This window comes from Quercus lobata, chromosome 2 (genome assembly GCF_001633185.2).
Source record: "Quercus lobata isolate SW786 chromosome 2, ValleyOak3.0 Primary Assembly, whole genome shotgun sequence".
NCBI lineage: Eukaryota > Viridiplantae > Streptophyta > Magnoliopsida > Fagales > Fagaceae > Quercus > Quercus lobata.
This window is the reverse complement of record NC_044905.1, coordinates 2,064,582-2,208,760: the sequence shown is the minus strand read 5'-3', so window position 1 is coordinate 2,208,760 and position 144,179 is coordinate 2,064,582. Positions and strand designations below refer to the sequence as shown.

The following is a 144,179-nucleotide window of genomic DNA, read 5'->3' as shown; positions in this document are numbered from 1 at the left end:
TGCATTGCTTCGGGAAAATGTGTGTATTCTCTCGTTAGATAGATAACAGAGAATAAGGAAAGAGATACAACAAGAAGAATGGAACCAATCATTCTGATAGGCATATATGATATAACCCCAATTACAAAATAAAACGATTAAAAAAAGAGTTGGGTTTTTTCATATTATTTCAGCTGAAAGCAGACTCTTCTTGAATTCTTCTTAGCATTTGATTAACTGCTGTTGCTATTTCATCCACTGTATTCAGCTGACACCCTTCCTCAACCTGTCCCACAAATTGAACAAAACCATTATTGATATAATTTCTAAATGGGTCTTGTTAATCAAATTGAAAATAATAATTAATATTCAATTATAAGTCAGAGTGCATACTTTTCAATTAATATTCAATTGTAATCTTGTGTAACACTATAGCTTACGGTGTTTAGCTACATAGTAATTATTCTTTTTCATCAAGCTTATATAGAAAATATGTATACACTATTTAACTTTATTTCAAAAATTATATTTATATATAAAAATATCTGCAGCATTAAATGTACATTAAGTACTTATGTTCTTTTGATACTCACTTTTAACAAAATCTTTGTAAAATTGACAAAAGAGAGAGTAGTGATCGGCTAACTTTTCATTGTACTGTACCAACCTTAACGCTAACGGAATAGAGGACCATTTGATCAATAGTGGTAACGTTAAGGTGGAGAATAGTGAGCCTCAGACTTTGAAGCCCAGCCACCATTTTCAAGAGCTGTCTAGGCTGTTGCTTTGAGAGTATCTTGAGGTTGGCATGGCTCTCCACCATAGTGACTTCTATGTCTGCCACAGCCCATTGATTCTGTTGCTGCTGCTGGGCCATTGATTCGTTTCCTGTAGCAGTGGCAGGTGAGTCGTTGCACTGAGTTGCACGTGTTGAGTACTGAGGGAAGGAGAAGAACTGAGCAAATGGTGAAGAAGAAGAAGAAAACCCATTAGTGTCTGGCTCTTGCTTTGTCCTTTTATGGACCTCCATGGACTGCAACAACTGCTCTAGTTCCTTCACAAAATTGATTGCTCCTCCTATTATAGACGCTTGGTCACCCTATAATACAACAATTAATAAGTCAATAACAACAACAACAATCAGGTTTTCAAAGCTTTGGAGTCGCTATGTTGTAAAAGTACAATGTTTTGTATGAATTTTTACTCTCATAATAATCTATTAAATGTCAGAAAACTAAATATAACCGATAAGATAAATTCATTAAAATCAGTTTGATTAGCTCAACAACTATGTATACATCCTCAAAAATTCTCAACATATACTAATCAGAATGGCCTATTATCCTTCACCATATACCTAATTTATATAAGGAAAGAAAGTATTAATTCATACCAAAAAACTTAAAAAAATGATGTGATGAACATGCACAAGGCCGATTGAGCATGTATAATATATTAACTGAAAAAACAAATATAAAGTGAACCAATAACAAAGTCAATATATTACTACATAAGTGGTACAATTATTGAAATCTTGGGATTCGTAAATATTTGTACCATCATAAAGTAATCAAGTAGACTCCTGGAATCTTGATAGGAAAAAGGAGAAAAATATAATTAGGGTTTAAAAAATAGTATTGCTAAAAAGAGTTTCATTGGGCGAAGGAAAAAAGCAAAAGAGAAAAAAATAAAAATAAATATAAAAGTGACTGACCCTTTGAACATAAGAAGGAGGCATCAAAGACCTGAGCACAGAGAGGTACTCATTCATCTGTTTACGACGATTGCGCTCAACAGCAATGTGGGTCATCCTTTGATTCTCAATCTCCTCCTTGTTTTTGCTACACTTGGTGCGTCTTCGCTTTCTACGACCAGTCGTTGTTGTTGTTGCAAAAGCTTCCTTTGAAGGAAGAGGGTAAAGTTGTACTTCACCAGGGAAAGAATATTGATCAATAGTATGATCTGTGCAAACCTCAGGAGAAGAGGAATTTGGGTCATAGTACTCTTTATGAGCATTTTGCATCACTGAAGGAGATGAGGAATAATCAAAGTTTGCATGGAGACTTTGCTCTAAGCTATGGATTCCAAGAAGGGCTTTATCTTCTTCTTGTAAAGCAAGGTCATAGCTCCAAGAGTAAAAGTCTTTGCAAGCAAGACTAAATGGATCTTGTGGGTAAACCACTGCTTCTAATGCCATTTTTGATACTAGCTAACACACAAACAAGTGATAAGACAGGGCTTCGTGAGAGAGAGGGTTTGTGAGCTGAGAGTGAGAGAACTGTTTCGTACAATACAAAGAAACCCAAATGAATCTAAGAGAAAAGGCAAACGAAACTTATAGGTATAAACCCAAAGGAAAGGACTACGTTCCCAATAGACCAAACAAACTCACCTTTTTATCATATGCCACCAAGAAGGTAAGCCCAGAGCGCTTTAAAGACATCTAATCAAAGATATAAACAAAAGCTACAGCGTTTTGCACGTGAGATTGCATATATTGTAGACTAGTCACTAGTCAATACTTACTAATCGATTAACAATGAGAGAAAGAGAGAGAGATTCTATTTCTTTTGGCAATTAGATAAACAAATCAGTCTATATATTAAACAAAACTAGACAACTATAATTATTAATTTATAAGACAGTTTGTTTCTCTACCACACAATTTTTTTTATTTTCTTAAAGTTTGGTGGGTAATTTGCTGTCCCGGTTGTAATTCCTACAGATACTTGACGCGTTGCGTATATAGATGGATGGACCTAGACCAGATGTTCAGTAAGCCATACGTTTAAAACAAATCTAACTGTTGATGAATAGTTTGAGTTCAGTTAAAAAAAAAAAAAATAGTTCGTACAATTGATAACAACAAAACAGCCTGCTAGACTGACGAGACAACTATAATTCTTAAATGGAGTACTGTTACAAAATTTTATAGTTACACTATTTGTTTTGGGGAAAAATTTGAGTAGATTCGATATCATCCAGTCACTGTTACAGTTTGTGAATTCCACGACACTATAACTGTTAAATGAGCTTGTGATCAGTTCTTAATCGTGTTCAAAACCATTTGTGGAAGTACCCTGAGAAAAGCAACTTCGTGTAGAGTTCAACAGCTCCTTAATCGACTTTCGAACAATTGAAGCTTGACTGTCCCTCGGTCAAGACTTAATCAATGGAGAATTGGGGTTGTTGTGTCATTAATCGCTAGAGTTAGTTGTTTGCTTAGAATTATGTGCCTTACCAACATCAAGTATAAAAGGTACTGTATAACTTGACTCACATGGTTGGGGTGGCACTTTGCCGTGAACCCTAGGTCGAGATATTATTCAAGCCTATTTCCATACAACAGTGAGTATAAATCGAAAGAATATTCAAGACGAAATTGGCGTGAACAAGTGATCAAGCTAAAATCGCAGGAGCCCAGTTGTGTTGCTGCGGTCAATTAAATCTTCAAGAGGTTTTTGGAGAAGGTTGGAGGTATACATTGTAAAGCACAGGTGCGTTATTCATGGAATATCCATATAGCTGTAAAGATCATAAATTCTAAAGATATAAATTTTTTTTGCAATTAATCCCATTTATCAGGTAAAACATAAATTATTTATTATTATTTTTTAATAGTGGATTGTTTGTTTGGAATAAGTTATCCCTTTAGTGCTTATCTCTTGGAGAAGTTTTCCACTTCGTCACCATATAGCATGTCTCTTATTTATTTATTTTGAATGCATTGTGATTGGTGACAACATATGTTTATATTGGCTTGATTGTTTAAAACCTAATTAGCATAATTCGACCTAATTGTATTAACTGCATAATATAATTTTAGGGTCTAAATATCCTTTTCAATAATAATACATAGAAAATACTTTGGCTAATAAACCACAAGATTATTCCCTTAGCCAATAATCCACAAGATTGTATAGTACTTTTTACCATATGAATATATAGTATTGTCGAATTTAATTTTAAAACCTAAATTACAACATTTAAGGAATTATACTTAAATTTTATCATTTATTTTTTACAATAAAAAAATTATCTATGATAGTAAGTAAATTTAACTTGTACTCAAAATAAAATTAAACAAATTGTGAAAAACATTGCCTTTAGATGATCCTAAAATTAAGGACATGAGAACCCCTTTTTTCCTTTCTTGAAGAACCTTGTGGAAAAAATTATCCTATGAGATTGGCATGGAGTGCATCCTTCACAAAATGTGGATCTCAAATGCCTACCAAATATGAGAGGGATGCTCAATGTAATGGTCTTGTGAGATACTTTATCTATAGACATATCTAATTTGTAATTTGGACATTAATTGATTTTTAAGGTTGTTAGGTTCCAAATATTTAGGATTAAATGTTTAGGTTCTAATTTTATGTATGTTGGCAAACCGAGTACAATAATATGTCTAGTATAAGATATTTATATCTTATAACAGTTTTAGATATTGCTCAAGTTGATATAAGTCAAGATTCAAAAACATTCAAACTACAAAAAAAAGAATTCAGAAAGTGCTAAGCTTGACCGATCGAGAGACAAGTTCAACCAATCGAACTGCGATTTCTACATATTTTAAATCAAACCTGAAAGCCCTCAAAACGTTTAGGGTTTGAGTCCAACGTTGCTAGATATAAAAGCAAAACCCTAATACATGTTTTTCAAGACTTGTTACTCCTGTGAGATCTGAGAGGTTCTGTAACCTTCTAACTCAACAAGCATTTAATGAAAAGAAGATACAAACACAAGTATTGGTGGAGATAAGTTGTTGCAACAACGTCAACTACTGCTGATGATCTAAACCTTTGAGCGAGATCTTAAAGTCACAAACAGGAGCATTTGTGTGCAAAAAATTTAGAATAGAAGAGTCAGTGGATTCAGAGTTGCGTGTGGTCATGTGAGTAAGTATTACAAGATGTAGCATTAGATTTAGGATTAAATCTATTGTAAACACTTCCATTTTATTTAGTGATTTTGTTGCCTTATGGATTGTTGAGGTTAAATTCTCCACAAATTTTTTATCTTGAAACTGGACAGTTTCATTGGTTTTCTTGAGTCATCATATCGCTTGTGTTCTTTACTTTTTTACTTTATGTGATATGATTGATATTTGTTTAACCTAGATCTGTTTAATTGAACTAAGTAATTGCTTGGCTTTAAATTAGGTTAGACAATCTGAGTTTACAGAGATCTAAATAAACAAAGGTAAAACTTAAATACAATTAATTAGTGGTTTCATATCAACAATATGACTTATTGAATGTAAATTTATTTTATTGTTGTTAGGGGAAGATAACACTATTGGTGATGTAATAGTTAATAAGCCATATGATTGAATTTAATTGGAGAATATATGTTATGAAGAAACTATAACTAAATTTTATCATTTATTTTATGGGATGATTCTTCTCCATTCTCATTTATCAAATCAGATAACACCTATTAAACCCAATTTTAATTCAGGTTAAAACTTTTAAGGTAATTGAGGTATTTATAAATTATTTTATTATGTTATTTCCTTCTTCGTAACATGAAAGAATGTCTACATTGGTAATAATTAAGTTCTTTTTATATATATAAAAAAAATAGATGAATAAAACCTTTTTCTCAAAAATTTAATATCACAAATAGTCGAATTTTAAACATATTGGCGTGGTGATAATAAGGTATAGATCGGGCATTGTTATTCCCCACAAAGATAGTAGCAATGAGATAGGGATTTTGCTAATGTGTGCCTTAAGGGCACATAATAATTTTCATATTTGAAAAATTAATTTTTGAGAATTGAAAAAGTATTGACAGTTTTTTCAATTTTTAAGAAAATATTTTCAAAAATAAATGGTTTAATATGTGTCTTTAAGGCATATATTAACTGGACCTATAAGATAAAGTAAATCGCATAAATCTAAAAAAAAAAAATAATAATAATAATAAAGGAAAGTAAGATCTAGTAGACACTACTTTTCCCATCTTCTAAGTACTTTTTGTAAGTTATTGGCGATGAATTGTTTATTTAACATTTTTGATGTTCGGGAAAACCCATATGATGCGACTAAAACTGGTTTCATTTGGTAATCATGTGGTGGGACACTTGGACGTAAAAATAAGAATGGTGACAAAAAAAGCTGTGAATAGCCAGAGATTCTGATGAATATCTATGACGGAGAGAGAGAGAACTAAACCAGCTTAGTTCAGGTGTCGGACATGCTCAGAGGAATCCACATGTGACCTTATGTAAAGCCAATCTTTAAGCATCTACGATGAAGACTACAATCTACAAACATATTTTTTGGTGTTTTTCTTTTCAATAAGTCTAAGAATACACAAATTTCCATAACTCTCTCCCAAAGCCTGTTTGGCAAGTCATCTCAAACATAAAATTACATATTTTAAACAATATTATACACTTTTTCACATATTTTTTCATCCATACGTATATCAAAAACATCCAAATAACATATCTCAAACTACTCTCCCAAACACTCTCTCATTTGGCGTGAGTAACAAGTGCATATCAAAGTAATCTAACATCAATCACAATTTATCATCTTAATGATTTTTTTTTAATTTATCTTAATGAATTTTCTTTTATAATGTTTAGGGTAATAAAAATTTTCATAATCATTAACATGATTTTCTTTGATTAAAGTAAATTATTTTTAGGTACATTACTGATACCAATTTCACTGTGCACCAATCAGGTAAAATTATTTTTAGGTTCTCTAATTTAGATTTTTTTTTTAAAGGTAATTTTTCAATAACTATGAAAAATGTTGTCCTCGTTGTTATTTTATCGTATTTTATTTCTTGTTTTTTAAGTAACTATGCCCTTGTCACGAAGACATTCTCTTTGGTTTCTTCCCTTTTTTCTTGGGTTCTTCCATGGAATATTGTCCAGTTGTTTGTACCAACCTTTTTTTTTTTTCATAGTTGTACCATAACTTATGGTACATATAGTTTAATTATTCTGAATTATTTTAAGTTATTCCTTTATAAGATATTATATTTTATTTGTAAATCTTTGATCTAACAAATTTAGAGATTAAAGAAAGATGGAAAAATCCATACCCAACTGGCATTCCTTTGAATGTATCACCAAAATGGTAGTTTATGAGATTCGAAGACTGACTGGTCTGCAATAGAATGCCACTACTTGCTATTCTTATTTCTTTAATACAGTCATTTTCTTCCTTAAAATCTCATTGCAAAGCAATAAGTAACTCAGTAAGATATTATTAACATTTGCTCAAACTTTTTAGAAAAGGGCACGAATCACGATCAAACTTGCTGTATGTTTTCGAGGGAGGACAAAAAGTTTATTGTACGTAGCAAGTATCATATTGCACATCAGCATGGTTTTACAGATGAGAGTGGATCCAGTTTATCACAGAATACTCTAACTTCAATCCCACCCCATTAAAAATAATTTGTATATCATTCTCGTGGATACCTGGTCGGGTTGAGTTATTTGCTCTTAAATTAAGCATAACAAAATATGTTTTGTGACTTACTTAACAATACAAAATATGTATTGTGACATAAAACCAATAAATTAAGCATAACAAAATATGTATTGTGACTAACTTTTTGTTGAAAACTTATTTGTTTATTTGCAGAAAGTGTGTAAAAAAGATGAATATACTTTAAAATTTGAAACTTTTTAAAAATTTGCACATCAACAAATAAGTTAAAAAATTCAAAGTAAAAAAAAAACTAATACAAACTCACCATTTGTAACCCATATCCCAGAAATAACGAATTTTAAACTCCGAAGCTCCATGCCTTAGACCCTATTAGTTGATGCTAGGTTTTACAAACTAATGTGCTAACTTTTAATCACGATACAAAGATGTAATTAAAAATTTTATTAATTACTTAATGTAGCTCCAATCACATTAATTATCATGTCAATTTGAAATAACTTTTAATAAAATTAATAGTAACTTTAGCCTTTCTAATTCAAAATAAACTTATTTCAAAGTTTGTTCTTCTATCCCTGAGAGACAGGAGATTGAAGGCCCAAAAAAAAAAAAAAAAAAAATGATTTAATCTAAAAGATTGCAACGCATCAATTGATCTAGGTCCCTATATAGATTTAGAGGGTTCAAGGTGGAGTTTTTACATTGGAACCTTATATGACACATGCATATTTGTCGTAATCCAGACAAGGCATGAATTGAAATGGACGTTAATTATTCAGGATCTAATTAAATTGAGTTTTAGTTAAGAACATGACAACACAGCCTAAGCCCCTAATATTTTCGTGTCAAAGGCTAAATTTGGATTTTATGGATATATCCAATTGAACCTAGAGAGAGTAGAATATATTAGCACAACTCATCAGCTAACAAAACACCAATCTAGATTTATATGAATTTAAATTATCATTATGTCTATTCTAATTCCATGTGCTTAGAGCGTAATGTACGCCAACAGCAAATCTAATTAACCTGCTCATGTGGGCAGTGAGCACAAGGTACAACTCGATTTTTATATAAAATCAGTTCCATATTGTGTTAAATAGTATTATGCTGATATGATCTCGATTTGGGTTTTTATTAAATTCCTAAAACCGTGTTATTTTGTAGGTTTTGTTGACTCGTTCAAGAAATCAATCACACACCGGAGTACCTCAAATTTGGGAACCTGCAGCCACTTGTTGTTTGTTATTCTCCTAAGGGTTTTTGTTGCTATCTGATAAGTGTAGATTAGCTTGGTAGCTTCAAGTTCCAACCAGCTAGATCCTGCTATTGGCTTAATAGTGTCGCTTCACGGGCTAAACCTGGAGTTGGCATGCTAATTTAGACTTAATTATAAGGCTAATGATGGTCTAAGATAGAACATTTTAGGTACATTTAGTGTCACAAGCTTGGACCAATTTGTTAAGATTGATTTGATTTTAGTTTTTATTGCTTATGTTTGTTGAAAATAAATCCAATGATTGAGTTGGTCTAATGCCATTAGTTCGTTACCTTTTCTTATAAGTAAGGGAAAGTCTCTAAGTCAATCAAAGGTTTTGTAACTTAGTGATGACTCTCCTTTCTTTCAGGAATGAGATTTGGGGTTCACTGACTCAATCTGCTACAGGTGTGAAACTTTTAAGGGGTTAAAGTTTTTTCTATTGCTCATCTTTGTAAAAAAGTATGGAAAAATCTCAAAGTCAATTAACGGATAGTTCTCTTCTAAATTTCTAATCCAGGAATGAAATTTTAAAGATTCTTCTATTGATTGTCCAAAGAAAAGAAAAGAAAAAAAAGAAGGAAAAATAAAATAAAAAAGAAGAGAGAGAGAGAGAGAGTTTTCGAATTACTCTACCAAATTTCATTAATTAGTGTATTTTATCTTATGAGATGCTGCTTCGGTGAACTTAAAAAGTAATTTAACAAGAGGGCTTTGAAGTTATCTTCCTAACCCATTACATGACAACAATTGAAAATTTTCTATATTTAGTTTTAGTCACATGAAATTTTTTTTAATAAGTAATTTAATTTATTTAAATAATATACATGAATAATCTAATAAATTGCTAAGTAGTAGATTGAACAAGATTCCTCCAAACTAGTTGGGATCTCAACTTTGTTCTTAACTGAGTTACATTTTTTTTTTTTTTTTTTTTATTATTCAATTACAAAGTAGCACTACGTTGTTAAGATGCGGAATACAAAAACTTTTATGGTATACAACTAATAAATAAGAGAATACAAAATATTCCAATGCAACCATTCTCAATTCTGACAAAAGGATTTATTTATATAATGTGAAAACTTATCAAAATTTTAATTTACACTTACATTTTTTTGCCAAGTATTATTTAAATTGAATTTATATTTGTTGGGTTAAAATAGATTGACCTTGATTAATTAATTCAATTATCCAAGATGATTAATTAGATCAAATTACATGCAAATCTTGGAGGCACCAACAAATCACCAAATAAACTAAATGGAGCAGAAAAATAAATTAACACACTGATTTGTTGACAAATATGAAAAATCTCTTGCAAGGCAAAAATCCCACCGGATGAATTTAAGGTTACTACTCCCAAGAATCCACCAACCAATAATCAAGCGGTTACATGTATGGGGAATCTTACTACTACTCTGGCTTATCCCAAAATACTAACTTACAGTTGAACATTTGTTTCAATACCCAATTGAACTTGATCTTACTTCAATCCCTTTGCACGAATCCCAAAACATGACTAACTCTAGCAATTGGATTGATTGTTGTTGACTGCAAAATTTCTCACTTCATAAACAATAAAAATTAGGAAGCACTTGGTTACAAAACCCTAAGGCATACAAACGCAGTAGCTTCACACAGAGTGTATGAGTTATGGGTCTCTGTTTCCGTACTTAATGACTTTTAAAATAAGCCTTATATATGATTAGAGTTGTAAAGAGAAAAACCCTAATCATTTAAGTCATCATGGGCTGAAATTCAAATATGAGAAATCTGAAATTGTAATTCTCAATAGATCGAGCTTGTATCGAGCTTCTTTGTTAACCTTCATGGGCTGAAATTCAAATATGAGAAATCTGAAATTGTAATTCTCAATAGATCGAGCTTGTATCGAGCTTCTTTGTTAACCTTCAATAGCAGCTAGTGTCGAGCTTTAATAAAATAGTTTTTCTTCACATGTTTCTTGGCTCAAACTTCATGTCTTTAATGATACCACTTGATATGTTTGAACAACATACTTTTTGATACACTAAACCCAACTTAGATCCACCCAGTTACAAGTAAAGTGCGTTTTGTCAAATGATTTGTCAATGACATAGAAAATATTACCCTCACAATATTTTCTAATTTTCTGTCAAGTGTTGCTCCAATATACACTATTTCAAGTTCATCTACTTCAAATCCATTTTACTTTGAAGTTCATTTAAATTACTTCCAATCCATTTGAAACTAATTCAAATTTTCTTACCTAAGCTTATTTTTGTTCAAGTATTATAAACATAAATTAAAAATTCTACCATATTCTAAAAAATTGATTATTCATTTTCAAGCTAATATCATTATTATTCACTCAATGTATATAACTTACACATTATATAAATTTATTTTATTACAATAACAAAATTGATGTTAAGATATAGGAAAAAAAAATCTAAATTAGAGAAATTAAGAATGAAAAATTTATTTAGCCCTTCTAAATGTATTTCGTATAAGATTTTTTTCAAGGATTGGTGAAAATTGAAAAACAAAAATTAATAGTGTTAGAACTAGATGCAAACATATATTATATGTTAATTAAGTTTATTATTAAATGTGTCCAAACTAATACTAATCCAACTCATTTCACAATTAAAATGAGACCAACTAATTAACCAACCAACAAAACTACTTGATGAATGAAATGGTTGAATATGGTTTTTTTTTTTTTTTTTTCCCTTTTATATATTTTTTGTTGGCTAATTTGTAAGATACCAGAGGAAAAAAAGAGGATAAAAAAAGAAAGAGAAAAAGAGAAAAGGTGGACAAAGTATATGGATTATTGCAGTGACTGAAAATTTAGGTCACTTCACTTCGTTTTAGATTAAACAAAAACATCTGTAGTCATTTTGGACTAATGAATTATCGCCCTAAAATTTCAATGATGGATGCAGCTTAGAGAAAGGCTGATGCTATGTTTGTCTTTTAACATAATAATATATTATTAGTAGGTTTAATTATATAAAAAATTTCATAACTTTTTATAAAAAAACATGTTAATGCATGGTATATATATGAAAGTGATGTTGAATGTTGTACAGTTAAAGCCATAATTAACTTGCCAATGTCATGAGTTGTGTTAAAAATTGTAAACAAATTTGTATTCTTATTATTAGTCTTCCATGATAGTTATAGGGTTACACACGATGAGCAATCTTGTCCTTGCACTACCAATTTCTGCACCCTATGAAAATAATATATAGCTCAGGCCCTCTAAGTTGCTAGATTTCTCTATTAGATATTCCGTTGGCCTTTTATATATAGGTTAAGCCAAAAGCTTCATATAACGTTTACGAGCACAGACAGACCCACATGACCATGTCCGAAGAATAGAAAGATATTATTAAGAATGTTTTACACTTTTTTTCTTTTTTTTTTTTAGAGAGTTTCAACATATGACATCTGCTCCTGATTATAGTTTTTTATCATCAGATCAAGACATCAATTGGTTTTTGGTGTAGGCATGGATTGAATTCCAGATCTCTTATTCAACCATAAAAAACTTTACCAGTTGAGTTAACTGGAACATACCACACTTTTACTTAATATAAGCTTACTTGTCAATGTTCTTTGAGTTTAATGTGGTAGTATGGCATTTACATCGTTATAAAACATGGGATAATAAATGAAATCTTGGTTATAAAATAAATAAATAAATAAAAGAAGAAGAAGAAGAAGAAAGTTCAATTGTTAAAAGAGGTTATAGGGAAGGAAAAAAAGTGAAAGCAATCACCATTCACATATAGACCCTAATGATTCATATATAGCGGTTTTATATAGGAAAATGGATACAATACTTATACGTAAAATATATGTATCTTTCATCTCACACTATGTAAACCTTACAAGCATGTGAGAGTTATATCCTATAAGAGAAATGATGCATAATATAGTATATAAATGAGTAAAACTTCCTCCTGAAGACTTGATTGTTAATGTTAGTAATTGTATAAAAAAAAATTTAAAAATTTAGTTTCTTCTGATTTATTGAATATATTTATACATTCTATATGTTTTCCTTTCACTTATCTAATACATAACACCCACAAATGTTTTAAAGAAATTCTGCAATTTCTTAATTTTTTTATTTTTTAGAATTATTCAATTATTAATTTAAGTACTTGGAATTCCATATCAAACTAGTCATTTATAATTTTGAGCACATGCGTTTATGGCTTTATTATGCTTTCAAAAAAAAAAAAAAAAAAAGAAGTTAAGGCTTTATTATCAATATCGTCACATTGCGAAAGTACTAGAGCCATGCCACCATGAAGAAGTCACACTCGAGTTCCCATTTTGTCATTTTTGGGGCCAAAAGTCACACTCCACCTCAGCCTAATAAGATGCAATGAACCTAATTAAACCCTGATCGATATAGGTGTCAAATAAAACCAAAAACCATGGTCAGATCAGAAAACTACAAATTTCATACCCTAAATGAACAATGCAGTCACTTTTCAGTGTTCAAATGTACTTCATCTGCTAGTGCAATTTACTTTTTCACAGTTTCTACATCCTTTCTTCTAGTCAATATAGCATCTTTTTGGTGTAGAAGTAGAACAAAGGATATAGTTTTCAAGTTCTGAATGAAGTTAGATATGGGAAAAAAAATCATGTAAAGAGGAATATCTTTGAAGATCGTTCAAGTTTCTCGGTCAGTACTATTACCATAATGATTGAATGTTTTTAGACCCCTTAAAACACAATTGGATTAACCTAGTTAATTAGCCAAGTTATTATTTAGTCCAAATTCCAGATCTAGGTTATCATAATCAAACAATCATACCATGCATAGTAGCGGAAAAATAAATAACACAATGATATGATGACCCAGGAAACCAAACCGGTAAAAATCTGGGGAGGATTTAATTTAGCTATCCTCAAGGTAAACCTGAATCCACTATGAAAGAATCGAAGTTTTACAATAGGACTTAGACCGTTAACATCCTATTACTACCCACCAGTAAAAACAAATGACACGACCACGTGCAAGCTCCGAGACTACAGACTCCTTCTTTCATGGACTCTACAGCAAGTACAAACACACCTGCTTGTGTTTCTTTAAGTTCTTTAGTGCAGCAACTGAATGATCATCAAGTTCTTGAATCACAATCTCCTCTTGGTAACCCTAAACTTGTGTAAAGGAAATCTCCTCACAGATCTCACAAGAGATTTACACAAACCGCAATATCAGAAACTTCTAAAACGTGGCTAAGATTTTCCTTATATACCTAGGGCAAAAACATAAAACCCTAAACATTTTAATGAACTAGAGCTGAGTTGGAATTCTGCAGAAAAACGCAATCTGTCCGATTTTCGATTGATCGAGTCTAAGCTTCGATCGATCGAACCAGGCCAAAATGCACTATCAATTCTACATTAGCTTGAATCCAACTTTACATAAAAGACACAACTTTGAGCAAGTCTAAACAAGACTAAACAACCTGTTTTAATTATGGTTTGCCAACAATACACATTAGAATTCTAAATACATTAGTTCCTAAGTCTTTAGAACCTAACAATGATTATCCATACTCAGTCCTAGCATTCATGACATTAAATTCAGAAACCATATAATTCATTTTTAGGGTTGTATAAGATAACAACCCTAACTATAGGGTACGTACTTGTAAGGTGCACTGCTAATTAACTTTTAAATGCTGTAATTAACACCATACTTCAACTTTAGCACTGATTAAAATGTCATGATGTTGGTTATCATAGTAACATAACTTGGTCAAAATAGGGTGTTCATTGCAACATTTTAAAGTTTAGGTGTATTTAAGAATATGTCACACTCTAGTTCCTTTTTTGTCATTAAGGGAAAAGAAATTACTTTCTCGAAAAATAATTTAATAACTACTATTTTTTTTCTTTTTTTTGGAGAAGAATATGACTACTAATTTGAGTACTTAAAAATTATCTAATATTTTTCTTCATTCAATATAGTATGCAAATTGTTCACATTAATTGCTCCATCTTAAAAGGAGAAAGAGATAGTTTGTATACTTGGATTTTGTTAGGATATATGTGATTCAATGTTAGGAACATATGTCAATATTTTATGTAATTGGCTAATCTTTTGACAAAACGCACTTTATTTGTAATTGAATAGATTTATGATGTGTTTAATACTTCAAAGAATGATGTTTCAAATTCAAGTGTTAAAACCATACAAGTGTTAAAACCATACAAGTCTGTTTAAACAAGTGAAGGAGTGCTAGATTTTAAAACTCGACAGCTAGCTTAATAACTAACATCTATCAAGGTTTAAAAACTGTTTCAGCCTGTGGCTCGACAGCTAGCTTGATAGATGGGTTAATGAAACTCAATTTTTCAGAGATATTTTTCATCCAATCCGTGAGTATGTGTTTAGACTTTTTTTTCTCAAAACCCTAAACATATATAAGGATCGTTTTGAGGGCCGTCAAAGGTTGCACAGTTGTACAAGTGTGAAGCAAAGTTATGTTCATGCAAATTGTGACCGGAAACAGAATTTGCCCTAGATCATCTTTTTCTTGAAGAAGCTGTTGTGTTTGTACATCTTAGAGTTTTGTGATTAAGGAGCTTCTTGATCTTCATTGTGTGATGAACTGAAAAACTTTGTAGCCAACATCCTTCTCAAGTTGGTGATTAAGTCTTGTACTGGGATCCGCGCATCTATTGATTAGTTACATACTAAGAGCCATGCATTGAAATGAGAGATTGTCACTATAGAACAAGTCCAATTGGGTATTGGGGTAAGGGTTCAATTGTAGGTTGGTATAAGGTATTGGGATTTTTTTACTTGTAACCACTTGTTTTGATAATAATGGATTCTTGGGAGTGGTGACCTTAAAATCACTCGGTGAGGGTTTTGCCGTGTAAGTTTTCTCCATTCGTAAACAAATCACCCGTGTCAATTTAATTTCCTCTGCATTTAGTTTAATTGGTGATTTATTTGTGTTGCCACGTATATTATATGTTAATATGATTAATTAATCAACTTTGCTAATTAATTGGTTAATCTATCACAAGGGGTCAATACATTCTTGGCTTATCAAATTTTACTTCCTAACATAATATTAGTAAATTATTTTAATTTTAATTTTAATTTTATGTATCAAATAATTTATTTAAATTAGTTATTATGAAATCTATTGAAAATGCATAGTTAATTTTTTGGGAATTTACTATTGTAAATAAAACTTTTATTGAATGAAGTATGTACTTGAGTTAAAAATAAATTTTGGAATTTCAAGAGAAATTCAATTAATTTCAAATGGGTTTCCAATAGTTTTAAATAGATTGAAATTAGTTTTTAATGGACTAGAAATAGTTTCTGTAAGGACACGATTTGTGGCGGACCGTAACAGTGTCGGGTTCGCACGTAAAAAGGCCCAAACAATATCATTTGTAGAGCGTGGGTTTGGAAGGCTAGGCCTTGATCGACAGGCGGTGGGTTTTTCGTGGTGTTCATACAAGGTTAAGTTTTCCTTCACCCCTGAAATCTTTCTCCTGGAGGTGAGCTGGGAGGCTCTGGTTTTTGACCATTTTTCCCAGCCCCTTCCCTAGATTACTTATTTTTCCTTTTATACTAGCCTGCGTCCACTGTCCTTCGTCCACGTATAGGGTCAACATTTCCAAGACTGATACTTGTCCCATCAGCCCATACCCAAAGTCGTTGGAGGTGGTTGTAAAAGTCGAAGAATTCGGCTCTGTCAGGTGCAGAGCATTAAATGGCAGTAAGAGCAGCTTTCCCTGGATATTTTAGATTTTCTTTCAAGTTTCAGTCCTATACCGTTTCTACCCTCTTCTTTTTTCTTTCTTTTTTTTTTTTTCTAGGGAGGCTTTGGGTCTGCCGAGGACTGAGCTGCCCTCGGCAGTATCCAAAGGCCATTTTGTCGAGCTTGGGCCATAGCCTTCCTCAGCTTGGGCCTTTGGATTCTCCCCGGGTAGATGGGCCTGGCCCATAAATCATTTGGGCCCCACAGTTTCAAATTGGTGAAATTAAGAAAAAGAGATAGTTGTTTGACTTTCTTATATTCTTAGTTCTTTTACATTTTAATGTAATCATTTTTAATTTTTATTAAAAAAATTTAGAGAAGTCATTCAAATTCTGTTAATATGAAAATTTATTGAAAATGTATAAATAATTTTTAAAACAGTATATTTTCAATATAATTTTATTAATGTTGGTATTTAAGATAATGAAAATTTTAGGTGTAAGGACTGGAATTGAATTGGACCTAATACAGGATTGGGTTTAAGCCCAAGAAGCCCAAACAATAAATTTATAGAGCGTGGATGAAAGAACTAGATCTACTCCAGAAGAAAAACGATAAAATTTTCTAATTTAAGGCTACTAAACACGAGTAAGATAAGAAAGTCTGTCCTCGGAGTGGCCTGAGGAACTTATATTATATTGTCTTGTTTTTTAACAGTTTTACAAGAGTTCACAGTCTTATCGAAAAAAGTTTTTTGATTTTTGATTTTTTTCTCCCTCTCCTTTTTAATACATTTTCCCATGTTATATACTATAATCTTAGTGTCATCTCTACCATACACATGTAGATTAGATTCGAGGAACTCCTTCTTATCCCATCCAACACCTCCCAGAACCATCAACTAATAGCTGTAAGGTTGCTTGACCACTGTTCAGGCATCACCTCCACATTAATGCGGCCAGAGAGTTGGTTGGGAGGCATTTCATGTGGAGGTAGCAGCTTTTTGAAGATATTTGCTGCCCTTCCCCTTTTTTACCCCTTGTCCAACGTCCAACTCTTAGTTGTAATGTAACTTCGAAGAAAATCCATGATGATATGACACTCTTCTGACCTCGGACTCTTGTTGCCGAGGTGGCTTTTCTCCTCAGACCTTCGTTGGACTTATCTCATATTATCTCTGCTCTTCTCTTTACTCCATTTCCCTTATAATTTTATCTGGATATCCTTGAATGGTCTAATGTCCTCGGATTGGACCATAGGCCCAGTTAGTACAGCCTTAACAATACCTCCTGATTAACTGGCCCCCACATTAGGAATTGGAATTAAAATTTGAATGATAAATGGCTAAAAAGTAGTTTTAAATGGATTTTAATTTCTTTTAAATTGAATGAAGTTAATGAAGGTTAGCACAAGAATTATTTTATTTTTATATAGCATAAATTCTTAGCACAAAATTGGAGTAAATTTAAAGTCTAAAAGAATGCTACAATACCCGCACTTTTTTTGTGTGTGTGTTGGTATGGTACCTGCTAGGAACATGGTTACACATGATAATAAATTTGTTATACCATCTATTAGTAACTCATTTTACAATGCATAATAAATTTATAATTTTCTAGTTATTTTATTTTATTATTTCATGTAAGACCATTAATATGTGATAAGGTCAAATAAGATAATATTTACGTCAAATCAGGCAACAGGCTATCCGACTTTGTCACATCATACGATAACCAAATCTTTTTTGTCATTTTGGACAATTAAAATATAATCAACATAAAATAATAATTCTACCATATTCGTTAAAACGTCACTACAGATTTAATAGTAACTCCAAGTTGAATGGTACCCTAAAATTATTGAAGGCCATTGAAGGTATAGGATCATACCCTAGTGTGAATTAGCTTAATTTTTTTAAGCTACAATCTTTAATTAATTGTAGGTTCACTATTTTCAATCCATTATAATAAAACACAAAAATTGTTGTGTTTTGTCATGATTAATAATCTCAGCCTAACAAGTTGAGTGTGGGGGGATGTGGAAGTTGATGTTAAATGCATGGAATCAGAATTATTCAGAAACAAAATTAGACAATTAAATAAGTAACAAGTGCAAACGCCAAAAAAAAAAAAAATTTTAAAAGAAAACATCGTCAGGTATAGTGCTCTAGATTTCGGCATTATGATTCGTCTGATTCGAATGGACAAGAAACGCAAGTTGGCTATTCGTAGCCGTAGACGTGGTTCCAAACTTAACCCTGCTGCTCAGCGAACCTGTGGGCCTCATTTGCATGTTGTGTCCATATTTATATATGCTATTTTTGTTTCTAATTATTCGATCGTCACACTCGAATAAATAGGAATTGAGTCTTATGGGCTTGTTTAGTAATGCTATTTTAGTAATGTTATTTGTATTTTTTTAAAATACGTGTGGATAAAAAAGTGTGAAAATATGTGTAATATTGTTTAAACACTGAAAACTGTTGTTCAAAATACACTATCAAACAGCCCTAATGTCTTTAACGAAAATTCTTAGAATTTCAGTTCAATTATAAGACTCTTGGTCTATATTAATATATGTTAAATCTTAAAGCTATTATCAATTTTATAATTAAAATTAAATATTAAAAAAAACTAAATCTTCATTTTTTTTTAGTTTGGGGTTGTTTTCATTTTAGCTTTTTATATTTCAAAATTTTCAGATTTGCTTTCATATATATTGGCTTTTTACGTTTCAAATTTTCATTGGCCTTTTATGTTTGATTCAATTTTGAATTTTCTGTTTGGTCCTTTAAATTTTAAAATTTTCATTTTTATGAAGGGTTGAAATGAATATTCAAAATGAAAATTTTTAAATGAAAAGTGCTAAAAAAAAAATCAAACATAAGGGGCCAAAATAAATTTTTTTTTTACATATAAAGGTCTAAATAAAATAAAAACAACCCCAAATTTTAAAGGCAAAAAGTGCATTTTTTATTATAAAATTTATAAATTTATATGGAAATAAATATTGAGAAATGTTTTAATAAAAAAATATTGAGAGACATTCATCTTAAAATTACTGATAGAAATTTACAAACATATAAGAAAATTGTAAGGGCACGTTTTGCTCTCCAAAACCCAAGTAAAAAGGGACAAAGGCCTAAAGAGCTCAAAACAATGAATTTGTAGAGAGTGGACTAGAAATTGAATTCCAATGAGTTGGACAACGATCACAGTAGGCTAAGTGATGCTTGAAAGTATAAATAAGCAGTTTAGTGCAAGGAAAATCCTCTTCGGCAAAGTCCGAGGAAGATAGTTCTTATGTATTTCTTTGGTTTTAAACACAATTACAGTTCTTGAGTGTACAGTGATTTTTCTACAGATTATCTTCTGATCCCTTGTAATGAAGTCTTTCTTCTTTATATTCTCCTTCTTTACTCCATCTCAGCCCTCCACATATAGATCAAATTGCTGGCTTTCATACTTGCCCCATCAGCACCTTTTTGAAGTCTTTGTGGGTAGTTGTAAGGCTAAATGTTACTGTTCAAGCATCACTTCCACATTAACGTAGCAGGGAGTTAGTTGCAGAGCATTCAATGCAATGGGAGCAACTTTCTTCTTAGATATTTCTCAGCTTTCCTTTATCTTATCCCCTTTTGATGCTTATCCTTACCAGTATGATCGTCTGGTGCCTTGTTCTTGATGAAAGGTTGGACCTTTGACCTCTACTCTGCTTAGCCGATGAGGTGTTTCTCCTCAGACTACAGTCCTAATCCCTCATGACCAGACTTCTTCCATGGACTACTAACTTGTATGCCCCTGTTAGTGTTTACCTGTCCTCGGACGATTTAATACCCTCGGACACGATCCACGGCCCAATATCCATTTCTGGGTCCTTTATCCCTACAAAAATAAATATGATTAGTGTCAAAATAACATTAGAAAATAAAAATTTTAACTATTTTCCTTTTTATTTTAAGAAGTTGTTATATCAATTTATAAAATTTATGTAATAAAATTGTAGTAACCCTATCACTTATTCAAGTTTTTTGTTTTTGTTTTTTCTATCAAATCTCAAACCAAGTTGGCTTGAACACACTCAGAACTATAATAAAATTCCAACAAAATAATGATGACAACAATATAATAGCCACTGAAAACAGTATTTTTTTTAGCTGCTGCGAGATAAAATATATTTCCTTTGTCTTTCCTAGAAAAATTATCTAAGACTACTGTTTATTCTTATTTTTATAAAACAATAGAATTTGAGACTTTCCATCTGAATATTCCTTACAAAATTATTCCCGTGACTAATCAATTCCATAACTCTGCAAAGATAAAATGTAGTGGTGGACATAGGCATCGTGACAAAGAGATATTGTACCTTACGGGTGTTAAGTTCAACTTAACCAAGAAGGACAGATGCTATAGGTATTTTCATAATGTTTGATGTGCGACCAACCTCCGATGCTTGTGAACCCTAAGGAAGAACAATTCAAAGGGTAGGAAAATTGGTTGAAGATTTAATTTATTGATGCTGATGAGGTTATTTTGTTTGAATCTTTCAATCTCTCCCACTAAAATTAAATTTACACATTTAAGAAAAGAAGAATAAAACAAAACCTTGAGGATCCATGTTCTTTTAATTAGTTGATAAGATTTTTTTTTTTAAAGATTTGAGAGACTCAAGAAAAACTAGGTATATGCTATTGCTTGTGAATTATAATGAAGAATGATTTCTAGTGTGAAATAATTAGCTGTTCACTCTCTCCCTTGTTATCAAATTTACTCATAAAAACAAAAGAAAACCTTGAGGAAGGTCATTTCATCAAGTTAATATAATTTTTCTTAAGATATGAATTTTTCTTTATATCATTAACACACTCTATTCCTTGTGTGTGTGTTTGCTTCTTAAAAAAAAGGTTGGAAATTACGTTTCTTCAAGCAAAGTTTGTTGGATAAAATATATCAACTATCTTCCACATCAAATTTACTCATCCAAAACAAAACAAAACCTTGAACAGAATATTCTTTCATTATATATGTTAATATAAATTTTAATGGACAAACAACTTTGAAAATCTGGGGGCACAGCTTTGAGAATCTTTAGCGCAAAACTAGGTTTAATCTAGGGAATATGCTATTTTATGATGTGCTTTTTTGCTGAAAATTTTTATGTTTTAATTGATGTTATTATGGATATGGCCCTCCCAATAAACATGTTCAAAGAATCAAAGTGTAATATATTTTGTACGTTTTTAGACCCCTTAAAACACAACCAAAATAACCTAGTTAATTAGCCAAGTGATTACTTAGTCTAAATTTCAGATCTAGGTTAATACAATCATATAATCATATCAATATAAAATGCGAAATATAAAGAACACAAAGATATGATGACCCAGGAAACCACACCGATAAAAACCTGGGGAGGATTTAACCTAGCTATCCTCAAGGTAAAAAGCAAATCCACTATGAAAGAATTGAAGTTTGTACAATAGAACTTAGACCACTAACATTCTATTACTACCCACCAATAGAAAACTTACTGACACGACCACGTGCAAGCTCCGAGACCACGGACTCCTTCTTTCTTGGATTTTGCAAAACAAAAACACCTACGTTTGTGACTTTGAGATCTCACTCAAAGGTTTAGCAACACAAACTCTCCTGTTTATGACTCCAATACCACCCTTGAAGATTTAGATCATCGGCACCTTTGATGACTAGAGAAGGCAGCAACTTCTACAACACTGAATCTTGAGATTTTTCAAGTAATAACACCGGTAGAAAAATATGAGAGAGCTTTTTAGGAACAAAACCCTAAAATACAAAAGAGGCACACTCTTCTCTCTCTAAAAAGCCTCATAAAAACGTGTTTAGGGTTTCCTTTATATACTGGGAGAAGTAGATCAGAAACCCTAATCTTTAATGGGCTTGAGCTACTGTTTGGGCTTATTTAAAATTCAGCAGATACAATTTTCGATCGGTCGAGCCTATCTTTCGATCGATCGAACCAGGCAGATTATGAAATCTTCTTCCTGCAGCTTGTATGTTCTTGAATCTTGACTTGAATCACCTTGAGCATTGTCTAATAATACTTATAGATTCTAAGATCTATATCTAGACAAGTTTATGTTCACGATTTTCCAATTGTTCTAAACATTTAGAACCTAACATATTTTAATCCAGCAACTAAAAAAAAAAGGGTTTTATTATATCTTAATTCACAAATGTGAAAATATTTTATGAATATCAATTTTTTTCAAAACAAATGCAACTTTCATATATATATATATATATATATATTTTTTTTTTTTTTGTTTTAAGAATTCTACAAAAGGCCTAGAGTTTATGCAATGTTACATGTTAGGTTTTAAGACTTTAGAGACTAAATGTATTAGAACTTCAATGTGTAATGTGTTGGCAAACCATGATCAAAACTTAGAGTCTAGATTTAGGCTGCTCAAAGTGTGTTTATGTGTAAAGTTGGAATCGAGTGATTGCAGAATTTACTGGACTAAATTTGCAAGGCTCGATCGATCGAATCTCGTGCAGATTGTTTTTTCTGCAGAATTTCCAACTCAGCCCAAGCCTATATGACGTGTAAGGTTTTATATTTTGCTTCAAGTATAAAAGGAAAAACCCTAACTACGTTTTAGAGGTTGTTGATATGTTGTGTGTGTGAATCTCTTGTGAGATCTAGAAGTGTTTACCATCATACACATTTAGGGTTATCAAGATTAAGATTGATGTCGAGAACTTGGTGATCTCTTCAGTTGTTGTTTCAAAAGTTTAAAGAAACCTTTAAGTAGAGTCTCAAAGTCACAAGTGGGAGAACTTATGGGTATTGTGGATCAAGGAAAGAAGTAGTCCATGGATTCGGAGCTGTCACATAGTCGTGGTAGTAAGTTTTCTACTCGAGATAGCAATAAGATGTTAATGGTCTAAATTTTATTGTAAAACTTCAATTCTTTCATAGTGGATTTGTTTTACCTTGAGGATAGCTAGGTTATATCCTCCTTAGATTTTTTATCGGTTGGTTTTCTAGGGTTATCATATTGTTGTGTTCTTTATATTTTTGCATTATTTACATGATATGATTTACTTTTGTTAACCTAGATCTGTATAATTTATCTAAGTAATCACTTGGCAAAATAACTAGGTTAAACAACTTGTGTTTTAAGGGGTCTAAAAACGTACATTACAAATTATGTTATGGGTTTTTATTTTGTCAAACAAAGTCTCAAATTTATATGATCGTTTCAATTCAAAATCTCTATCCCTAGTTGTTATTCATTTCCATTATTTGGGTATGGAGAAGAGAAAAGTGAAAATCCATTAATTAAACTCCACATTTCACCTAGGACTAACAAGTTAATTTGGAAGCCATTTAACAGAGAGTGCAGACAAAGAAAGTGATGATAAAAAATAAAATCTAATTACCTACTGAAACACAATTTTATCTACGTACAGTTTCTCATTTTCCTCTGCTCTATTATAATTCAAAATAACAAAAATGAATAATGGAGATAAACAATGAGAATGAATTAAAATATTTTCAATAATTTGAAAGATAAAATTAATAACTTAGGAGTAGGACCTTTTTTTTTTTTTTTTTGAGGAACTCTTAGGAGTAGGACCTAATCTAATATTGGCTATACATTTTGGGCTACATATCTATAAAAGAACTAGGACTGAACTAAAAACCCGGCCAACAAATATATAGAGGACACTTTTTATGATGGCCGGCAATGTGTCCAATCCAGCTATTTCCTATATCCATTAATTCGAAAGAGATCACGTTTTTGTAATTTTTTATACACTTTCTATCACAAACTAATTAAATGATAATTATATAATTTCCTAACTCTATGATCAAGGATAAGAATTAAAAAAAGTAAGCAAACAGACCTTTCTTTTGGAATTGTTTTGGGTACGTACTATAAACAGAAATTCTTCCTTTAAACATGTTTACTTCATTTCTTTGTTTCTTTCTTTTCTTTTCTTTTTTAAATTTATTTATTTTTTGCAAAAATATACACATTGGGAGACCAACATCTATTTTAGTGTTTTATTTATTTTTAATTAAAAATAATAATACAAAAAGAGAGAGTCCACACGTCCTAACTTCTAGACTTTTAGACAAGGAACCTACGTAAGAAGAGAAAAGAATATTAGAGTTCCATCCAATTTAGAATATGTGGCCCATAATCAGCATATACTTCATTGTTTATTTATTACTCATTTATAATTTTCAAGAATTTTGTAACTCAATTGATACATTTTAATATTTTAATTAAAGACATCGTTAAATCTCCTCTTCCCAACCTACCGAATTATGATATATATATATATATATATATATATACACACACACATCCATTCGCAGTGCAGCATAACACCCTCTTGGGCTGGACCGTTTAATCATTTTAGACAATATCTTAGCTTGACCCTTTTTAATTGAGATTGGACCTCATGGCTCCGCTAAAAAAAATATGCTGCTTTTTGAGACTTGGTATGGCCCAACGGGCTCAGAGAGGAGCTTGATCCAGTGCTGACAGTTGACAACAACGATTTTTCCTTGTACCTTTTATTACATGAATTTTTGTAATTTTTTATTTTTTATTAAAAAAGTCACTAGCTCATGAAGTAAGGCCGTAATAACTCTAGAGAGGCACACTGCAACGCTTAATAGTTGTGGCTGTCCAATTCATTATTGAGTTAATAAGTAATAATAAAATAAAAGTAGTTGACAGGACCAGCTGTGTGCGATCTAAGACCTCCGTATTTTTATTCTGCTTGGCTTTAAAGTCTCAATTCCAATCTTGAAAAACCTGTATGTACTATTTTCTCACTTGTCAATCTAAATCATAGACTTTCTTATGGCCAATAAAGAAAATAACTTAATCATATAAAATTATGCTTCGGGTTTCTGTAAAATGTACGCAAATCAGAGGCTAATAAGTATCCTAGCAAAGAAATGTGTAGAAAAATTCTATTAACTCAAATTTGGTGTTGACATTCTCAAGAAAAGGAAAAAATATCCTCTTCATTTCACTTAAAATTTTGAGTTTATTATTTCACAGTTAAGAGCATCCACATCAGAGGATGCAAAAAAGTTTTCATTTTGCACATCTAAAACCTACTTTTTCTATTTTACACTCTAATTTTTACAAAACACCCACATCAATTTGTTTATTATACACATTTATTCAAATAAAACATTCATTTCTTTAACACTGTCATCTCTCTCACAGACCCAACACAACCCACACAGCCACCACTCCACCACTCACCACAAACCCATCGGAAAAAAAATCAGAACCACATCATCACACCCAAATCGGAACAAACACATACCCATACCCAAATTGGAATAAATCACAATCATACCCAAACCGGAACAACTACACCCATACCACCAAACCAACCAACCAGCCACCACCACTGAAAATCTGATGAACACCACCCTCAGACCTCAAACTTTGATCATCGATGCAATAGCTACTAACAGAAACACTTCCAAAGCACGGGTCCGAAGAGCAATGCCTGACCCATCGTCGCTGTAGAATCGGATCCTAATAAAAACACCACCAAACGCCTCATCGTCACTGTAGCTGCTGTTGCTTCGTCGATCTCCAAAGATGCCCATGATCTAACCCAAACGACCAATCCAAACACCAACGACCTGACCCAAACGACAACCACAACCACAAAGTACAAAAAGAAGAGAGATTCAGAGAGGCACTGAGGGAGAAGAGAGAAGAGAGATAGGCGGCGGTGGCGATCAGCGGAAGCTAGAGAAAGAAAGATTGATGAAATGAGAGAAAGAGAGAGTTGTACGCTTGAGAGAGTCTCTGATGAAATGAGAAAAAGAGAGGGAGGTGAGTCAAGTACAGAAAGGAGAGAGAAAAAATTATTAAGATATTAAATACACGTGCTACAGTAACCATGCATATTTGCATGCTTACTGTAGTAATTGTGTATTTATACACAAGTTTACACCCATTGATGTGGGTGTTTTTTTGCTCAAAATGTGTAAAATTAGTTACTTTTTCCATTTTGCACATTTATGCACATATTGATGGGATGCTCTTAAGATTTTATTTTTATTTTTTTGTATATAATATTGTACAAAGTGTCAAGTTATTTAGAATTTTAAATAACGTAGAACTAAATATACCTTTTGATATGTAATATATAATCTAAATGATGAAAGTATTCATTCTATTAATTAGGTGGCAAAACGAGAATACACGTCATCTTTGAAGGTTTCTTTAGACAATACTCCATCCATGAATGTGTAACTTATAAAATCAAGATTTTATTTTTTAGATATGATATTGTAAAAAAGTGTCAAGTTATTTAAAATTTTAAATTATGCAGCACTGAATATACCTTTCGACATGTAATATATAATCTAAATCATGAAAGGATTCATTCCATTTGGTGGCAAAACAAGAATACACATCATCTTTGAAGGTTTATTCACGCAGCACTCTATCTGTGAATGTGTAACTTATAAAATTAAGATTTTATTTTTTGGATATGATATTGTATAAAGCGTCAAGTTATTTAAAATTTTAAATCATGTAGCATTGAATATACATTTTGATATGTAACATATAATATAAATCATGAAAGGATTGTGACAAAATGAGATTACACTTCATCTTTGAAGGTTTCTTTAGGTAGTACTCCATCCATGAATGTGTAACTTATATAAAGAGAATATATATAGCTTTTTTCCTATTGTCTAGGCATAATTATAATTTTGTACAAGGATTAATTAGCTAGGGGAGGTATCTCATAAGGATATCACAAAAAGTACTGATAGTGGATTTGTCAAAATTCACATCCAATAAAAAAATATTGAGTGGAGTTGTTATCTTATTCTATCCCATCCTCAATAAATCACACTTACATTACGTTAATTCCTAAAGTTAAAAGTCCAACTAAAGTTTCAGAATTTAGACCCATTGCTCTATGTAACACTATTTATAAGATTGTGTCAAAAGTTATTGCAAATAGGTTCAAAAAAGTCCTTCCCCATATCATCTTCGAATCCCAAAGCGTGTTTCAAATTGACAAGGCTATCTCAGATAATATTTTGATAGCATTTGAGATGCTCCATCACATGAAGATTCAAAATTCCAAAAAAGCAAACTTTATGACATTGAAGCTGGACATGAGCAAAGCATACGATAGAGTGTAGGGGCGATTCTTGACGGACATAATGAGAAAAATGGGTTTTTGTGAGATGTGGACAAAACTCATTTTTAATTGCATTAGCACAACCTCCTATTCAATCTTGGTGAACGGTGAACCGAAAGGAAACATAATCCCAACACGTGGAATCCGACAAGGCGACCCTTTCTCCCCATATTTATTCTTATTGTGTTCTGAAGGGTTGAATAGAATGTTGCAAAGGGCAGCCCAAGAAAACCAAATTCGAGGTTATTCATTGTGCAAAAGAGGTCCCAAAGTTACTCACCTCTTTTTTGCAGATGATAGCTTGTTATTTTGTCGGGCAAGATTGACGGAGCTAGAAGCAATTCAAGGCATCTTGGCGGTGTATGAACAAGCCTCGAGGCAACAAATTAACTGAAGAAAAACCACTCTCTTTTTCAGTAAGGTTGTTGCCGAGGAGACAAAGGAAGAGATCATTAATTTTTTAGGAGTGCCAGAAATAAAGGAGTATGAGAAATATCTTGGGTTACCGGCGGTAGTTGGAAGGAAGAAGAAAGCAAGTCTCAACTACATAAAAAAAACTGTGTGGAGCAAACTACAAGGATGGAAAGAGAGATTACTTTTCCAAGCCGGAAGAGAGGTGCTTTTAAAAGCAGTAGTGCAGGCCATACCTACCTATGCAATGAGTTGCTTCAAGTTGCCGGTGGGTTTATGCCATGATATTGAAATGCTCATTCGGAAATTCTGGTGGGGGGAGTGTGGAGATCGCAGGAAAATACATTGGAAAAATTGGGGGACACTATGTAAGCACAAATCTGAGGAAGGGTTGGGTTTCAAGGATTTGGTCAAGTTTAATGACGCGATGTTGGCCAAACAAGTGTGGAGGCTGCATACTGACAGATTGTCGCTGTTTTATAGAGTGTTCAGTACCAAATTTTTTCCTACTGGTTTGGTGTTTACAGCAAAAAAATCCCAAGGGTCTTACGCATGGAAAAGCATATGGAAGGCAAGGAAGGTGATTGAGAAAGGAATGTAGTGGAAAGTTGGGGATGGGAAGCACATTCGGTTGTTTTATGACAACTGGATACCAAGTCAGTTTCGAACAAAAGCTATTCCCAACAACACAGAAGCACTCAGTGAAGCAACGGTCTCCTCCATGATCGACCCGGAATCGAAAGAGTGGAATATAGAGAAGTTTCAAAATGGGGTGGCTCCTTTTTTTATACATAAAATTATGTCCATACCGATTTGGAAACCAGTCCAAGACAATGTGATAATCTGGCCATGCAGCAAGGACGGATCATACACAGTTAGAATAGGTTATCAACTCCTCTATGAGTTTGAAAATTTTGACGAAGCGACGAGCTCAAACCCAGCAAGTTCGAAGGCTTTTTGGAATCGTATTTGGAAGTTAAACATTCCAAATAAAATGAGGTTTTTTTGCTAGAGAGCCTGTTTTGAAGCCTTACCAATGCTACATAATTTATTCCGTCATAAGGTGGTGGACTCTTCAGTTTGTATCTCGTGTGGACAGCATGTAGAAACGACCATTCATGCCCTTTGGGATTGCACTACCATCCAACCAGCATGGGGCCTTCATTTTCAGGCTATTCGAAATGCAGAGCAAGGTGTTTCGGCCTTCTCGAATCTGGTTCGCATGATAGAAGTACAACATGAGAACCTGGAGCTGTTTGTGGTGGTGGCTTGGAACATTTGGCTTCTAAGGAACAAAAACAAAGTCAATGAACTATGCACCCCTGTTGGTAAGACATGTGAAGCAGCCCAAAACACTACCTCCGAGTTTCAGTCCAAGGCAACACCAAAGCAACCCAAAGTAATTCCTAATAAAGTGAAATGGAGACCATCGATATCAGATTTCTATAAGGCTAATTATGATGGAGCTTTGTTGGAGGAATCGGGTGAAGCAGGGCTAGGAGTTGTAATAAGGAATGAAAAAGGGGAAGTGATGGGATCTTTAGCTGAAAAAATCAATAAGCCAGATAGTGTGGAAGTCTTGGAGGCCTTGGCAGCTAGGCGAGCTGTGCTATTTGCTGCAGAATTGGGCCTACAACGCGTTGTCTTTGAGGGTGATTCTGAAACAGTATTCAAGGCACTATCTGGAGCTACCTCAGACCGCTCTTGTATAGGGCACATCATAAAAGATTGCAAGTCTATTTCGGGTTTGTTTCAAGCCCACTTCTTCTCTCATACTAGGCGGCAGGGCAACGTTGTGGCTCATGCATTAGCCAAAAGAGTAAGAAATTATTTTCCCCTTTTAGTTTGGATGGAGTCAGTGCCATCAAACATTGCTTATTTAGTTCACATTGATGTAATCCCTTAAGTTTTTGCATTAATAAAGTTATATATTTCTTCTCCAAAAAAAAAGTTTGTTGCTAAAGTTTGTCCAAAATGTAATTATATTGGGCCAAAAAAAAAAAAAAAAATTTAGGATGGTCACAAATTTTTTTTAAGAATAAAAAAATTATCAATTTTTTAAAATTTATATATAATAATAATAATAATTTTCCAAGTCAGGGTAATTCTGTGACCACTTGAATCCAATGTGGAGCTGGCCCCTTACATGGTCAATATTTTTGACAATTGAAAATAAAGTCATCAACCTGCAGCCAAAAAAAAAAAACTCTAATGTGTACCATTCTCTTGTATTTATATATTTATTTTGATATATACCATTCTCATTAAACCAACGGAAATAGTCAATTGGAATCTGCAATAGTACAATCTGCATGTATCCTTTGAGTAGGGGGAAAGAGGAGGTTGATCTATTTAACAAGCAAACAAATAGTGACAGATAATTAACTGCATATTAATTATCTGATAGATTTACAATGAATATTATGTTAAATAGATTGAATAAAAAAAAAAAAAAAAATCCTCTGAGAGCTATAAGGGCCTTGACTTTCGAATCGAGTTGAGCAGCATATACAAATTTGAACCTACGATTTGGCATTGATGAGAAGCCGTTCAAGACTTTATATATAAATAATTGCTTAAACTAAATAAACTGCTTAAAGAGGAGCTCTTTTTTAGATTTTAATCATGTTAGACAAAATCCAATTATAAATTTTTTTTGAAGTGTTGCCGCCTGTTAAGTTTGTCCAAAAATAGGTGAGTTTCAGTTAGCTTAATAGGTAAAATTTCCTATTATCAAATAACAAATTTGAGGTTTGATCTTTACCTACACAAAAAATTAAAAAAAAAAAAAACAATCATTAAGAACAAAGGTTATATGTTTAAAACTCTCTTAACAAAAATAAAAAAGTTCGCCCAAAAATAAATCCTATCAAGATAGAAACACCTATTGTCTATATAATGCCTGCCTCTAGAATCAATTTTCTTTTGTAGAAGTATCAAAATTCAAAGTAAAACAATTTAGAAACTTGACTTATCCTTGCTTTTTTAGGGTGTGTTTGGATACCACTTATTTTACTAAAATTAAAAAACTATTGCTGAAAGTACTGTAGTTAAAGGTAAAAGTTAGTTGAAATAGTACAATGAGGTTCATAAATAATGTCAAAAAGTGCAGTAGAACCCATTAATAGTGTAAGGGCGGAGTTTGGGGCCCAGGCCCAGCAAGCGGGCGATTCTGGTCCAAAAGACCCTCAACAATGAATTTGTAGAGAGTGGGTCGTAGAACTAGGTCTTGACAGAGTAGACGTAATTGTTAGTAAGCCATGCAACCATTTGAACGTGGGAACGTTTCATTAAGTTTCCTGGGATAACAGTTCATGGACTGTATCTTATGCTTTGTTTACAGAACTTCTCTCTCTCTCTCTCTCTCTCTCTCTCTCTCTTTTCTTCTCTTTTCTCTCCCGTCCTCCCCTTAGTCATGGGGATTTTCTTCTCTTATATAGCGTCCTTCGATTGGTTATGGCCCTACACTTGTTAATCATCTGGGCCTCTACTTGAGTGCCTGTCCCATAGGACATCATCCTTCTTTTCTGTGAGTTGCACTGGCCAAGATAATACTGTTCTCCTGTCCCTTCTACATTAATGCGGCTGGAAAAGTAGCTCCCTTGCATTTAATACGGCAGTTGTGGTTGCCCCCTGAACGTCTAGCATTCCCCTTTGATTTGGGACGATTTCTCACCATGTAAAGGGTGTGAATTGGACTCCCATTTGGTGCATCCGAGGAGACACTCCTCCTCGGACCCCCTTTAAACAAGCCTAGCCCAACAGGATTGGGCTGGGAGTCCTCTGGCCGTGTCTTCACTTTCTAATATGGCTGGGCTCCGCATGGGTACCAAGGCCCACTGTTGACTGATGAATTTTACCCCCACAATAGCCTCTCAAAATTCCGGCTATTTCTTCTTGGTCCGAGGAGGAAAGGCGGAATTTTGATGCCTACTGGACAGTTCGTTGTGGATTCCTACTTCGCACGTGCGGGGGTGTGCCCTCACGTGCCTCATTAATGCTGGAGGCATTTAATGACCCGAGGGGAATTAATTGCAGCCTTTGGAGCTTTACGCTCTTTCAATCCAACGGTTAGAGACCAGATCAACGGTGGACAACGTTTCATTTGCTCTAGGCGGGAGTGTGCCTGTCCAACTCCCTCTGAATATATAAGGTTTTGAAGGCGTCCATTCCTTACTTTTTGAAGAATACTCCAGTACTCAGAACGTCTCAGTGCCTTCTCCTTCAGCACGCTCTTTCCTTCGCCGTCATTCTCTTGAAGATTTCGTCGAGTTTCTTACCCGTAAGTGCGCGCTCCTTCTTCGTTACTCTTCTTTAGACAAACTGCCTTCACGTTGTCTAGGATTAGAGGAGATGGGTAGGCTTGAAAAACTGGTAGATTCTCCGGCTGGTATGGCGGGCTTCAGGGCGAAGTACCGTATTCCACCGAAGGTAGGTTTAGAGTATTGCCACCAGGAGGAAATTTTGTTCAAGAGGAGAATCGGGGAAGTCGCGATTCCAATGATAGCCTTCGTGGAAGGAGGAATGACGATTCCAATGGGGAGAATAACTCGGGACTACCTACGTGGTCATAGATTGGGCCCTCACCAGTGCACCGCGAACCTGTTCCGGATCTTGGGGTGCACAGACGTCTTAAACGACCAGATGAACCTCGGCCTTTCATGGCACGACGTGGTTCATCTCTATGAATGCCATAAGCTCGGCGACTCATACTACTTAAAGTCCAGGACCGACGAAGTGAGGTTGATATCCTGTCTTCCCAAGTCCAGCAAAGGCTTAAAGGACGACCATTTGATCGTCTCCGGACCATGGCACGACGGCATTCACTGTCCGATTAGGGCAGGAACGCCAGGTGGGGTGCTATAGAACTAGATTCCGTGGGGAGGACCTTAGTTTTGAGCTCTCCCCCCCCTTTTCCTTCTTTTTTTTTTTTTTTTTTTATTTAAATTATTGGTTTGGTTGCCTGCCTCCTCGGACTAACGTAATCCTTCTAACGGCCTTTGCAGACAAGGAGCAAACATCCCCTCGGCTGAGCTTGGTCAACGTCCCAGCTCTAAATTACCTCCTGAGATCTGAGATTTTCGTAAGCGAGGACGGACAATTACGGTCGGCTCCTTTGATTTTGGACTACGTTCCCCTCACTCGATCCTTGGTAGACGCTGGTCAAGCTATAAGGGCTGGCAGTCCAAGATTGGCACGTATTGACGTATCCATACTAGGGTTTCTTGCTTCAACAAACTTACCTCCCGTTCAGTTGCCTGCCCAACGTGCCTTTCCCGCAGTGATTATCCCGGAGGAGGAGGCTGGTTCTACGTGTTCATCCTTAGAAGAACAAATAGACCAGTTTCGATTTACCGAGGAGGGAGAGGTGTCGGCCAGGGTAGTAGAACTCTCGGACTCCGACAAAGATTTAGACCGTGCCTCAGCAGCTGCTGACCCTGGTTTAGCCGTCGCACAAGTCGACACCAGCGAAGAGATTGAGGAAGCAGGAATGGACTTGAAACCAAGGGCTGGCCTTAGGAGTCTTCTATCCAACAGGAAAAAAGGGCAATCCTCTAAGGATGTCCAGAAGGAGCAAACTGCCCCTAAGGCTCCTACTCCTCCACTTCCTCCTACGTCGGATGCGGCGCTACAGCCTATGGCCAATTTAAGGCGAAAAAGGCCTGTAGAAGAGCCGAAGGAGGGAGAGATTGGCCGTGAAAAGACCCGGCCTCAGAAGAAGGGCAAGGAGACGAAAGAGCCCCGAGAGAAGAGGACTAGGTCCGTCGATAGCCGAGATGAGGCGGCCATTCGGAGGGAACAGCGAACATGGTCGCCACGGATTGAATTAGACGGCGCTCCGATCCCCTGGGACGCGACCCTGTGGGAATCCCAACGGGGGCAGGCATCCTTCTTGGCTGAGGCCCTGCAGCAGCCTCTGCTCTTTCCTCGTGACATGGAGGGTCTCAGAAAGACTCGGCAGCCAGACCTTTTCATGTCACAGAAGAGGGACATGGCCATGGTAAGTGGAATCTTCTATCTCGTTCTCATATTATGTACCCTCTTATCGTCAGGTTCTAATAGGGTCTTTATTTCCTTCTCGGCTCAGGTCACCCAACAAATTTTTGTCGCTAAGGAATGGGCCAAGAAGGCTCGTGAGGACTTGCACAGGGAGGCTCAGTCCCGTTCTGCTGCCGAGAAGACCGCTGGCGATCTGAAACAGGATTTTGATCACCTGAATAATGAAATGAAGGAGGTGAAGAAGGCTCATGCGAGCGCGGAAGCCGGCCTTAAGAATGCCACAAAGCAGGATGACGATATGCGCATACAGCTCCGCCAATCTGAGGAGAAACTCACGGCAGAGCAGCAGGCGGTTTCAACGCTCAAGGCTGAGCTTGCAAGAACCAAGGAGGAGGCCCGCTTGGCCAGGGAGGCTGCCGAGAAGGTTGTGGCTACCTCATATGATCATGGAGTCCATGATACTGAGGTCAGGCTGGCCGAGGAAGTGGCCGCCGTTTGCAGGGAATACATCACCACGTCCTGGGGTGTAGCCCTAGATCGCACAGCTGTCCCGGCAGACTCCGATCTCAGGAAGGCTGAGAACATCTTTTTCCCGGAGGACATTCGTGAGGTTCCTGACGAAGTTGCCCCCACAGAGCCTCCTCCAGCGGACTCCTCCATTCCCGAGGCTGGGGGTACGGTGCAGGCCGCGCAGGGCAAGTTACCCGATGACAGCCTTTGTATTAGCGAGATCGTTTTACAGGCCAAGGAGGTTGCCTCGGGGACCCAAGCAGCAAATGATCAGCCCGCTCCTGCTCAGGGCTCTTAGGAAAGTAGTGTAGCATTTTATTTGTCTTATCTTTTGTATTTCGTTTTGTTTTGCCTTGTTGGTGTTTGTAAACAGAACTGCTTTTGGATTTTAATGATAAAGGTTATTTCCCTTCAAATATCATTGTTTTCTTCTCTTTCATTTTCATCACGAATGGATGTCTATTCCGTCACTAACTGTTGAGAAACAAGCGTAAGCGAATGAATACGTGAAACGAACGATAGCTAATAATTAGGCGAGATGGTTGTGAACCTAATTTTCCCCAAGTCCTCGGTCCGAAGAGCTAAACCGGACTTGGGTTCTGTTTGACACTTAGTGAAAATCGTATCGCGGTTAATTTCCCCCAAGTCTATGGCCGAGAAGCCATACATATCTTGGGTTTTGTTTAACACTTAGTGAAAATCGTATCGCTGTTAATTTCCCCCAAGTCTATGGCCGAGAAGCCATGCAGATCTTGGGTTCTGTTTAACACTTAGTGAAAATAGTATCGCAATTAATTTCCCCCAAGTCTATGGTCGAGAGGCCATGCAGGACTTGGGTTCTGTTTAACACTTAGTGAAAATTGTATCGCGGTTAATTTCCCCCAAGTCTGTGGCCGAGGAGCCATGCAGGACTTGGGTTCTGTTTAACGCTTAGTGAGAATCGTATCGCGGTTAATTTCCCCCAAGTCTGTGGCCGAGGAGCCATGCAGATCTTGGGTTCTGTTTAACACCTAGAGAGAATCGTATCGCGGTTAATTTCCCCCAAGTCTGTGGTCGAGAGGCCATGCAGGACTTGGGTTCTGTTTAACACTTAGTGAAAATCGTATTGCGGTTAATTTCCTCCAAGTCTGCGGCCGAGGAGCCATGCAGGACTTGGGTTCTGTTTAACGCTTAGTGAGAATCGTATCGCGGTTAATTTCCCCCAAGTCTGTGGTCGAGAGACCATGCAGGACTTGGGTTCTGTTTAACACTTAGTGAAAATCGTATCGCGGTTAATTTCTCCTAAGTCTGCGGCCGAGGAGCCATGCAGGACTTGAGTTCTATTTAACGCTTAGTGAGAATCGTATCGCGGTTAATTTCCCCCAAGTCTGTGGTCGAGAGGCCATGTAGGACTTGGGTTCTGTTTAACGCTTAGTGAAAATCGTATCGCAGTTAATTTCCTCCAAGTCTGTGGCCGAGGAGCCATGCAGGACTTGGGTTCTGTTTAACGCTTAGATCGAGTAACTGCACAGTTATACGGTAACAAAGATTATATCTTTCATTAATAACAGTACCTTTTCAGGTTGTTTACATTCCAAGGGCGTGGCACTATACGTTCATCCAAGTTTTCCAAAAAGTAGGCTCCCATGCCGGCTACGGAAGTGATACGGTACGGTCTCTCCCAGTTTGGTCCGAGCTTTCCCCATGCGGGGTTCCTCGCAGTGCCCAAGACCTTCCTCAGTACTAGATCCCCAGGCGCCAATGGTCTAGACTTCACCTTGACGTCGTAACCTTGCTTGAGCTTCTACTGATAGTTGGCTAGGTGGACCATCGCGCTTTCCCTTCTTTCGTCGATGAGGTCCAAGCTCTTTTCCAGAAGTTTGTCATTGGTAGCAGGGCAGAAGGTGGTAGTCCTCTGGGTTGGGAAGTTCACCTCCAGTGGGATGACAACCTCGGCCCCATAGGTCATTGAAAAAGGGGTTTCCCCTGTGGACCTACGAGGCGTGGTACGGTATGTCCACAAGACATGGGCTAGCTCCTCGACCCATCTTCCTTTCGCGTCATCTAGTCTCTTTTTCAGTCAGCTCATTATGGTTTTATTGACGACTTCTGCTTGTCCATTACTCTGGGGGTAAGCTGGCATGGAGTACCGGTTAACAATCCCTAGCTCACTACAGTACCTTCTGAAGGCTTTGTTGTCAAACTGGAGCCCGTTGTCCGACACCAGGGTGTGTGGGGTGCCGAACCTGGTGACAATATTTTTCCAAAGAAACTTTTTGACATCGACGTCCCTGATGTTTGCAAGCGCCTCAGCCTCTACCCATTTGGTGAAGTAGTCGGTGCCGACAAGAAGAAATTTTCTATTCCCTGTTGCCTTGGGGAAGGGACCAAGTATATCTAGGCCCCATTGCGTAAATGGCCAAGGATTGGACAATGGGTTCAACTCTCCACCAGGCTGGTGTATGTTCGGAGCGAATCTCTGGCATTGGTCGCACTTCTTCACATACTCCAGGGCTTCTTTATGCATGTTCGGCCACCAATAACCCAGCGTTAAGGCTCTGTGAGACAAAGACCTACCCCCCGTGTGACTTCCGTAAATTCCTTCGTGTAACTCTTCCAGGATGAGTTCAATAGCCTCTGGGTGCACACACAGTAAATACGGCCCGAGAATGAGCGTTGGTAAAGCTTGGAGTCCTCCGACAACCAGAATCGAGTAGCTTTTCTCCTGATTTTGTCAGCCTCAACCTTGTCATCCGGCAAGGTGTCGTGCTTCAAGTACAGCACTATAGGGTCCATCCAGCTCGGTCCAGTCCTGATGTTATGTACTCTAATCCCATTGGCTTTCTCTGTTAAAGGACGAATGAGCTCTTCTACCAAAATGGCTCGAGGAAGGGGTTGAGCCGAGGAGGTAGCCAACATCGCGAGAGAATCGGCGTGGGTGTTCCCACTTCTGGGTATGTGCGTTAAGCGGAAGTGATGAAAATAGGTCTGCAGGTACTTAACCCGAACCAGATACTCTTTCATTCTCTCGTCCTTTGCCTCCATGTCTCCATTTACCTGTCCCACAATGAGTCTCGAATCCGAGAATATGTCCACGGCTTTCCCCCCCATTTTCCAGATCATCCGCATTCCTTCCAATAGCGCCTCATATTCGGCCTCGTTGTTCGTGGATGAAAATCCGAGTCTCAATAACTTTTCTATGGTTATCCCTTCAGGTGAGTGCAGGACAAGCCCTAACCCTGAGCCCCTTTGATTCGCTGCGCCATCAATGTATGCTTTCCACCAAGTGTGTCCATGCGGAGAAACTGTGCTGATCACCCTTTCATCAGCCCCTAGTAATACCGATATTTCTTTTCCTTCTAGTGTGGGCTCCGTAAATTCTGCCACTAGGTCGGCGAGGACCTGGCCTTTTACAGCGGTACGAGACATGTATCTAATGTCAAAGGCGCCCAAAATCGTTCCCCATTTCACAATTTTGCTTGTGTAATCGGCGCTGCGTAGGATGGACTTTAAGGGGAGTTGAGTTAACACTACAACAGTGTGTGCTTGAAAGTAGTGAGGAAGCTTTCGTGTGGCCTGTACGATGACCAAGATAGCCTTTTCGAGGGGAAGGTAACGGGTTTCTGCATCCTGCAGTGATTTGCTAACGTAGTAGACCGGTCGCTGTGTGCCGTTGTCCTCTCGGATTAGCACCAAGCTTACTGCATGTGGGGCTACTGCGATGTAGGCATACAAAACCTCGTCGGCATCGGGACTGGACATGATCGGTGGTTGGGCGAGGTATTCCTTTAGCTGTTGGAAAGCTATAGCGCACTCCTCATTCCACTCAAATCCTTTCCACTTGTGTAATAGGAGAAAAAATGGCCTGCATCTATCTGCTGAGCGCGAGATGAAACGGTTTAAAGCAGCTATCATACCAGTAAACTTCTGGACCTCTTTAGGATTCCAAGGAGGCTGCAAGCTATGGATGGCTCTTATTTGGTCAGGGTTAACCTCAATGCCTCTGTGAGTCACCATATAATCTAAGAATTTTCCTGATCCCACTCCAAATGAACATTTGGTTGCGTTCAGCCGTAGTTTATACTTTCTCAGTATTTGAAAAACGTTGCCGAGGTCTTCAATATGGTCGGGAACCAACTTACTTTTAACCACCATGTCGTCTATGTACACTTCAACGCTTTTACCCATCTGCTGTTCAAACATCCTGGTCATCATCCTTTGATAGGTTGACCCGGCATTCTTCAGGCCAAAAGGCATCACCTTATAATGATAATTCCCAACTGGGGTGACAAAAGCAGTCTTCTCCTGGTCTTCGGCTGCCAAGGGTATCTGGTGGTAGCCCTGAAAAGCGTCTAGAAAACTCATTCTAGGATGTCCGACAGTTGAATCTACCAACCGGTCTATTCGGGGCATAGGGAAAGGGTCTTTTGGGCACGCCTTGTTTAGGTCTGTGAAGTCTACGCAGACCCGCCATTTCCCACTCTTCTTCCTTACCACTACTGTGTTGGCTAACCACTCGGGATAGAAGACCTCTTTGATAGCCCCTGCCTTCTTCAATCTTACGACCTCTTCCCTCACGGCGTCGGTATGCTCTTTCGACGGTCGTCGAGGAGCCTGCCTCTTAGGTGTTATAGCCGGATTCACATTAAGGCGGTGGCAGATGAAACCTGGGTCGACCCCGGGGGCCTCATAGGGGTCCCAAGCAAACACATCTACATTCAGTCGGAGGAAAGCAGTCAGTGCTGACTTCTCCTGGGGTGGTAGTTCCGAACCAATTTGAAAAAACCTCTCAGGGTCAGATCCGACAAGTACTTTCTCCAACTCCTCATAGTTCACCTCCATGGTCGGTCTTCCACTGCCCGCAGTTGGGACCGTAGTCATTAATTGCTATAAGCCGTTCTCGGCAGAAGTGGAAGGTTCGCTATTCGGCCGTCGTGAGATTGCGACACCATGCATTGCCTAGCCATTCCCTGGTTCCCTATTATCTCTTTGATCTGACCCCCTGACGGATATTTCACTTTTTGGTGCAAGGTTGACGACACATCCCCTAGTGCATGAAGCCATGGCCGGGCCACGATAGCTGTGTAAGGGGAGTATGCATCTACGACAATGAAGTTCACTTCTACCACATCTGAGTCTGTTTGCACAGGCAACCTAATCATACCTCTCGGGATGACGATCTTTCCTTCAAAGCTAACCAGGGGGGAATCGTATGGCGACAAGTCTTCCTGCTTCAAGTTCAGCCCCCTATACAAGTCTGGGTACATTACCTCCACGACGCTGCCTTGATCGACTAATACCCTTTTCACGACATAACCTCCTATTCTGAGCGTCACGACTAAGGCATCTTCATGGGGTTGAATAGTTCCTCGCTTATCCTCCTCCGTGAACCCGATTAATGGCGTGGCACTCACTCTGGCTCTCTTGGATTCCCTTTCGTCTGGTTCCGTCGGGAATCTACCCACTGACATTACTCTAAACGGGCCGGAGCCGGTTCTCCCAGGTGCGGCAAGAATGACATTTATCGTGCCTAGGGGTGGCCTCAATGCGTCTTGTCTGGTTTTGACATTTGACTGTTCGGGGCGGTGTAATAGATGCCTCAGCTTTCCTTCTCGGACAAGTCGATCCAAATAGTTTTTCAGATTCCTGTAATCGTCGGTGGTGTGACTGGGCTCCTGATGGTACGCGCAGTATAGATTCTGATTGCGTTTTGAGGGGTCGCCTGCCATCCTGTTCGGCCACTGAAAGAAAGGTTCGCACTTCACCTTCTCCAGGATCTTGTGCAATGGTTCTCGGAACACAGCGGGGACTACCTGAGCCCCAGTAGGTCCGGACTGTTCCATGTAATCTCTTCTCGGCCTGTTACCACTACCAAAGCGGTCTGACCTGAAGTCCCTCCTCTCCTGAGGGACAACCTTCGTTTTACCCTTCCCAATCTGCTGGTCCTCTTCGACCCTTTTGTATTTGTCTATTCTGTCCATGAGTTGTCACATGCTGGTGACTGGCTTCCCAGTGAGGGACTTTCTTAAGCCATGCTCTGTTGGCAGGCCCCTTTTGAATGTACTAATGGCGACGTCATCGTAGTTTCCTTCTATCTCGTTGTACATTTCCCAATATCTGTCCGAGTAGGCCTTTAGTGTTTCTCCTTCCCACATGGACAAGGATAAGAGGGAGTCGAGGGGCCGAGGGACTCTAGTGCTGGTGATGAAGCGGGAACCAAAGGCCTGCGTCAGCTGTTTAAAGGAATCTATGGAATTCGGCGAAAGGGCATCAAACCATCTCATTGCCAGGGGTCCCAAGCTAGATGGAAACACCTTACACATTAACGCCTCGTCCCTGGAGTGAACGGCCATCCTCTGGTTGAATTGGCTTACATGCTCCACTGGGTTAGTTCGACCATTGTATATGGCAAACGTCGGCTGATTGAACCGCCGGGGAAGCACTGCCCTCTCTATTCTACGTGTGAATGGCGACTGGGAGATGCGATCCAGGGCCTTGCTCATGGCGTCATTGGCCAGGCCTTGGTAAGACGGGCTTTTGTGGCCGCGTTTGCGAGACCGTTCTTCCTCATAGGAAAAAGTCTCGCTCGGAGGGGTTCTTGACCTTCGTCTGTATTCTCCATCCTCACCACTGCTAGTGTCCGAGCCGGGTGAAGGACGTTTTCGCTGTGCTCGACGCAGCTTTTTCTTCAAATCATCAACCTCTTGCTGTAGAGCCTTTCGATCATTTTGCTTATGGGATGCATGATCCTTCCCTTTTGAGCGGCTTCTACTCATGTGAGAGGTGTTCACACTGCCCTCTCGTTGATTATCTTGGTCCCTCGCTCGTTCGAGATTTAGAAAGTTGTCCTGTCATTGAGATTCTGCACGTCCGGTTTGGCGCGGACCTGATCCTTCCATCCCTTATTGTTTCACTTGTCGAGACACAAGTTCTTCCCACAGACGGCACCAATTGTAAGGGCGGAGTTTGGGGCCCAGGCCTAGCAAGCGGGCGATTCTGGTCCAAAAGACCCTCAACAATGAATTTGTAGAGAGTGGGTCGTAGAACTAGGTCTTGACAGAGTAGACATAATTGTTAGTAAGCCATGCAACCATTTGAACGTGGGAACGTTTCATTAAGTTTCCTAGGATAACAGTTCATGGACTGTATCTTATACTTTGTTTATAGAACTTCTCTCTCTCTCTCTTTTTTCTTCTCTTTTCTCTCCCGTCCTCCCCTTAGTCATGGGGATTTTCTTCTCTTATATAGCGTCCTTTGATTGGTTATGGTCCTACACTTGTTAATCATCTGGGCCTCTACTTGAGTGCCTGTCCCATAGGACATCCTCCTTCTTTTCTGTGAGTTGCACTGGTCAAGATAATACTGTTCTCCTGTCCCTTCTACATTAATGCGGTTGGAAAAGTAGCTCCCTTGCATTTAATGCGGCAGTTGTGGTTGCCCCCTGAACGTCTAGCATTCCCCTTTGATTTGTGACGATTTCTCACCATGTAAAGGGTGTGAATTGGACTCCCATTTGGTGCGTCCGAGGAGACACTCCTCCTCGGACCCCCTTTAAACAAGCCCGGCCCAACAAGATTGGGTTGGGAGTCCTCTGGCCGTGTTTTCACTTCCTGATATGACTGGGCTCCGCACGGGTACCAAGGCCCATTGTTGACTGATGAATTTTACCCCCACAAATAGTAACAAAAATAAATTGAATAGTAAAATAATTTTCATTTTTCATCTTAATCCAAACGTAGACTTAGTCATTGAGTTCATCCATCCAGAAAAAAAAAAAGTACCAAGAAACTCCTTAATTTGACGGGTATCAAGTTCTGTGCAATCATATCCGTACTAATTATGTGGTTCAAGATAATCTTGAATTCCTTATAATTGAATTCTTCGGATATGGGGTGGGTGTTGAAATAGACTGAGTGAGAATTACAGGAAAAGCTTAAGCCAGGCTCAAGTTATCTTGATTTGATCAGAGGCTTAGAATTCAATAGATTGTCGTCAGCACAACAGATCGATATGTTGACTTTTGAATCCAACTAGGAATCCCAGTTACCACTTAGCATGCCCTAGAGCGGAAAATCCCTAGAAATCTCATATTATTTTATAGAAATTGAAAATTTTTTACTAAAAATAATATAGATAAAAGTAAAAGTTAGCTAAAATTATACAATGAGACTCATAAATAATAGCAAAAATAAACTAAATAATAAAATATAAATTGACAAAAATATTTTTTGCCAAACGGACACTAGATAAATTGAGATTGCAAAGGTATATGTTACATATATAATATGCATATAGCATGCATCTCACAGTATATAAGTTATAAAACTAAATGAGACAATCACATATTGTGAGGTTGTATATGTTACACCAGAACATATAGCATGCCTCTCACAATATGAAAATTCACAATTAAGTGAGATCGAGTGGAACAACATGCTTAGAGTGGCAGAGTTAAGATTTAAGTTCAAGACGTAAATTTTATAATTGAGACACTCATACGCATGCACGTACATGTATAAAAACATATGCAAGCACTCTCGTGCATCAGTGCATGCACATATATATTTTTAAAAAGTATTTTCATATTCATTTAAATAATTAAAAAATCATTTATGTGAACACCACTTCACTATAGTTTAATGAAAAAAAAAAAAAAAAAAAAAGCCACAAACGAATAACATATTCATTATTTTATGTTTGTCTATTAAAGGCCTTTCACATGTTTATCTATATATGGGTTTTGCTAACAGTGAAAAAGTGATTAACTAGTTTTATTTATGTGAAAATAGTTATTGCTTATTAACAAATTTTTACGAAGCAATAAATATGAAATATTTTTTCCATCTAAAGAAGATGATAATCCACTAGAACTATACATTTATGCTAATATTATAATTATATTCTGAATGAGATAGTTTTTTTATAAAAAAAATAAAAACAAAAAGTTAGAAGAAGAAGAAGAAGAAGAGATAGTTTTGTATTTCAATTAGAACATCTTAACAGTATTTAGCCAAAAAAAAATACAAAATACAAAATATCCAAGCGGTTATAGAAAAGGAATATAAATATTAATCTAGTGAGTTGATTATTGACAATGTCATTTTATTCTTTTGTAGCTTTCCAATATGAAAACCATATAAACGCAAGTTCCTGTTAGAAAATTCAAGCTTTGTAATTAATTCAACTACTAGTACTGCACTAATTTTTGTTTCTGCTGCATTGTTCTGGAGTTGAGATATCAATTGTATCCTACCGCTAAGTACCCAAAGTTTAATGGCTACACTCGTGATCGATTAGGCGTTAAACATTAAACAACCATAAAAAATGGTTTACATCATTATACTTCCTATAGAAAATCAAATTAACAAAAAAAATAAAACCCAACTTGTTAGAATAATAGTGAAAAAAATTATAAAAAAATAATGTATTTTTAAACTTCCTATTTATTACTGTCAAAAAAAAAAAATTCCTACTTATTGATATGACTTGTTACATAATTACATTATCTATCTAAACTTTTTATTTTATTTTATATAGAGTTTTAACTTATAGCGTCTGTTTCTAATGATTACGTTTTTCATCATTAAATTAAGTCACTAATCGATTTTTAGTGTAACTGATAATTGAACTTTAGATTTCTTATTCAATCATCGGAAACTTTACAAATTTTTTGTTTTAGAATGTTAAAACTTTACAAATTAAACTAATTAGAACCTACAGATAATCGAATATTCATTCCAAAAGCCTATTGTTGATTTCCGGCTAATTACAAAGAAAATTCTGCAGATTAAAAATTAAATTAAAAAACATAAAATCTTTGAGTTGATCGACGGCAAATCCAACTATGTTAATTATGTATAATAAAACTAAAAAATTGCAAAATTCAATGGTCTTGTTGTTGTTCTGATCGAATTGACCACAGAGAATCACACAGTTTATTAGATTTTAGAAGTTGGAACCAAAAGAAAACAAAGAAACCTCTCACTGTTTTCATATTATCAAAATATCACACAACTAATCAATACATAGCTCTCCTCTATTACGTGGCAGCTACTCGTTACCACGACCAGACAGCCTTCATCTTTTTCCCTTTTGTTCATTTCCTTCAAATCAAACCAGACAGCATCATCGTTCGTTTACAATCAAAGTCCCTTCTTGTGGGCCCCACTATTCCCTTAAGTCAAACTCAATATCCAATACCCAACAATTACAATTTAAACTTATAATATTAAAAAATTAAAAAAAAAAAAAAAAAAAAAAACCCATAACCTCTGCCACAGCCACTGACTCTTTCAAATCTAAATTGTTTTCTACAACAATTATACCATTTATTTGTCTTTTTTTAGTTCTATACTTTTATTTTATACATACATTCTCTCACGCTTTTTTATATTAATGATTTTTTTTCCTATGCCAGCTCTGACACACAAACACAATCTCTCCCAACTTTTTTTTGCTTTTGCTTTCCCTTTTCCTGTGCTTTCGGCAACACCCAAATCATCAAAATCAGAAACACTATCGGTTTGTCACTCTCTCCTTCACTGACTCAAAAATAAACAGTTTCTGATGAGTGATGACAGTCCAGAGCAGAACCCATCACGGCCGTTCGATTCTCAAACTCTCACAATTCAATCATGGAATGGCAGTGGCTTCGTTGGTCAAGATTGTTGTTCTCTTCCACTTGTTATTACAAGTCACAGCACAGAACGACACAAACGGAGCTTTGCCACCGGACCCATTGTCTGCGCTCAAGTTCGATAAGCGCATGGCTTTGATTATGATAATCCTCGTAAGTATTTTCTTCTTCCTAGGATTTCTGTCCGTGTACACGCGCCAGTGCGCAGATCGCAGGATTCGCGGTCGGCTGGACTTGGCTATTGCCATGGGAGGAAGTGGAAGACGCTCCAGAAGGGCGCGTGGGCTCGACGCGGAGGTCATCGAGTCGTTCCCGACTTTCGTTTACTCCTCCGTGAAAGGACTGAAAATCGGTAAGGGCGCGTTGGAGTGTGCAGTGTGCTTGAACGAGTTCGAAGATGATGAAACGCTGCGTTTGTTGCCCAAATGTAGTCACGTGTTCCACACAGACTGTATTGACGCGTGGCTTGCCTCTCACTCTACATGCCCTGTTTGTCGAGCCTACTTGGTTCCCAAACCCGGCGAAATACCTCGGCCCATTGTGCTCCAAATGCCCGAGCCGGATGCCAATTCGGGTCAACCCGAAATCGAGGAACCTTTATCCCACTCCCAACATACCCAAGATGTATTAGAAGCATCAAATGCAATAACCAATCAGAATCAGCCACATAGATCAAGCTCAACTGGGTTCAAGTTATTGCCAAGGTCATTCTCAATGGGTCACTCGTTGGTTCAACCAGCAGAGAATCAAGAGAGGTTTACGCTAAGGTTACCAGAAGAGGTACGGAGTCAGCTTATGAGTTCGACTTCGGTGACGTCGTTGAATCGAACAAATAGTTGTGCTGTGGCGTTTCCTAGAGTGAGGAGTTCGAGGAGGGGTTTTAGGAGTGCAAGTGGGGGCATTGGGCGTACCTATGACCGGTTTGCTCGATCTGACCGTTGGCGGTTCTCATTCACACCCAATTTTATTTCTCGAACTGGTTCGGCTCGATCCCCAAAAGTCGAGGTGGACTATGTTGGTGAAAAGTCCTCTGATCCACTCCGGCCCAATGGTGAAGTTTAGATTCTTTTTTTCTCTTTGGGTTTTTTGAGATTTCCATGTGTACATATCTCTCTCTCTCTCTCTCTATTAATTGCCCATTTTATTTTTCATTGTTGAGGAATGAAATTGCAGTTTAAGTGAGTGTTCAAAGAGAGGAAAGAAAAAAACAATTACATAATGCATTTTGTTAATATTGCAAATATGAAACCAGTGTCTTTACTTTCTGTTTCATATATATATTTTGTTAAAGTTATTAGTGATCTATTGTTGAATTTAGAGGGCTAGCTAAGCTTCATTAGTGTAGAGTCAATTTTTGCCAAACTTGTACACAAAATTGATTTGGATTACTATCAACCTTATCAAACTGACTAATGACTTATGCCGAATTTGATGCAATGCCATCTGAGATGCGTGTGTGGAATAATATACGCAGTTAGTCATTTATGACTAAATTCACAAAGCTACAAGTTGGTCGCCCATTGAAATGGAAATGTGTGTGGAATTTTTGGCTTTCTTAATTAGTTCCCATCAGAGGATATATTAAGAATTTGCTTGGATCAATGCCCTTTTGTTTGTTTGAAGATGAATTATACAATAAAGAGAATCCAAGAATGTTAGGAATACATGCTGAGGGGTTTACTCAAATTATGAGGAGAACTTGTCGGGCACTCTAGAGACTGCCTTTTATGTTTTGGTCCATAATCTTGACTTGCGTTTTTTGGTCGTACCAAACAATCAGAAAGTAGGAAAAATTGGAAAGGGACAATGCGATAGGCTCCACTAACTACCAGTGAACATGAAATTTCGTACTGTCACTCGATAATTCTAGGATTACACTCATTTTCACAATTATTTTATATAATACAAACTGTAACTAACTTTATGTCACATTTATATAAACTCATTCTTTTTTCTGACTGTTTATAATTTGTCACATTAAAGTTGTGACAAATTGTAGCATAAAAGTTAATGTTACAAAATTTTAGCATAAAAGAATGTGGTTTTAAATTTTTTCAATATAGACTGTTTCTCAATTATTACACAGGTTCTTTCACAAGATATTTGCCCCCCACCAAGATATTAGATACGTAAATTCACCCATCAAAGCAAATGACAATGTTTTGTGGTGAAAAATGGTGTAATCTTCTTTGTGTGGTAGAAGTAGAATGATTAAAAGATCAATTTAATCAAATCAATATTTTCACAGTGAAAACTCCAGGAAATACCCCTTTGTCTCTGATTGGGAGTTGGGAGAGCTTGCAAGTAGTGAACGTCTAACTCCCAGGTCCAGCACTATTGGGCTGGGCATTCTCAACAAAAATTATTGTTATTCTTTCTCTATCTCCAAATTTTATTGGGCTAGGCTTAAGACTTTTCTCCATATAAGCATTCGGCCCAGATATGACACATAAACACTACCCAGAAATCTCAAAGAAGAGTGAATAGAACAACAGAAATAAGCTATGCCACAATATAAATATATATATATATATATATATATAAATCTAGAAATTACAGGAAACGCTTTCTTCTAGTTGTTACAAGAATCCGAACGTTGTAAGTTGGAATGAGGCTAGCAGGTCGTTATTTTCATTACTTCCCTTTTATATAGTACTTTTTTTTTTATGAAATATATAGTACTTTAATTGTTAATAGTAACACTATGTTCCCCAGAGAGTCATGATCATTGGAGATAGATTGTCTTTGTTGAGGTTCCTAAAGATAGTTTGAGGCATAACACAATAAATTTAAATGGGGGTTATTTTACATTTAAATATTAATTGAATAAATTTATTTAATAATAACCTAACTAAGATTTATTTGATGAATAAATACTAACTAAACGAATGTAAATATATATCATAGTTCAAGCATAAAATTTAATGAAAATAAATGATTTTTTTTTTCTTAAAAAAGAGAGGTTTACTTTATATTGGATATAAGGTGATACATGGTTAAATAAAATTGTAGTTTAATTTCAATTTTATATTTTAATGTTAAGAGAGGTAGGAATTGTTTGTGTTAAGGACATATTTTATGTAATTGGCTAATCCTTTGACAAAATGCACTTTATTTGTAATTGAGTAGACCTAAGATGAGTTTAGTACTTTAAGAAACAAGAGTTCAAGTCAAGTCTTAAAGTCATGAAGATTGGACCAAGAAACAAGTGAAGAAAAGTTATTCATTAAAGTTCGACAGAAACAGTATCTAATGAGATTTAAGAATAAAGTTGGACAGAAGCTGAATCCATTGAGATCTACGAAATCAGAATTTTCAGATCTAATTTTCGGCTCATGCTGACGTGTATGTGTAGGGTTTCTTTTCTTACAACCCTAGACATATATAAGGCTTATTTTAAAGGTAGTTATACATGGAGAACACATGCAAAAAGTGACCTAGTATATTATTCTCTTTGTAAGAAGTTACTGCGTCTTTTACGCCTTAGGATTTTGTAACCAAGTACTTCTTGATACCAATTGTTGATGAAGTGAAGAACTTTGCAGCCAACAACATCTTTAAGTTGCTAAAGTTAGTCACGTACTGTGATCCGTGCAAAATGGTAGCGTTCATATATTGAAGAGTTCAAAGTTTCTGAAGCGATAGAAGGTTTCTGTTGTAAGTTTATCTACAGGGATTGTAGAGTCTAGGGACAAAAATTTTGTATTAGATCTGAAACTTCTCTTTACTATAGTGAATTGCTTTACGGGAAGGTGACCCCTAAGGGTTTTTTTTTTTTTTTTTTTTTTTTTTTTTGGTCCTGTGAAACTAGTTTGTTTCATTGGTTTCCTTAAGTCATCATATCTTATCTTATTTACTATTCTGTTGTGTATGATATTGACATGATATTAATGTTTGTTTGTTTTAACAAGGTTTATTCATAATAAATCTAATTAACAACTTGAGTTTAAAACTTGTTAATTCTATCAATCAGGGTCTAAATTTCCCTCAAAGTGGGTACACTCTGATTGGATTAATTTCTTGAGTGTGATCATTGACCCCTGTTGTCATGGATCGTGGACAATCTCTTTTGATTCGTCCTTTATTTGATGACACTAATTATGCGTATTGGAAAGTTCGTATGAAAGTTTTTTTGCAACCTCTAGGTGAAAAAGTATGGCAAGATGTTGAAGTTAACTGGATTAAGCCAAAGTAAGTGCCGGTGGATTGGGATGAAGCAACAATCAAAGTGGCAAATTTCAACAGTAGGGCCTTGAATGTTTATTTTTGTGGGATGACCAACGAGGAATTCAAGAAAATATCATCAACGAAAGTTGCCAAGAAAGCATGGACCATTCTTGAGACCACCTATGAAGGTTCCAAGGTAGTAAAGACTGTGAAGTTTCAAAGAGTCACTAGTAGTTTTGAAGAAATAAGGATGGAGAAGGATGAAAGCTTTGATGAGTTCTATGCTAAACTCAAGGATATTGTGAACTCTGCCTTCAACATTGGAGAATCTATAGCAGAATCCAAAATTGTTAAGAAAATCCTTAGGTTCTTACCTGAAAGATTCTATGCCAAAATCACTGCCATTGAAGAAGTGAAGGACATTGATCAAATTCCTTTGACTGAGCTTGTAGGGAACCTTCAAACCTATGAGATGAGATTAAGTTTAATGGGAAAATGTGGAAATAGTAGAAAATTGGCTCTTAAGAGTATAGAGGAAGAGATTAATGACTCTGAAGATGAAGCTGAAAGTGAAGATGAAGTAGCGGAAGAGATTGATAATTTTGAAGATGAAGATAAAAGCGAAGATGAGGATGAGGATCTAACCTTTTGAAATGGTATCCGTGCAAAATGGTGGCATCTATATATTGAAAAGTTTAGAGATTCTGAAACGATAGAAGGTTTTTGCTGTAAGTTCATCTATGGGGATTGTAAAGTTTAGGGACAAAAGTTTTGTACTAAATCTGAAATTTCTCTTTACTATAGTGAATTGCTTTTCGGGAAGGTTTCTCCCCAAATTTTTTTTCTGTGAAACTAGTTTGTTTCGTTGATTTTCCTGGGTCATCATATCTTGTCCTATTTACTATTCTGCTATGCATGATATTCACATGATATTAATGTTTGTTTTTTTAACAATGTTTATTTATAATAAATCTAATTAACAACTTGGGTTTAAAACTTGTTAATTCTATCAACCAGGGCCTAAATTTTCTATCAGTTTGGTTTGTGGCTATGTGAGAGATTAAGTGGCTAATGTTAACAAAAGATGGATGAGAGAGAGAGAGAGAGAGAGAGGGGAATAAAAAAGAATAAAACTAAGTGGCATATGTGCTACAATTATTACTACAAGTAGTAGATTACTACATTGCTAAACTTATTAAAATTTACCACACCTAATATAGCAAGTTTTTTGTTATTTGGTGTGCTGAAATAGTATTTTAAGTGTTTTGGCATACCTAATGTTAATGCTCTTATAATTGAGTTGGCTTATTTTTTATTTTATTTATGGTAAACACATAATTGACCCTACAACTCAACCCATAGACTGGGTACCTTTATACAATTATTGTATATCCCCTACTCATTGCCTCAACTCGCGATTGAATTGTCCTTTTAGGGGGAGGACAGGGTATCAATTGGCCAACAAGTTATTAGCACCTATATAAAAGTTAGATAAAAGAGTGATTATAATGAAATTACAAATAATATTAAATTTATCTTATAATTGATGTGTTAAACACAAGGCACAAAGAAAGAAAATTATTTAATTAGATTTTTTTTTCAATTGTTGATGTGAGTTTTATTGTCATGTTATCATGTCAATCTATAAGGTTATATATTAAAATAAATAATAACTTTCTTAATTAGAAATATCCATAATATAGTGTATCAAGACAGAAATTTCATACATCGTAGAAATGGTCAAAAAAAAAAAAGGGGGGATACCTTTGAAACTTCTCCTTTCTCTATCTGGTCTTAATTGGACATTTAGCATATAGTCAAAAAGTTATGCTCTTATATTTCCATCAGCACAATTTGACAAATATGGCTTACAGAAGAAACAGTAAGAAATGGCAGGCACGAGGCTGACTATGGTCCATACATGCACCAATGCACCGACTATACAATTTATTATTTAAGTATATACTTTATATTACATATAAAGTATAGTTACATTGTATAGTTACATTGTATTCTAAGTTTCTAAACTATTAACAAAGATATAGTAGTAATTAATTATTAATTAATTAATACACACATTAATAAAATTAAAAATCTCTAAAGCTTTCTCAAATTCATCTTAATATCTCCTTCCTCTGTAGGCTCTCCTTATCCTCTTTCTTTGACTCACCATGGGTAGGCTAAAGAAGCTAAGAAATTTCATAGATATTCTCAAAGACAAAGCCTCCTTGATCCAAGCAACACTATCAATAACCAAGTGCCATGCCTCTGTAAACGTCGCGGTCCTCCACGCCACCACGCATAACCCGTCTCCTCCATCTGAGAAGCGTCTTGCCGCCGTTCTCAACTTTGGCAACAGGTCCCGCCTCACCGCGTGTGCATGCATAGAAGTACTTATGGATCGCTTGCATGACTCGCAAAGTGCTTCCGTTGCCCTAAAATGCCTTCTCACGATTCATAACGTTATCAACAGGGGCTCCTTCATTCTGAAAGACCAGCTTTCTTTTTATCCATGTTGTGGTGGCAAAAACTTCCTTAACCTATCGAATTTTAGAGACAATTCCGATGTGGAAACGTGGGAATTGTCGAATTGGGTTAGATGGTACGCTGGTTTATTGGAACAAAGTTTGATGCTTTCTAGGGTTTTGGGTTATTACTTTTGTTCATGTGATTCAAACATAGTAGATAACAAAGATAAAGAACAAAAAGTTTTGAGCTTGTTGAACTCGGAATTATTAAATGAAATAAATGTTCTTGTTGATTTCACAGAGAGAATTTGTGACGCTCCGGATTCGTTACAAGTTAACAGTTTGGTCTTCGAGGTGATGAGAATCGTTAGTGAAGATTTCATGTTGGTTCAATCTGAAATATTTGTACGAGTTATGGAACTCGGGAATAGAATGGAAAGTATGATTTACGGTACAGAGTCGACTCAGTTTTTTAACGTGTTGAAGAGGCTTGAGGATTGCAAAGAGAGGCTGAATCGAGCAGATAATGATGGGTTTTGGGATTTGATAAGACAGACGAAGAAGAAGGTGTTGATGGTGAAGGAAAAGAGAGAGGAAATGAGGCTGGCGGTGGTGACGATGGGACACAGAGACGAGTCAGCTGTTAGCGAGTCAACTCGGTTCGGAAAGCAAATCGCTGACTCAGGCTAGTTGTTAAATTGATTGAATTTAATTGAGCAATGCTATTGCCACACATTTTACATCATTTTTTTTTTGCTATAACTCACCACATGATGAGAGTAGTGGATAAAAAATTGTAAATTCACATCTCTACTACTCACAATTCATCACGTGAAAAGTTGTGACAAAAATAATGTAAAATGTTATAATAATTCCTTTGCTCAAAATATTGTACTTAAAAATTATTTTTGTAGAGTGCATTATTGGTTGCTGCCGAAGAAATTGTCAAAAGACAAGACAATGTCCATGGCGTCTTCTTATGTTATCTAGTAGGCGGTACAGTGACATGTCTTGTTCTAAATAGATATGTCATTGTCATATATACAAAGAGATACTTGTAATTGAGCTAAATTCTGCTGCATGGATTCCATGTTTTTTATGATTTTTATTTGGAGTGTTTTTTTACGCACATTTGCACACATAATACGTATAATCTTCAAAAATTAAGAAAACTGTAAATTCAAGTCATGGTTTTTAATGTTTATAACATACTTTTAACTGTAATTGTTTCTACTCGGAAGAGTACCACAAAGATTAAAAAGAAATGCCACCAAGATTAAAAAAATTTTTAATTTTAAGGATGTGATAGATATGAGTGATTTTGGATGGAAATAATTGGAAAGAAGAACAAGCTTTGACTCCAGACCAGTTTGGAGCCCAAACCCTCCAACCAACTCGAAGAAGGTGACATTTACACCTTGATAAGTGGTTAAGAATCCATAGCGGATTACAATAATTTCAAGTTTAAGGCTTTTTTTTTATGGTCATTGTTTAAAAATTAATAAATCATATTTCCCATAAAGTATGTGTTTTAATTTTAAACACCTATCAATGACCAATGATGTGACCTCACAAAACTCTAATTTTTTTATTATTTATTTATTTATTTTTATAAATAGAAAGGTCTGCATCATGAAATGGTGATAAAATAGGACTCATCTATATTTATATAATATCTAAAAATTGAAGTTTAGTATTGTTATGCTCTTGTTGAGTTATATCAATGTAATATTACAGTCCATTTCAATCCATTAGGTTCATTTCAATTGTAAAATCTATTAGTAAATAATTAAATGAGTTAATTTAATTATTTTGTTCAAATCTATTAGTATGTGAAGTCATCTAAACTTTTTTAAAATTAATTTTAATCAAACAATTTTATCTTTTAAATAATGCATCTTATGAATGTTTTCAGTTAAATTTTTATTAGTAAAAAGAACATTTAAAAATATAATTAAACTGATAAAGGTCCATTTTAGTCCATTAAGGTCCAGTTTGGTCTAATTCAGTCCATTCACTCCATTTCAGTCCAATTCATTCCAATTCGGTCTATTTTAATTGTAAAATTTATTAGTAAATAATTAAATGAGTTAATTATATTATTTTGTCAAAATTTATTATTAGTGCATGAAGTCATTAAGCATTTTAAATTAATATTAATCAAATAATAAGATTATTTTAAATAATGCATCATTTCATTTTATCAACTTATGAATATTTTCACTTAATTCTTTAATAATAAAAAGAACATTGAAATAATAAACTAACTGTCAATGGTCTAATTCAGTCTGGTTTGGTCTATACGGTCTATTTCAGTTTACTTTGGTCCATTTCATTGTAAAATCTATTAGTAAATAACAAAATGAGTTAATTTAATTATTTTTTTCATTGTATATCATTTAAACATTTTTTAAATTAATATTAATCAAACAATAAGATCTGTAAGGACCAAATTCGAGTCCCTAGCCCAAAAGATAGATGGATTCAGGCTCAAAAAACCCAAAACAATGAATTTGTAGAGAGTGGGTTAGAAAACTGGGCTAAAATGAGTTAGACAACAAATAAAGTGGGTTCCAATGACAAGAACAGGAAGATAGATTAATTTAAACTAAAGAAAATAGTTATCGACATAGTCCGAGGAGATCAGTTCTTATATATATTTCTCTTAAGTTTGATTACAAATTTGTTTCCTGATTGCTATAGTGTTCTCTCTTGATTTCTCGATCTCCATCTCTCATTGCCTCTTTCTCCTTTTATACTCTCTTCCCCTTTCATCTTTACCCTTCACGTGCACGCTAGATAGTTGGTGTTGATACTTGTCCCATCAGCACATTCCTGAAGTCTTTATGTAGTAGCTATAAGGCTGAAAACCACTGTTTAGGTATCACATCCACATTAATGTGGCCAAAGAGTTAGCTGCAGAGTATTTAATATAGTGATAGCAGCTTTCTCCTTAGATATTTTAGGACTCCTTCCTGTCTTATGTTTCTATAATGCTTATCCATATTAACATAATTTCCTGGAATGTTTTCCAGGACGCCGATGAGGCATTTATCCTCGACCCACCTTCCTGGGCCCTTATGACCAAAATTTACTTTCTCATTTACTAACATGGATTCCCTTGACAATGCTCACTCCTCTTCGGACAACCTTTCGTCCTCGAATTGGGCCCCAGGCCCAATATATACATAGATAATAAGCTTCTGGGCCCAACACCCTTACAAGATCTTTTAAATAATGCATTTTATTTAGTATGTTTTCGTTTAAATTTTTTAATAGTAAAAAGATCAATTTAAATAGTGGACTAAACTATAATAATTTTAACATGATGAACTATTTTGAAAATTATATCCAAAATTAAAGGATTAAATTTAAATTGTTTGATTTTTATTTATTTATTTTTTAAGAATCTTAACAATTTTAATTTCTCCTCAAGCTACAAAACTAGTCAACAAAATTCTTCCTTATATAAATATCTTGCGGGCGACTTAGGATTATGTCAAAGATAAAATGATGATGCATTTTAATATTAAAATGGATTAATATAATTTTTATCCTTATAATATTCATGGGTTCTTGTTGACTTGTGTAGAATATGTAGGACGATATTATCAGGCCTAAGTATTTGATGATATTTAAATATTGAATTAAGCAATTTAAGCAGTTCTCGTGGCTCTTCCAAATTAATTAATTAAAGCTTTCTTCCATGTCCAGAACAAATTCCCTTTTTTGAGGCTCAACCATACAGATTAATTAATTACAAAATGGTTTATTATGTAAGAATCTACGCCATCTAAATCAAAAGGGTTTTTCACTTCCTAAAAATTATGGTAATTAATGTGTTTGATCTATGACAACCACATGACATGCATGAAAATTATAGAAATTTTATATGAAAAATGAAAAATAAATAAATTCTCCACAGTTCTCCAAATTAAATAAGCTAATTTGGATAGCTTATTTTTTGCCAACTTATTTTACTATTCAACTTATTTTTGTTACTGAATTCTCAAAAAAAAAAAAAAAAAATTATCACTATTCATGAGCCTATACTTTTTTGTATTATTTATAGATTTTTACTATACTATTTCTGCTAACTTTTATCTTTATTTACAGTACTTTCAGTAAAAAGTTTTCAATTTCAACAAAATAAGTGGATTCCAAACATAACATAATTATTAAGGTTTGAAGACAAACAACCTAACTTAAAAAAAAAAATAATAATAATAATAATAATAAGAAAGGTTTAAATACGAACACACTACAATATAGGTGAGTCTTCTCAGCAGCAAAATTCATCAGTAATATAGTTGTTAATGTAGAATCTCTGATTGATCGTCTGGTTTAGGATTTGACCACTTATTTACACGTATGCTAGCTTTCGCAGCCTGCAAATCCAAGAAATTATTGGGTTATGAATTTTATATCAGCTTATATGCAGAAGCGATGAATGATGATGCCATATATATTGTGAAAATATATGGAAATGTACCTCATTTTCCCAATCACTTCGAATTGTTATGATGGCCAATATAACAGTCTGAATGACAGTCCCACCGATGATCATCCCAGCCCAAATTCCCTGCAGGTACACCAATTCTGATAAGCATTTTAGAAAAGTTGGAAACGATGACATACGTGTGGTGACAAATCTGAAGACCTATAATAGAACCATCTTACTAAGCTCTTTGTTGGGAATCATCTTCTTGTTAATGGAGAAGCCAATAAAGGCCCCCATTTGTTGACCCATTGGTCTGACTCGTACTTCAGGGCCCATTCTCATCTCTTCCATTCCTAGTGTAAGGTTAGCATAGTGTGAACTGTGAATATAGGCTGGCTCATTTATAATCTACTTCGGGGCCCATTTCTACCTCTTCGATTCCTAATTGAAGGTCCATGGTTTCCATTCGCTTGCTCAATGAAATTTGTTATTCAGCACCCAAAAAAAAAAAAAAAAAAATCACTATTGTCTTCCTTTATGTGCCCTCCTCTCCTCTAATTCACTAAAGAGATAGACAATTTTCTTTTTAGGCTGAATTAGACCAGCGTTTACTCTGAACCTTTGATAATTAAAGACAACCACAATGCCACGTTAACAAGCACCCTTTGAAAACGCAAATTGAGTAATTCTATATGTACAATATTTTTCATAATTTAGGTGACGATTCACTTGAAACTATCACTGACATCACTTTATTGTTTACTATTAATAGCTTTTTTTTTAAAAGATAATTATAATATGCTACTAACCTACCGCTCAAATCCTTTCTCTCTAGTCCCCCAAGCATTTTGTGCATGGGATGGTGCCAATTCAGCTACAAATTCAATCATTAATTGAATTTTGGCGTAAATGCACTTTTAGTGCTTACATTTTGACTTTTTTTCATTTTAGTCCCTACATTTTATTTTTTCCACTTTTAGTTCTTAAATCAATTTACGCGTTTCCATTTAAGTCCTTGAAGCTACTTTCCGTCACTAATCTAACGGGCAAACTAACAGATGAATAAAATAATAATAAAAACTTTACTGTAGCATGCCACGTCAGATTATAATTTAAAATATTTATTTTTAAATTTTAACAAAAGAAAAAATATGAGTTAAGAATTAAAATAAATAAATAAAAAGAAGAAGAAGAACACACCAAAAACATAACAACAAGAACAGAAGGTGGAAAAGGGGATCTGGTCTGGTCAAGCATGTTCCATTTGGGTTGGATGTCGATGGAGGATTTCAATGGCTCTCGACGCATCATGTTGTTGTGCGCCCAAACCCTAAACTCTTCACAACCCGATTCCGACATGTACAGGAAGTCTCTTTCCACGTTCAAGGTCTCGCGGTTATCGTTCATGGTGATGACTTTGCCGCTGGCTTTCACCGCTTGCCATTGAAGTCTCTCGAGAAAATAGAGTATTTTAATCTCATCGTCGCCGCGATCGAGTACATCGCCGACTTGAACCACGATCATTGACTCGCCAGTCCAGTCGCCGGAGTCGTTTATGTCGTAACTCTTGCTTCGACTTCTCCAAATCGTCGTGGAGATCTCCGATCGCGACGAGTCGACCTGTTGACACGTTCAGCTTGTTGTGGGTTTTTCCATTGTGAGATTTTTTTTTTGTAGTTTAGGTGTTTTTTTTTTTTTTTTTTTTTTTTGGAGAGACTATGGAGACGGAATGGACTTTGATGGTGCTGTCCAAATTTTTATTCTTTCATTTTCTTGGCAACCAAACAATGAATGAAAAAGAACTGAGAAATGATTTTGCTTAGGTTTGAGGGTTTGAGGATGGGGGGCTTCGGAATTTATGATTTTTTTTTTTAATGGTGTTTTTATGCTGAATTTTCTGGGTTTATGAATTTGGTTTCTGCGTTTATGAAATTTATTTGCTGGAGATTTCGTTGTTGATTGAAAGATGAGAAAATCTGGGTTTGAGTTGAGATTTTGTATATCTGGGTTTTGTGGTTTGAGAAAATCTGAGAAGATCTGCTGCTAGGTTTGTTTTTGTGTTCTTGCTGGAGATTGATTCGTGTTTGTGTTTGGTTGACAAGAAAGGGCAAGAAAATGCAAGAAAATCTGGGCATGTGTTGTTATGTTTAAAATCTGGGTTTGTGTTCTTTGGTGTTCTTGATGAAGATGAACCTAGATCTGGGCAACTCATATTTTTTCTTTTGTTAAAATTTAAAAATAAATATTTTAAATTATAATCTGACGTGGCATGCTACAGTAAAGTTTTTATTATTATTTTATTCATCTGTTAGTTTGCCCGTTAGATTAGTGACGGAAAGTAGCTTCAAGGACTTAAATGGAAATGCGTAAATTGATTTAAGGACTAAAAGTGGAAAAAATAAAATGTAGGGACTAAAATGTAAAAAAGTCAAAATGTAAGGACTAAAAGTACATTTACGCCTTGAATTTTTTTAATTTAAAAAATTTGAAGAAAAATTTATAAAATTGAAAAATTAACCACAACATATAACAAAAGTTGATGAAAAAGCCTTAATTGAATAAACTTAAAAGTTCGAGGACTGAAATGAAGAAAAGCAAAATTAGAGGACTGAAATGAAATCTGAAGAAACTTAGAGGACTAGTTTTGCATTTTACCCAAAAATTTATTAAGGCAAAGTTACCTATCACAAATCATAATGGCCACTGGGCATGTTGTCCATAAATCATTTTCTATTGCAATGTGATCATGACATTATATAAATGCCTCGAAAAAAAAAAAAAAAAAACAGAGATAAGATATGAATGAAGATGCCATTATAAATTATTCCAATCATAATGATGCTTGCTAACTATCCGACGCATAAAGCTAGAACCTAGAAATTAAAGAAGGCAGATATATACCTGGTAAACGTACCATAAGGCCTAGATTAAAAACCCATCCCATTAGAATTCCAACTGGAAGTCCAATGATATAGTAACACCCAAGATTTACATACGCAACTAAAGCTTGCCATCCCGATCCAATAGCTACTCCTGTCAAAATCAAGAAAACGGATTTATAATTCTTGTATTAATTAAGGTATTGCAGGTTTAGTAGCAATGTTAATTTGGTCTCTTCGTAATAAAAGATAAAAAAATAAAAAATATACGGCAGGTTTGAATTTCCCTCCCCTAATTATAAAATAAAAATAGAAAATATTTATTGTCAATGATGAAAATTTTGTGATTCAATGACATTGTCGGATAAGTGCTTGTTTTAGAAAGCTAATTTATATTGGTTTATTAAGTTTAAAAGTTAAATTAAAAAGAAAAATACAGTTGTTTTTAAAAAGAATAAGACTTTAAAAATTGCACATAAGCCTTGTCAAAAAAGTAAAATAAAAATTGCACATAATAAGCCAATTAAACTGAATAAACATAAAATAAGGTGTGTGACATACATTCTCTAGGCCCCTAGCAGGGTTGAAAGTAGGAACTCACCTGATAAAACTGGTTGAACGCTGTTAAGAAGAATTGCGGCACCTAAGAGGTACAACACTTTATCAACTTCTTGAACCACTTCAGTGCTGGATGTAAATATGTCTATGAACTCATCGTGGAAAATCAAGATTAAAAGGCAGAAAAGGAGTCCAAGCATTGTGGAATACACCACAGACACTATACTTGCAAATTTCGCTGCTTTAGCATTCCCTGCTCCCAGTTCATTGGCTACCCTTACTCTGTGAATTTCATGGCAAAACTTTTGAAATGAAGTTACACCATTAACAACCTTTCAATAATTTTCACAGCCTCTTATTGAACAATGGAATAATTACTTATTAAATAATTAACCAACGGAGAATATTCTTATTGATCTTACTATATATAACTTTAAATACATATAAAATTAATATACAACTCACTTATTCGCAATGTGGGGAAAAAAATCTTCTTTGTGTTTTTAATCGAAATATCTAAGTTCGAATTCCTCTCTTTTAACTATTGAATTATAAAAATAAAAATAAAAACTTTCTCCGTCTTGGGGTAAGTACTATGGTAACATTTAGTGATCTTGAAATGTGGCTATTTGGGTATTTATTTCAATTTGGCTCACCAGAGTTCTAATTAAGTTGGTGACCACGTGATGCCGAGGGTGCTTTATGAGTCTACAGTTTGAGAGTTCGAGTCATTTAGATCCTTTGGGTCTCTCACCCACAAAACTCACAACAATGTGGTAGAGAGGATTTTAAACCTAATTTTTCTTATTAAGGAGGGCATTATGATATCCTCATGTGGTGGTTTGTATGTAGGTTCATTCCAAATTATGTCTAAGATTAACTATGAAACTAAAAAAGTATGAAAGGGATGAGAAATGATACCCAACACCCGCAAGAAAAGCCAAGTGGATCATCATCTCCCACCCAATGACATTCATGCTGAAAGGAGAAGAGATATTAGGAAATTATTAATCATATATAGTGTCATACTCAAAGTGCAATTATTTCATAGCCTACTTAAAAATAAGGGACTAAATTTTGGTTATTGTTGATGTTGTTTTTATGATAAAATATATTCCAAACTTTAACAAATCAAGGCGAGTCTCAAACCAGATTGACAAGGCATCCACGGCTATAGTGGCATCCTTTAAGTACCCAGTCATCAACATAAGTACTTTGTAGTACCAAAACTCCAAACTGCATATATCACCAACAAAAGAGTAATTAGGAACCATAAACTATGTTTATCACTGGTACTACTTTCATTAAGTACCAGTTGCAATATATCATGATAACCACTATTTAAAAAATTAAGAAAAATGTTGCCGTTTTTGTCTAAGTATTGAACTAGAAGTACATCACTGTATATTACATACCAGAGCATGACTCCTGAAGCAGCAGAGAGTTTGAGAAACTCCCAGAGCCCTGAAAAGGCTTGCACAGACAAACCAGTCCAAGTTAGAGGACATCCACCACACACAATATACACCAACAAGCCAACACCCAAAGCCCACCACGAGATATCCAAAGCAACAATGGCACCAACGAGTCCAAAATCCCACACAAAAACGAACAACCAACTAAGCAAAACAGTCAGCAATAGAGCCACCAAAGAAATCCATGCAATCACTAAGGTCTTGAGCTGGGACTGTAAGAACCTTTGCATTGGGAAGTAAAATGCATAGCTGAAGTGCAAAGGTATGAGCCACTGAGCCACCAACCCTGTCTGCTCCGCCACTTCGTTGGACAGTCCTATGAGTTTCAAAATGGGACCAGCAAAAACGTAAAAGGGCAAGAGCAAAACACAACATAGGAACAGCACAATCCATGACCTTTGAAGATATATGCCCAACATAGGGTACCTCTTTGCCCCAAAAGCCTGACCACACAGTGTCTCCAATGCGCTCGCCATCCCTAACTAATAAAATTTAGCATAATTGTTAAACAGTAGTGTCTATCCAAAAGCGAAACTGCTAAATTTCTCAACTTCCTACAACAATGTCAAAAAAACATAGAAGAGAGACTAAATCACAGTATATCCCCAAAACGCAGAGAGACAGAGAGAGAGGTGAATTACCACGAGGCCAAAACAGAAGCCGACGATGACATTCATGGCTATGGAGGTGGAAGCGAGTTCAACTTCACCGATATGACCAGCAAAAGCTTGAGTGATGACGTTCATGGAGTAGGAAGCCAGTCTGTTGAAGATAGCTGGTCCAACAATGTGCCATAGCTTCTTTGATTCAATCCACACCCTTAATGCGAGGTCTTTAAAATTATGCTCTTCTTCATCTTGGATAGAAGATCCTGGCAAGAGAGATTGGTTAAGATCTTCTTGATTGTCCCCGTTAGTAATGCTCCCCATGGAAGAACTATTAGCTAGTCTTTTTGCCTAACTGGTTGGCCCAGAGTACAGACTAAGGAGAGCTATTTTCCAAAATTGTGTCTAGTGCTTGCTGTATAAAAGCATGTAACATGTGACTATGTGATACATTCAGACAATATTATAGAGTAGCTAGTTTAAGTTTTCAAAAAAAAAAAACGAGACATGACACTTTAGCCCAAAGAAATTGAAAACATGCTATGATATTTTAGAGTAATGCTATATGTACAATAATTGTCACAATATTTTTTGTAATAGCGATTTAGCAAATTTTTATCACTAGTTTTTATCTAAATTTTAAATCTATCACTGATATTATTGTTTTTCCTATCATTAACAACTTGTCATTTTAGTAGTTGTAAATTATTTTTGTCTTTGGAGTTATTCTGTAATTTACTCCCTTCCCATATTTGGCCTAAGGTTTGGTGGGATCTAGACCATGTATAGTATTTCTCCTCAATAGTGTGAGAGTTTTTAATATGATATAAATTAACAAATGTCTTAAATGCATTGAGTTATAAATTATTTTTACGGGACAAAAAAAAAATTTGAAATTTTTTTTATATTTCTCATAAAAGTAATATAAAAACTTATTAAAAATGACTTAATAACAAATACCCTAATATCACCCTTTAACTGTACCTTTTAACGTTTTTCATATTTATGCTTATATGCTTGTTTCGTTTGGCAGCTGTGAATATGAAAATGTGGTAATCATTCAATTGTAATTCGTAGTTAGTAGCTGTGAAATTGATAAGCTAGCTAGAAGCTAGATACAGTGATCGATATTGTAAAGTAACAATATTAGCAACGCGATGTGTTATACCATGTTGTGTATATTAGAGTGGATGCGGAAGAGGAAGCATAGAATAGGAACACTAAGAACACGAGAGTTACGTGGTTCAGCCTTAACGGCCTACATCCACGGAGGAATCCCTTAAGAGCTACATCTTTATTTTGTATAGGAGTGTAGTACAATAATCTATGTTACAATGAACCCTAACATGAGTATATATAGGCAACTAAACCCTAGACTACAAGTACAAGTAGGATTGGGCTTGGGCCTATAACATTGGACTAATATATATCTAATATATATCTCTAACACCCTCCCTCAAACTCAAGGCGGAAGCTCGATGAAGGCTTGAAGTTGGATAAGTATGAGAAAATCACTTGGAGATGCTATGAATAATGCCTTTTGAAGAAACCACAATGAAGAATATGCCAATTGACCAATTTTGGAGTTTCAAATGATGAAACGGAGTCCAAAATTGGAATCTACGCGAAAAACTGAGCAAGATAGGCCCTTTCGAAAATTTTAACTTTTGGTCAAAAGTCAACGCAAAAGTCAAAGTCAACGGATCCTAGTCAAGTCAATAGTCAGTGCTCACGGGTCAGATCCGGGTGGTCCGGGTCGGGTCGGCCGGGTTAACGGTCAGCTAGGTGACGTGGTGCTGACGTGGCTAGATGACGTGTATAGGGCTGCGTGGCTCTTTGCTAATGTCATCAAATGACATCATGGATGATGTCACCTGATGACATCAACATGAGTTCTTCGGCGCGTGGTGGCAAGACAGATACCCGGGTGGCGCGTGTGGGTGCGTGTGAGTTCGTATGATCACCAGATTCTCAGGCCAAGTAAATCGAGGGACGACAAGGCCGTCTTGGCAGCGCGTGTGGCTGAGATCCAAGCTGGGAGTTAAGAACCTTCGACGGTGCGTGTGAGAGTTCCAGGAGCCATTGTTCGCGCGTGGTGGTGTGTGCGGCTGCCGTTGGAGGTCGGGTGCCTAGGTTTTGTTCACAATATGCCATGGAGCACTTCTGTCTTGTTGGTTTCATCAGGCGAAGGCTTGATGTGCACAAATCTAAAAGGGAGAGGCACATATTACTTGGACTTGAGGATCTGGACACAGTAGTGAGCCATGGCCGCTGCGAGATGCCATGGAGTCTAGATGCAGCAGACAAGCGTGTGTGACTTCTAATGATGGTGTGCACGTGAGAATCTTCTTTGCTTGCTAGAGATGTTTGTTTGATGCCAAGATCGAAGTTTGGCTCTGATACCATGTAAAGTAACATTATTAGCAACGCGATGTGTTATACCATGCTGTGTATGCTAGAGTGGATGCGGAAGAGGAAGCATAGAATAGGAATACTGAGAACACGAGAATTACGTGGTTCAGCCTTGATGGCTTACATCCACGGAGAAATCTCTTAAGGGCTACATCTTTATTATGTATAAGAGTGTAGTACAATAACCTATGTTACAATGAACTCTAACATGAGTATATATAGGCGACTAAACCCTAGACTACTAGTACAAGTAGGATTGAACTCGGGCTTATTACATTAGACTAATATATGTCTAATATATATTTCTAATAGATATAATGCAACTAATGTGTTGCTTCACCAACTAGAAGATGATACATAACTCACTTTTAATTATTATTTTTCTTTAAAATAAAGAAGAGAATGTTTTTAAGTTTAAACTGAAGTGTAAGTATAGTCATTAGTTTGAGGTGTAGTCTAAAGATCCAATGGTAGAAATCACATGGGTCAACTACTAGCCTAATTCGAATACCGTGAGTGTAATAATCTAAATCCCAAAGGTTTCAAAATACAACAAACAAACAAAAAAAGGCAAAGTTGAAAACCCCAAAATTCCCAAAGTCTAGCACTATGAAAACCCTAGAAGATTTTGTTTTGTATAAAAGGCTGAAGATCATGGTGGTAATCTTTTAAGAAATTCAAATTTTATTGTGCATTAATTCTATTCTTTTGATCAGGCTGAAAAACAGTTGGGTCTTCTACATCCTCTAAACCTAGTCTATGACAATTGAAAAAATAGAAAAAGTCAAACTTAAATAAATAAATAAAAATACATATTTTATTTCTTTAGGTTTGGTTTTGGATTGAATAGAGTTTGTTTATTTAAAGCATTAATTTTGCAATCTTTTTGTGGATTTGGTTGATAATCTGAGTCTTTTGGATTAATATTGCAAAATCTGAACTTAATTTGCGTTATAGGTACTGTTTGAACTTAATTGAGAAATTGAGGAAAGAGAAAGAATTTCGACAATAGTGTTGCCGAAATTCAACAAAATTAGGAGAGAGAAAGAGAAAAAGTTGGAGAGAGAAAGAAGAGGAATTTCGGCAACGCTGTTACCGAAATTCATCTGCCCAAATTCCTGCCCGGTCCTGTGTAAAAAAGCAATTGCGGCAATGCCATTGCCGAAATAGGGAAAAAAAGAAATTTTTTTTTTTGGTAATTATGGCAATGGCATTGCTGAAAATGGGGAAAAAAATTGAATGGAATTATGGCAATGTCATTGCCGAAAATGAGAGGAAAAGAAATGTTGTTGCCAAAATCTGGGAAGAAATTTTAAAAAAAGTGTTACGTTCACAATATTTTTTCATAACAAATCACAGGTGATTAGTTATTATTAGTTCAAATTTGATTTTAACACTAAGATTACTTTTTTAATCTAATAATAATAACCTGCCACTTAAAATTTGTTGTAAAAATTGTGTGTACCTCTCATTTCTTAAAATAAAAAAATAATAATAGAATTGTGGCAATGGGATTGCCGAAATAGGTGTAGAAAATTTTCACCTATTTCGGCAATGCCATTGCCGAAAATGTGAGGAAAAAAAAAAAAAAAAAAGAAGGAGAAGAATTGTGGCAATGGGATTGCCGAAATTCCCATTGCCACAATTCTTAAAAAAAGAAAAAGAAAAAAAAAAAGAAAAAAGAAAGAGAGAAGAATTGTGACAATGGGATTGCCGAAATTCCCATTGCCACAATTCTTAAAAAAAAAATAAAAAATAAAAAAAAAATAAAAAAAAAAAAAAAAAATTTTGGCAATGGGAATGCCGACAATCCCATTGCCACAATTCTTTTTTTTTTTTTTCTCTCTCTCATATTTTCGGCAATGGCATTGCCGAAATAGGTGAAAATTTTCTACGCCTATTTCGGCAATCCCATTGCCACAATTCTATTATTTATTTATTTTTTTTAAGAAATGATAGGTACACACAATTTTTACAATATTTTTACAACAAATTTTAAGTGGCAGGTTGTTATTATTAGATTAAAAAAGTAATCTCAGTGTTAAAATCAAATTTGAACTAATAATAACTAATCATCTGTGATTTGTTGTGAAAGTATTATAAAAATATTGTGAACGTAACACTTTTTTTAAAATTTCTTCCCAGATTTCGGTAACAACATTTTTTTTTTCCTCTCATTTTTGGCAATGACATTGCCATAATTCCATTCAATTTTCCCCCCCATTTTCGACACTGCCATTGCCACAATTACCAACAATTTTTTTTTTTCCCTATTTCGGCAATGGCATTGCCGCAATTGCTTTTTTACACAGGACGGGCAGGAATTTGGGCAGAGGAATTTCGGTAACAGCGTTGCCGAAATTCCTCTTCTTTCTCTCTCCAACTTTTTCTCTTTCTCTCTCCTAATTTTGTTGAATTTTGGCAACACTGTTGCCGAAATTCTTTCTCTTTCCTCAATTCCCCAATTAAGTTCAAATAGTACCTATAATGCAAATTAAGTTCAGATTTTGCAATATTAACCCAAAAGACTCTGATAATCTCGTATCTGTTGAGCTATGATTCTTATTTTTTATTGCTTGTCTAGGGAAAAAAAAATATGTTAATTTATAATATTGGGTTAACCACTCCCTTAAGATAAAACACATGTTTCCCATGTAGGGTCTATAGTCCACTTAATAACGACTCCCTTCCACTTATATCTTTCTCCCTCTCTTTTTTATTGTTTTGTTTTTGTTTTTTGGGCCTTCCTTTTAAAATAGGAGAAATTATCAATATTTCCTTATTTAACAAATATATAATACTATCAACCATCAATGTCCCGGGAATCTAGCTAGGTGTAGACTAGTCAATCACTCTCTTTTTTAGGAACCATTTTTTCCTAAAAGGATATAATATTCCAATGTAACCAAGGTACATATAAGTATAGGCTAGCTATGTGGGATGCAACTATATGCATTAGTATATATTATTATATTGACAAATTAAAAAAGAAAGTAAGGTGAGATCGTGCAAACACTAGTACACTAAATTAATCTCATCAGAACTCTGCAAATTCTAAAAAGAAAAATAAATAAATAAAAAAGAAGTATAAAAATAATATGGCATCAAAATTCAGATGCATGATAGCAGAAAAATAAGGTCTGCTTCGAGCTATCTGGAACCACCCTTTTTATTTCCTTGTTTTCTTAGGAAATTGTTGTAGCTGAACTTGATGGTGCTAGATAGTGTATGATTTGGTTATTTAGGCCAGCCTGAATCGACCTAATACTCATCAAAGAAGGTGGGCCTAGCCACAGGCGTAAAAATTAAAAGGGGTCGAGCTAGCTAGGTTCGACCTTGTCCTTTTGAAGTTCATGCTGAGCTTGGACAACCCACAAAGGTTGCGCTGCTATTAATCTAACCTGTGGGTTACCAACTCTTACTCAATTCCAGTACCACCAATATAAGCCCACATTGAAGTCCATTCAAAGACAACTATTTTCAGTGGTGCGAATTAATTGGAGGCATCAAGGCCTACACCTACATTGTAATTTTTTTTAAGACAGTAGGTAAACATTAAAAACCAATTTTAAGTTAATTTTACCAAGAGTTTTGTAATTTAATTGACACTTTTTTATGTACAAAATGTTTGGGGGGAAAGATTTAGAGCTGTGAGTTAGCAGTACATCATATATATCTATCTAAAAAAAAAAAAAATCAACCTTATTATGATCAATTGATTATATATAGTTGGTTGGGAATTTATTTATATATATATATATATATAAAAGAATAAAGGAAAATGGGCAACCCACGCATGAAAAAGTTTTTTATTTTATTTTATTTTAAAAAAAATTAGATTCATACGAATCATACCTACTGTACCACTACTTGAAAAAAAAAAAAAAAAAAAAAAAAAAAAAAAAAAAAAAAAAAAAAACCAAGTAATCACTTCTGTAAGTACCACAATGATATAAGAATTTCGTCAAGAAACCTTCGCTAGACATGCTCTTTAGGCGGTCAAACAATTAGCTGGGCATATGCCAAGTTACTAGAACAAAAGTATGAAATTAGTTTTCCTAGACCCAATGTTATTTACATATTGAATTAAGAAATTTAAACAGTCCTCATGGCTCTTTCAAATTAATTAGCTTTCTTCCGTGTCTAGAACTAATTCCCATTTTTGAGGCTCAACCATACAAATTACAAAATGATTTATTATGTAAGAATAACTACGCCATCAAAATCAAAAGGATTTTTCAATTTCTATAATGGTAGTTCATGTGTTTTTTATTATTATTATTTATGAACGGTGGTTCGTGTGTTTGATATATGATAACCACATGACATGCATGAAATTTATAGAAAATGAAAATTAAATAGGTTCTCCAATGTTCTCTGACTTAATATATACTATATAAAGGAACATATATTAATACTATATAAAGGAACATAAATATCAAGGTTTAAACATGAACAACTTATATATATATAATAAAAAAAGGTTTAAATATGAACACACACTACAACATTGGTGAGCCTTCTCAGTAGTACGTAAAATCATCAGTAATATTGTTATTAATGTAGAACTTCAGATTGATCGTCTGGTTTAGGATTTGACCACTTGCATACACGTATGTTGGCTTTCACAGCCTGCAAACCCAAGAACTTATTGGATTATGAATTTTTTATTAGCTTTATTATATGTAGATGTCATGATATACTATAATATATATATATATATATTGTGAAAATATGTTGAAATGTACCTCATTTTCCCAGTCACATCGTATTGTTATGATGGCCAATATAACAGTCTGAATGACAGTCCCACCGATGATCATTCCAGCCCAAATGCCCTGGTACAACAATTTTAACAAGCATTTTAGAAAAGCTTCACCTAATTAATTAAATAGAGAAGCCAAAAAAGCCCCATTTGTTGACAATTTGGGCTGATTTGTACTACACCTCAGGGCCCATTGTAATCTTCTCCATTCCAAGTGTAAGGTCCACATAGCTAGTGTGACCATAGGCTGGCTGTTTTGTACTCCACTTGAGGGCCCATTTTCGGCTCTTCCATTCCTAATGGAAGGTTCACCCGTCTAATTCATTCACAGAGAGAGAGAGAGAGAGAGAGAGAGAGAGAGAGAGAAGATTTCTTTTTAGGCTGAATCAAACCAGCATTTTATCTGAACCTTGGATAAAATGTTGGTCTAATTAAGGACAAGCACAATGCCCATGAGCTAAATAGATTAATGCACATTTTTTTTTTCACAACTTTGGTGATAAATTGTAGTGATTTCCATCTAAAATTAATTTGAAACTATCACTAACACTTTTTTATTTTCCACTATTAATAACTTATTACCTCAAAAAAATAATAAATGTTATATATACTTAATTTTTTTTTTTTTTTTATATATATAAAACTAGAAGTAGTGTCTTAGCCTTCGCCCAGACTATTTCACTTCATACTCATAAGATACATTGACAATTCTATAGATTGATAGTGTGGTAAATTGAACTTGAGATCTCTGGAATTATGTCATGTCCAAGACCAACGAGTTTACCACCTGGGTACATCCTTAGGGTAGTTATATATGCTTAATGAGACCAAGTCTTTATCTGTCACAAATCATAATAGCCACTTGGCTTGTGGATGTGGTCCATTAATCCTTTCTATTGCAGTGTAATTATATGATATTATAAATGCCTGGGAGAAAAAAACAAAAATCTGATATGAATGAATATGACATTATAAATGATTCCAATCATAGAAAGAAGGCTTTTTTTTTTTTTTTTTTTTTTGAAATGTTAAAGAAGGCTAGTTGGTAAACGTACGTACCATAAGGCTGAGGTTAAAAACCCATCCCATAATGATTCCAAGAGGAAGTCCAATGATATAGTAACACCCAAGATTTACATACGCAACTAACGCCTGCCATCCCGATCCAATAGCTACCCCTGTCAAAGTCAAGAAATCGGATTTATAATTCTATTAAGATTGCTAAGAGCCTTTTTAATTTCAATTCAGCTTCAGCGAGATTGCCATTGTCTAGTCTCTCTTATACGAAGAATTAAGATTTGAATTTCCTCTCTTATTTGCACAATTATTAACAAGCAAAAAATAAATCTATGAAGGCCAATGCGGAGAATATTGTAGTTCATTGGAATTGTTGAATCCTTTTCATAAGAAGAGTTTGGGTTTTGAACTTTGATTCACTAGTTGTAAGGGTGAAAAAAATTACAGGCAATAGTTATCAATTTTTTACACTATATTGTTGTTTCACTCAGTCTAGATAGTAACTATATTGTCAAATAAGACAATTGGAATTCAGTACCACTCACTCTCTTAAAATGTGTTGAGAAATCTCATTTCACGTCCTCACGTACTATTTTACGCAATAGTATTAGTATAGGGCTGTTAAAAAGACAAAATGGACCGAATAGGACTGAACAAGACCAAATAAGAACGAAGATGACCGAATGGACCGAACAAGATTGAAAAGGACCGAACAAGACTGAATAAGACTGAAAAGGAACTAATAAGAGCGAAGAGGACTGAAGGGACCGGATAAGACATAATAGGACAACACAGGACCGAATAAGACCGAACAGAACTGATTAAGACTGAATGAGACCGAACAAAAACTACATATATTTTTTAACTGCAAGGTTTCTATTATTATATTCTCTTTCTCTCAACTGGCTCAACTTCTCTCTCACTCAACCATGACACCATAGTCTCTCTCAGTGTGCCTTGCCTATTTCAATCGGTCTCTTAAAAGGCTCAAGACCGAAGTCTAGATTGGACTGAGTGTACGTTTGTTTGCACTTTTAGGAGTTGAAAACGCGCATATTAGAAAAAGCTGAAGAAAAATTGCGTTTGGCTCAGCCCAAAATGCAACTTTTTGATAAAAGCTGCGTTTTGGACTCAGGCAAAAATAGCGTCCAAAACGCGCAAAATTTATGGACCTCCTGAGGTCCATAAATCAAAACGTGAATTGGGCGTTTTGATATATCCGTTGGGCTCACAAGAAATTACCAAATTACCCTCTATTAAACAACAAATCTAAAATCAAAACAACAACAACAGTAGATCAAGAACAGAAAAAAAAAAAAATTAGAACAACAACTCTTTCGAATCAACAGCAGATCAACAACAACAACAAGAAAATTAGAACAATAGCAGATCAAGACCCTCTGGTGGATCAAGAAGACTGACGAAAAAAAAGGGGGGGGGGAGAAAGGACGGATCACCTGTCGATCTGTGATCAAACAAGACTAAGGATACGTTCTGGAGTTGGTTCCGATCATCCAATCTTCCCGATCCAAGCACTTAAGGATACGTTTTGGAGTTGGATGAGTTGGGTGAGTTTGGTTCAGCTCACTGTGGAACGAACGAAGGAAAAAAAAATTCTGGAAAGAAAAGGGCTAAGGAAAAAAAATTCCTTCGTTCGTTTTGAAGTGCTAAGAGGAAAAAAAAAAAAAAAAAAGAAGGAGAGCTGTCTGTGGAATGTTCCGGACTGAAGTGCTAAGAGGAGAAAAAAAAAGGAAGAAGGAGAGCTGTGGAATGTTCCGGACTGAAGTGCTAAGAGGAGAAAAAAAAAGGAAGAAGGAGAGCTGTGGAATGTTCTGGACTGAAGTGCTGGTATGGTAGGGAATAAAAGAGGAAAGAAGGAAAAAAGAAAAGAAAAGAGTGTGGGTACGTGTGTGGAGGAGAAAAAAAGAGGGAAAAAAAAAAAAAAAAGTTAGGAGAGCCCACGTGTGTGAAGAGAAAAAAAAAAAGAAATTATATCACAATATTTTCACAATAAATCTTAAGGTAGGTTATTATTAGCTAATATTAGTGAGAAAAAAATAATTTTTTTAGAAAGAGAAAAAAATAATTTTAATAGTATGTTAAAATTAAAATTAGTATCAATTTTTATCACAATATTTTCACAATATTTTCACAATACTTTCATAATAAATCTTAAGTGGTAGGTTATTATTAGCTAATATTGGTGAGAAAAAAATAATTTTTTTAGAAAGAGAAAAATTGATTTAAGTATGATGAAGTAATTGATTTAAGTATGAAACAAACTCACATAATAAAAAAAAAAAAAAAAAAAGTATGAAATAAATTCTCTTATATATACATTGTCCTTTTTTGTAATTTATCCATCAAACTGCCACTTTTATAAGTGCTAGCCAAACACTCAACTTTTTCATTATGCACTTTTTAACAGTTTTTACCAAATACTCAGTTTTTTTAAACTCCACTTTTTCATTATGCACTTTTAACAAAACTCCACTTTTTCATTATATACTTTTACGAAAAGCTGAACCAAAATCACCCTTAGACTATTAGTTAAAGAAAAATTGAAGAAGAAATCTCACCTACTTCTGAGGGTGGAGAAATGGATCTCAATAATGATAGGACACATATTCAATGAGCCTCTAGTGGGCCGAAGGAAATAGAAGTTTTGCACGTTATTGTCACTATTTATTGCCAATTTTCGAAATGAATGTTCAAATTAATGCACCAAAGTATACGTCTTGTTGGCAGTAAACAAAAATCCAAAAGGTACAAAAATATGCTTTATAACTAGGGAAACAATCCCAAAGGTACAAAATTAGACAATCTCTAATTTTGTCCGTTGATTAGACTAATTAAGTGATAAGTGCTCGCTTGAGAGAGCTAATTTACTTTAGTTTTTATTGGGTTTTAAAAAAAAATTAAACAAAAATATAGTTAGTAACTTAGTATCTAAAAAGAATAAGATTTAATTATCGAATTATAAAAATAAAAATTGAACACAAGCCAATTAAATCAAATAAACTAAAAATAAGGTGTGGCATACAGACACTAGGTTTAAAGAAACTCACCTGATAAAACTGGTTGAACACTGTTAAGAAGAATTGTGGCACCTAAGAGGTACAACAACTTATCAACTTCTTGCACCACTTCAGTGTTGGATGTAAATATGTTTGCAAAATCGTCGTGGAAAATCAAGATTAAGATGCAGAAAAGGAGTCCAATCATTGTGGAATATGCCACAGACACTATACTCGCAAATTGCGCTGCTTTACCATTCCCAGCTCCCAATTCATTGGCTACCCTTACTCTGTGAATTTCATTGGCAAAATTTTTGAAATGAAGTTAATAGGTGGAGAGTTTGAGACCATGACTCCATGAGTCCGCATGAAATTTGGCTTCTCAGCTGTGTTCCACATGGGAATCTACGTTTGGAGTTATTGGCAATTTTGACAATTTCATCGATATTGGGTGATCATGCATGCATATCAATAAATATGTCGCAAAAACACCTGTTTTTTTTCATCTATTATTTAAAATTTTCAATATGGGTTTCCATTATTTAAAATTTTAATTACATGATATAAAGATGTGATACTTGATTATAAATGACGTGTCATTAGATTTACATATTTATTTATTTAAAATTTTAATAGGAAGATTTAATTTACATCTGAAAAAAAAAAATACTTAAAATTATTGTTGCTACTTGCTAGTTAGCTAAAAGTGGGGCATTAGTTGATTGCATAGCTTCATCCTTTTTGTACGTACTTCTTGTGTTTATGTAGTCCACTATTTTTTGCATACCTTATTTTGGGGATAATATATATCAATGTTTTGTGTTATTGTTATTATTATTACTTATTTATTTATTTTAAAATGATAGTCACAAGACTCACAATGATATGAGAGAGAAGATTTTAACTCTAATTTTTCTTATAAATGCGGACATGTGATATTCTCATATGGCGGTATGTATGTAGGTTCATTCCAAATTATATTTAAAGATTGATAGTGAAACTAAAAAAGTGTGAAAGGGATGAGAAATGATACCCAGCACCCGCAAGAAAAGCCAAGTGGATCATCATCTCCCACCCAATGATATTCATGCTGAAAAGAGAAGAGATATCAGGAAATTATTAATCATATAGTGTCATATTCAAAGTGCAATTAATCCATAGCCCACATAATAATATGGGACGGAAGTTTGGTAATTGTTGTTGTTGATTTTTTAATAAAATATATTCAAAACTTTAACAAATCATGGAAAATCTCAAACCAGATTGACAAGGCATCCACGGCTATAGTGGCATCCTTTAAGTATCCAGTCATCAAAGTTAGTATTTTGTAGTACCAGAACTCCAAGCTGCATACATCACCAACAAAAAATAAATTATGAACAATAAACTAACCGAAATAATTGCTGAAAAATAAGTTATCAAAAAAGAGAGGAAAAAAAAAAACTCTATTTGCAGAAAAGTTTGTGCACAAAATCTCATTTTTATTCTCCTTTTTTTCTCTTTAATTACCTTTTGATAAAATAGGGAAATTTTTCTTTCTGGTTTTCAAATGAATTTTAACATATATATATAAGATACTAGTGTATTAATTATAATTATGATGTAAAAGAAGTTTATGACCAAATATATATATAAAAGAAATTCACACAGAAAAATGTAAAATATATATTAATATATATATATATATATATATATCTGAGGTTAGAAGGAGGGGGCAAAGTGGAAAATTTAAGTAAAAAAGTTTTGATCTTTAGAGAGATCCATCTCTATCTATCACTAATATCACTTTTATTCTATACTAATCATAACATATCATGTTAATCGGTTATTAAAAATGTTATGAAAATGTTTGTATTTTTGTTTTTGTATAGGTATGGAACTAGAAGTACATTATTGAAGAAAGAGGCAGATATATTATATACCAGAGCATGACTCCCGAACCAGCAGAGAGTTTGAGAAACTCCCAGAGCCCTGAAAAGGCTTGCACAGACAAACCAGTCCAAGTTAGAGGACATCCACCACACACAACATACAGATACAACCCAACACCCAAAGTCCACCACGAGATATCCAAAGCAACAATGGCACCAACGAGTCCAAAATCCCACACAATAACGAACAGCCAACTAATCAACACATTGAGCAATAGAGCCACCAAAGCCGTCCATGCAATCACCAAGGTCTTGAGCTGGGACTGTAAGAACCTTTGAACTGGGAAGTAAAATGCAAAGCTGAAGTGTAAAGGTATGAGCCACCGAGCCACCAACCCAGTCTGCTCTGCCACTTCATTGGACAGTCCTATGAGTTTCAAAATGGGACCAGCAAAAACGTAAAAGGGAGAGAGCAAAACACAACATAGGAACAGCACAATCCATGACCTTTGAAGATATATGCCCAACATAGGGTACCTCTTTGCCCCAAAAGCCTGTCCACACAGTGTCTCCAATGCGCTCGCCATCCCTAACTAATAAAATGTAGCATATTTGTAAAAATAATAATTAAACAATTAAAATCATTTTTTTTTTTAAAGTTTAAACTTTTGAAACATGTAATTATCATGCTATTAGAATAAATTGCCTTAAGTACTGAATAATATCTCCACTTATACCAATTTTTTAAATTATTTGCTTTGCCAGCTTTCAACCCTTACACTTTTGGGATAAAAAGCTATATAAAAAAGTTAATGATTCGTACTCTATTCACTGTAATTTGAAAAAAAAAAAAAAAAAATGAAACGCACGAAATGCTAAGAATTTTTGCAGGTCTATATCGCAAAAGCTTATTTACTTAATTTCTAGGGTTTAAACTCAGAGAGAGATGAATTACCATGAGGCCAAAACAGAAGCCGAGGATGACATTGATGGCTATGGAGGTGGAAGCAAGTTCAACTTCACCAAGATGACCAGCAAAGGCTTGAGTGATGACATTCATGGAGTAGGAAGCCACCCGGCTGAAAATGGCGGGTCCCACAATGTGCCATAGCTTCTTTGATTCAATCCACACCCTTGATGCGAGGTCTTTAAAAATATGATCTTCATCTTTGATAGACGATTCTGGTAAGAGAGATTGGTTAAGATCTTCATGATGATTGTCCCCGTCAGTAATGCTCCCCATGGAAGAACTATTAGTCTCTTTGCCTAAGTAGTTGGTCCAGGAGTAAAGACTAAAGAGAGACTGAGAGGTCTCAGCTAGTTTTCCAAAATTCTTTATCACGGTGCTTTTTTCTTTTTTTTTCTTTTTTTTTTTTGAGAAACAAGCCAACACTTTATTCAAACTTGACAGAAACTTTTGTCCAACAGTACAAGTTGTTTCACATCATAGGGTATGTCATCATACCATACCTTACTGTGGGTGTACTTGGCTAGCTTTACCAATTTGTCGGCCACAGCATTACCACTCCTTTTAACATGTATAAAAGAAAAGAAATTAAAAAATAAAGCCAAGGTTCTGACATCGTCAACAATATGGCCAGAGGAAGTAAGACACGTAAAGTCAGAGTTGATGGCTCCAATGCGCCAAGTTGAGCCTTTTTGTACCACTGATCTCGCTTGTACAATGCTTTTCCAGGCATAGGATCCGTTGAGCTTGACCTCACTGTCCAACACAGAACAGTTGGGGAAAATTTTTGCCTTAAAACTTTGTAAAATAAGGATTCAGTGTTGTGGATGAGCCGCCATACTTGTTTCCCCAGTAGCGCGAGATTGAAGTTTTCAATATCTCTAAATCCTAAACCTCCTTGGCACTTTGGTAGGCATAGCTTGTTCCAAGCTATCCAATGAACTTTTCGTGCTTCCCCCTTATATCCCCACCAAAACTTCCGAATCAATGACTCAATGTCTTTGCAAAGACTTTTTGGGAGTTTGAAACATCCCATCGTGAAAGTTGGCATTGCTTGGAGAACGGATTTTATGAGCACTTCGCGACCTGCTTGAGACAATAGTCTTTCTTTCCATCCTTGGATTTTATGCCAAACCCTCTCCCTAATATAGCTGAAGCTCTGTTTTTTTCCTCGTCCAACAAAGGAAGGTAGACCCAAGTAATTTTCAAATTGGGAGGCTACCGGTGCACCAAATAAGTCTGCAATCTTGCTTTTGGTTTGTTGGTCTGTGTTTGTGCTAAAAAACAGTTGCGTTTTACTCCAATTTATTTGCTGACCCGAGGCTTGTTCATATGTTGCAAGGATGTCCAAAACTGTGTGACACTCGCTATCATTTGCATGGCAAAATAGCAAGCTATCATCGGCAAAGAATAGATGAGACACTTTTGGGCCTTCTCTACATAAGGATACTCCCCGCAACCTTCCAGTATTTTCCGCTTGCTGTATCAAAGCATGGAAGCCTTCTGCACATAAAAGAAATAGATAAGGAGATAGAGGATCTCCTTGGCGGAGTCCTCTACTAGGGTAAATCATTCCATGTGGTTCTCCATTTACCATAACTGAAAAAGATACAGACCGAATGCAACAGCTAACAAGAGAAATCCATTTTTTGTCAAAACCCAAGCATTCCATGATTTTCTCCAGATAATTCCACTCAACCCTATCATATGCCTTGCTCATGTCAAGCTTCAAGGCCATGAATCCCGTTTTGCCCTTTCTTTTATTTTTGAGGTGATGTAAGGTCTCAATGGCAATAAGAATATTGTCAAAAATAAGGCGGTCTGACAGGAAAGCACTTTGGGTTTCAGATACAATCTTTGGGAGAATTTTTTTAAGGCAATTGGCAATAGTTTTGGATATAATTTTATACATGACATTGCAAAGACTAATTGGGCGGAAGTCTTTTGGGTTCGTTGGGGATTTTATTTTGGGGATGAGGGAGATAAATGTGTGGTTTTTGTTTGGTGGCATCACACCAGTATTCAAAATAGCTAGAGAGGCATTAATCACATCTGATCCAACAATACTCCAAAAAGATTTAAAGAAAAGTGGGGGCATACCATCGGGACCAGGTGCTGTCATTGGTTTCATCTGTTTTAAGGCTTGTTCTACCTCAGCTGCTGTGAAAGGTCGAGTGAGTTCATCATTCATCTGCTGTGTCACCTTTGGTTCAATACCTTGAAGAATTGGTCCAGAGGTGGATGACGTTCCCGATTGGAACAGAGTGCTAAAATAGTCCACAAACACATCACCGATCTGTTTCTCTTCTTCAATTATTGCCCCATCATTGAGAACCAGTTTGGGTATGTAATTCCTTCTGTTTCTTTGATTTGCTCGGCTGTGGAAATAACCTGTGTTCATATCCCCTACCTTGAGCCACTGTACCCTTGATCGTTGGTGCCAAAGACAATCTTCTTTCACCATCAAATCATAAACCTCTCCTCGAAGGGCTCTGACTTGGTCATGGTTAATGCCAGCCATAGACAATGCTTCCGCTTGGGCTAAAAGTTTTTTCTTTTGTTGCAACAATCGCCTAATGTTTCCAAATGAGTGTTTGCTCCAGGCTTGAAGATTTGATCTGCATGAGTCTACCTTTTGCATAAGAGTCTCCATTGGGTTTTCTCGTGAATGTCCAACCCAAGCATTTTTTATCACTCCCTCACAGCGTTCATCTTTCATCCAGACTGCCTCGAACCGAAATGGTCTGCCTTTTTTGTAAAATCTCACGTTCTCATCATCCGAACAAACCCAGAGGGGGCAATGGTCCGAGAGAGAACCAGCCAAGTGATGCACTCTGACTGTTGGAAACAGTTGAGACCAGGATGTTGTTGCTACTCCTCTGTCTAACCTGATCCATGTAACCACACCATCAAATTGATTATTACACCAAGTAAAAGGAGAACCAACATACCCCAAATCACGCAGTCCATAAAAGTCTAGAGCTGTTCTGAATCCTGTCATTTGTCCTTCCTTGCGTGGTGCACCTCCTGTTTTTTCTTCCGCTCTCACGATCTCATTGAAATCACCCATGCAGAGCCATGGTAGATCCATTTTAAGGCATAGATGCTTAAGCAGTGCCCAAGAGTGTTCCCGGTTGGCTGTTATTGGATTTCCGTAGAAACCGGTTAACCGCCAGGCGTCATCCACTCCTGGGTTGATCACTGCATCAATGTGAGAGGGAGATGAGTCTTGTATGTGTAAGTCAATCCCATTCTTCCAAAACAGAGCTAAGCCACCACCTATGTTCTGTCTTGGGACAACATGAACGTTTTCCAGCTGCAATTTGGAACAAAGATTTTTTATGAAGCTGTCCTTTGCTTTTGTCTCCATAAGAAATACTATAGTAGGGGAATGCTTCTTCACCAACTCGGTGAGTTCACGAACTGCGCGTGGTCTCCCCATTCCACGGTAGTGCCAACTTATACAATTCATGGGGCTCGGCGGGGCTGGACGACAGCCACCACCGTTGTATATTACAGTGCTTGGTATATGTAAAGGCCGGTAAAATGAGACAATTCTGACGATATTATAGGGTAGTTAGTATGAGCTTTCAACGCGACTACGAGACTTTGTGGAATTGTGGCCTAAAAGAAATAAAACACGTAACATGCACAATAATCATCGATCTATATATATATATATATATATATATATAAAAGCAAAGATCTTAGGTAGAAAAGTATGAAGTTTTACCAAATGACACATTCTATACAAAAAGAATTGAAATATTTTCAAGTGTTACATCAAAAATAAGAACAATTTAAATATTAACTTTTTGTTTCATTTGGTTTAATGTTTCGAGATTTTTCTAATTAAAACATAAATATTTTTTGTATTTTTTGGTTTAATGTTTTAAGATTATTTCTCTCACACATATACACACAAAATTATTTGCATTTCAATTCACCATTTTCACCTCTTGCACTTGTACTATTTTATATATACCTACCTATAACCCTTCATGCCATCTCATGTCATAACAGTAAAAAATAATTTTATTTACCTTCAATCTTTCGATGATATACTTATCTAGCTCTTTCATTTTTGTCTCACTCACCTAAACCTAACTCGTATGAGTTGGTTACAATCAAGAAAGGGGCATGCATTTTATATTGAGTGAGAATGACTACTGTGTTTAGGAAAGAGCATATGATTAATATACACAGTTCCCATGCTGGTTTGCTTTTCTACCAAGAGAGCTTGTTTTCCAATTTTTTTTTTTTGAGTCTTTTTTTTTTTTTTTGGAGACTCAAAAAAAAAAAAAAAAAAGATTTTTGGAAAACAAGCTCTCTTTGATATGGTGCTTTGCTTGCATAGTTGCATGGTTAAAAAAAAAAGCATTTAACACATTAGTGACAACTGACAATACATTAATTCGGACAGATAGACTCAAAAAAAAAAAAAAAAAAGATATTTGGAAAAGAAGCTCTCTTTGATATGGTGCTTTGCTTGCATAGTTGCATGGTTAAAAAAAAAGCATTTAACACATTAGTGACAACTGACAATACATTAATTCGGATAGATATTTATAAAGTAATTGGTGGTTTGAGTTTTCAAAGCGATAGTGAGACCTTGGCCTAAAGAAAATTAAAAACGTGCAGATATTAATTCCCTTCCCAAATCCGCTCGTGTCAGTGTTTGATGTGACCTGGATCACATAAAGTGTTTCTCTTCCGTAGTGTTAGGGTTTTTAATGTTTTCTTCTTACTTCTTTGTGTGTGTGTGCGCGCATGATTTGTTACTCTTAGAGCAATCATGTCAGTTCGTATATTATACACACCTATTTTTATATTAAAAACTTACTTTTTCTATTTTACACATCTATTTTTACAAAATATCCACATCAGTTTATATATTCTATCATCTATTTTATTTAAATAATCATTTTCTTACTTTTCTTATTATTATTTTATCTCAAACCCTCTCTCTCCATTCACGAGCCTCTCTCTCTCCACTCACGAGACTCTGTTTTAGAGTCTTCTCTGAAACTCCTCTCTATTCCAACATTTTCACTCCTCTCTATTCCAAACTTTCTGAAATTTCGATCCAAGTAGGGAGCACGGCGCTGAGAAGAACTCCGATCCAAGCACGACGAGAAGAACGCCGATCCAAGCACGCCGATCCGCCACAAGCGCCGATCCACTCTCTTTGTATCCGATCCAAGCACAGTGAGAAGAACTCTGATCCAAGCATGACGAGAAGAACGCCAATCCAAGCACTCTGATCCAAGCACGCCGATTCACCACAAGCACCGATCCACTCCGATCCAAGCACGGCAAAAGAACACCGATCTGCCACAAGCATCGATCCACTCTCTCTGTCTCCGTTGGTGTGTCCGTGTGTGGGTGTGTTTGGTTTTGTGGTGTCTCTGGGTGATTTTGTTGTTGATTTTGTGGTTGATTTTTGATTTTTGTGGTTGATTTTTGATTTTTTCTGTGGGAGTGTGTGTATCAGAGGAAGAAGCAAATGATGATGAGGGTGTTGGTTGTGCAGATGGAGAAGAGAGAGAAAAAAAGGAGCAAAATTAGAAATTATTATAATAATGTATAGACGAGCTACAGTAACCGTGTATATATGCATGGTTACTATAGCTCATGGAAATTTTTAAAAGACTTTACACAGTTTTACATGAGCTGATGTGGGAGGTTTTTTGGCCAAAATGTGTAAAATGAGGAAGTTTTTGTATTATAAAAAAGTATCCACCAACTGATGTGGATGCTATTAGTCTTAGGCTTTGTTTGGTAGCCGTACATGAATGTGAAAGTCTGGTGATCATGATCATTCAATTGTTCACAGTTGGTAGCTATGAATTTTTTATCAGATGCTTGCAGTGATCAATGCAACTACTTGTCCAATTAAAGGGTTGATAAAGGAATTAAAACGAGTTAAAATGAGTATTGAGTCCTATCTACCTTCTTTGTATGAAATACAATTTTTTTCTTTTCTTATTTTTTTGTATATTACTACTTTACCAATCATAATATGTAATAGAATGAGTGTATTAAAAAAATGAAAATAAAATCAGCATATCTTTCTTTTTCTTTTTTTGAAGTTTTAAAGAAGAAAATGGAATATGGTTATAATAATATTACTATTATATCCAAGGACGGAACCAGGACTTGAGGTTAGAGAGGGCAGTTTTGTTGTTGGTTGTATGCGGTAACTTTAGTCTTTGGCTCTATTGCTTAACAGCTAATGGTTTTTTATTTATTTATTTGTGTTTTTTATGTGTGCGTCTAGGTATGAACAAAATTATTTTGTTTAAACTTTTTTGAAGGGTCAGGTTGTTTGTTTTAGGTAAAATTAGTTGATTGAGCTTAATTGTTTTTAGCTTTACTATTGATAATTTTTGTTGTTGGATAATTTTTTGGGCTTGTTTATTTTGTTTTAGATTTTAGATCTGGTCTTTAAAAATTGTTAATGTAGTGAGTGGTTATTAGTAAGTAAAAATGTAATTTAAGTGATGGGCTCAGATGCAAACTAATAAGAATTTACTACCTCAACAGTTTGTATAAATATTGCAGAAAAGTTTGTAACTATAATAGTACTCTTAAAAGAATCAATGATATTGTTAAGAGGACAATGTGTAATTTTATAGAACAAAATTGCTAAAATTGATACCTATGTATATATTAATATATATATATATATATTTTTTTTTAAATTAGGGGGCGCCATTGCCCCTCCTTGTCCAAGTCTCCCTTTGTCCTGATTATATCAAATTCCTCTATCTTACATAATGTGTTTCACTTTATACTTCACTAACTAAAAAATAATTTGTATTTCACTATTTTTTTTCCCTTTAAACTAACATGAGAGAGTGTTTTTAAGTTTTAATGGAAGCATATGTCTAGTTTGAAGATTAGTCTAAAGATCCAATGGTAGAAGTCACATGGGTCATCATCTAATAGCCTAACAGGAATATGAATACGGTGAGTGAAATCCTCTATTAGATGACCCATGTGACTTCTACCATTGGATCAAAGGTTTGGTATGAAATGCCATTTCATACCAAATCCTAATATGAATTTTGGGTATCAAAACATAACAAAAAAAGGAGTGGGAAAAACACCGAAATTCCCAAAATAGAAGAAGAATTTGATCTTTATTATGCCATTTCATAAAGGGTCAGGCTTAGGTCTAGCTAGACCTATTGAGATGATGATATATGTCTGCTTTTAAACACGTGTCATCATTTGATCGGATCCAGTGCACTGATGTATTATTGGATGTTTAAAAGGCTGAAGCTAATGGTGGTAATCTTAGGAAATTCAAATTTTATTGTTCATTCTATACATTAACCTAGTCTATGACAATTAAAAAAAAAATTAGAAAAGACAAACTTGAAGAAAAAAAGTACTTATTTTATTTCTTTAGATATGATTTTGGATAGAATAAACTTTGTTATTAAAAGTATTTTGCAATCTTCTTTCTGGATTTGGTTGATAATCTCGTATCTGTTAATCTATGATTATTATTTTCTATTGCTTGACTAGGGAAAAAAGAATATATTAATTATGTTGATGGGCTAACCACTACCTTAAGATAAAACATGTTTCCCATTTAGGGTCTATAATCTACTGACTCTACCTAATAAAGACTCCCCTACGTTTATTTATTTATTTATTTTTGTTTTGTGTTTTTTTTTTTTTTAGCCTTCCTTTTAGCTAGGTACCTATGTATAGGCTAGATTCTCAAAAAAAAAAAAAAAGTATTGGCTTAGTAACTATGTCTATAAGACATATAGTTAGTATATACTAACAATTTTTTTTAAAAAAAAAAAATATATATACATATATATATATATGTGGGGCCCAACAATTTTTGGGCCAGCTCCATTTATTCGTTGGAGCCCAAAGGCCCAAGCCGAGGAAGGTTATGGCCCAGGCACGATAATGCAAGTACAAAATAGCATTGGGATACAGCCGATGACGATTTAGTCCTCGGCCTGTCCGGAGTCTCCTCGGAAGAAAGGGCAAAAATGGTATAGAAACAACTTGGGAAAAAATCTAAAATATCTGCGCCAATAGAAAAAGGTATGCTATAAAGTGTAACGACCAGGGAAAGCTGCCCTTACTGCCATTCAATACTCTGCACCTGACAGAACCATACTCTTCAGCTTTTTCAACCACCCCCAACCACTCCGGGTATGGGCTGATGGGACAAGTATCAGTCTTGGAATGTCGATCCTACACGTGGACGAAGGAGAAAAAAATACAGGCTAGTATAAAAGGAAAAGTGAGTAATTCATAGAGGGGGCTGGGAAAAATGGCCAAAAAACCTGAGCCTCCCAGCCCGCCTCCAAGAGAAAGACTCCTAGGGCGAGAATGACTTAACCATGTATGAACACAACGAAAAACCCACTGCCTGGTGACCAAGACCTAGCCTTTCAAACCCACGCTCTACAAATGATATTGTTTGGGCCTTTTTACGTGCGAACCCAACACTGTTACGGTTCGTTACAAATCGTGTCCTTACAATTGGCGCCGTCTGTGGGGAAGGCTTGTGTGTTGGTATAGACGGTAAGTCGGGACAGTTCCCTTGTCATTTATAGCGGCCGATTGTTGTGTTCTAACATAAAGTTCCACTAGGGGCTATGTTTCTTTACTAGGGGCTACGCTTTGTAGCGTCAGCCGCATAGATGGTTCTAGGGACTCGGCCGAGGAGATAATTCCCTCAAAACCAAGGCCTTATGCCATAACCGAGGGGTAATTTTCCCCCAATTACTTAGATAAGAAAACTGAGTTTTTGATATAACCAAGGTAACCAAGGTATTATATGGTCCTCGGACTCAAACCTATGGGGAAACCAACTACTTAGATGAGAAAACTGAGTTTTGGACAGAACCAAGGTATTGTATGGTTCTCGGACTCAAACCTATGGGAAAACCAACTACTTAGATGAGAAAACTGAGTTTTGGACAGAACCAAGGTATTGTATGGTCCTCGGACTCAAACCTATGGGGAAACCAACTACATAGATAAGAAAACTGAGTTTTTGACAGAACCAAGGTATTGTATGGTCCTCGGACTCAAACCTATGGGGAAACCAACTACTTAGAAGAGAAAACTGAGTTTTGGACCGAACCAAGGTATTGTATGGTCCTCGGACTCAAACCTATGGGGAAACCAACTACTTAGAAGAGAAAACTGAATTTTGGACCGAATCAAGGTATTGTATGGTCCTTGGACTTAAACCTATGGGGAAACCAACTACTTAGAAGAGAAAACTGAGTTTTTGACCGAACCAAAGTATTGTATGGTCCTCGGACTCAAACTTATGGGGAAACCAACTACTTAGATGAACTCAAACCTATGGTAAGGTCAGCTACTTAATAAAGATTCCAAGTTACTCAACCTCGGCTCAAATACCATAAAAGGTTAAAGTTATTATAGTTGTTAGGAAGGTGGTAAAACACCCTATTACTCAGCAACCTGGAGGGGCTGTTCATTTCCGGATTATATGTCTTCGGATGATTACCTCCTGCACCGCACCTAGCATTCAATTGTCATCTCGACTCTTTTTGGGGTAAGTTTTGTTTTCACAGGTCGACAGTGTTGTGCCAAGCAACTTTGATTAAATTCATGATAATAACTTTTCCTTAGCAAAAGTTTTTGACCCTAAGTGTCATTAGTTCAAGTTTGCATTATAGTATCGAACATCACTCGTAAGTCCATAACAACGCCTTTTTCCTTGATAAGGGATTTCAGCCCTAAGTCTTGTGTTCTAAGGTCGACGGTATTGTGCCAGGCCGACTCAATAAGCTCATCATAATGCCCTTTATTTTTCTTCCTAAATAGGGGTTTCAGCCCTAAATATCCCTTGTTCGATTCAGTATTATTAAGTCGGATAGTTTCTATGAGCGCAAAACAAGATCTTTCTATTAACTAGGATTTCGGTCCTAGACGTCGGCCAAAGTGTAAAAATAAAAAGAATTTACGAGATTGTGTATCTATTCACAGCGTAATCATTTCGGAAATAAAGAGATAGAACATATGAAATAAAGCAATAACAGTTTTTATTAATATAAAGAGATATTACAACGTACAAATAAGGGCTTAAACAAGCCTATACAGAAGGTGGATTACAAAGATAATAAAAGAAAAATAACAACAATATAACAAATAAACAGTCCGATGTCTTTTTCTCTCGTCTTTGAAGCCTTTCCAAACTCTGCCCCAGTAGCGCCCATATTGAGAGAAGGACCTTTTTCAGAAGAAGAGGGAGGAGATGAAGAGAAAGAAGGAGGAGAAGAAGAGAGAGGAGAAGAAGAGGAAGAAGGAAAAGCGCCAGGATGGATCTGGTGGTGGAAAGAAGAAGAAAGAGAGACAAAAGGAGGCACCAGTGAAGGAAGAGAGGAAGAAGCAGGAACACTTGGTCCCTGCGTCAGTCCTGACTCCTAACACGCTGGTGCCATGTTAGTTATGCTCATAAGAGAGCGGCTGGTACTGATAATGGGTGTCCTCGGCTCAGTCACGCCAAAAGTTTGATGTGACGAGCCCCTGCTTCGGATTTTGGTTGAAAGGAAAGTGAGACAGATCTTGAGTCTCCGCCATCCCTACCCTGACCGAGCCATTTCGAGTTTTATTAGAATATAGTGTTTTTGGGAGGGGTATGGTTTCTTCATTACTTATTATTATGGTAAACGTATCACAATTTAATGTATAACTAGCGGGTAAAGTAAACTCTAGAGGAGGCTCAAGATTTCAGATCTCAGAAGGATAAAAAAGGGGTCTCTGTACAAGAGCAATAACCTCCTACTTTTCTTCTTATATGAAGGGCAAAACGGAAGGTATTTAATTCATCCAGATTTCCAAGAGAATCTGTAAACGAGGATGTACCCGTTCCACTTCCCCACATCATCAAACAAACCATCGAATTTAAGTAGTCTCGTAAATAGAAGTCATTAAAGGCGCGTTTCGGATAATTAAACGGCGAGAACGCGTCAGGAGTAAATTCAAAAGAGTGTCTCGTAGACTGGTACATTTCCTGGGCAGATGGAGAACCGCCAACATTAATAAAAGGCTGAATTAAATGAGCCATAATAAAGGCTTGGTATTACCAAAACCCTCCTCTCCAACCAAGAGGTCGGACAGAAGGGTTTTGAGGGGCTATTGTGGGGCCCAACAATTTTTGGGCCAGCTCCATTTATTCGTTGGAGCCCAAAGGCCCAAGCCGAGGAAGGTTATGGTCCAGGCACGATAATGCAAGTACAAAATAGCATTGGGATACAGCCGAGGACAATTCAGTCCTCGGCCTGTCCGGAGTCTCCTCGAAAGAAAGGGCAAAAATGGTATAGAAACAACTTGGGAAAAAATCTAAAATATCTGTGCCAATAGAAAAAGGTATGCTGGAAAGTATAACGACCGGGGAAAGCTGCTCTTACTGCCATTCAATACTCTGCACCTGACAGAGCCATACTCTCCAGCTTTTTCAACCACCCCCAATCACTCCAGGTATGGGCTAATAGGACAAGTATCAATCTTGAAATGTCGATCCTACACGTGGACGAAGGAGAAAAAAATACAGGCTAGTATAAAAAGAAAAGTGAGTAATTCATAAAGCGGGCTGGGAAAAATGGCCAAAAAACCTGAGCCTCCCAGCCCGCCTCCAGGAGAAAGACTCCTAGGGCGAGAATGACTTAACCATGTATGAACACCACGAAAAACCCACTGCCTGGTGACCAAGGCCTAACCTTTCAAATCCACGCTCTACAAATGATATTGTTTGGGCCTTTTTACGTGCAAACCCAACACTGTTACGGTTCGTTACAAATCGTGTCCTTACAATATATATATATATATATATATATATATGTGATCATACTAACACTAATGGATTGGATCCTATTAGAACTATGCAAATTCTAAAAAAATATATATATAAATATATATATTAAAAGAAAGTATAAAAATAATGTGGCTTCAAAATTCTGGTGCATGGTAGCAGAAAAGAAGCTCTTGCTTCGAGCTGAGGGAGCCTGAACCCCATGATGAGAGCTATTTGGAACCGACCCTTTTTATTTCCTTGTTTTCTTAGGAAAATATTGTAGTAGCCGAACTTGATGGTGCTGGATAGTGTGTGATTTGGTGTTATTTATTTAAGCAAGCCTGACTCAGCCCAATGCTCATAAAAGAAAGTGGGCCAAGCCACAGGCCTCAAAATAAAAATGGGTGTCCTTTTGAAGTTTTTGCTGAGCTTGGACAACCTTTTAAGGTTAAAGGTAGCAGTTGCTAACAATTTAACCCATGGGCAATCCATTCTTGCACAATTCCACGTAGCACCAGTATAGGCCCACACCAGAAACCCATTCAATGACACCTATATTTAGTGGTGCGAATTAGAGGCATCAAGGCCCACAGTAATCAGTCATAATATCTGTTTGCACACTTATAATTAATGAGCTAACTCATATCATAAGTATCGTAATTTTTGTTTTTAGACAATAGGTAACATTAAAAAAATTCCATTTTTAAGCCAACGTTATGATGATTATACATAGTTGGTTGGAAATAAAAAATAAAAAATAAAAAATAAAAAATAAAGAAGAAGACTATACCTAGTTGGTTTAAAAAATCTTTATTACAAATTTATATGAAATCTTGTGGTAAAATATTGGTTGAATGACTAAATTCAACATTTTTAACAGCTTTAATTTTTTTAATTAAATGCTAGTTTTTTATGGTATCAAGAGGAGGTGTTGGAAAAATGGAACATCTCACGTGTTTGGCTTCATTTAAGAGAAATCTATATATATAAAATATATCTAATAAGAGGTAAAGCAGATAGAAAATCCAATTAAATTTTAAATTGGAATTCAATTATATTCTAATTTTGCGTCATGTGTTTCATCTAATCTAAAATTTAGAATTTTGGGCCAAGTGAGTTAATTTAGTGTAAAAATTGAATTTCAATTAGAGTTCAATTTTGTGCCACGTATTCCATCTAATCTAAATTTTTTAAATTTTCGTGTCAAATTAGTTAATTTAGTGTAGAAAACGAGGAGTCTAATATAATAAACCATAAAAAACACAATCATATAACTAAAAAAAATTCAAATTTATAAGTCATCTATATATATATTAATAGCTAAAATTTAGAGAAAATTGAATTAGAATTTGAAATTATAATCCAATTGTGCACCATGTGTCTAAATTTATATGGGAACTACACCATAATTATCCACTTAAACTTGTGCCATGTGTCTACTTAAGTTTTTTAATTTTTGTGTCAAGTGACTAAATGAGTGCAAAATACTAAGAATCTAATATTAATAAACTAAAAAATAAATAAATAAAACTCACATATACTCAATAAAAATCACCACATGTTTCTCAAAAAATAAATAAAATAAAAATCACCACACGTTCTATCTTATTAAAAATTAGAAAAAAAATGATCATAAGTAGTATTAAATTGAGGTAAGAATTTTAACATGTAACTAATCACGTTTACTTTAAAAATATAATTTGACTAATTATCTATATTTTATGATAAAAATTGTGTTTAATTTTAAATATATCTATATGTATGCATGAATGCACGTGTTGCGTGCTTTAAAAAAAATTAAATAGACTAATTCTTTATATTTTTATAGTAAAAATTTTGTTTAATTTTAAATGCATCTATGCGTTTGCATGGAGTTACATGCTAGTATGAGGTAATAGGTGAAGGAGATTGTTAGAATAATAGTCAAATAATTAAATTCACAATTTTTTTAATAGTCCTAAAGATAGATAAGAAATCAATAATTTTTTAGATTGACAATAAAAATCAAAACAAAACTGAAATCAATAACTACATTAAAAAATTGCCAAGAATCTTGTAACTCAATCATTATCATGTGATCTTTCTAATGAAGACATTTAGGATTCAAATCAAACCTCTCATTCTTTATTTTTTTTTTGGACAAAATATTTTCCCTTATATCAAATTATCAAAATAATTAAAAACAATAATAGTTTCAATACTGAATAGGCGATTGCATTTCAACTGAAAACTAATGAATATGCTCATCGATTATAGAAATGTTATATTTACAATATTTTTACAACAATTCTTAAATGATAGGTGGTTATTGGTTGTTATTGGTGAGTAAAAAAGAAATTCAAGTGGTGGGTTCAAATTAAAACCAATAACAACTTATCACCTATGATTTGTTATAAAAGTGTTATAAAAATGCTGTGAATGTAACACTTCTCCATTGATTATGATTGCCCATTTTTCCAAGCTAAGGAACCCCTTGAAAATCAATTATCCAAAATTGGATTAGCAGAAGATTTGTACATTATTAGGGAGTATACACCGTGGGCTGGTGCACCTAAAAGTGACAAAATCCAAAATCCATCAAAATTGCTGTCATTGTTGGACCTCCGATTGATCTTTTTCTTCATCTTGTGGGTTAGGACTTGACCATTTATTTACGCGAATGCTAGCTTTCTCAGCCTGAAATCCATGAATGCAAGAAATGAATTCATATGGGTTTTACATGCACAAGCACAAACACAATGTCAACGTTATTATAACAAGTGAAATTGTGTTAAATTATAGTACCTCCTTTTCCCAATCGCATCGCGCTGTTATGATAGCCAAAATCACTGTTTGGATTGCAGTCCCACCAAAAATCATTCCACCCCAGATACCCTGCCACGTCAAGTTTTATTACATTTCAATTTCAACACATTGGAATCCTAGTCATGCCAAATGGAAAATTCTTTGTAGAGGAGCTTATACAATGTAAAAGTCACCAAGAAAAACATAATTGATTTTTTTTTTTAGTTCGGTAAACTTTTGTTTTAACAAACTGGTTCTAATAGAACCATATATGTTCCTTAGTTTTAAATTTTATTCTTTCAGGTATCCATTCTTACCAAATTCATGTCTTTAAAATTTTGGTTTTTAGTTTTTGTGGTTTCCTTCTTTTGTGCTGTGTATCCAATAGTTTCTTTAAAACATTTTTCCCTCTCTTCGTGTGTGTTAAAAATACTTATTATTCTAAAAAATAAAATGGTTTTTGATTGAACATGCATATTTCCACTATAGAATTTAAATTTTCGTGTGCATGTCAAACACCCACAAGAAAAATTGAACTGATTTTGATTTTTGTTTAACTTGTATTAGAACCAAACTACTTCTATGATCAGCCAGACAACCCTTATAAAACAGAATGACAACCAGCCATTCAATCCGGAATGCAAACTAAGTCCAAACTTCCTTGTATACTAGTACTATATTTGGAACCTTATTCATGAAAAATTCTAACACCACATAAAATGGCATAACTTGTGCCACAACTAGATTACGGATACATGTATTTTCACACTCAATTTCACAACTTGTTCACTTGTGCGATTGTAAGTGGTTGATGAAAAGCAATGAATCCATATAGACAAAATGTGTGTCCATATTCATAAACTCACATATCAACAAGTTGTTAAATTGGGTCTGCGATTGACTCTCTCTCTAGAATTTTTCTAATGGATTCAACATACCCAGAGTCCATTACTTTTGATGCCCACTGACTTTCATGATCTACTGAGTTGGAAGACCTATATTCATGCTACAAATATGAATCTTAGTTTTGTTCTTGAATTTTCTTTATTTTTTTGGTTCTGAACTTGGTTTTAGACTTCACTCTGTTCATTAAAGGCCATGTTGAGGCTGAACCAACTATGACATATAAATGCCCACAAAGCCAGAGGCGGATTAGGTATATATCATAATCTCTAGTAAATTGGAGGCTAATGAAAGAAGTTACAACACTAACCACAACTCCAAGGTCGAAGACCAATCCCATTAGAAGTCCAAGTGGGAGCCCAACGACATAGTAGCAGCCCAAATTTATATATGCAAACCATGCCTGCCATCCAGATCCAACAGCCACTCCTGTCATAGTGAAGAAAATATATTTACAACTGATTTCAAAGAGGAAAAGACTAGTACTTAGAGACATCGCTTGATAACCTATGCTTTCTTCTTTTATTAAGTTTTGACAAAATTTAATGCCAATTTTCAAATCAAAGGTATAATTAGCAAATATAGGTTTAAAACAAACAAACAAAAATACTATGTTTGACTAAGAGTGTTTTATTTTATATTCTATTAACAGAGCATAGAATGAAAGACAAACATTAGAAAAAATTATTTTTATTTGTTCAATTCTATGGTATTTTTCACATTTCATATTCATGGTGCTCTTCAAGAAGCACATCTATACACTGTGGTTTTCGAAAGTATAAAATCTTATTAGAAATTACCTGATAAAACAGGTTGAACACTGTTTAGGAGAATTGTAGCAGCTAATAGAACAGAGAGCTTATCAACTGCTTCAAGCACTTCAGTGGTGGATGTGAATAAATAAGCATACTTGTCATGGAGTATCATGATTAGAGCGCAAAAAAAGATACCAATCACACTTGATTGTATTACAGAGACAATTGTTGAAAACTGTGCTGCTTTGCCATTCCCAGCTCCTAACTCATTGGCTACCCTAACTCTGTAATTCCACGACAATTAGTTCAAATAACTATCATTAGAGCATTCACATCTGCAACTTCCATCCTATTCTATTTTACCATCTCAAAAAACTAATTTATCAATTATACCATACTATTTAACAACATAATTAACATCTCAACTTTTATTTTTCTATTCTACTCATTAAAATAATATATGTTACCCACTAAAATAATATAATATATAATTTTTGCGCTGCTGCTACAATGATCTTTTGGAATTAAAATATATTATAATTTTTACAATTGTGCTATAGTGTCTTCCTACATTTAGGATGGTACTGTGCTAAAATAATATATTATATAATTTTTGCGTTGCTGCTACAGTGCTCTTTTGGAATTAAAATATATTATAATTTTTACAATTGTAACAGTGCATTCTATGTTTAGGATGGCACTGTAGCACAATTACAAAAAAATTTACAATTCTTAGATTTTACAAGTTCGGTTGTTGGACTCTTTTTGTGCCTTGATGCTAAATTTTCCCTACATTTCCCATTTATAATTGCCAATGGGAATGCTTTTATATGTTTAAAAAATCAAGCTAAAAGCATTTGAAGGGATACAGTAAGTTACAAATTCTAATCATTCCCTAGCATCATTTTTATCTTTTTCACCCAAATTGCACACTAAGTTCCTAATTCAAATCATTCTCTCTCTCTCTCTCTCTCTCTCTCTCTCTCTCTCTCTCTCTCTCTCTCTCTCTCTCTCTCTCTCTCTCTCTCTCTCTCTCTCTCTCTCTCTGTGTTTTATTTAAGTTTTAAAATTCTTTTCTTAACAAAAAGTCAGTATTACTTTTCGTTTTATTTCTGCACTTGCTTTTTTACCTAAACAAGTAGATTGGCCCCCCATTTTTAGGTAAGTTTTGTTTTTTTTTTTGGATTTTTTTAAGGTGCATTTATGAACACGTGATTATACTTTGAACTATATCTTAGATTTCATTTTGTACTATAAACTATTCAAATGCATAGTTTGCACCTTAAACTATGACTATTGTTACATTTTACATCCTAACGTTAGTTTTACTATTAAGTTAGACAGAAATATAAAGCACGTGACTTGCACATGCATATTGTTTAAGTGGCACAAACTTAAAAGACCAAAACCCCCTCTTCCCAATCAATTAAAAACAAAACTTTTATTGTGTGTGTGTGTTTGGTAATGGCGTGTGAGTTTAACAGAAAAAAAAATGCGTATCAGTCTCTATCCCCAAATCAAAATTTCTGCAACCCTAAATCCTCAAATCAAAATCATATTTGGTAGTTTTGATTGTGTATATGCTGCTATGAGGTTGTTGTAGCTTGGTCATGGTCGTTATAAAAGTGTTGTGAATGATATTTGGGAAGAGAATTGATGAGGTAAAAAAAAGGGTGTGAGAATTGTGAACTGCTCTAAAATACAAAGTAGTTGGAATCTAATGGAGAACGATTTTAGTTTTTGTGATGAGAAGGGGCTTGGGTTAAGGGGTGAGCCACGCTAGTGGCAATCAAACAAAGAAAGGACAAAAAAGTAAGTAAACAATTAATACACACTGGTGGAGCAGTTGGCAGGGACTAATACGCAGCACAAGAGAGAGCTAGAAAAAAAAGTTTTGTTTTTAATTTATTACGAAGAGGGTGTTTTGATTTTTTAAGTTTTTCTTACTTAAGTAATACACATGTGTAAGTCATGTGTTTCATATTTTCATCTAATTTGACAGTAAAACTAATGTTGGAATGCAAAATATAACAATAGTCATAATTTAGGATGCAAACTGTGCATTCGCATAGTTTAGAACATAGTTTAGAGTGGTAAAATGTATTTTCTCTAATCTTTTAATAGTCTTTTTATTTTTACCAAATAATCTCTTAATTAATAGTTATATATATATATATATATATTTGAAAGAAATACTACATGATAAGACAATCAAATATTGGGAAAAGGACTAAGGAGTTCTCAATTTGTACCCGGTACTAGCAAAAAAAGCCAAAGGAATCATCGACTCCCAGCCATTGATAGTCATGCTGCAAAATTGTAAGAAAATCCACCAAACAAACAGAAAAAGTGTTACAAAATTTCTTACAACTTTCTAGTTTATACCAAATTCCAAAGCTGCAATTGTATTAGATATCGTTAACAACTTTTTTTGAAATTTTTCTACAATTTTTTTACTTTTTTTATAATTTTTTCTGTTTAATAAATCCCGCTGAGTGTCTTTTTAACTTTTTTTCTAAAATTTTTTTTTTGGTTGTCTTTTTTGCACGCTTGCTAATATTTCCCTTTATTTTTTAGTAAACACATGACAGTAATATATAACTAATAACATGCGTGGAAAAGAAAACCACGTACCAGATTGACAACGCATCCACGGCTAAAGTGGCATTCTGTAGGAACCCAGTCATTAATATTAGTATTCTGTAGTACCAATTCTCCAAGCTACACAAATCACCAACAACACCCACATAAAAATAATATATAAATAAATAAATAATAAATGAAATCAAAGAAACAGTTGATTGTTGGAACAGTAAATATAAAACGCACCAACTAAAATCTTCTGTCGCCTTGGGTTGACCAATGTTTCATTTTTTTTAATCCACCAATTATAATAATATATAATTTCTTTTTCTTTTTCTTTTAGGAACAAAATGTGCAGATTATGATTATTGGGGTATTAAATAGAAAAGAGTGAAATTTTTCGGAACTTTGAGAATAATGTTCTCTTTATGAAAAATCTTCTGTAAATATAGTTTTTCACATTTTCTGGTGTTTTAGAAAACAGTTTCTCTTCTATGCACTTCATCACTCCTATGAATAATTCTATTCTTTTGTGCGCAAGAAACAAAAATTAATTTCATACTTGGTTGGTCATAGAGCAAAGCTTGTTTTGCAATTGCTGTAACGTCCTGCTTCCATAGTAATCATAGCTGGCTTTGAATGGGTAACCTTTATCATCACTGGGTGGGAAAAATTTGGGTGCAAAATAAACAATTGCATTTCGAAAAAGTTGGGTTCCAGAATCAGAAGATTCCTTTATAAGACTGTCATGCCACTCCTTAAAGAGCAACCAGAGGTTTGGCATGAAATTTCCAGTAAAGGTCGAGCCCATGAAAGCCATTAGCCATACTTCTGAGCCACATTAATGGGGGAGCTAATAAAGTCTCTACTGCCATCTAGGGTCCTTATCATATTGGAAAAAGAATTTGTGCTTGCTTTCATGTCTCCTCCAATGGACAGGAAGCACTTCACATCCATTTCTTGGGCTATTGACGTGAATTTGTTTAGTGAAGTAGGTTGTAGGGATTAAATCAGAAGGGAATTTTTCAGCTTTAGATGAACGCCAATAACCACATCTGGTAACAAGACGAGATGATGAGGTATTTTTGAGTGGCTTAGCCATTGAACGGAATAGACTGCAGATGGTGAAGTTGGCTTTGCTCTATGACCACCCAGGTAACATCTCTCTTTTTCTTGTGTACACATATAATTTTGTTGAGAACCAACTTTTTATTTATATTGATTAGATTAATTGGTTTACACAATACACACGATATAAATGTTTGATATTATACAAGAAATGTTATAAAATTTTTGTGCATACTAAATACCAAATACCAAATAATAATCTCAAACTCATTTTCAAGGTCTTTAACAAACATTGAAAAATGAGATAGTTTTTTAAAAAATAATTTTTTTGAAAAATAACTGATTTTCTAGAAAATATTAATGTTGAATCAAAAGAAACATATGTATAGTAAATTGTACTTAAATTTAATCAATAGAACACATTATTATTTTTGAAGGATTTTTTATATGTCTACATTGTACTTGTAACGTAAATTTATATACTATAGACACAAAAATTTGTGACAAATGTATAGCATTTGTCACTTTTTATGTATTTACAATGTAAACTTATGTTATACCATACCATGTAAAAGAAGAATTTCTAATTTTAGAAACATTGAATAATTGATAGAGACTATCCAAAAAAGAGAGAGAGAGAAAGAGAGAGAGAGACCATAGCATAACACCAGAAGCAGCAGAGAGTTTGAGAAATTCCCATAGGCCAGAAAAGGCTTCAATGGAGAACCCATGCCAAGTCAAAGGACAGCCACCAAAAGCAGCATAGCTATACAACCCAAAAACCAAAACCCACCAGGAGATATCCAAAGCAAGAGCCGCACCCACAAGGCCAAAATCCAACACATAAACGAATAGCCAACTAGTTAACACATTTACCAATAGACCCACCAAAGAAACCCAAGCAATCACTATGTTCTTCAGCTGGGACTGCAAGAACCTGTGCAACGGGAACTGAAACGCAAAGCTGAAATGCAATGGTATTAACCAACAAGCCACCACACCTGAAGCCTCTGCCACGTCATCGGGTTGTCCTATGAGTTTCAGCAGCGGAGTGGCGAAAACGTAGAAGGGTAGTAGCAAGAAACAGCATAGGACTAGCACAATCCATGACCTTTGCATGTATATTCCCAACATGTGGTACCTCTTCGCACCAAATGCTTGCCCACATAATGTCTCTAACGCACTTGCCATCCCTAACTGCATGCCCAAAACAAAAATACCCAAAACCATGCAATGTTAAACAAATTAGTCAATCATTCTCTATTATTATCTCATATATATATATATATATATATATATATATACACACACACACATATACCTCATTTACTTCACATTAGAGGGTATTTCGTGTTTCGGATATAAGTACTTTTTTGAACATGAGAAATTGATTGCTCAGATACATCAGATATATGTATCATCTCTTTGTAGTAAGCCTCACACAATTTTAAGGCAATCGAGACATAAAAATCATATATCCGATACATAAGATAATTAATTAGTATTCTGTATGGAATTTTGAAGAATTACCAATAGTCCAAAATTGAAGCCAACAATGACAGTGTTGGCAATGGAAATGGCAGCAAGCTCAACTTCGCCAAGGTGGCCAGCGAAGGCTTGGGTGACAACGTTCATGGTGTAAGAAGCGAGGCGGCTGAAGATGGCGGGACCCACGATGCGCCATAGCTTCTTGGATTCAATCCACACCCTTGATGAAAGATCTTTCTTTTCTTCATCTTTGAATCCAACTTCTGTGGTTTTCGATTCCGGTAATAGTGGTTCGTTAATGCTCCCCATGAGTGTGAGTTTAGAAATTAGAATTTAGAAACAGTCTCTGCCTAATTAAAGCCTAATGGCCTAAATTTAAGAGAGATTGATAGAAGGGTAGGTTCATATATTGGCAGTTGATCGACTTTGAGAAGAGGGCACGTACAATATAAAAGGTGGACTTCATAAACAGACTATCAATTTAATCGTCAAAGACCGCTTAATTTTTGCGGTGTTGAATTGTGACAGCAGAGATATATATAAATATATACATATAAAGGTTGTTTTGTACCTGAGAAGTTGTTACGAAAACAATATTTTGTCTTCCATGTAAAGCTGTGGGTAGCAGTTTTTAAAAATTTTAAAATAGTATTTATTAGAAGTTACAGTTAATTCAACCAATAAATTCTGTGAAACAGAATATACCTATTTTTTCTTTGCAAAAATTGAATTACTTTTAGCAAATTAGGAAATTGTACTACCATACTATCTATTCAGACTCTGAATTCTCCGCACTCAAGAGTCAAAACACCCATCCTGACAGCATCAGTATCTAACTTTTTATCTTATAAAAAAAAAAAATCCAACTTTTTTTTATATTATTTTAGCCAGGTCGAAGAACACTCTAGTTAAAAAATTATCAAAAGAACATCTCAAATCCGGCTCTTTATAACTACTCAATTTTTTGTTAATCACTACGGCATTTAATAAGTTTGGATAGCACAGTAGCCTTCTGTAAAAAAATAAAAAAATAAAATCTTTTTATTTATTTATTCAAACTCTATCTATCCTCTCTCTTTTTTTCTCAAAAAAAAAAAAAAAACTCTTTCTTTTCAAAAAAAAAAAAAAATTATGTTGAATATTTAAATTGGATGTATAAGAAAATGAAGGGTGAGATTTAGAGTATATTTAGAAGGTTGGTGGCTAAAATAGAGGAGGGAAAAATAAAAACTCTTTTTACTTTAAATGTCAAGCTACCATGCAATTTTTTTTTTTAATAATTCAATAGTTGAGGGAGAGAGAGAAGACTAAGACCTTGAATGTTTAAATTAAAAACTCATTTTTTGACATTTTTTTTTCTCAAATCTCACCCAAATGGGTGCCTTGTGTACTCATAATTAAGTATCACATTTTACGCCAAGAGTCTTATAATACAACTAACACCTCCTAATATTTTTAGTGGAGAGTTCATAATTTTAAATCACCTACCCCAACTATCTAGTTATAAAAAATTAAAAAATAAAAGAGTACCACCTTCAATCTTCATTTGTTTATATGGTCACATAGGATAAGTGGAGGGGCATCGACGCATTGCTGTAATATGAGTTTTTTTATTTTTTTATTTTTAGAATACTAAGTATTTTTAACACACACACATGGGAAGAGAAAAGAAGGTTTTTTAAATAAACTTACAGTAATGTATATCCAAAATGGCATAATTCTTGAATATACAGTACAAGCTTTAAACCTCTTTAACTCATACTCATTTTCCAATGTGGGATTAACCTACTATTTTTTCTTTTGAAAATACTAAGTATTTTTAACACATACATAGGAAGAGGGAAGAAGGTATTTTAGTATGAGTTTTTACATGTGAAATCTGCTGGTTGTTGCCTTTTTTTGTATTTCCTAATGATAAGGTAAATAAAAAGGAGTAAAACCTGTTTTTGTAGAGACTTTTTTTTTTTTTTTGAGAGACAAAAAGGAGTAAAACAACATTTGTAAAGTTCTTGAATCTTGCTAACCACCCCAACCCCCTTCTAGAAATTAAGAGGATAACGTTCTTTATTCATGTGAAAACTGGACAAGCTTTCCTTCTCCGTCGGGTTTCTTTTATTAATGATAGGGGAGAGCAGTGATGATAAATTGGTTTCCTTTCTTTGATTACAAATTTGTTTCCTTTCTTTGATGACAAAATAAATTTGTTTCCTTCCACTAGTGTAACGTAGTTCGTCCAAATTACTTTTAATATATCCTATCTTATATCGTTTTCAGACAATTTTGGATGACATTAGGTTATGTACTTGTGTGTGGATATACTAGGAGTTGCCGATTGAGTTATAGAACTATAGGCTATCTTGACATAATATTCCTTAAATAGAGATATTTTCTTAACAAAAATCAATAAATAGGGACAAAAATGTATTTTGGAGACTATATTTGGACATGCTAGATAAGTTCGAAATTTCGAATTTATTGCCTTTAACTGTTACTATCTCAGTCTATCATATTGATTCCTTATAAAATTTTAATTTTTTTAAGGAAAAAATATTGAATTATTTGAATGTATTAATTTTCAAATAATTATTTAGAAAATTTAATAACATTGTTTTTTTAAAAACGAAATTAATCTTTCAAAATAATTAATCTTTTATATACATTGACATTGTCATCCATATAAAAGAGCAATACTAAGGTATTGTTCCTTAAGTTCATTTTTTAAAATTCTACTATGTGGATTTTTTCTCATGAGATGGAAGTGTATTTTTTAATTAACTAGTCACATGGCTGAATCTTAAGAAAGAAATCTAAAGAACGGCACCTAAAACACTGTACCTAAGTTTTGTCCCGTATAAAATAGGGTGAGTATTGTTGATTAATCAAGGATTGGGATCCAAAAATTGTTAGCTGTTTGATTTATCTGGTTTGCATTTCTCCAATAATTCTGGGATCAAAACCTTTAATAAAATGTTAGAGGTATTATAAATTTTAACTTATAAACTGATGTCACTAACAATGTATGTGATTGATGGACTTCAACTACCTCATAAATGAATAATTGAATTGCGTTTTTAGGATTTATGACACATCAATTTGTAATCTCATTAATGAAGTAAAACTTGTAATATCCAATTGATACGATTTTTGTTCCCCTGCCTAGTCTATACGTAAGTAACCAATACTCTAAAGATATCCATTAACCTTTCCTTTAATTATAATACCGCATTAAAAATAATTTTACTAGTCACTATCAAGACACTGCAGTTACTTATGTATTATAATGGACCTTTAAATTTTAAAATTACACTAAAGAATTAGATTTTGTTGATGAGACCTTTTTTTTTTTTTCCAGTTGGGAAAATTTATATTTTTATGCTTCCATATTTCAATTGATCTGATCCTAAAGAAGTCATAAAATTGGAAAAATATGAACTGAATAAATTGGATAAATATCAATTGATCTGAGACTTTATGTTTTGTGTTTTTTTCTAGCCTTCCTTTTTAGCTAGGAAAACTTGTCAAGGTTTCCGAATTTACCCAAAATATAGAAATATCAAAGTGCAGCGAATATAGCTATGTGTCGACTAGTCAAGCACTCTCTTTCTTGGGAGCGAATATTTCCTAAATGGAGATTCCAAAGTAACCAAGGTACCGCTTCCACCCCCACAACACCCCCACCCCCCCCCCCCCCCCCCCCCCCAAAAAAAAAAAAAAAAAAAGAAGAAGAAGGTGCCTATTTAGAGCACTAGTAATAGTGGTGCTAAGAGCACTAGCATTAGTGAAGCTAAATAACTATATTACTATTTTAACTTCACTAGAATATAAAAAGTGCTCTACAATAGTGAAGGTATAGCTAAATATTTTACCTTCAGAGCTACAGTACGTAGCTCCTTTTAGTTGCGTACTGTAGCTTGAAGCTAAATAGAAAAAATATTTTTTTTATTCCCACTAGCATTAAAATAATATTTCTTCTCATTCTTTATTTAATTCTTTTTCTATTTCTTTTCTTTCTTCTAATTCCCATCATCCTCATCAAAAACTCTCACTAATTCCCATCATCCTCATCAGAAAAAATGCTTTAGCTTCATCGATTCCCATCATCCTCATCCACAAACTCTCACTGATTCATCAACCTCCTCACCACCGCCACCGAAGCTCACACACCATTGCTAAAACTCACACATCATCGCTGACCCATGCACCATCACCGACCCGATTCATCATCCTCCTCACCCACTTCGAAGCCTAGCTCATCTCTGCCGAAGTCGCCATTGCATTTCTCAGCCCATTGCTTTGGTTTTCTGCCGATCTCAAGTATCACTCTATTCTTTCTCTCTTCTTCTTTTTCATTTTTTTTATAATGATTTTTGTGATATGATTTGTGGTTAAGACTTACAAGTTAAGATATGTGGTCTGTGGTATCTGAGATTTTGAGTAGTGATTTGGGTATTTTAAAATTTGTGATTAAAATGGTGTGGTTTGTTTGTTCACTCTGTTCTGGTATCCTTGCAACCCCAAGTCTGTGATGGAATCCTTGTGATTTGGTTGTGTTCTCTTCGTTCATGCAGTTGTAAGGCTTTAAGTCACTTAATTGCATGTGAATCAAATGGGTATGTTGGGGGAAATATGGTGTTTGAACTTTTTTGGCTAGAGTTTTATCAAAATGTTTAGTTAGTTTAAACATTTTGGTTGGCTGCTAAGAAAATGCTGGTAAAGGGAAAATTTAGGCACTAGATGATTATTTGCTATCATGATGATTGAGAAATTGTTTTAGTAAAAAAAAATGTATAAGTATAATTTGGGGTTAAAAAAAATCACTTGTTAACACTAAACGATTATTTGCTATCATGTGGCGGTGGCGGTGGCGGTTGCGGTGGTGGCAACGGTAGCGGTAGCAGTTGTGGTGGTTGTAATTGTTGTTTATTATAGTGGATATATTATTTTATTGTAATGTTTATATTATTTTATTGTGTTGAAAACTAAAATAGATTTACTGCTGCTGGATGTTTTGTAAAGTGAGTAGGTAAAATAAATAAAATAACTTTTTGTGGTGCCAAATAACTAAAAAAATAGCACCAGTATTGTGGATGCTCTAAATAGCTATATTACTATTTTCAGCACCACTAATACTTAAAATGCATGCTACAGCAATGGTGCTATAGCTAAAAAAAAAAAAATTATTTAACTCTCTCTCTTCTCTCATTAAAAAAATATTTTATCTTTTCTTTCTTTTTCTCTCTCCCGCTTCTCTTCTTTCTTCCTTTTTCCTTATCATTTTTTTTCTCTCTCCCTCATCACCGAGACCCATCTCGCCCAGTCCTCCATCTCTTCCTTGTTCTGAGTTTGTCTCCGATTTGTGCTCCATCTCGCCCAGTCCTCCACGCTGTTGACCCACCTCCCTACGTCGTCGACCCTTCTAGCCCAGTCCTTCATCTCACTGCTCACCTAACGCCGATCCAAACTCCATTACCGTGTTGAAGGGATTTGATGCTGGTTTTCTACTTATGACCCTTGTCTGTGTGGCCTTGCACCATTGCCATGCTTGCCGCCATCTAAACTCAGTTTAAATAGCTCATATTTGATTTTTTTTTCTCCAAGAAATCGATTAGCTTGGTCCGATATTTCGGTGTTGGGTATGATCTATTTCGTTGACCCAACTCCGTTCACTCCTCACCAGTCGATCCACTCTTTGCCGAAGCCTTCCACTCTCCTTTCACTCCTTTCTGCGGGAATTTTTCTGGGCTCATGGAATTTTTCTAGTTTCAGATTGTTGGGTTTGTGATCAAAGCTCTATGGGTTTTATTTTTGTGGTTGTGGGTTGATTTTCTTGGGTAGTTGTGGGCTGATTTTGGTGGTTGTGGTGGCGGTAGGAGTAGACTGTGGGTAGGGTGGTAGTAGTCATGGTGGTGGTGGTGGTAGGCTATATGAAGTGGTGGTGGCGGTGGTGGGATGTATTATTTTATTGTAGTAGATATATTTTTTTATTGTGATGTTTATATAATTTTATTGTGTTGAAAACTAAAATAGATCCACTGTTGCTAGATGTTTTGTAAAATGAATAGGTAAAATAGATAAAGTAGTTTTTTGTGGTGCCAAATAGCTAAAAAAATAGCTCCACTGCTAAGGATGCTCTTATATCCCATCAAAAAAGAGAAGAAAAAGAAAGAAGGTACCTATTGTGAGGACGAGAATGCACCTTGGACCTCGGGGACGAGCACTAGCTATGTGAGACGCATAAAGTTAAAACATCAAAAAGGAAAGAAAGCAGACTTGGCACAAAATACAAGAAGGATGAGGAAAGAATGGTGTAGAAGCCATCCCCTCCGCATTAAATACAAGACAACCACTTCTCTGACCGTATTAATGAGGAAATGACCATGAGCAGTGGTGGCACAACTAATATTGTAGGGTAAAGCTTATTAGTATGTTCCGGATGAGACAAGAGCCCCAGGAGTACAATCTCAACCCTCCAAATGTAAGATTAAGATGATCTATGGCTGGGTATAAAAGGAAAAGGAAGATTCATATGCAAAGGGGGGAGGAGGGAGAAAAAATAGCTTTGTAGCCAAGAACTTAAACATTTGTATAAGTCAAAAAGAAACACATATATATCAAAATATACCTTCCTCGGGCTTGGCCGAGGAGTGTTTTTCCTTTCAAACTTGCTTGTCTTAATCATTTTCTTTGCTCTCTATCCCATTGTGATTAACATTTAGCTCATTGAACATTCATTATCCAACCCACTCTCTAACAAATCTATTGTTGTGGGCTTATTGGGCCATTGTCCAAATCTCTTTTGGGTCATGGATCAAATTGGGTCCTTACACCTATGTATAAGCTAAATTCTCAAAACAAAAAAAAAAAGTATTGGCCCAATACCTATATGTCTATATGCATTAGTATATACTAACAAATTAAAATAATAATAAAACAAAGATGCGATCATACTCACACTAATAGATTGGATCCTAATAGAACTTGCAAATTCTAAAAAGAAAAGAATATATATATGTATATTAAAAAAAAGTATAAAAATAAGGACAAAATTTAACTACAAAATTTGTTGTAGTCTAAGGTTACAAGTTTACTCAATAAAATAAACATTATTATATATTTTGAAAATCAAACCATTGAATTGCATGTTCTTTATACCCATAATACACATGTCAAATTTTGTGTAAATTAGAAATTATTTATTATATGATTAATAAGCTTATATATTATGCATAATGTAGGGACTGAAATTGTATTGATCCCAAAACCGGATTGGGCTCAAACGCTAACGGCCCAAACAATAAATTTGTAGAGCGTGGATAGAAGAACTAGATTTATCCTAGAAGAAAAACGATTAAACATAACGATTCAAGATGGTTTGACACAAATAAGATTATCAAATTTATCCTCGGAACAAACTAAGTTATTTGTTTCATATGGTTTTTTTCAAGACAGAAATTGTATAGGAGTTCCAATCCCTTTCTCAGTGCATTCATCCAGGTTATATATTGCAATCTTGGTGTCATCCTTACCACACACGTGTAGGTTAGATTCAGGGGACTCCTTCCTGTCCCATCCAGCACCTCCTAGAACCATCAACTAGTAGCTGTAAGGCTGCTTGATCACTGTTCAGGCATCATTTCCATATTAATGCGGCCAGAGAGTTGGTTGAAAGACATTTAATGAGAAGGTAGCAGCTTTTAAAGATATTTGTTCACTTTTCTTTTCTTATCCCTGGTCTAATATCTCATCCTTAGTTGTGGTGTAACTCTGAAGTAAGTCTGTGATGATATGGCACTCAGATTTACCTCGGACACACGTTGCCGAGAAGGCTTTTGTCCTCGGATGCTTATTGGACCCATCTCACATTGTCTCTATTCCTCTCTTAACTTTATTCCCCTCATAGCCTTATTTGGGCCTCCTCGGATGGTCTAACATCCTCGGATAGGGCCATAGGCCCAGTTAATACTGCTTTTAACAATACTTCCTAATTAACTGGCCCCCACAATAGCCCATCAAAATCTTGCTTTTTGACTCCTCGGAAGAAAAGGATGATTTTGATGTCCTTATCCCATTTTATTTTTAGCTTTACTCCGTATTCCTGACCTCCTACATGTCTTTTGGTATGCTCTGGATACGCTCCTGACGCTTCCTTCTGCATATTTGGCCACCAGTATCCTTGAGTAATGGCCATGTGAGATAGGGACCTTCCCCCTGTGCGACTTCCACAAATTCCTTCATGCAGTTTCTCTAGAAGTGACTCTGACATCTCGGGGTGTATACAAAGCAGATACGGCCCAAAAAAAAAGCATTTGTACAATTTTTTGTCCTCGGGTAACCAAAACCGAGGAGCTTTCCTCCGTATTTTCTCGGCTTTTATTTTCTCTTCAAGCAAGATGTCACTTTCGAGGAATTTCAGTATGGGGTCCATCCAGCTCGGCGCTAGGTTGACTTGATGAACCTGAAGCACGTCCTTCCCTGCTGGGGTGCACAAATCCTCAACGATTATCACCCGGGGCAAATTCTGTACTGAAGAGGTGGCAAGGGTTGCCAAGGAATCGGCGTGGGTATTTTCACCTCGAGGAATATGTGGCAAATCAAAATATTCAAATTTCGTTTGCACATGCCTAACTTGACTCAAATATTCCTGCATTCTTGCATCTCGGGCTTCCAGTTCCCCTTTCACCTGGCTGACTATCAATCTTGAATCTGAGAATACTTCCACTACCTTTCCGCCCATTTTCTGGACCATACTCATTCCCATCAACAAAGTTTCATACTCTGCTTCGTTGTTCGTGGCTGAGAATCCCAGCCTCAAGGACTTCTCAATGATGATCTTTTCGGGGGATACCAGAACTAGCCCCACTCTTGCTCCGCGTTGATTTGCTGCACCGTCCACATGCACTTTTCAGGATGAGACGTCCTGTGTGGAAATTAGGCCAACCGACTTTTCATCCATGTCACATTGCTTCATCTCAGCTTCTTTTGGGAGCTCGGTAAACTCGGCTACTAAATCGGCAAGGACTTGGCCTTTCACGGAGGTGCAGGGCATGTATTTGATGTCGAAAGCCCCTAGGATCGTGCCCCACTTAGCAATCTCTCCCGTGTAGTCTGCGCTTCTAAGTATGTACTTGAGTGGTAGCTGAGTTAGGACTATTACGGTGTGCGCCTGAAAGTAATGCTGGAGCTTGCGAGTTGCATGGACTACTGCCAAGATGGCCTTTTCTAGCGATAGGTATCGCACCTCGGCTTCATGAAGTGACTTACTTACATAATAAACGGGCCTTTGAACGCCACTTTCCTCTCATATCAAGACAAAACTAACTGCGTGAGAGGCAACCGCCAGGTAAGCAAACAGAACTTCGTCCACCTCAGGGCTGGACATGATAGGCGGTCGAGATAGGTACTCTTTCAACTGCTGAAATGCTATAACGCATTTCTCGGTCCACTCAAATCCTTTCCATTTATGCAATAAATGGAAGAAGGGTCTACATCTATCAGCTGACCTAGAGATAAATCGGTTCAAAGCAGCAGTCATTCCTGTCAGTTTCTGCACCTCTTTCAGATTTCGAGGTGCTTGTAAATCGTTAATGGCCTTAATTTGGTCTGGGTTCACCTCAATTCCCCTATGAGTCACCATGTATCCCAAGAACTTTCTGGAGCCTACAACAAAGGAACACTTTGAGGCATTCAGACGTAGCTTATGCTTTCTCAGAATTCCAAAAATACTCGTAAGATCTTCCACATTCTCGGACACCACTTTACTCTTCACAACCATATCATCGATATAGACTCCAATGTTTTTACCCAGTTGTGGTTCGAACATTTTAGTCATTATCCGTTGATAGGTAGACCCCGCATTTTTCAAACCAAAGGGCATCACTTTATAATGATAGTTTCCAATGGAAGTGACAAAAATTGTCTTCTTTTGATCGTCCAATGCTAGAGGTATTTGGTGATATCCTTGAAAGGCGTCCAAAAAACTCATCGAGAATGACCAACTGTTGCATCCACCAATTGGTCTATCTTCGGCATAGGAAAAGGATCCTTGGGACAAGCCTTATTGAGGTCCGTGAAGTCCACGCACACTCGCCACTTCCCAGTCTTCTTTTTCACTACCACCGTGTTGGCTAACCATCGAGGATAAAAAACCTCCTTGATAGCCCCAGCCTGTTTGAGCTTAACTACCTCACTCATGACGGCTTCGGCGTGCTCTTTTAATGGTCGCTGAGGTGGTTGTCTCTTCGGAACAATGGAAGGATTCACATTGAGTTGATGACAAATGAAGCTTGGATCTATACCAGGGCTTCGTATGGACTCCATGCGAACACATCGACATTTTCTCTAAGGAATTCTACCAACTACTCCTTCTCTCGCGAAGACAGTTTAGCCCCAACCTGGAAGAATTTCTCCGGATTATTAGCAACAATTACCCTCTCCAGATTTTCGCATTTTACCTCATCGGCTAGTCCATTTAAGGGTAATGCTGGGGCTTTTAATTGCTATAAACCATTATCGGCGGTAGCTGAGGTCTCCGCCTCTGGCCAATGTTGGATAGCCGCTACTAGGCATTGCCGAGCTGCAGCCTGACTTCCTACTATCTCCAAAACTTGGCCTCCAGATGGGTACTTTACCTTCTGGTGTAGGGTAGAGGAGACTGCCCCCAGGGTATGGAGCCAAGGTCAGTCCATAATAGCTGTGTATGGAGAGAAAACATCTATAACGATGAAGTCCACCTCCACCACATCCATATCGGCCTACACAGGTAGCCTGATCTGACCTTTTGGGACGACTATTCTTCCCTCAAAACTCACCAGAGGTGAACTGTAAGCTGTCAAGTGCTCAGACTTCAAACCTAGCCCCTTGTATAAGTCAGAGTACATTATATCAACAGCGCTGCCCTGGTCAACCATTACTCTTCTCACATCGTAACCACCAATTCTCAATGTGACCACCAGAGTATCATCATGTGGCTGTATGGTTCCTACTTTGTCTTCATCTGAAAAGCCCAAAATCAACGGGATGTCAATCCTGGCTCTTTTAGACACTGAGCTATACTCCTCGGCTGGAGATCGGGATACTGACAGTACCCTGGAAGGACAAGATCTAGTCCTCCCCGGGGCAGCAAAAATAACGTTTATTATGCCAAGGGGGAGTCTTGAAGAAGCATCTCCCCGCATCTCTGAGCCTGCCTAGCCTACTCGACCACTGGAGTGGTGCAAGAGTTGCTTCAACTTCCCCTCTCGGACTAGTTGTTCCAAATGGTCCCATAATTCCTACAATCCTCAGTTGTGTGTCCATGATCTTGATGGTAGTGGCAATAGAGATTCTAGTTGCGTCTCGTAGGCTCTCCTACCATCTTATTTGGCCATTTTAAAAAGGGTTCATTCTTAATCTTCTCCAGTACCTGTTGCACCGGCTCCCGAAACACAGCATTAACTGCCTAGGTGTTGGTAGAACCTGACTGCCTAACAAAGCCTCTCCGAGGCCGGTTATTGTTGTACCGGTCCGACCTGAAATCCCTCATCTCCTGAGGGATTACCTTAGCCTTTCCTTTTCCCTGCAGTTGGTCTTCTTCTACTCTTCTATACTTATCAATCTGATCCATCAATTGATGTACACTAGTGACAGGTTTACCAGTTAAAGATTTCCTCAAATCATGCTTAGCTGGAAGACCGGCCTTGAAAGTACTTATAACCACATCGTCATGCTCTCCCTCTATCTCATTAAACATTTCCCAGTATCTATCCGAATATGTTTTAAGAGTCTCACCCTCTCGCATGGACATAGACAACAAGGATCCCAAATGCCGAGGAACCTTGCTGCAGGTAATAAAACGAGCACCAAAAGCCCAAGTAAGTTTCTTGAAGGAATCGATAGAATTAGCCCTTAAACCATTGAACCATCTCATCGCCACTGGGCCCAAGCTTGATGGAAAGACCTTACACATCAAAGCCTCATCTCTGGAGTAGATAGCCATCCTTTGGTTGAAATGGCTAATGTGTTCTATCGGGTCTGTCCGACCATTATATAGGGTGAACGTAGGCTAATGAAATCGCCGAGGAAGATTCGCATCCTCTATATTCCTTGTAAAGGGTGATTTGGAAACTTGGCTTAACGCTTTGTTCATGGCATTATTCCCCAAACCCCTGCGAGGCGGACTTTTGTACCTACGTCGATGGTGATACTCCTTTTTATAGGAAAAAGTCTCACTGGGCGGAGTTCTGGATCTTCGTCTATAGCTAGCACCATTTGTCTCTTCGGAGGAAGGCTCGGAGCTGGATGGGGAACATCTTCGACCTGCGTGACGCAACTCTCTTTTCAATTCGTCAATTTCACGTTGCATGTCTCTGTCATTCTTTGCATGGGAAACTTGACTCTTCCCTCGAGATTGGCTTTTGCTAGTATGAGTCGTGTGTATACTTCCCTCATGGCCCTCTCTCTGTTCAAGGCTCCGGTGCGGATTGCTATGTTGGGAACCCCTTGATTCTGCTTGGTGTGGGCCAGCATCTATCTGGTGCGGCCCCACTGCTGCCTGGTGTGGATCTGCTTCCTCCATCATGAACGTTGTAACCAAATTTCCTTTGGCTTAGATCAAGCTTTTCCCACAGACGGCGCCAATTGTAGGAACTGAAATTGTATTGATCCCAAAACCGAATTGGGCTGAAACGCTAACGGCCCAAATAATAAATTTGTAGAGCGTGGATAGAAGAACTAAATTTATCCCAGAAGAAAAACGATTAAACTTAACGATTCAAGATAGTTTGACACAAATAAGATTATCAAATTTATCCTCGGAACAAACTAAGTTATTTGTTTCATATGGTTTTCTTCAAGACAGAAATTGTATAGAAGTTCCAATCCCTTTCTCAGTGCATTCTTCCAGGTTATATATTGCAATCTTGGTGTCATCCTTACCACACACGTGTAGGTTAGATTCGGGGGACTCCTTCATGTCCCATCCAGCACCTCCTAGAACCATCAACTAGTAGCTGTAAGGCTGCTTGATTACTGTTCAGGCATCATTTTCATATTAATGCGGCCAGAGAGTTGGTTGAAAGGCATTTAATGCGAAGATAGCAGCTTTTAAAGATATTTGTTCACTTTTCTTTTCGTATCCCTGGTCCAATGTCTCATCCTTAGTTGTGGTGTAACTCTGAAGTAAATCTGTGATGATATGGCACTCAAATTTACCTTGGACACACGTTGCCGAGAAGGCTTTTGTCCTCGGACGCTTATTGGACCCATCTCACATTGTCTCTATTCCTCTCTTAACTTTATTCCCCTCATAGCCTTATTTGGGCCTCATCGAATGGTCTAACGTCCTCGGATAGGGCCATAGGCCCAATTAATACTGTTTTTAACAATACTTCCTAATTAACTGGCCCCCACACATAATTTTAAATTACAAAAACTTGCAATTTAAACAAATTTTTGATTACATATCTATTAATCTTTAATTTTTTAGAAATTTTGCAAGTATGAAAAATATAAAAAAATGTAATTCAATAGTAAATTTGTCAAAATTCACCTCTAAAAATATAGCTAAACTTTGTCCTAAAAATAATGTGACTTCAAAATTCAGATGCATGGTAGCAGAAAAAGAAGCTCTTGCTTGGAGCCGAGGGAGCTTGAATCCCATGATGAGAGCTCTCTGAAACTCACCCTTTCTATTTCCTTGTTTTTTTGGGGAAATATTGTAGTAGCCGAACTTGATAGAGCTGGATAGTGTGTGATTTGGTATTTTGGTTATTTAAGCCAGCCTGACTCAGCCCAATACTCATTAAAGAAAGTGGGCCAAGCCACAGGCCTCAAAATAAAAATGGGTGTCCTTTTGAAGTTTCTGCTGAGCTTGAACAATTCCACGTAGCACAAGTATAGGCCCACACCAGAAATCCATTCAATGACACCTATATTTAGTGGTGCGAATTAGAGGCATCAAGGCCCACAGTAATCAGTCATAATATCTGTTTGCAAACTTATAATTAATGAGCTAACTCGTAAGTATTGTAATTTTTTTTAGACAATAGGTAACATTAAAAATAAAAAAATAAAAAAATAATCCATTTTTAAGTCAACGTTATGATGATTATACATAGTTGGTTGCTGCGGCGGAGTCAAGAATTTATTTTTGAGAGGGTCATATATAATTTTTTTTTTTTTTTTGTGCGTATGAAATGTAAAATAGTAATGTATAATACTTTATAGTTCAAAATGTGCTAAAAACAAAAGTGTATTTAATTAAAATTAAACAATCATGAGACAAGATTGACAAAATGATTTAATATCTTTAATTAACTATGAAATGTTAATATAGTAGTATATACTGTATATTTTAATCAACTAATCAAATAAATTTATAATTTATAAGTACATTTATAATTTATATTGTCATTCGGTATATAATATATTGATTATTATAATAATAAATAATATATTATAAGGAGTATAAAAAAGAAAGAAAATGAAAAGTAAAGTAAAAAAAAATCAAAAGAAAACAAATGCAAAGTACCTAGGAAAGAGTTAAAAACAAGGGGTCAACCAGTCAGTTAGGAGCACAAAATACTGCATAGTCAAGGGATGAGGGACCCATAGAAGCATCAATCTTTCACTCTTTCTTGTTAGTCAAATAGTACAAAACTTTTACTTTTTATATTGTAAACAAACTATAGCAATAGTGGGAGGGAAAAAAAAGAAGAAGAAGAAGAAGAAGGCAAATGCCGAGAGAGAGAGAGAGAGAGAGAGAGAGAGAGAGAGAGAGAGAGAGAGAGAGAGAGAGAGAGAGAGAGAGAGAGAGAGAGAGAGAGAGAGAGAGAGAGAGAGAGAGAGAGATTATATTGTAAACAAACTATAGCAATAGTGGGAGGGAAAAAAAAAAGAAGAAGAAGAAGAAGAAGGCAAATGCCGAGAGAGAGAGAGAGAGAGAGAGAGAGAGGCAAAATGTTTCTGCAACTATGTGGGGGACTTGGTGGTGCGGTACATCAATAAAGTTTCTAACTTTTTAAATTTTTCTACTACTGTGGTACAAGTAATCCCTAGATGTGTTGGGATGAAAATTAGAATTTTTTTTTCCCCTTTTATTTGTTGAGGTAATTGTTAAAATACCTATGTATTCATTTTAAAGATGCTGAAGGTTTTTTTTTTTTTTTTTTTGACAGGAAAAGATGCTGAAAGTTTACTTATTGTAATTTGTTGACATATGTATTTATGGATTGTATTTTATTTAAATGAAAATTATGTTTATTTTTAGACTTTCTTAAATATGTATATTATCAGGTATGGGGGGCCAAAATGATAAGATTATTTAAAAATTTTCAAATTATTTAGGATACTTCCAAAAAAAATAATAATTTTTTTCAAAATGGGGGTGGGGGGGGGGTGCCAAGGCCCCCTCGGTCCTCGAGTGGCTCTGCCACTAGTTGGTTGGAAATTGAAAATATAAAATATAAAAAAGAAATCAAAGACTATACCTAGTTGGTTTAAAAAATATTTATTACAAATTTATATGAAACTCTTGTGGTAAAATAATGGTTGAATGACTAAATTCGACATTTTTTAACAGTTTAATTTTTTTTTTTAATTAAGTGTTTAGGAGGTGTTGGAAAAATGGAACATCTCACGTGTTTGGCTTTATTTAAGAGAAATATGAGGCAATAGGTGAAGGAGATTGTTAGAATAATGGTCAAATAATCAAATTCACAAATTTTTTAATAGTCTTAAGATAGATAAGAAACCAATAAACCAATAATTTTTTAGATTGACAAGAAAAATCAAAACAAAAATGAAATTAATAATTACATTAAAAAATTACAAAGAGTCTTGTAACTCAACCGGCATCTTGTGATATTTCTAACGAAGACATTTAAGATTCAAATAAAACCTCCCATTCTCTTTTTTTTTTTTTGGGACAAAATATTTCTCCTTATTGAAACTAATCAAAATAATTAAAAACAATAATAGTTTCAATACTTAATGGGCATTTGCATTTCAAGTAGCAACTAATGAATATGCTCATCGATTAGAGAATTGCTACGTCCACAATATCTTCATAACAAATTTTAAGTGACAGATGGTTACTAGCTATTATTGGTGAGCAAAAAAAGTAATTCAAGTAATGGGTTCAAATTAGAACCAATAACAACTTATCATTTACGATTTATTGTGAAAGTGTTATAAAAATATTGTGAACGTAGCACATCTCCGTCGATTATGATTGCAACCCCATTTTTCCAAGCTAAAGAACCCCTTAAAAATCAATTATCCAAAACTGGATTAGCAGAAGAATTGTATATTATTAGGGAGTATACACCGCGGGCTGGTGCACCTAAAAGTGAAAAAAAAAAATCCAAAATCCATCAAAATTGCTGTCATTGTTGGACCTCCGATTGATCTTCTACTTCATCTCGTGGCTTATGACTTGACCATTTATTTACGCGAATGCTAGCTTTCTCAGCCTGAAATCCATGAATACAAGAAATGAATTCATATGGGTTTTACATGCACAAGCACAACACAATGTCAACGTTATTATAACAAGTGAAATTGTGTTAAATTATAGTACCTCCTTTTCCCAATCGCAGCGTGCTGTTATGATAGCCAAAATCACTGTTTGGATTGCAGTCCCACCCAAAATCATACCACCCCAGATACCCTGCCACATCAATTAGTTGTATTACATTTCAACACATTGGAATCCTAGTCATGCCAAATGGAAAATTCTTTGTAGAGGAGCTTATACGAGGTAAATTCACCAAGAAAAACATAATTGGGTTTTTTTTTTAGTTCGTTAACCTTTTCTTTTAAGAAACTGGTTCCCAATTCTAATAGAACCTTATAAATTCCTTAGTTTAAATTTGATTCTTTCAAATATCAATTCTCACCAAAATCAAGTTTTTAAAATTTTGGTGTTTGGTTGCACATGCATATTTCCACTATAAAATTTTAATTTTCTTGTGCATGTTAAACACCCACATAAAAAATTGGACTGATTTTGGTTTTGATTTAACTTGTATCAGAACCAAACTAATTCTATGATCCCTTATAAAACACAAAGACAACCAGCCATTCAATCCGTAATGCAAACTAAGTCCAAACTTCTTATGTAACTGAACATATTTAAGCCTATTGTACAACCTAGAAGCTAAAACCAATTTATTGGTAGGAACTTGGGTTCTGTGACAGTCTCGTCTCTTGTGCTTAGGACAGGGACAGCCCACGAGTCCTAGAAATAAATTTAAGAGGGTGACAATTTAAGCGAGCCGCACGTGAAGTTATTCAATATTTGGTAGGTAAGGTGAGCTCAATATAAAAGGTGCATTAAAATGGTTTTGAGGCATATTTGTCAGCATATTTGTCAAGTCATAGTCCTAGTGTTTGGGCAATTGGGCAAATAGGCAACCGACCTAAAAGATCTTCAAAAGAAGACAAAATTTAACTAGCTGATGCACTTTCACCATGTATGTGCCAGAAGCTGTTGGATAAGCTCTTTTCTTTTCTCTTTTTCTTTTTAAAATGGTTTGAGGCATTAGCCACTAGAGCTGTGTCATCATAGTCCTAGTGTTAGGGCAATTGGGCAAATAGGCAACCGACCTAAAAGATCTTCAAAAGAAGACAACATATCCAGAGTACATGACTTTTGATGCACGTTTACTTTCATGATTGACTGAGTTGGTAGACCTATATTCACGCTACAAACATGACTCTTAGCTTTGTTCTTGACTTTTCTTTATTTTTTTTGGGGTTTTAGACTTCACTCTGTTCATAAGGGGCCATGTTGAGGCCAAACCGACTATCATATATAAATGCCCACAAATGAATCCAGTGGCGGATTAGGTATATATTATAATCTCTACTAAAATCGGAGGCTAATGAAAGAAGTTACGCATACCATAACTCCAAGGTCGAAAACCAATCCCATTACAAGTCCAAGTGGGAGCCCAACGACATAGTAGCAGCCCAGATTTATATATGCAACCCATGCCTGCCATCCCGATCCAACAGCCACTCCTGTCATAGTGAAGAAAATATATTTTCAATTGATTTCAAAGAGGAAAAGACTAGTACTTAGAGACATCGTTTGATAACCTATATTTTCTTCCTTAATTAAGTTTTGACAAAATTTAATGCCAATATTCAAATCAAAGGGATAATCACCAAATATAGGTTCAAACAAACAAAAATACTATGTTTGACTAAGTGTGTTTCATTTTATATTCTAACAAATGTGATATATCATGTGTCAAGCTATGATTAGCAAAGCATATAATGAAACACAAACATTAGAACAAAGGATTTTTATTTGTTCAATTCTATGGTATTTTTCACATCTCATGTTCATGGTGCTCTTTCAAGAAGCACATCTAGACACTAAAACTATGTGGTTTTCAAAAGTATAAACAATTTGATTAGAAATTACCTTTGTAGCACAGATATGAACACGACATGATATGTAGTACAGTGACACAGCATTTCTTAAAAAATTAAGATACGATATATAAAGGATACGAGAAGAAATTACTTAACTAAATTTATTTTTAGGTATATATATTTTATATTTGAAATAAATTATGTTTATTTTGGATTTAAAAAGTATGTAACAACAATTAAATACTTGGAAATATATCTAAAATTAATTTAAAGACAATAAAATATTGTTTAAAGTACGAACAAAAGAGTTAAAATAAATTCGACACTCACAAAAAAAGTTCAAATAAACAACATTCAACATCAAAATAGAAAAAATAAATTAAAAAATATTTTTTTTTTAAGTGCCTATTTGACACGTTTGTGTCCATGTCAAATATGTGTCATGTTAGAGGTGTCCCACACTAGTCCGTTAGTAATTTTGCTATGTCCGTTCTTCTTAAGAAATTACCTGATAAAATAGGTTGAACACTGTTTAGGAGAATTGTAACAGCTAATAGAACAGTGAGCTTATCAACTGCTTCAAGCACTTCAGTGGTGGTTGTGAATAAATAAGCATACTTGTCATGGAGTATCATAATTAGAGCGCAAAAAAAGATCCCAATCACACTCGATTGTATTACGGAGACTATTGTTGCGAATTGTGCTGCCTTGCCATTCCCAGCTCCTAGCTCATTGGCTACCCTAACTCTGTAAATTCCATGACAAAAAGTTCAAATAACTATCATTCCATGTTAAAAAATCAAACTAAAAGCATTTGAAGGGAAACAGTAAGTTACAAATTCTAATCATTCCCTAGCATCATTTTTATCTTTCTCACCCAAATTGCCCATAAAGTTCCAAATTCAAATCAATCTTTCACTTTTTATTATTAACATTATTAAAGAATTTTTATTTTAGTTTTTAACCAAATTAATCCACTTCCCACCCATAAAACACACTAAAAACCGGTTCTGGTTGAATGACTTGAATCTCCTCTTTCACTTTGTTTTATTAAGTTTTAAAATTCTTTTCTTAACTAAAAAAGTCAGTTCTACTTTTCATTTTTATTTCTGTACCTAAACAAGTAGGTTGGTCTCCCTATTTTTAAGTAAGTTTTGTTTTTTTCTTTTTGGACTTTTTTTAGGTGCATTTATGAACACGTGATGCAGAGGTTGGTCAAGTCCCGTATCCAATTTTTTTTTTTTTTTTAAATAGTCTTTTTACTTTTACTAAATAATCTCTTAATTAATAGTTATATATAATTATATATTGAAAGAAATATTGGGAAAAGGACTAAGGAGTTGTCAATTTGTACCCGGTACCAGCAAAAAAAGCCAAAGGAATCATCATCTCCCAGCCATTGATAGTCATGCTGCAAAATTGTAATTGAAATCCACCAAACAAACCGAAAAAGTGTTACAAAAATTTCTTACAACTTCATACTTTATACCAAACTACCAAGGGAAAAAGGTACAATTTCCATTTCTTCCTGTATATTAGAAAAACTCATTTTTCATTATGAAAGTCTCTTTGCTTCATTTCAAAAGTATAATTAAAGTACTTGACGGTAAGAACTACCTTTTTTTTTTTTTTTTTAGCAATCACATGACAGTAATATATAACTAATAAAACATGGGGAGAGAAGAGAACCACGTACCAGATTGACAACGCATCCACGGCTAAAGTGGCATTTTGTAGGAACCCAGTCATTAATATTAGTATTCTGTAATACCAATTCTCCAAGCTACACAAATCACCAACAACACCCACATAAAAAAATAATAATAAATAAATAATGAAATCAAAGAAACAGTTGAGAGTTGGAACAGTGAATAAATAACCCACCAACCAAAATCTTCTATCCCCTTGGGTTGAACAATGTTTCATTTTTTTAATCCACCAATTATAATATTTAATGTTTTTTTTTTCCATTTTTTTTTCTTGGAACAAGATATGCAAACTATCGTTATCGAGAGTATAAAATAGAAAAGAAATGAATTATTCAGAACTTAGAGAATAATGTTCGCACCTTTCATATATATATTGCAGATTCTACTAAAATTTAATCAACGGGGCACGTTATTATTTTTAAAAGATCTTTGTATGTTTACATTATACTTATAATGTAAATTTATAATATAACACATAAAAAGTGATAAATATTACTTTTAATGTGTCTATAATGTGGGTTATTATTGATTATTTCAAGAGTATATATGTAAGAGGGAATATTCAATAATTTTCTCTTACATTGCACTGAACAATGTAAAAGAAAAAATTTCTCAAATATTGAATAATTGATATAGACTATCCAAAAAGAATTGATATAGACTATCAAAAAAGAGAGAGAGAACACCGCATAGACTATACTGAGAGAGAGAGAGAGAGACCACAGCATAACCCCAGAAGCAGCAGAGAGTTTGAGAAATTCCCATAGGCCAGAAAAGGCTTCAGTGGAGAACCCATGCCAAGTCAAAGGACAGCCACCAAAGGCAGTATAGCCGTACAATCCAAAAACCAAAACCCACCAGGAGATATCCAAAGCAAGAGCCGCACCCACAAGGCCAAGATCCAACACATAAATGAATAGCCAACTAGTCAACACATTCACCAACAGACCCACCAAAGAAACCCAAGCAATCACTATGTTCTTCAGCTGGGACTGCAAGAACCTTTGCAAGGGGAACTGAAACGCAAAGCTGAAATGCAATGGTATTAACCAACAAGCCACCACACCTGAAGCCTCTGCCACGTCATCGGGTTGTCCTATGAGTTTCAGCAGCGGAGAGGCGAAAACGTAGAAGGGTAGTAGCAAGAAACAACATAGGACTAGCACAATCCATGACCTTTGCATGTATATTCCCAACATGTGGTACCTCTTCGCACCAAATGCTTGCCCACACAATGTCTCTAACGCACTTGCCATCCCTAACTGCTTGCCCAAAACAAAAATACCCAAAACCAATGTTAAACAAAGTCAATCATTGTCTCTAATTATCTCATACATCAGAAATATGCATCATTCACTTCACACCAGAAGGTATTTCATGTTTCGAATATATATACTTTTTTGAACATCAAATAATGATTGCTCGGATGCATCAGATATATGTATCGTTTCTTTGTCTAACAACGAGTAAGCCTCATACAGCCGTGAGGTAGTCAAGACATGAAGATCATATATCTGATACATGAGATAATTAATTAGTATTATTCCGACAGGTATGGAGTTTTGATGAATTACCAGTAGGCCAAAATTGAAGCCAACGATGACAGTGTTGGCAATGGAAATAGCAGCAAGTTCAACTTCACCAAGGTGGCCAGCGAAGGCTTGGGTGACAACGTTCATGGTGTAAGAAGCGATGCGGCTGAAGATGGCGGGACCCACGATTTGCCATAGCTTCTTGGATTCAATCCACACCCTTGATGAAAGATCTTTCTTTTCTTCGAGTCCAACTTCTGTGGTTGTCGATTCCGGCAATAGTGGCTCGTTAATGCTCCCCATCAGAGTGACTTTAGAAATTAGAATTTAGAAACAGACTCAGCCTAATGGCCTAAATTTAAGAGAGATTGATAGAAGGGTAGGTACATGTATTGGATTTGGCGGTGGACTTTGAAGAGGAGGACACGTACAATATAAAAGGTGGACTTCACTTCCTAAACAGACTATCAATTTAATTATCAAAGACCCTTTAATTTATGCGGTGTGAATTGTGACGGCAGATATATATATATATTCAGGCTTTTTTTGATAAGCATCAATATTATTTAAGAGAAAGACAAAATTATAAAAAACTACAGTCAACGTCACATACTTGGAACAGTGTATTAGCTTTTTAAACACCCTGGAACAGTGTATCAGCTTTTATGCAAAAATTGAAAGACTTTCAGCAAATTAGGTAATTGCCCTACTAAACTATCAGACAGACTCAACGGCCATCCTGACAGCATTGGTATCCCAACTTTTTATCATATTTTTTTAGCCAGATCAAAGAACACTCTAGTTAAAAAAATATCAAAAGAACATCTCAAATCCGACACTTTATAACAATTCAAATTTTTGTAAAACACCACGGCACTAAATAAGTTTGGATATACCACAGGAGCCTTCTGTAAAATAAAAAAAAAAAAATTGTTCTTCCTTTTCTTTTTAATTTTTTTTTCAAACTCTCTCTATCCATTTTTCATTTCTAAAAAAAAAAAATTATGTTGAATATTTAAATTGGAAGTACAAGATAATGAAGGGTGAGATGTAGAGTATATTTAGAAGGTTGGTAGCTAAAATAGAGGAGGAAAAATAAAAACTCTTTTTACTTCAGAACTTGGGTAAATTTTGCAAAACAAGATTCTAATGCTTTAAATGTCAAGCCACCCGTACAATTTTTTTAATAATTCAATAGTTGTTGAAGAAAGAAGACTAGGATATTGAATGTTTAAATTAAAATATCTTTTTTTGACATTTTTTCTCAAATCTCACCCAAATGGGTGTGTTGTGTAATTATAATTAAATATCATATTTTACGCTAAAAGTCTTGTAACACAACTGACACTTCCTAATGTTTTTAGTGGAGGGTTTAGAATTTCAAATCCCCCACCCCAACTATCTAGTTAGAAAAAGAGTACCACCTTCTTCTATCTTCATTTGTTTATATGATCATATAGGATAAGTAGAGGGGCATTGGCGCATTGCCGTAATTAATATGAGTTTTTACATGTGATGTGGGCATTGGGCATTGGCGCATTGCCTTTTTAATTTTCCTAATGATGTGGCCAATAAAAAGAAGTAAAACTAAAACCTTTTTTTTAGATGTAAAAATGAGTAAAACAACATGTGTAAACTTTTCCCCATCTAGAAATTAAGAGGATAACGTTCTTTATTCATGTGAAAATTGGACAAGCTTTCCTTCTTTGTCGGGTTTCTTCTATTGATGGTAGGGAAGAGCAGTGATGATAAATTTGTTTCCTTTCTTTGAATACAAATTTGTTTCCTTTCTTTGATGACAAAATAAATTTGTTTCCTCTTCCACTAGTGTAACGTAGTTCGGCCAAATTAATTTTAATGTATCCTATCTTATATCGTTTTCAGACAGTTTTGGATGACATTGGGTTATGTACTGACATTGGGTTATGTACTTGTGTGTGGAGATGAATCAAACACCAAAGAATTGTGGTAGAAAACCAGTGAATTAGTGAGGAATGAGGATCATATCCTTGTACTAATATTCTTTTTCTTCGATATTTAATAGTTAGAGGTGGGAGATTTGAACCCTCAAAATCTCCATAAGAAATACTAAGAGTTGCCAATTGAATTATAAAATTTTCAATTATCTCTTGACATAACATTCCTTAAATAGAGAGCTTTTCTTAACAAAATCAATAAATAGGGACAAAAATTTATTTTGTAGACCATATTTGGACACGCTTGATAAGTTTGAAATTTTGAATTTATTGCATTTAAGGCTTTAACTGTTACTCTCTTAGTCCATTATATTGATTCCTTATAAAATTTTAAGTTTTTTAAGGAAACAATATTGAATTATTTGAATGTATTAATTTTCAAATAAAAATTTATCTATTTTTTAAATTTATCATCCTTAATTGAAATTCAAATAAAGGAAGTAAAGAAGGGAATTCATTTTTTTTAGATAAATTAAATAATTATTTAGAAATTTTAATAGAAAATGAAATTATGTTTATTAATCTTTCAAAATAAATAATCTTTTATATACATTGACATTGTCATCCATATAAAATATGGTGAATATTGTTGATAAATCAAGGATTGGGATCCAAAAAATTTTAGTTGTTTGATTTATCTAGTTTGCATTTCCCCAATAGTTTATAGTTCTAGGATCAAAACCTTTAATAAAATGTTGGAGGTATTATAAATTTTAACTTATAAATCGATGTCAGTAACAATGAATGTGATTGATGAATTTCAACTACCTCATAAATGAATATTTGAATTGCTTCTTTAGGATTTGTGACACACTAATTTTTAATCTCATTAATGTAGTAAAACTTGTAATATCCAATTGATACGATTTTTGTTCCTCTGTCTAGTACTCTAGTCTATACATTATACCTAAATAACCAATGCTCTTAAGGCATTTATTAACTTTTTCTTTAATTATAATACAGCATTAAAAATAATTTTACTAGTCAATATCAAGACACTGCAATTACTTTTGTATTATAATTAAAATTACATTTATTAAGGACTTAGATTTTGTTGATGAGACTTTTTTATCCAGTTTGGTAAATTTATATATTTATGCTTCCATAATTCCATTGATCTGATCCTAAACAAGTCATGGAATTGGATAAATATGAATTGGAACACAATTGTCCCATTGTCCCTTTCGATGAGACTCTTAGGGTGTTTAAAGCAAAATTGGATACAATGACTCAAAGATGATTGAGGTTGGTTTGCCTCGTTTATCAATAATAGTAGTAAATTGCGGACCTCTTTTTCTTTTAATATGACCCACGCGGATTGGAACGTGAAACTGATATGGCGTTCTATAGATTAGTGTCGGTTTGAAAGGTTTATAGGAATACTTTAACTATAAAACTAAGTTTTAGTAGTTAAATTTTAGTGATAACTGGTGCACAACGGTAAATTGTAGAACTTAATTTTGAAAGTTTCAAATTTCAACTTCTATCTTAAATTTATTTTTAACATTAAAACTCTTTAATAAATTTGTCAAATGTTTGACAGTTTCTAGTTTCTACTAAAAGTTTTTTTTTTTTTTGGTAAGGTTATACCAAAGTTTCAACTTTTATGAAATCTGTGAGAAGTTTAGTGTAAACCATTTGTCATCGCACCAAACTTGACCTATAAAAAAACAAGAATAATATTGAAACTTATTCAAAGACGCATCTTTAACGTGTAATACATGAATGAGATTTTAAGTCAATATTATGAGATAAATCACTGCTTTTAAAAAGAATATTATAATATGTGAAGGTTAAATGATTGAATGTTACTTCTTAGCTTTAATTTCCGTTACATCTTAAAAAAAAGGCTTTAGTTGCTGTTAAAGTAAAAGGTCAAAATCATACAAATGGTGACTTCTTTTCGAACTTTTGATCTCATGACTCATATATATTAACATAATTAAAGATTAACGTGAACTACGTGTTTGAATTAGTTAATTGTAAAACACTATCATTAAAATTTCTCAATTGTACAAGAAAAGTGGAAACAAGAATAATATTGAATCGACGTTTACAAAACTTTAGGGATAAATGAAATATAATTTATGGACCATAGTAATAGTTTATCTACATTTAAAATATTTTGTCTAAATATGTGTCAACTTGTCCTTATAGGCTATAGCTTGTTCATACGAAAGATCAAAAAGTAACATTATTGTAACGAGGTGACGAAAAGACAAACAATTTACTTTAATGAAAAAGACACATATTATAAAACATGGGGGCTAAATATGCGATAAAAAGCGTGATAAAGGGCGCGGCACACAATATTCTCATAACTTTTATGGTTTTGCCTCCTATATTTGGCCAGACATGATTCGCAACCCCAATTTTGGAGGATTTTTTAAATCAAGGGACATGGTCGAAATGTCCTATACTCCTATACACACATTATTGTAAGTGCTCACTTAAGCATCCGAAGCAGTTTTGGTTGGCACTGTACGTGTCAATTTTGAGTAGTGCTTTGTCTTTCAAGTCTTCTAAAGCTTAACCTAGATGTGGGGTATTTTCGATATCATCATCTTCTAAAATCAATGATTCACTATCTTTTGCTAGAGGTGGACATTGTTCATCTTGTTTGGTTGAATAAATTATTTTCTGTATAAAATAAAAACCACTATTTAATATAACATGGTCGATAAAGCTCAAACTTGTAGTATGCCTAGGCTAGTAGTTTTTAATGCTTTCTCGTGCACAACAGCACAAGGTGGTAGGAAGATTGGACTTTGGAGAGAGATGAAAGTTGTCAGGCTACGAATCCGAGCGTTGACCCATTGATAGGTTGTCCTATTCTGAGAATGTTAGTTAAGTTTCTTGGGTCCGAAGCAAATTTGTTTGTAATATTTGTATCTGGAATCTGTATTGAAATTTGAAAGCAATGTTTTTGGGCGGTATAGCATGCTTTATTGTTGACAATACTTCATTCTTGGGAAAGGAAAGTGTCAGTGTCAGTGTCAGTGGCAATTGGTAATATTGGTAATAAATTTGTGATCAAATCTAATTTGTTCTCGGGTTATGTGTGAAGAGAGATCGAATATTGGTTTAGATATTATTGTTATTAAAAAAAAAAAAAAAAATCTCATTTGTAACTTCTGAATATATAATTGGGCAACAATCAAACTATAAGAAGTAGAAAAAGGTAGAATCTCTCATAACCATGAATACAATTGCTAATTGACATCCTTATTAAATATATATATATATATATATACTAAACTACAAAATACAAAGTACAAAAAGCTGTTTTAGAAACTTAGGGCCTGTTTGGGTAAGGGTTTTTCATCACTCAATTTCCGTCACTCAATTTCCATCACTCATCACTCATAACTCATCACTCATCACTCATTTTTTCACACTCATTTGGCAACATCACTTTTATTTTCATCACTCAATTTTTTAACACTATTCATGGGTCCCACACCTGTCAGCCAGTACAGTAGTTTTTTTTTTTTTTTTTTTAGCACCCAACTCACCGAAGCTAATATATATATAAAATAAAAACCCAAACCGAACAGCCAACCCAGGAAAAGAAAAAAAAAAAAAAAGAAAAGAAAAGAACAATGCCAACCCAGGAAAAAAAAAAAAAAAAAAAAAAAACAACGCCAAACCCAGAACCGAACAGCCAACCCAGGAAAAAGAAAAAGAAAAAAAAAAAAAAAAAAGAACAACGCCAAACCCAGAAAAAAAAAAAAAAAAAAAAAAAAAAAAAAAAAAAAAAAAAAAAAAAACCTGAACGGCAACCCAGGAAAAGAAAAAGAAAAAGAAAAAAAAAAAAAAAAAAAACAAACAGGCAACGCCAACCCCAGAAAAAAAAAAAAAAAGTCAAAAGATGGTCAAAAGTTGCGGCTGTGGGTCCCTCATGTGTGTTTATTTACGGAAATGCCATTGAGTTATGAGTTATGGAAACTGAAAACAGCCTTTTGTTGTTTTCAGTTTCCATAACTCATAACTCAAAAATCAGAGAATTGAATGATGGAAACAGAGTTATCGTTTGACCAAACAACCTTTTTACTATGGGTCCCACCATTTTTGAGTTATGAGTTATGGAAATAGAGAATTGAGTTATCAAAAAACTCAATCCAAACAGCCCCTTAGGCCTTGTTTGGTTTTTTTTTTTCATCACTCAATTTTCATCACTCAATTTCCATCACTCATCACTCATCACTCATCACTCATTACTCATCACTCATCACTCATCACTCTAAATACTACACCCGTTTGGCACCATCACTCAATTTCCATCACTCAATATTTTTCACACTATTTGTGGGTCCCATACCTGTCACTCATTGATTTTTTTTTTTTTTTTTTTTACCCAAACTCACCGAACTAGTAAAAAAAAAAAAAAACCCAGAACAGACCGAAGTGAAAAAAAAAAAAAAAAAAAACAAAAAAAAAGAGAAGAAGACCCAGAAAGACCGAAAAAAAAGAAGAAAAAAAAGAAAAAAGAACCGAACAGCAAGAAGAAAGGAAAAAAAAAAAAAAAGTCAAAAGTGGTCAAAAGTTACGGCTGGTACTGTTTGTGGGTCCCTTTTTGTGTGTTTAATTACATTATTGCCATTGAGTTATGAGTTATGGAAACTGAAAACAACTAAAATGTGTTTTCAGTTTCCATAACTCATAACTCAAAAATCAGAGAATTGAGTGATGGAAACAGAGTTATGGAAATAGAGTTATCGTTTGCCAAACAACCTTTTTGTCATGGGTCCCACCATTTTTGAGTTATGAGTTATGGAAACTGAGAATTGAGTTACGGAAACAGGAAATCCAAACACCCCCTTAATTTCACTTTGTTTTTTCTACTTACATAAAAAACGGCGGCAAATATACAAAATTTAGTTTTGTTTGTCCTTGAAAGTTGAAATTGAGAATGGTTGGTAATGTAATATATCCAGAAAATTATTGATTAGTTTATGTGGAGGCAAAGCCTTGTGCTTAATTTTTAAAATTTGCAAATATTACCTGTGGTCTTATTAGATGAACCAAGTACATATAACAAAATCAAAATTAGTCTTTGCAAAAAAGTAGTGACTGTATTCAGCAAAAAAAAAAAAATGTAGTGACTGTTAGTTGAGGGTCCTCTGATTGAATGCTTGACAACCCATCTATCCTTTTTTTTCTCCCTATTCGTTCCTTAAAAAAAGAAAAGAAGATATTTTCCCTTTTCTTTTGTAATTTCCTCTTTGTGAAAGAAAATCTACAAAAGAAAATGATAAAATTATTATCAATTTAAGTATTAAATACTATAATATTGAGATGATAATTAATGTAATTTTTAACCAAAATAAAAAAGAAGAAGATAATTAATGTAATTGATTTTACATTGTGCGTTTGGTCCCAAATTAAAAAACCAGCATATTTTACTATTCAGCTTATTTTTGCTACTATTCATGTGTCCCACTGTACTTTTTGATACTATTCATGGATCTCACAGTACTTTCAGCAAAAAATTTTAAGTTTTAACAAAATAAGCGAATTCCAAACAGACCCTAAAAATATAATAAATAAAAAATATTAAAGATATTATCAAATTTATTATTCAGCTTATTTTTGCTATTATTCATGGGCTCCACTGCACTTTTTAATACTATTCATGGGTCCCACAGTACTGTTTAAGCTAACTTTTACCTTTATTTACAGTACTTTCAACAAAAAATTTTCAGTTTTATCAAGATAAGCGAATTCCAAATAAATCCTAAGAATATAATAAATAAATAAAATATTAAAAATATTATCAAATTTATTTTTAAATGCTTTTTATAACAATTAATGCGATTGAGGTTACATCAGTAACATATAAAAAAATTTAATTATTTTTTCATATTTAAACAATTCACACATTAAAATAATAGATATTATAAAATAAATTTTGTTTAATATACAAGATAGATAGTGAAATAAGAAGAAGAGTTCAGATCATGGGAATGTCTTCAGGGACTGAGCTTTCTACTAAAAATTCACACCCTCCCTCACTCAATTTTTCCCTTTTAGGGTCATACTATGCTAAAGGAAGTGTTATGCGAGTAGGGTGTGACTTATTCTAAGAATTTTTTTTTTGACTATGATAGAATCGTTTGAATCACAAATACGGGATACTATTAAAAAAAAAAAAAAAAAAGTCATTCTCACCTGCGAAGAGTAACACATCAAAATGATTTTTGATTCTTGAACTAACTAAAGCTTGAATGGCCAAAAGAGCCGTCTAAACTCTTCACTAAACAAGGAGGAGTAGGTGGAGCAGGACACACGCACATTCTCTAAAATCTAGACTAGAGAAATCGATAGGTATGAACTGTGTCTCTCACTGTGAGGGTGTGCTAAGATTCTATTTTGACAATTTCCCACTAGATTATTCATTGGAGAGTCAGCAAGTTAGCAAGAATTAATTACATGTTGGCTTCAAGAACATGTATGTATCTGAGTAAAAATTCCATGGCATAATTTATGCTAGAAGTCACGTTTGTTTGTCACCCTTTCAATTATGGATGGATATAATTGTATACAGTTCAAATCGAAGTACAATGGAGTGGAAAACGTGCTCCTCCTTTTTAAGATGAATAATTTAAGCAGGGTCTAGTATGCATGTGTGCGCAGAAACGTGAAACATGTATGAGGACTATTCATCCAGCTTGAGGAATGAAATTGGCCATAAAGAAAAAAATAAAAAATAAAAAAAGGCAGGGAATGAAATTATGAATCACTCAAAAAAAGGCAGGGAATGAAATTGTCATGTTTCCATGACCCTACATCTGTCTTTTGCTAGTAAAAAAAGGGAAAAATATGGGTACTAACGTGTGCTCGATAATGGAAAATAAAGGGACTTGAACTCGAGATCAGAGTCATGTTGGTCCAAAGCCTGGCCACTAGATCACTTACTGTATTGTTATGACCTACATTTAGTTTCTCCCTTTGATGTAGTTGATGGAATGGCTCAACTTTGATCGGTGGACTCCTACAATAAAGGGAGAGACAGTGAATAAATGGTCGTTGGGTAATTTCGATGGGTGATCTCTAAAGTTAGCAAATGATAGATTTTGAATAGTAATTTCACAGGCAAGAACTGGAAATAAGTGAATATCCTTAGAAGACAATTTTTGAAATTAGAGAATCAGACCAAGGGCCCCCTTAGAAAATCTCTTTCTCAAAGTTTTGATTTGCCATGGGCTCTATATATAAGGATTGTATCGTCATTCACCACATAAGGAAATCCAAACTGCCATCTTGTGAGAGCATCCATATCAGATGTGCCAAATACAAAATATTTGGCACATTTGGTATACCAAACACCAAAAACGCCCCTTTATTAGATGTGTTAAATGTATCAAACTTTTACAACATGCTACAGTACCCTTACAATTTTGACACAGTACAGACAACAATTGCATAATATATATTATTATTTTATTCCCGTTTTCTCTCTCCTCATCATAGATATCTCTCTCTTTGTCTTCTCATCTCTATCTTCTCTCTCATCTCTGTCTTCTCTATTCATCTTCCACAGCACGCTGATCATCAATGGCCACCACTCAACACCGCCGATCTCACCAAAGACCACCATTTGACGCCGCCGACCATTTGTCTTTTCTATTCTGCTTCAGATTTTTTTTTTTTTTTTTTTTCACTTTTTTTGGCTGTGGTTTGATGGGTGGGTTCAGATGGGCAGATCGGTGGTGGGTGGGTTCGGGTTGTGGGTTATGGTGGTGGGTGGGTTGAGATGGTGATGGGCGGATCTGTGGTAGTGGGTGGGTTGGCTGGTGATGGGTGAATCACTAGCGATGTTGATCTCTGTTCTGATCTGTTTTTGTCTTTGTTTTTCTGTTTTGGTGGTTGTGATTTGGTGGTGGATTTGGCGACGGTTGTGGGTTGATTTTGGTGGTTGTGGTTTTCTTTTCTTTTTTTTCCTAGTGATTGTGGCCGCAACAATTTTTCTTCTTCTGGTTGATAATGATGGTGATGATGGGGGAGAATTTTAATATGTCGTAAATATTATTTTAATATATAGGATTGAAGAATAAAACATCTGATAAATAAGATATTATAAAATAATGTAGTAAAATAATAAAGTAAATTTTTGATGTGTCAAAATGACATTTTTTTTTTTTGCAACATCCGTTGTGAATGCCCTTTATATTCAAATCCAAATGCCATCATTTTCTTAACTTTAAGCAACATAGTGTCCCATCAGCACAACCTTTGGTGACCTATCATTTGCTTTATCTTCATTTATTACGAGTGTCCACTAGTTGGAGCCAAATCATTCAATCAACTGCATAAAAAACAATTATTATTGAGTAAATAGGTCCAAATTCTATTGTATTTATAAAAAAAAATGAAAAGCATTTGAATAAATCTAGTGAAACTTTATACAAACTTTAATTATTCATCTTCCCAAAATTGACATACATTATAAGTAAAGTATCTGTATAAACATTTTTTTGGTGTAAATTTAAGAAAAATATTAACGGACACCGTAAAATATTCGTTAAGGGTGATTTATTGTGGAGTCTACCTAATAAAAATTGATAGAAGTTAATGAAATAATTGAAAATAGTACTGAAGGGATAAATGAAACTCAAAAAATTAGCTTTATTAGCTCTACACCCTATAAACTTGATAAAAAATCTGACAAAAAGTTGACTTTACTAACACAAAATTAACGCTAACCTATTTATAAAAGTATTAATTATCCATCTTCCCAAAATTTTAATACTAGTTTTGTTGTTACGATCTTAGAACTAATATTAAAAGCAGTTTAGCAAAAAAAAAAAAAAAAAAAAAAAACTAATATTAATAGCAAGTTATTCATTATTTGTTATCTACTTTATGTACCCTCAAGAACAGTTTTCTTTTGTTCAAAAAAAGAACAGTTTTCTTGTCTCCACCATGACTTCTTTCTTTTCAGTTTGTCTTAGTCAAGGCAGAAATTAATTAAATTATTTGCCAGTTTTTTTTAATATAATGCATATCTTCCTCTGCTCGTCATGTACAGCAGATATGTCATGTGATGTATGCAAGGATGACGGCATGAATGTTATATATAACCTAACATCTGTAGAAATCAAATCACCTCATGCCTCGTTCAGTCGTTCCTTCACCACCAAATACCACATATAATTTGTCCGTTAAAAAATAAACAAAACGACGTGAGCTGAAAATTGCAGCAATGATAATCTAAATGTTTGGTATACACCCAATATTCAAAAGAAAAATGTAATTGAAAGCAGAAAAGATTAAAAAAAAAAAAAAAATTCTCATACCATCAAACATATTATTGGTTCTATTAAGATGTCAGACTTATGGTAAACTGTTGAATAAACTAAAATAAAGATTGAAAAAAAAAAAAAAAAAAAAAACCCATTCTGACCAAAGTCACTGAATAAGAATTATTTGGAGTGGAGTTTCTCATGCGTACTCTTTACCCACTACCCAGTCTAAAGAGTAAAGAATATATAATCATATAACTGAGGGAGAAGAGTTGAAAATTCTTATTTTTGTTTTGTTTTTATAAGACAAGCATTGAAAGTTAAACCAATCGACAGGCGTGAAAATGATAAAGTTGATCAATTTTTACATCTTAGATGAATTTTTAAAAGGGAATTGCTAAGAAGTCTGAGATGCATATGCATTGAAGAAGTCTAAGATGAATTGAAGAAGTCTATGCATATGCATTTTCTTGCTTTTTAAACTATTTTCATCTCATCATTTTTACATCTTAGATGAATTTTTAAAAAGATATGAATTGAATTCACCGTTTCCAAGAGGTGATGGAATGGATTTTGGGGTAGTTCTTGCATTAATTAAGACTGTTCACTCTCTTCTCATTTCAGATTAGCAATTTTTGAGATAAATTTCAAGCATGAAAATTAAACACAGTTTCTTAGAAGCAAATCAATGTGCACGATTTTAGGATCTTTGATAATCCCTCATCGGATATTATTACGTTGATGTACCATGATTCTATCTTAACTCTTCTATTTTAGTTTAATGCAATGGAATCCATTTCTACCAAAATGAAGTCTAAGATGTATATTCATTTTCTTGCATTTAAACAATTTAGATCTTTTCGTTTTCTTGCTTTTCAATGAACAAACAACCAGCCCTAGTCAAATATTAGCACTAGGGATGTTCCACACCAATTCTTTATGCAAAAGTCTATTGATAGTCAAGTCAACACAACATTTTTCACAAATTTTTTCACAACTGTTTGCATGTCTTTGTGCGTAGATAAACTAGTGTCAATGTTAGATACAAATGAAAGTTATGTTAATCCAATTGTAATATCAATAGATGTAGAAAAAGTTACATCGCTTAAAATTACTTCCATATTTTTGGGCTTTAAACCAGAGAACAAAGAAATAAAGAAAAAATCTCATGGGGCTATTGAGATGGACCATTTTTTTCATCGACTATTATGCAACAGGGCTTCATAGATGAAGCCTCAAGCATACCAAGAACTCAAGAAGGTAAACGTTTTAAACATAGTGTTGCAGACATATTTTGAGCATCCCCTAGACGTTAAATCTCCTATATAAATGGTATGAGATTACAAGTTATAACAAGTAAAATACATGTTGAGCATCCCCTTGATATGAATCTCCTATAGAATTCCAGCCCTTCCAAGCCACAGGCTTTTAAATTTGAGATTATAAAATATTCTTGGTAAGTCTTTTTTTTTTTTTTTTTGGTGGAGAAATCCATCCTGCTATATTCTTGGTAAGTCGATTCTTTAATAACATTAAGTTTCCCCACCTCTTGTCCCCGTTACCAAAGAGTCAAAGACATACATTGTTTCATACAGAATAATTTAGTCATCTAGGATGGTAATTAAAAATGCTGAAGGGCAAAATCATCACAGAATCAGTGAAAAAGTCTAGCCAATTGAATACTCTTTATTTATTTATTTTTCTAGGGTTCAACAATCGTTGATCTTGAGTTAGGAAAAAACTTAGGTAGTCCTAGCGCAGTGCTCACAATGGGTGTGAGCCCAAGGGTGGGACTCACATGTGGGGCCTACCCCTTTTGTGAGAGCTTGGAGCACTACTCCGGAACTACCTAAGAATTGCTCAACAATATTTTGTGTAACGTGCTTCAAACTATTTTTTATCTACCAGTATGATGCAGAACTGTTAACTTTGAAGTTAAGATTACTAAGACGAATGTTGTTACAACTTAAATCAAATTTTGGACAGCTCGTATTTCAGTTTTTTTTAACAGTTTGGCCTAATTAATTTACCAACATTTCCCAGTTTCATAGCATTGAATTTATAAGGGAAAAAAAAAAAAAAAGCAGCTGCAAACTTTAGCCAAACATAATTTCACAAGTTTGACGCAGTACAGCATAGCAAGTCATTCTGTCAAGGTCAGACAGAGAATCACGGCCTAACATTCATGAGGTTCACCTGGTTTTCTTCATCAACAGTGAGTAGAAAATAGTCTTTGCTGATCTGTCTTTGGAGAATATTGCCCGCAAATGAACAACCCTAGAGTGACATCATCTCATTTCAATAGGAAACTCAAACAATTCAAGGACAAACGAATTCACAGAAACATTTTACTACAATCAATGCCTCTTTTTCTTTTTTTGAATTTTACTACAACAGCATACATAAAGTTAGACTAATGTCTATATTAATGAAGCTACACATTTAAGCTATTACACTATAACTAGGGATTACGTAACAACATGACAAAATCTTGACTTTTATCCAAGAAAAATATATCTATTAAGCAGCATATCCCCACTTATATTTTAAAAAGAAGTCATATTTGCCATTTCGGTATCATATCATATTGAGGCTTCATACACATACATCTAGACATGCCTTAGATAGGTGAAGAGGTTACTCACACTTCGGATAGAGAAACATCACATGGCCACATAAATTGTGCACTTGTTGAGATGAGATTAGTGTCTGGAAGCTGCCTCCTTTGTTATAAGTATCTGAGCTTTTTGTGCCTGCAAATGATAATTTAACACCAAAAGCATTCAAATCACATTTAAAAAAAAAAAAAGCCAAATGAAATGGTATACAGAGTTTCCCTATTTCGACAATTACCTCTTTTTCCCATTCGCATCTCAGTGTGATTATAGCTAATATAAATGTCTGAACCACAGTTCCACTAATCATTCCAGTCCAGATACCCTGCTCATTCAATTATGAACATGTAAAATCAAAAAATCATACTGGAAGAAATGCATCACCCGATAGAAGTGATGAATATTGAATATGCTGTCTTTATAACTTTGGAGTGACTTTTTTTCTATTCGTGCCTTTGTGGCACAGTCAATTTTAGCTTCTACATTTTATATCATGGAAGATTCAAGAAATCAAGGTGTAGTTCTATTTACCATGCCAGAATATGTGTATCCTAACACATTGAAGTATTGGCAACAATGCAACACATGTACCGTAATTCCAAAATGAAGCGACCAACCCAAGAGAACCCCGAGAGGGACCCCAACTAAGTAGTAGCTACCTATGTTTATAAAAGCCACTTTAGCTTGCCAACCAGATCCAATAGCCACACCTGAAAAGCAACACATCACACCAAATCATTACACGATACTTGCATTTGCAATTTCCAGGACTGAGTGCTATTTCTGTATCTTACCCGAAAGAACAGGTTGAATGCAATTGAAAAGAATAGTGAACGCCAACAAGACTGCTAAATCATTGACCATTTCAATAACAGAAGTGCTGGAGGTAAAGATCATTGCAAGATTCTCAGGGAAGGCGATGATTATTGACCAAAATAGGAGTCCAACCATTAAGGAGGACAACACTGAGATTGTAGTGGCAAATTTTGCACCTTTTGCATTGCCTGCACCAAGCTCATTTGCTACACGTACCCTGAATTAAGAGAACATAACATGGTTAAAAAAGATGGGTGGAAAAAGTGACTTTTGTTCACCAGCATTGCTATAGTGTGAAGGGATGGATTGTTTTTTAGATTGACTACCCTATTCTTCCTCCTACCAAAACACTACCTAAAGCTTATATCATAGAAGCTAACACTAGACTATTGGAATATTATCTGTATCTTCCCAACCAAGACCCAAAATGAGTTCACTTTATTTGGGATGAACTCGCAAAGACACAAACTCAAAGACTCCCCTCCTAGACAAGCAATGCCCCCAGATTGGGGGGGGGGGGGGGGGAAGCTAATAAAGTTCTGCTTTGGCAACCATTAACATATATACATCTGCTTTGATAATCTCATATTCAAATGCTTTAACCTCTTGGTTGGTTTTCAACACAAAAAAGATAAAATTTAAAAGAACTCCCTTCACTCCCAAAATTACCCAGCAATTACTAGAGATGCTATGAAGAGAATCCAAGATATAAAAATGGGGCATTTATTTGAACCCATCACATCCACTAATGATGTTAAATGATGCCGGGAAGATGCTATTAAATTAAAACACTAATAATTGACATTTAGCTCACAGAAAAGACCATCGGGTTTTATCTTGTCAAATAATTAGATTTTCTCTATTGAAACTCTCTTTCAAGAACCTTGAACCTTAACATATTGCTTGCCTTTAACAATTAAAGCAAGCGGGTAAATTAAGCTAGAAGCATTTTAAGAAAAGATGATATTATATCATTGCGGAACTGCATGCCACAAGAACTGCCTTAATTAGTTCACACACTCAAAAAAAAAAAAAAAAAAAACAGTCTGTAAATGTACTGCTTACAGACATCATTACATGGGGCAAGAAACAGTATGATTTCCACACGTAGGAAGATAAAGCTTAACATAATGATCAAACTTATGTTTTAGTGGAATGGGGATAGCATTGGGCAAGTGAAATGATGATGCTGGTGACATATAGGACTTCTTAATCTGTAACTCTTGAACCTCAAATCTTGCTTCTCACATATTATCCACATTTTCACCGTCCTAATTGCCTGTTATATTCCTATTCTACCATACACATTATGTTTTACTATAAAGAAGAGCAGAAACAAGACTTAGAACCAGCAACGTACCCAGCAGCAGCCAGAAATCCAAGAGGAATCATCGACTCCCAGCCAAAGATAGTTATGCTGCCAAAACAGAACGACATTGAGAAGATAGTAAGAAACTAGAAAACAATCAAACAAAATACACATTGACACATAAGCCAATGACAATTGACACAAGGTCTAGAAATTTGGAACTAACCAGATCGAAAGTGCATCAACTGCAACCTCAGTATTGTGCAAATACCCTGACACTATAATCAATACCCTGTAATAAAAATTCTCCAACCTTCACACACACACACACACACACACAACAAATGTAAGATTAAATCAAGGATCTTATCTGTACAAGTATAAGGCTTTGATATCCAAGAAGCAAGAGTGTTGCACAAGTAATGGCTTGCACTAAGTAAAATATACTTGTCAATAATTCATTGATTTGCACGCATACATAAGTTCATTGTGTTTGTGTGTGTTTTTCTTGATATTTGTGCATAATTTCACTCTATTTTTTGAACAACATACAAAAATATCATGGAGTATTATATGCACCTATACTTTTGCCTAATCAATCATATAATGTGAGAAAGAGAGGGAACACATACAAGACCATAACCCCAGAAGCCACAGAGAGCTTAAAAAACTCCCAAAGCCCAACGAAAGCTTGACCCGAAAAACCAGTCCACGAATCAGCACACCCACCACATACAACATACACAAAAAGTCCCAAAACAGTCACCCACCACGAGAAATCAAGCGTAAGGGCAGCCCCAACAATCCCCACTCTTAACTTATACACAAAAAACCAACTAACAAACACATGGAGTGCAAGAGCACCCCCCGAGATATAAGCAAGAACCCAAGTCTTCACTTGGCTCTGCAAGAACCTCTGCAACGTGAACTGAAATGGGAAACTCAGGTGCATCGGAATCAACCACATTGCCACCACACCCGACTGCTCCGCCACCGCATCGGTTTGGCCCATAAGCTTTAGTATTGGCGTTGCAAACAAGAACAAGGGAAGTAATAAAATCGAACACGAGAACAAAACTATCCAAGAACGTTGCAAGTAAATGCCTAACATGTGGTACTGTCTGGCCCCATATGCTTGGCCACATAGAGTTTCAAGTGCACTCGCCATACCCAACTACATCAAAATAGTCATCACGCGTTAAAATAATGGTTAAATGATTAAATTCATCGCGACCATTTGAGCTTTTCTGAAGTATTATAGTGAGAGGAAGTGTTAGTTTTCAGGACAAGTGGTAGACTGTGGTAGTTATCACGATGAAAGTGAAAGATTAGAAAGGAAGAGCAGGGAAATGGGGGTACCAAGCAACCGAAAGTGATGGCGATGATGACGGTGGAGGCGATGGAAATGGCGGCGAGGTCGAGGTCACTGAGGTGGCCGGAGAAGGACTGGGTTATGACAGTCATAGAGAACATGGCAAGCCTGCTGAAAATGGAGGGTCCAGCAATTGCCCACAATTTCTTCGACTCTAACCATGTTTGTCTAAGCAAACTACTTGCATTTAATTCTTCTTCTTGGTTTTGTTCTGAGGTTGATGTTAACAGATGTTGTTGTTGTTCTCCTCTCACACCCATGTTAATTCTGGTGACAAAATATTTGGAGCCAAAGTTTAGAAGCGTAAAGTACTTTTTGTTTTTGTTTCAAACAATTATTTTCCCTATTGTGGGGCAGTGAGTTGGACTAGGAAAGTAGGAATTATCGATAACATAAGTGAAGTTGCTTTCTTGGGGCCCGACATTTCGAACGGCTATTATCACAAGACGTGTGTGTTTCAAGTTTCAATAAACATCAGCCCATAAGGGCTTTAGCGAGGCCAGGGTCAATACAATCAGCGAAACCTTACCTTAAGGCCTATTGAGCTAATACATGGGCTGTGTTATTAGGCCTCCCTGCTTACCCATTTAAACTTTCAAGACTCACACACACCCATTCCTCAACACCTTAGCCTATTCTATTATTACAGCCAAAATGAAAGTTCGAGTTTTGAGTAATAATATTAATAGTAACAATATATACTAGTTTCATATTCAATTTTAAAAAAAATATTTTCATACAGTTTTTTTAAAAAAAAAAAAAAAAAACAAAGCAAAAATCTTACTACCAAACAGGTCCTAAAACTCTTGATGTTTTTTACAACTCTCACATAGAGGTATTGACATTCAAGTAGGAGAAGTGATCTTTCTAAGAAAAAACCACATATGAAACTAGTATATATATAAACCCGTTTGTGTTTTTTCATTTAAAATTAATTAATTAGAAGATAGGGGCATTTGAGAGAGTTTTAGAATTTGTGTGCGGATATTTTGTTATGCAAAATGGTGAAACCCAAATATAGATTATATATTTCAAGGCTATTGATTTAATTTGTTTTGATTGGAACGTCACTTTTTTTGGGATATACTACTTATACCATTTTAATTATGCACTAATTGTAATAGAAGTTGTAAAATTGTTGTGTTATATATTTCTTGACCAGTTTTTTTTTTTTTTTGATAAGTTCTAGTCTTAGGGAAAGGAAAGTTCGAATTAATAACCAATATATTATGAGGTATATACGGTTCCAAACTAATTAGTGATAATCAAAAGATTGATGTGTCCAATTCAAAGTCAAATATTGCCAACAAAAATTCCAAACATATTGCCATAAAAGAGTCCAATTCAAATTCTAATACTTGCCAAACATAAATCAACCAATATCACTCCCGTGATTCTCTCCTCCGTAGCACATCCCTTGACTTTAGCTAATTTTTTGTAATTGTAATTTGCTGTAAGAGATGTGCTACGTCCACAACATTTTCACAACAAATCATAGGTGGTTAGTTGTTATTGGTTTAAATTTGAATCTAACACTAAGATTACTTTTTTGGCCCAACAATAACAACTTGCTACTTAGGATTTGTTGTAAAAATTTTGTGAAAATTTTGTGGACATATTATTTCTCTTTGTTGTAATTGTAATCTCTACAATTTAGGAAAGTTTGTCTATAATTTTTTCGTATTAATATAAAACAGTATACACCTTATTGGGAGTGGTTTTTCAACCCAACATGAACTTTGTATTCTCTATTCCTTTATGGTATCAGAGCAAAAAAAAAAAAAACACGCACACACACAAATTTTTTTTTTTTCCCAACTTTTCTCTTTTCTTTGCTTTAGCTAATTTCAATGGAATCCACCAATTCTTCAATTGGTGTTGTGGTACCCAGTCATTCAATGTTCATGTCAATTAAACTAGACAGAACCAATTATCCTCTTTGGCTTGATCATATTGTTCCTATTTTGAAGAGCAAGAGTTTGATGGGATTTGTAGATGGTACAAATCTATGTCCTCCAGAATTTAAATGTGACAAAGATGGTAAGGAGACCACCGAAGTGGATCCATCTTATATTACTTGGCATCAACAGAGCCAAATGATCCTCAATTGGATCAATAATTCTCTCTCCCCACTAGTGCTATCCATAGTGGCTTGTTTCACATCAATATATGCAACCTGGTCCTCATTGTAGTGTATTTGATTAATAGACTTCCAACTTGTGTCTTAAATAATCTCACTCCATATGAAAATCTATTTCAAAAATCTCCCACTTATGATAGTCTTCGAGTTTTTGGTTGTGCATGCTTTCCTTATTTGCGACCCTATAATAAAAATAAGCTGTAATTTCATTCTAAATGATATGTGTTTTTGGGTTGCTCTCTTAGTCATCAAGGATATTGACGTCTTGATCCAAGCACTGGTCATGTCTATTTATCCCATCATGTTATTTTTTTTGAGTCTTCATTCCCATTTGAAGAGACTATTAACACTATTTCTACAGAGAAAGGCTCCTTGGAATCTTTGGTACCTACACTAGAAATGATTCAACTACCTCAGCTACATACACTACCTTCTTGTTCTAGACCTCCACCCACTTCCCCTCCTATACCTCAAACTCCTCAAATGCCTACCCTCCAGATTTTATTTCCCTCACACAAAGCTCTCCTCCTCATATTTCTAGCAACCATCTTGTAGGTTCTTCTCCTATAGCTTCTCATCCCAACCCCACTATACCACTTACTTCATCCCTCACAATTTCTACTCCAAATGCATCTTCCATTCTAAATCCATTACCACCTAATCCCACATCGCAAACTCTCCTAGAAAATTCCTCCCACTCCATGGTCACTAGAAGAAAATATGGAATTTGCAAGCCCAATCCAAAATATGTAATGAATGTGGTATATGATTCTTATTTGATTGAACCCACCTGTTATAGCCAAGTGGTTAAACATATAGAATGGCGTCATGCTATGGGGGTTGAATTTAATGCCTTGCGACGGAATGGCACTTGGTCATTGGTCCCTCCTTGTTCAAATATGAACATATTGCCTAATAAGTGGGTGTTTAAAATCAAGAAAAAATCTGATCGCATTATTGAGTGCTATAAAGCTCGTATTGTTGCAAATGGTTTTCATCAGCGATAAGGGCTTGATTATACAAAGACTTTTAGTCCGATTATGAAACACTCCACTATTCGCATTGTTCTTGTTTTAGCCATTCATCAAAAATGGCCTATCCGACAATTGCATGTTCATAATGCATTTCTCCATGGCCTATTATGTGAGGAGGTGTATATACGTCAACCTTCTGGATCCATTTATCCTTATTATCTACACCATGTCTGCAAGCTTCGTAAGTCCCTCTATGGTTATAACAAGCTCCTCAAAGTGTTGTCGAGGCGCTACAATATTTGACACTCACTTGTCTAGATATCTCTTTTGTAGTAAACCAAGTGTGTCAATTCATGCATCAACCTACAACAACTCACTGGATTGCTATCAAAAGAATATTATATTATTTGAAGAGCACTTATACTCATGGTCTCTTTTATCAACCTCATTCTTTACATTTAGAAGCCTATTCATATGTTGATTATGCTAAAACCTTGATGATCATCGCTCTGCTGGTGGCTATTGTATTTATCATGGATATAATTCCATATCTTGGAGTGCCAAGAAACACCGTACTTTCTCATTCAAGCACTGAAGCAAAATACTATCAATTGGCATATACTACAGTTGAGATTTCATGGCTTCGATCATTGTTCAAAGATTTGAGTGTCTCTCTATCAACACCGCTTATTTGGTGTGACAATATTAGTTTTATCTCTTTAGCTTAAAACCCGGTTTTCATGCTTGCACTAAACATTTGGAAGTGGATTACCATTATGTGCGTGATAAGATTGTTCGCAAGGAGCTTGATGTTAGCTACATTTGTACTACATATCAGGTGGCAGACATTTCACAAAAGGGCTTTATTGAGTTTCTTCTGCCTAATTCAAATTATTTATAAACAAGCTTATGGTACGCTCTTGTCCCATTAGCTTGCGGGGTGCGATAATCTGAAGATTGATAAGTCCAATTTAAAGTTAAATATTGCTAGCAAAGAGTCCAAACATATTGATATAAAAGAGTCCAATTCAAATTCTAATACTTGCCAAACATATATCAACCAATATCACTCCCATGATTCTTTCCTCCCTAGCACATCCCTTGACTCTAGCTTTTTTGTAATTGTAATTTGCAATAATTATAATCTATACAATTTAGGGAATTTTGTTTATAATCTTTTAGTATTAATACAAAATAATATACCCCTTAGTAGGTGTGGTTTTTCAACCCAACATAAACTTTGTATTCTCTATTCCTTTAATTAGTACTAACCACAACACTTTCCTTCATCAATATCTTTTGTCTCTTGTAACATTTTCTTTTTATGATATCTTCGGCCAACCATGCCACTCTCTTATGGTCATCGAAGTTGTTGCCGACAATCCACTATTCGTCGTTGTCCATTGTTATTGTCAATGTTTGTCTTACATGCATATGCAATCCTTGAGCTATCGTTCTTCTGTTGGTATCCTCTAGTCACTGGTGCATTGTCCTCCAGCCACAATAGTCATCTTTTGGCCCCCATCCATCATTAATTAATAATTGTCATTTACTATGATCTTGGGCATTTCAATTCATGTCAAGCTCAATCCATTCTACATCTGATTTGGTCATATATGGCCCGTGATTAATTTCTTTTTGTAGGAACTTTCATTCCAAACTTGTGACATCTTCAAACTTTCATCTTGAATTTGAGAGGAGATATTTGAATATATTAGGATGTTATTATAACTATGTAGACCGTAGCTTTGTAGAATCCTATAAGCTATTAGGATTATCATTCTAAGGGTCTATTTGGAATCCACTTATTTTACTAAAACTGAAAACTTTTTGCTGAAGATAGTATAGATAAAAGTAAAAGTTAACTGAAATAATATAATAAAACCAATGAATAGTACCAAAAAGTGTAGTGGAGCCTATAAATAGTAGCAAAAATAAGCTGAATAGTAAAATAAGTTGACTTTTTAATTTGAAGCCAAACACACACCGTCTATTGTATTTCTATATATATACTTTTTTTTTCTTTTTTTTTTTATCGCTTCTATATATATACCTTACATTCAATTTATTGTAAGCTACAATTCAAAATAGTTACAACGTCGCTATTGGGTTTTTTTTTTTTTAAAAATATAAACGTCGGTCATCAAACCAAAACACTTTTACTCTCTTATTGATGCTTTGTCTTTACATTATTTTATTTTCTTCTTTTTATATTAAAAAATAACTTCATACTAATTCAGCCATTATTAGAAGTTCAAAGAAGTTTCTTTCCGTATCATTTTATTTTCTTCTTTTTGTTTTAAGAAAAAATTTGATATTACACCACCTGCTATTAAAGCATCCAAGAAGTCAGGCATATCCTCCAGCCAAATACTTTCAATGTTTATATTTCCCACCAATCTAGCCAATCCGCTTTCAATTCTATTACTGTTTGGTAGTGGATTGGTGATACCCCATTTCCTCAGTACTCATTAGTTTTTTTTTTTTTGGTGGCCAAAATGCTTGACAAATCTTGCAGTAGGTCTAGTCAAGGATGTCAATACCGTACCGGAGGCCATACCGGTTTGACCACCGGTACGATATATTTCGGATACCAGTCAATACCGGTGTACCGTTTCGGGTTTACCGCTATTTTTTATATTTATAAATATAAATATATATATATATATATGTATGTGTTTGTGTATATATATATTATAATAAATATAAAAATTTACCATAAAACATTTCCTCAATTTAGAACTAGTTATTCATGGTTTTAGACTTTAGTATCAATTAAAAGGGAAAAAAAAATAAAAAAATAAAATAGAAAGCTTAAAAGTTACCATTGTATACTAAGAAAACAAATAATACTAATAAGTTAATACAAATAAGTTACCATTTTGTCCTAACAAAAATTCAAAAATTACAAAACTTAAAAAAAAAAAAAAAAAATTTTCTGTACCGGCCGGTACGCCCGGTACCGGCCGGTATTTTCCGAAATTGGCCGGTACGGCCGGTATTTTTTCCGGTACGAAACAGGGGGGTCGAGTGTACCGGATTGCTGGCCGGTACGGTATATTCCGGCCGGTACGGCCGGTATGGTACGGTATTGACATCCATGGGTCTAGTTGTACTTGTACCGCCCTATCCTATAATACTATTTATCTGTGTGGCTAAATGAGAGGGGATCATTTTCCTACTAAAATTGAGAAAAATTTTAGAAAAAGAAAGAATGAATAAATAGCACACCACCAGCAAATAGATTAAATGACAATGAAATCATAATATGACATATACACATTTATACATATTTTTTTGGCACTTATTATTACTGCACACACATTATTATACATCATCATACACATCATTTATTTCATGTATTAAACGTGAATATACTTAAAAAATGTGAATATCACATGTGAAATTGTAGATATTGTATATATGTGCAAAGTGTACATTAACAAATGTGTAAAAATATTTTTCATTTTACTTTTGGTAAAAAAAAGAAATTCATTATAACTCAAGCAAATTTGTTATAATTAGAAGTATCATTTTCTCTCCCATTTGGGATTAGCCATTTGTTTCTTATTTGGTATTGTTCAATCCTGCAATCCACTTTATCTATCTGTCATGGATGAAAAGTTTTTTGTTTGTAAGTCGAGTTGAAATAATGAAACCTTTACAAAGATTTTGTTGCTTATCATTATGTAATAGTAGTTTCATCACACACGCTTTGCTTGTGCGATGAGAATCTCTTTTTTTTTTTTGGGTCGAATGTATGTAAGATTAGGAACTAAGCAAACCATAAATTCAAAAAAAAACTATAAATAAATAAAAGAAACCGGTGAGTCTTTAAAAAGTTTTTTTTTTTTTTTTTATAAATTTAATGTTTGGATAAGTTCTTTTTGAAAACATGGATTAGTAAGAAAATATTCTATTTTGTAGGCATTTTACATGGAGTTGGAGATATATTTTTACCGGACTGTCCAAAAGTTTTATTCCTATTAAACGTAGGGTCTAAGGACATTTTTGAGCCACATAAAAGTTCAATTCAAAAAGAATCTTATTATAAATAGTATAGATAGATAAAAAAAGAACCTAAACCCCTCAAATGGAAAACATTTTTGTCGTTGTTGGTGGTTTTTTTGCTGGGCTACATATAAATAACACGTGGGCTTGACTGAATTTTCTCAAAATAATATAATAACACGTACGGGGGCTTTTCCTTTTTATTTTTCTAAGAGAAAGAGGTGACCTTTTCATTCATTTTTGACTGGGTTATCTACTGCTAGTACATTTAGCAAGAAAATGCGTACTTCCTCAATTAGCAAGAAGATGTGTACTTCCTCAATCCATACTTCTACTTCATCTCAATCCATTGTGCATGTCTCGCCAATTTGTGTGTTGTTGCCATGTTCTCTTTTCGACCTATGTGAGATAAATGCCAGAAACGAGGGCAATTTGATATAATTTATTGAGAAAATTCAATCTCGTGGGGGTTCAATAATCAACATTGCACCAACTCTCTCTTCTTTTCTTCTTTTTTTTTTTATTTTTTATTTTTATTTATAAATGGCAAGAGACAATTGCGTGGCATAGATTCAATGCATTAGCCTTATGAAGTTGAAATTTCTAGGCATGAAAATATACTTTTAGAAACTACAAATCACCCATTAGGCCACCGTTAATCTGTCTGATAGTAGGTGGTAAGGTTTGGCAACTTGGAACGTTAACAGATTCCTACAAGCCAATTGTTGGGATAAATCCTTGTCTATGTGTGAATTAAATTAAATATATTCTAAGCAATAAAGAAAATAGAAATTTACAGAAGCGATAAAAAAATCAACCAACAAGAACACCAAGAAATTACATGGAAAACCGTCCAATGTAGAGGAAAATACAATAATACATCTAGGAACAAATATAACCTCACCACAAAACCCAGTAGCAACATCTTTCACTCTGAATTCTTCAATTCTT

At 34.9% G+C, this 144,179-nt stretch overlaps 10 protein-coding genes across 12 annotated transcripts; 2 read left to right on the top strand and 8 right to left on the bottom strand.

Moving 5' to 3' along the window:
- Window positions 1-79: 79 nt before the first annotated feature.
- On the bottom strand, window positions 80-2,372 carry LOC115978056 (transcription factor bHLH96-like). The gene is made up of 3 exons (XM_031100084.1): window positions 1,694-2,372; window positions 647-1,078; window positions 80-265 (listed from the first exon to the last, which is right to left on the bottom strand). The coding sequence occupies exons 1-3, from the start codon at window positions 2,174-2,176 to the stop codon at window positions 170-172; spliced, it is 1,011 nt and encodes a 336-aa protein (XP_030955944.1). The 5' UTR covers window positions 2,177-2,372; the 3' UTR covers window positions 80-169.
- A 34,679-nt stretch (window positions 2,373-37,051) lies between these two features.
- Window positions 37,052-39,343, bottom strand: LOC115977871. The gene is made up of 2 exons (XM_031099896.1): window positions 39,032-39,343; window positions 37,052-38,689 (listed from the first exon to the last, which is right to left on the bottom strand). Exons 1-2 carry the CDS (start codon window positions 39,341-39,343, stop codon window positions 37,052-37,054), a joined length of 1,950 nt encoding a protein of 649 aa, XP_030955756.1.
- A 38-nt stretch (window positions 39,344-39,381) lies between these two features.
- On the bottom strand, window positions 39,382-40,482 carry LOC115977865. The gene has a single exon (XM_031099890.1). It carries the CDS (start codon window positions 40,480-40,482, stop codon window positions 39,382-39,384), a length of 1,101 nt encoding a protein of 366 aa, XP_030955750.1.
- Window positions 40,483-44,749: 4,267 nt separating this feature from the next.
- Window positions 44,750-46,421, top strand: LOC115977769 (RING-H2 finger protein ATL11-like). Its single transcript, XM_031099788.1, has one exon. The coding sequence runs from the start codon at window positions 45,075-45,077 to the stop codon at window positions 46,197-46,199; it is 1,125 nt and encodes a 374-aa protein (XP_030955648.1). The 5' UTR covers window positions 44,750-45,074; the 3' UTR covers window positions 46,200-46,421.
- Window positions 46,422-51,417: 4,996 nt separating this feature from the next.
- On the top strand, window positions 51,418-52,533 carry LOC115963015 (putative clathrin assembly protein At4g40080). Its single transcript, XM_031081906.1, has one exon. The coding sequence runs from the start codon at window positions 51,476-51,478 to the stop codon at window positions 52,460-52,462; it is 987 nt and encodes a 328-aa protein (XP_030937766.1). The 5' UTR covers window positions 51,418-51,475; the 3' UTR covers window positions 52,463-52,533.
- Window positions 52,534-56,018: 3,485 nt separating this feature from the next.
- Window positions 56,019-62,136, bottom strand: LOC115977850 (protein DETOXIFICATION 27-like). 2 transcript variants are annotated; one of them, XM_031099874.1, is made up of 8 exons: window positions 61,767-62,136; window positions 61,066-61,607; window positions 60,800-60,886; window positions 60,572-60,628; window positions 59,694-59,932; window positions 59,128-59,246; window positions 56,265-56,354; window positions 56,019-56,160 (listed from the first exon to the last, which is right to left on the bottom strand). In XM_031099874.1, exons 1-8 carry the CDS (start codon window positions 62,052-62,054, stop codon window positions 56,086-56,088), a joined length of 1,497 nt encoding a protein of 498 aa, XP_030955734.1. In that variant the 5' UTR covers window positions 62,055-62,136; the 3' UTR covers window positions 56,019-56,085. The 2 variants fall into 2 exon arrangements, with proteins under 2 accessions (XP_030955734.1, XP_030955735.1); XM_031099875.1 differs by having other exon boundaries at window positions 56,069-56,160; window positions 59,115-59,246.
- A 6,464-nt stretch (window positions 62,137-68,600) lies between these two features.
- Window positions 68,601-76,150, bottom strand: LOC115974945 (protein DETOXIFICATION 27-like). Of its 2 annotated transcripts, XM_031095528.1 has the most exons (8): window positions 75,768-76,150; window positions 74,864-75,405; window positions 74,201-74,287; window positions 73,975-74,031; window positions 72,993-73,231; window positions 69,967-70,085; window positions 68,891-68,980; window positions 68,601-68,774 (listed from the first exon to the last, which is right to left on the bottom strand). In XM_031095528.1, exons 1-8 carry the CDS (start codon window positions 76,053-76,055, stop codon window positions 68,700-68,702), a joined length of 1,497 nt encoding a protein of 498 aa, XP_030951388.1. In that variant the 5' UTR covers window positions 76,056-76,150; the 3' UTR covers window positions 68,601-68,699. The 2 variants fall into 2 exon arrangements, with proteins under 2 accessions (XP_030951388.1, XP_030951389.1); XM_031095529.1 differs by lacking the exons at window positions 68,601-68,774; window positions 68,891-68,980 and adding an exon at window positions 69,568-69,834.
- Window positions 76,151-89,955: 13,805 nt separating this feature from the next.
- LOC115978023 (protein DETOXIFICATION 27-like) lies at window positions 89,956-97,523 on the bottom strand. The gene is made up of 8 exons (XM_031100054.1): window positions 97,212-97,523; window positions 96,337-96,878; window positions 94,665-94,751; window positions 94,283-94,339; window positions 92,076-92,314; window positions 91,586-91,704; window positions 90,373-90,462; window positions 89,956-90,264 (listed from the first exon to the last, which is right to left on the bottom strand). Exons 1-8 carry the CDS (start codon window positions 97,476-97,478, stop codon window positions 90,178-90,180), a joined length of 1,488 nt encoding a protein of 495 aa, XP_030955914.1. The 5' UTR covers window positions 97,479-97,523; the 3' UTR covers window positions 89,956-90,177.
- Window positions 97,524-113,288: 15,765 nt separating this feature from the next.
- Window positions 113,289-119,256, bottom strand: LOC115973651 (protein DETOXIFICATION 27-like). The gene is made up of 8 exons (XM_031093910.1): window positions 118,813-119,256; window positions 117,959-118,500; window positions 117,226-117,312; window positions 116,884-116,940; window positions 116,038-116,276; window positions 115,051-115,169; window positions 113,725-113,814; window positions 113,289-113,617 (listed from the first exon to the last, which is right to left on the bottom strand). Exons 1-8 carry the CDS (start codon window positions 119,071-119,073, stop codon window positions 113,531-113,533), a joined length of 1,482 nt encoding a protein of 493 aa, XP_030949770.1. The 5' UTR covers window positions 119,074-119,256; the 3' UTR covers window positions 113,289-113,530.
- A 12,647-nt stretch (window positions 119,257-131,903) lies between these two features.
- Window positions 131,904-136,363, bottom strand: LOC115973578 (protein DETOXIFICATION 27-like). Its single transcript, XM_031093852.1, has 9 exons — window positions 136,091-136,363; window positions 135,364-135,905; window positions 134,958-135,044; window positions 134,783-134,839; window positions 133,401-133,639; window positions 133,198-133,316; window positions 132,845-132,931; window positions 132,637-132,744; window positions 131,904-132,268 (listed from the first exon to the last, which is right to left on the bottom strand). The coding sequence occupies exons 1-8, from the start codon at window positions 136,361-136,363 to the stop codon at window positions 132,694-132,696; spliced, it is 1,455 nt and encodes a 484-aa protein (XP_030949712.1). The 3' UTR covers window positions 131,904-132,268; window positions 132,637-132,693.
- Window positions 136,364-144,179: the final 7,816 nt, after the last annotated feature.

Bases quoted from the DNA above. Each gene is read 5' to 3' on its own strand.
- LOC115977871 (XM_031099896.1), bottom strand. From the start codon at position 39,343: ATGGAGGTGAACTATGAGGAGTTGGAGAAAGTACTTGTCGGATCTGAC. The intron at 38,690-39,031 runs GTCTTCTATCCC...TTTGAACAGCAG, and splicing joins AGGCAGGGGCTATCAAAGAG to ATGGGTAAAAGCGTTGAAGT.
- LOC115978056 (XM_031100084.1), bottom strand. From the start codon at position 2,176: ATGGCATTAGAAGCAGTGGTTTACCCACAAGATCCATTTAGTCTTGCT. The intron at 1,079-1,693 runs GTCAGTCACTTT...GTTGTATTATAG, and splicing joins CTCCTTCTTATGTTCAAAGG to GGTGACCAAGCGTCTATAAT. The intron at 266-646 runs GTTGGTACAGTA...TTTGTGGGACAG, and splicing joins TCTATTCCGTTAGCGTTAAG to GTTGAGGAAGGGTGTCAGCT.
- LOC115977769 (XM_031099788.1), top strand. From the start codon at position 45,075: ATGACAGTCCAGAGCAGAACCCATCACGGCCGTTCGATTCTCAAACTC.
- LOC115973578 (XM_031093852.1), bottom strand. From the start codon at position 136,363: ATGGGTGTGAGAGGAGAACAACAACAACATCTGTTAACATCAACCTCA. The intron at 135,906-136,090 runs GTACCCCCATTT...ATTTTGATGTAG, and splicing joins CCATCACTTTCGGTTGCTTG to TTGGGTATGGCGAGTGCACT. The intron at 133,640-134,782 runs GTACGTTGCTGG...CTCTTAATTCAG, and splicing joins GGATTTCTGGCTGCTGCTGG to GGTACGTGTAGCAAATGAGC.
- LOC115977850 (XM_031099874.1), bottom strand. From the start codon at position 62,054: ATGGGGAGCATTACTAACGGGGACAATCAAGAAGATCTTAACCAATCT. The intron at 60,629-60,799 runs GTTTGAGACTCG...TTCTCCTTTCAG, and splicing joins GTGGATGCCTTGTCAATCTG to CATGAATGTCATTGGGTGGG. The intron at 59,933-60,571 runs GTATCATTTCTC...TGAAATTCACAG, and splicing joins GCTTTTCTTGCGGGTGTTGG to AGTAAGGGTAGCCAATGAAC.
- LOC115973651 (XM_031093910.1), bottom strand. From the start codon at position 119,073: ATGGGGAGCATTAACGAGCCACTATTGCCGGAATCGACAACCACAGAA. The intron at 118,501-118,812 runs GTAATTCATCAA...TTGGGCAAGCAG, and splicing joins GCTTCAATTTTGGCCTACTG to TTAGGGATGGCAAGTGCGTT. The intron at 113,618-113,724 runs GTACTATAATTT...CATGGATTTCAG, and splicing joins GCTGCGATTGGGAAAAGGAG to GCTGAGAAAGCTAGCATTCG.
- LOC115978023 (XM_031100054.1), bottom strand. From the start codon at position 97,478: ATGGGGAGCATTAACGAACCACTATTACCGGAATCGAAAACCACAGAA. The intron at 94,752-96,336 runs GTCTCTCTCTCT...TGATTTGTGTAG, and splicing joins GCTTCTGGTGTTATGCTATG to CTTGGAGAATTGGTACTACA. The intron at 91,705-92,075 runs GTAATTTCTAAT...TCACTATGACAG, and splicing joins TGTTCAACCTGTTTTATCAG to GAGTGGCTGTTGGATCTGGA.
- LOC115977865 (XM_031099890.1), bottom strand. From the start codon at position 40,482: ATGGACAGAATAGACAAATACAAAAGGGTCGAAGAGGACCAGCAGATT.
- LOC115974945 (XM_031095528.1), bottom strand. From the start codon at position 76,055: ATGGGGAGCATTACTGACGGGGACAATCATCATGAAGATCTTAACCAA. The intron at 74,288-74,863 runs GTATATAATATA...TGATGTATGCAG, and splicing joins GGTTCGGGAGTCATGCTCTG to CTTGGAGTTCTGGTACTACA. The intron at 73,232-73,974 runs GTATCATTTCTC...TGAAATTCACAG, and splicing joins GCTTTTCTTGCGGGTGCTGG to AGTAAGGGTAGCCAATGAAT.
- LOC115963015 (XM_031081906.1), top strand. From the start codon at position 51,476: ATGGGTAGGCTAAAGAAGCTAAGAAATTTCATAGATATTCTCAAAGAC.